The sequence below is a fragment of the Gymnogyps californianus genome, chromosome 1, assembly GCF_018139145.2.
Source record: "Gymnogyps californianus isolate 813 chromosome 1, ASM1813914v2, whole genome shotgun sequence".
NCBI lineage: Eukaryota > Metazoa > Chordata > Aves > Accipitriformes > Cathartidae > Gymnogyps > Gymnogyps californianus.
Genome location: NC_059471.1, coordinates 120438942 through 120581788, shown reverse-complemented (window position 1 = coordinate 120581788; position 142847 = coordinate 120438942). Strand labels below are relative to the sequence as shown.

The window sequence follows — 142847 nt, the reverse complement described above, 5'->3', positions numbered from 1 at the left end:
AAAAATTGTAAGCAGTCTCACCTTTCTTTTATGAAATATCCTTCTTTACTGACTATCAACCTGATTTTTCTCTCATTACTCATCCCTAGGAAACTAGGATTTGCACTGTCTGGGGTGCAAGTATATTTGTTAGTCTGTGTAATACGCAGCACGCTTCTGAGAGGGTCTGCACAACCAGTGATATCCACAGCCCCTGGCTGCCAGGATGTTCAGCCCTCATGCAGAGAAAAGGCGTATAAATGAAGATCAGTGAGAGAGACATGAACAGTCATCAAAAAGACCAATAGGTTCCACTGGGAAACGAGAGAAGGGAAGAGAATGTGAGCCTAAGCATGGATATCTTAGATGTACCAAAGATGCATGGTTGCGTGATGCCCGACAACCTCCACTCCTGTTAAGTCCATCTAATACCAAACCTCCTTTTACAGCAAAGTTTAAATTCAGGTGTCTTCCATTTTACACAGCTGTTCTAGAGGTGGAAAGCAAAGCAAAATGTAGAACGTATCCAGCCCTTTCTTGCCACATAAAGGGAGCCCAGAACTTTTCCGTGGTTTTATCCCCACCCACATGGTCAACTTTCTCTGCTGGGAAATGCAGTGCAGTTTGCGCTGGAGAAATTAGCAGGATCTCAAACTGTGAACCATTTAGCATTTGCTTGTTTTATAGAAGTAGTTTGAGAGAGAGTGGTTTGTCCATGGTCACTGATTGAATCACTAGCAATGACAGTGTGCAGATCCTCTGACAGCGACTCTAGTAACCTATTTGGCATTCATACTTGAGAAGCATTGCTTGAATATGATGATTAAGGGATATGCTACTTTATATAAGCAGAGCAGAAGGAGTTGATCAGCAGAGCTAACAGTCTGATGTCAGCTCCAGCACATGCTCTGTAAAACTTAGTGGTTTGGTTTTACTGATCTGGGTCATGACTCCAGTCATCCTCTAACACTTTTTTTCTTTCCCTGTTAAGTAATGGCAACTTGCATCAGCTGTATCATTCTTTTCCTTAAACCTGTACAAGTTTCACTGGTTACTGCTAAAATGGTTCTGCTTAAAAGAGGTCATTAGTCCAGAAATCAAGGGAAGAATGAAGAAATACATTAACAGCAGAGTGTGTCTACCCAGAAGGCAAGGAAAGAATAAAGAATAGACCTCATTCATGACAGAAGAAGTTTCCGATTGCCTCTTCCACCAGCACACAGGGTGTATTGCAGGTGAAGAAATAAAAGGAGAGGAACAAAGAACTCTCTGGATTTTAGGACAAGAGGTCTCTACTTACTCTCTTTCTCACTAACTTCAAAGGTTTTGTCACACCAGAGAGTCAGTGTCAGCTTGGCCACCACCAACTCCGGAGAATGTGACATACAAAGAACTTTACAAAACTGGGCAGAGATTGCAAAAGAAACGGTTGACATGAGAGCACAGAATAGGGCAGAAAGGGATTTTTGTGTCTTTTTCTTCTATGAATATGAAAAGATTGTGAATTTTCTGCCATTGCTGGTTTGCCTGGAGTACTTCCGTTTGCCTCTGTCTGCCCTGAGGTTACCTCTGGACTTCATCTACTACTTCAGAACTATCCTTTCCTTGCTCAGCTCTATTTTCCTCCCTCTCTTCCAAAGAAGAAACCCTCTTACTTTTCAGACCCTTTCATCATTTTCTTCTTTCCTCTCTAAGTTTCCCCAGCCCATTGAAGGAGCAATAAAATTTGGATAACTACAGAACTTTTCCACGAAAGTGGACGTGACTTACAGGGTGAGCTAATATAAAATATCGCTCAAGTCCCGCAAACGTCCCCTTTATTTTCATGAAATAAGGGCAGGAAGATGTCCCTGGGACTTCCCAGCTTTTGTCGCTTCGATGGCACAGGGCACTTCTGGATAAATTTATTTTAAGCTGTGTAGTCCATAGTTCTCTGGAGTTCCCTCTGAAATCCCCTCAACTACAGTGAAGGCAGGTGAGCACAGGAGACTTGCTAACGCATTTTTCTCATGAAAAGAAAAACATGTGTGAAGGGTGTAGGTATGTCAGCCTCAAACAACAAGTAGTAGGTTAGTTGCTGGAGATCTGACCTGCTTTAGAGGGAACCCATTCTCTACTCAGAACAAAAAGGGGAAGGCTGGTAGAGGGAAATTTAAGTCACTTGAGACCTACTCATCAGTCCTAGGAGATAAAAGAAAATGTTGAAAAAAGGTAGTGGCGGAGCTTGGGCTTTGGTTTGTTAGTTGGCAGAGGAAGGGCTCCACTAAATCGAGCATGGTGGTGGAGAAGATATCTCCAAGGACAGCTGTATCCAGCTGGAAGAGCCACTGCCCTGACCCCCAGCCTCCAGCAACAGGTTAGACCTGATCTGGTGGGGGCTTTCTTTTTTTGCAGGTCAAAAGGCACTGCTTTGTGCACTGAGGTACTGAGAGCAGTGGAACAGGCACAGTTAACACGTGGGTGAGCCTGGGATGACTCAGGGAAGGTGCAAACACCACCCTGTTCCTTAGGACAGTTTGATAGCAGTGCTTCAAATATTCCCATATATATGTGTCTTAAATAAGAAAGGGTTTCTGGTTTTATGTGGGCTCTTGACCACTATGTGGGCATCTTTGTCAATTAATTTTGGCAGGGGCTTGAAGTTGTGCCAAGTCTGATATTTTTCCCATGAGCAATGATGCTTTAAAACAGGACACCTAGGGCCTTGCAAGAGAAATATTACAATTGGTACGAATGACGTATGAACACGTGCATGTGTGTCTGTGAAAGTGTTGGAGATACGCGAGAAACAAAACAAAGGATGCTACTTAGTTAATGAGGCGCGACCTTGAGAATAGAAACAAGGTGCCACCATAAGTCAGCCGGGTAAAGAAATACCAAGATAAGCACAAGGGCAACCATAGAGCTACTTGAACTGTGAGTGAACTATCCTAATGAGCATAATAGAAAACCCGCCCTCGGGTAGGGAGAGCCCCCTACCAACAGAAACCCCTTCCTCACAGAACACGCGCAGGAAAAAAGGAGGACGCCACGACTTGAAGCGGAGATGAGGCTTGCGAGAACCAATAGGAACGAGGGTAACCAAGTGAAACTGTCAAAGTACTGATAACTGTTGCTCGAAATGTATAACATGTTTACCGTGCATTAACCGAGTGTGTTGTTACCTTTGTGGAACTACCACCTAGCACCCATCTCTATGCAGACATGAAACAAGTATCTTGCCTCCATGTGTTAATGGGCTTTTTTGCACACCGGGTGAAAGAACCTTCATTTTTGGGACAACAAAAGCAGCTGAAGAAGCAGCAAACAGCAGACACCGAATGTCCTGTATTGATTGCAAAGGATGCTGTTTCTAATCAGTCAAATTGAGAAACGGGTTGTTCCTGTCAAGCCTGGGACAAGCCTGATGATAAAACTACAACAGAGACAACTTGTCTGTGGAAGATCCTGTAGTCTAACAACAGGAAGATGGCAGCGAGATTGCCCTGTATCATTCGTGCCGTCCCTTTTCCTCTCAGCCCCACAGGAAGGTAGCAGCGAAAGCAAAAGACCACTCCCAATGATATAAGAGATATATCCCAGAATGAGTTTCTCATCACCAATGAAGAGGAATCCAGAAGATCCTGGCCAGACCGCTTGAATGCCTACAGCTTGTGAGTATGAAACTGGGCATTAAATCATCTTGCCTACAGCTTTTGTATAATAAAATGACCTTCCCTTTCCATAAGATCTTTCACTGAATTTTTTTATGCTAATTCCTTACAGCCTAACATCAGAAAAAAAGGTGTTGTTTGTTTATCTGGGCTGAGGATCCAGAAAAGAGGCAGAATCCTGGTCTAGTACTCAAAATTTTATTGCTGACTATTGCCAGGCTAGTGACCTGCAGTTAATTATTACAGTTTGTGGTAATTAAGAAAAAAAATATTGCCAGGTTTAGCAAAACCTTGGTACATTTGTTGTGCAACTTCCAGTGAAGCCTTACAATAAATAAGTTCAAGAAATTGATCTGGGCTGAAAAAAAACAAGTATTTTCTGGAACACTAAGTATTCACAGTCCAGTATCTGGACGGTGAATGTCACAGCTCTTCGCCATTATTATAAATTATTATTATCATTATTATTATATTATGTTCCTGCCGTTGGATTCTAGTTTTAGTGTTTTATGATAGCACAGAAGTCTTTAATAAAAATTCGTCATTGGTGTGACTGTCACTACTCCTGAACTGAAACCAGGGAAGATCATACTTTGAACATAAAAGCAATTTGCTCTGTTGCACGCTGGAATGCAACTCAAAATTTCGTAGAAGGAAGTGCGGGTTTATGCTGCTGCTCTTCAAAAGCAGCGCGATCATCCGTCCTGGAGAGCTGCTGGAACTAACTGTGCTGACAGCCTTGTGTTACTGAAACCTCGCCGCCGCGTTTCAGGGTTTACCGTGTTCTTGCTGTAAGCAAGTGGCGTTCGTTTTTTTTTTATTTGCTCTTCCAGATCAGTTTGTTAATTTGCTTGATATTAATAACCTTGAGGGAAGAGAAACGCCGGGGGGGGGGGGGGGGACGGGGGGGGGGGACGGGGACGGGACTCTTGCAGCCAATTCCAGGGGCAAGGGAGGGCTGGGAGATAATAAAACGCGTTCGCAGTGTTACTGCCGGGTGAGTAAGAAGGGCAAAGGGGAAGAGCTAATTGCAGGCGCCCGCTGCTTCCCCAGTACCAAACCCTGTGGCCGCCCCCCGCCGCGGCGCGTTCCTGCCGAGTGGGAGAGGAAATGGGTCGAGGGCCGCCGGCGCTGGGCAACGGGTCTCAGCCCGGGGACTCCCGCGGCGGGACGGGGCGGGGCGGGACGGGGCTCCCGGGAGGGGGGCGGTGGCGGCGAGGAGGACGAGGCCTGGGCGGTTCCGCCTATCGGAGGCCCTCGGGCACGTTTACTCCCTCCAGGTACTCGGCCGTGAGTAACCATCCCTCTCGCCGCCTTTCCCGCTTCTCCTGGGCGCATTAACAGGCTTGAGGTGGGTTTTGGGGGGGAGGGGGGGCGGTAAGCAGTGGGTGTCCGTGCCGGGTGGGCGTGGGGCAGCCTGCGATCGCCGCAGGGCGGTGGGGGGACCGGCGGCGCAGGAGCGGGACCCCGCCGGGAGGGCGGAAAGCCGGAGCAACCGCCCGAGGCGGGGCTGGGGCTGGGGGGGGTGAGGCCGGTGCCCCCCGCCGCTGAGCCCCTGCCCGTACCCGGAGGCTCATCCCCGGGGGAAGGTTTGGCCGGGAGGGCGGGTAGCGGCTCCGGGCGGCGGAGGCGGGTCGAGCGCCGAAGGAGCTCCCGGCTGTTCCCAGGTGTTGCAGCGGGTGCCCGAGGCTTCCCCCGCCTTTTCTAACCGGGAGGGTCCCCGAGGTGCCGGACTCACGCGGGAGTCACCTTCTGGAGCTTGTGTGAGGCCACAAGTCAGCCGGGGTGAGTAGCGCCGAGTTTTAGAAGCTGGAGAAGCTTCACAGAAGGTTGCGGAGGACTGGTGAACTAGCACAGGGATACAGTCAGTGGCTCAGAAGACCTCTGAGGTCCGGGTCGGGAAGGTATGGCCCGGGGAGGGATTTGCTCTTTACTTGCCCTAGTCTTACACGCTTTTTTTTTCTTTTCCTTCCCCCCATTCTTCTTTATTTTCCCTTGTAATATGCTAGATTGGGCTTGTGACCTAAAGGGACGGGGGTTTTTGTGACTGGTATAGCTACGCAATAGCCTGGCACCTCATCGTATGAAATCTTGTAGCTACCCTGCGCGTGAGCAATGGTGTGTTAAGGACTTTAACGGGTATTAAAGCAGTGAGATGGAAGGCTGCTATTGAAAACTGTTTTCCTGCAGGTGTGGCACATCTTTCACTGGTTTATAAACACTTCTATACTTCGAAATTTCTCTCTCGCTTGCTGTGCTGGCTCTTGCATGTTTTTGGGAACATCTATCTGAATTTCTTAGAGCCGTGCTTAGGCATCTGGCTACACTTTATTATCTGGCAAATTTGTTATTTGGGCTTGTTGCTGATGGATTCTTGTTTCCTGATACTACGCATAAGAATTTGGTCTGTATTCATGCTTGGTAATGGTGGAGCTGTATCAGGAGTTGTTTTAGCACAGTGTGTTTAAAATTTAAAGACAGGCTACTGGTGCTGTGCGTATGCATTGTGTGCAGAAGTTTGCTGGGAATTTGTTTCTTAAATAGATTTTTTTTTTTCCTCCCTCTAATTCATTTATTTATTCATCAGCCCTCCTTTTTTAAGCTGTATGATAACAGGAAAATGCTTTATAGTTGATTCTCTCTTCTACTTTTTGCATGTTGTGAAAATCTTTAAAAAGTTGGGCTTTGCTTACGTTCTTGACAGAAAACACTCCCAAGATGCATCGGCTAGTTTTGCAGACATTGGCAAAAAACCTCAGGTGTAGGTGGTGTGTGTTACAGAGGTATTTTATGTGAAATAATGTTTCCACTTAAATATGACACTGGCTTCAGTTCCAGGCAGGTCTACAGTGCAGTTGTATTGTGGCAATATTAACTGATTGAGGGAACAGAAAGCAGGTCAAAAGCTGTTCACTAGGGAAAGCAGCAACACAACTTTATTTTTACCCCCTTTCCCACCTTGGAAATATATTTGTATGTAGCAGGTGCAGTATGCCACAAAAGTTCCCTAATTCTTGCAATTTTGGACAGATGGAGAGTCCTGAAGTCCTCAGAGAAGTTGCTTTCGATTTACCCCTTGATCTCACAAGCTAACCCTACCTCTCTCCCAGCACCACAGCTAGTCCTGGACAACCAGTACGTCACACTTCTGGTGGATTAATGCCTTTTTAACTTCCATCATACAGGTTTTTTCCCACCTTGACTGGAGCACTTTCTATGGTGTGTAATGAGACCTGTCAAAATGCACTGTCTGCCCCCAGAACTATGTTTTTCTCACATGACAAAGCTACCGTTAACGTTTGCACCCTGAAGACGTGATATCACAGGAAGATGATCTGTCATTGAGTCACCCATCTCTCTTTATCTTTCTTCAGGTGAGGCAGATTTTCCCTTCCAAAATGACTTTCCGAGCTCTGGTTTTGTGTCTGGCTTGTGCTGGGCTTGGAAAGGCAAATGGTAAGTTGAATTTCCTGAAATCTTCCTGAAAATGGTTGGGGAACTGGTTTCTGATTCCTGAGGCTTCAACAGTCAGAGTAAGAGGCAAAAATAGGTGAAATACAGATTGCTGGTGCCATTTGACATACGTTAGATAGCTGGGGCGTAGACATGGAGCTGGCAGATGTGACACAAGACCTCCTGGAACAGCATTTGGAGATGGGAGGGACGTGCAGCATCCCATATCTACAATGACACTGGACACCGTTGTTCACCTGAGTTCACAACTTGCCATGGTGGATCCTCCCCTCGGGAACAAATCTCTCTTTTTCTTTCCCTCCCTCTCAAATGCACTGCAAACTCAGAAGCTATGTAGTCCAGAAATTCTCTTTAGCCCATTTTGCTGCTCAGTTCTCTGAGAACAGCCTGGTGTGCACTTCCCTTGTGCACTCAATCTTCCTCTAGCTTTTAGGAAACAAAAACTGAGTCTTTGCTGAGAATGGAAAGCCATATTGCTGATTTAATAAAACTGAAGTGGAAAGTCTGCAGGGATGGGTACAGAAATAGGGTATGTCTTTTTCTTTTAAACAGTTTAGAAGAAAGCCGGAGCGTCAGCCAATGTGTATCAACATAACTTCATTGATTTCTAGGAGGATGCAGGAAAAGGACTTTTTCATGGGGGAAAACCGTAGAAACAATATGTAATTGATGGAACTGTTGTGTCTGTGGGTAATCCAGGCCTTAGAATCAGCATTAGGCTTCTCAATATGTGTTATATCTGCCCATTTCACTAACTATTTCATGTCATTGCAGTGGTTCCTCAGGCTGAACACAGAAACGTGAAGGTGGGCGACAACGTGACTCTCAGCTGTGCCCTGACAGAACCCAAGGAGGTTCTGCAAGTGACGTGGCAAAAAGACTCCGAAAAATCACACAATAATATAGCTACGTACAGTACCGTAAAAGGATTAAAGATTCACGAGCCCTATCAAGACCGAATGAATTTCACGAGTCTGGTACTCAATGAGACAAGCATCACTTTTTGGGACACTAGAATGGATGATTCAGGGTGTTACACGTGTCTCTTCAACACTTTCCCTTTCGGCTCCTTCTCGGGACGTACCTGCCTGAGTGTCTTTGGTGAGGTTCTCTGCAGAGATATGTCTCTAGTGGAAAAAGAGGTGTTTTCTCACCCACAGCATTTTCTTGAGCGGACTCAGGAACTGCAGTGGTAGGAGCATCCCTTGGTGAAACATGGTATACAAACAGAGTGTTACTGCTGTGAGGAAGACTGTGGGGTCATATTCAAGCCTGTTGTGGTGGTTTTGGCTCTGGGCTCTCCTTGTTTGTTTTTCTGTGAGTAGCAGCTAAAAAGCAAGGAGTGGGATCTTTGTTTGTAAGCCCCAGAGCAGTCCCAGCTGGAACTTGGGCAAATCAACATTGCCTGTTGCAGTTTCCTCTTGGTGGAAACTGCAAAAGTACAACCCCGGTGCTGTGAGCTGCTGTGCCGAACCCTGTCATAGATAGGGAATTAGCAGATAGGAGAACAGCACGGACTAAGAAATGGTTTTACTTTAACAGATTATTTTAAAACTTGGGATTTCAGGTTGAGTGAAACCTTTGGGGTATATAACGCCAGTATAAGGGAAGGAGTATTGAATCGTGAGGGGGGACCTGACCCAATGAACTCCTCTTGCATTCCTGTGCTGTGGGGCTCAGTGTGAATCCAGTAAGCTTTGCCCTGATTGATAATGGTTAAACTGCTGTTATTGCTTATGACCAGGTGCTCATTGTAGTGATGGATTGTCTCATTTGTGTGTTGGAAGGTCTCAATGCATCTGTCCAGTACAACATTTCCGAAGGTCGCTTGATAGCCGTCTGTAATGCTGTTGGCCTCCCAGAGCCCACCGTCACCTGGAACAACTTGTTCAATTCTACTCCTACGCAGGACATGGTCAGGCACACCAATGGGATGGTGTCCATCACCAGTAAACTGGAGATCTACAACACTCAGAGTGTCGGTGCGCAGGACTTGACCTGCAGAGTAAGCAACACGAATGAAAAAATGGATTTGCCTGTGAAAATTAAAGGAGGTAGGTGAACGATACACACTACTTGGTAGAGTTCTCTTGGCCTCCGTGTTTTACAACAGCATGTTTGGATAGGAATCTGCTGGGAAGAGGAGGGAGTGAAATGCATATGTGCCAAGTAAGAAGAAAGGAAATCCTACTTTGCGTTCATTGCCGTCTTTGAGACGGTAACATATTGAGGTCCTCTCCAAGAGGGAAAAAAGCCAAGCTAGTCAGCTAGGGAGCTATGGGTTTTAGAGGCACCATGCATTTTGCAGCAAGTCGAACTTCAGTTTTCACGCAGGCCTTCATAGTTTCTTTGACAGTCCAAAGATAGGTATAAATATTTGTCACCTGATATCTATCTAGATGAAATAAAAACTCTGTGGGTCGCTTAATGAACACTGAAGTGGAAGTTTTGAAATTAATAACAAACTATCTCTGAACAACAATTAACCAAACTTTTTGGTTAAACTTACTACATGTTTTGGTACAGTTAACCTGTGTATTATGTTTTAGTTTCTCTGACATTTTTGCTAAGACACACGTGCATTGCAGTAATGGTGAGGGAGGAATAGTATTTTCAGGCAGACAGGAAGGTGATCAGTTGAAGGTGCTTACATTGGTTTTATTGGAAATCTTAAATACATCAATAATGTAACATCTGAATACCTTGTAGTGCTAATTTATTTCTTCTTCCAACATTCTGCTCTGCTGGAAAGACTTTCACCCCAGCTCTATAGATGAGAAATAGAAACATTAAAATCTGAAGTACCATTCTCAGTTCACACAGGAACATTGACTTGGGTGATTTAAAATTCACATCTCTAAATCCAGACCCTTAAAAGGAAGACCACTTGGAAATTAGGAAGACAGGAAAAGCAGCTTGGGATTGTGGGTTAGTTCCCAAATTACGTGCTCAAGAAGTGATTGTTACAGGAATAGTAGTAAAGAGTAAGATCTGACTTTTAATATCTTCTCTCTAAAAGTTCAAAAGCAAATTAGTTCTTAATTCTGAGTGACACTAGTTGAAAAAGCATAATAAAGCTTTTTGTCCTGTCTCAAATGCAATATTCTTTTGTTTTGGCCTTTTAAAAAGGAAATGTGTATCTCAAAAAGCAGGAAACTAAGACTGTTGTTATTTCTTGCCAGGAGAATGAAAAATTGGCTAATAGCTTGTTGTTTTAACAATCTTGTATTTTAGAGAAAGAGAAATTCAAACAAATAGTTCAACCTAGCTTTGTTAAAATACGTGACAGTTTTGGCTTGATTCAAATAAATTTTAATTCAGAAAGTCTTCCAGCTAACATCAGTGAGCATTGAAATGAGCCTTCTTATTATCATTTTGATTAATGGCAGTCAAATGAAGTGGCTGATGTCTGACCAGAGAGGGACGTTTACGCTCAGATGTTGGGTAGAGCTACTTGCAGGTATCAAAACATAGCCTGTCTTCTTTTCTGAAAGTTAATTTAGCCTTTGCGACAGTGGTAAGTGTTTAACAGTAAAAGGAATAACTTTTATTTTACGAACAAAAAACTCAAAATCTGGATGAACAAAAAAACTCTTCAGAAAGTGTCAAGACTTGTATAAAGTTCTGCTTATGTACGTATGCCAACTACCGTATCAGATGTGGGAATGACAGTTTTCTTTGCCATGGATAAACATGAGCACATCTTTTCTTCACAAAGCATTTTCTGTGGGCAAGTAGGTTTGTCTTTGAAGATACACACGTTCACTCTCTCTTTTGAGCAATTGCTGCTTTCATGTAGCTTAGCAATAACTTTCACAATCTCGATAAGGAACCATTGTCATTAATCAGACATCCTCTTGGCTCTTTGGTCTTTTTCCTATATAAACTAATTTAGTTTGGTGTATTTTTTGTTGTTTTGTTTTCACAGAAGAGGGATCCTCGTTGCTTTGGCTGACGATTACTGTGGGGATTTTAATTGTCATCATAGTTCTGATTCTGATCACGCTGTGCTGGAGGAAGAGGATATGCAGGAGGGGCTGAAGTGGTAAGTCACTGATGCATGGAAACCAATGGGTTTTGTAGAGCCCATAATAAGGTCTGGTCATCTGCAGAGACGAATGAGACTTTGTTGAGATACCATTAAGGGGTATAATGCTGTCATTGGACAAGTAAACTTTACAATAATGTGTTTACAGTTATTAGAGGTTGCCTCAGTTGCATGTAATTTTAAGAGCTGTTTTCCCACTGCTGCTGCCGAGGGACAATACAAGACTACAAATTGTGAGGGGAGGATCCAAGCAGACCAGGATATGCTGCTCGTGGTTTGCGTTCAGGCAGAAGTCTCAGCAGAAGTAATTCGCTGGTCTGCTGCATTTTCATGGAGGGCCACAAAAGCGTCGAGTGTAAGTATGCTCAGAGAACTTTTGGCAGAAAGGACACGCTGGAAAGAAACCCGCTCATGCACAGTGATGTGCCCTGAAGGGAAGGGCTTTCTTCTGGTCACAGCTCCCTCTTTGTATTTTTAAGACAAACAGTGTAATATGATGGAGAAGTGCGCTCAAACTTGGCATATGAGTCTGCTTCCTAATGATGAATTAAGGAGAAATTGCAGTCAGTGTAATGTCCTTGTATGTGTGATGACCTGATCATGGATTAACTCAACTTTCTAGTCTTAATTACTAATAACAGAGTGAAAGGAAAAAATTAGAGGAGGATGGAGGCCTTAGGCTTCAGAAATCATGGAAATTTGATGGTCATTGGTAGTTTCACTCTTGCTGAACTAGATCAAAATGCTGTGTCTGGCTTTAAATTCTACTAATATGTTTAGAAACGCCAGCACACATCAACTCAGTTCCTGAATATTTAGATACTTGCTTCATGATGATAATGTGATACAAGGTAAAGAAGTGTTTCCAGTAGACAGTACCTGTCTGTTGTGAACTTAGACCTACAGCATCTACTGTTAAGAAGGGTTGATCTAGTAAATCTGCTACTGCCAGAGACACAAAAAGAAGAAAGAGAAATGAACACTTCTTACACCCCAAATATAACTTCTTAATTGTAAAATGTATGTGAGCTTTCCATTGATCCTATAAAAAATACAGAAGAGAAAATTTCTGTTGAATTTTCAGACCAACCTGGAAGTTAAAGGGCAAGGAGTTGGTTCTTAATTGTTTGGGGTTTTTTTAAAAGATCAGAAGAAAAAGGTGAAATGCTCAAAAGAAAGATATATCTTTTTTTCTAGAACAGCCATTCCAAACACAAATGAGCTTGTACTAAGCAGACCTTGAAGGAGAGACCTTGAGGCAGAGGCGACCTGGCAGAGGTCTGGGATAACCTGCTAGAGCGGATCAGGGAGTGACCAGGCAAAGAGAGCGCTAAAAAGTGCAGGTGCTGCCTTGCAGAGTTTCGAAGCCCCTTCGTTGCATGCCAGGTGAGGAGAACCACACTGGCATGCTGTGATTGCACTGGTGCCTGAAGCAGGAGCAGGGTCAGTCAGTGAAACATTGCTTGACTAGACTAGGTTGTTCATGTTTAGACTAGGCTGAGGATGTTAACATACCTCCTGGCATGATTCTGTCCCTTGGATATTAGCGGTTCCCCAGGCAATGCCAGCATGTGGTTCCAGCGATAGCTTATAACAGGACCTTCCCCAGCAGGCAGAACAGTTAGCTTCACAGCAGGTTTCCTGTGGCCTACACCACCCGCTAGGTATCAGGCTTGGAACCCTCAAGCCATTTCACGCATCCTTGTGCCATGTCGTGGGTCACGCAAGACACGATTTCTTGCTGCAGAGACACCGCTGTGATGCACAACAACAGAGCCTACGCATTATTTTGGAAACTTCGAACAGAGCCCCCTTCCCCTGCCTTGTAAGGAAAGCATAAGACACAGAAAAGCATCATATGTTTAAACTGAAAGCACTGTGCCCCTTCTTCCTTAGCTAAAGGCTCAGAGCTTGAAGTCCCCCTGTGTCAGCAAGAGAAGTGGGGTCTCACACTGGAAGGATGTCTGGATTCCTGGTCCCTCATGTGTGCCAGCATGTCACAGGGTGGAGACTTCATGTGAATACCTGCTCACCAGGGCAGAGGGGGTAAATCAGATGAGCAGTGTTTAGCAGTGGGTGTAAGTTTGTTGTATTAGAGTTTATCAACAAAAGCAGGGTTTGAGGGACTTCAGTTGTTTGTGTTCCTTCCCATTTATTACGGGTTTTGATTAACTGTGATGCCAGGATGTGACTTCTGCAGTGGGCCTGTAAGTCGTTCAGTCTCTGTTCTTTTAATGTAGTCTAGTTTTTATCCATCTTATACTGTATCTTTTCAGTTGCTTTTTGGTCTCGAATTTTGAAAACGTAATGTGCTGACCTGGATCCTTTTTGCATAAAGGCAGCATTACTTTATCCGGAGTAATTTTGACCAGCTGATCGTATTCCTTCATACAGTGACCAGTTTAGGGAAATGTGTAGTCCATCTTCCTAATGTACATCTGTTTCCCTGAAGGCCTCATTAGTCTGTTGTAAAACTCCAATACTGATGCAGTTTGATCATTCTGTCACCATCTGATTTCCCCCCCCCCCCCCCCCAGATGCTCTTTTCTACCTGTTGCTAAAAGTTACTTACAATTTATTCTGTATATGACTGTCACTTTCCTGACCAAACCCTTAGAAAGCCAAGAATACTTGTGGAGCTACAGTAATTTTTAACACTGTTTAGAGTGCATTACCACTCCACAAATACCACATTGTAATGAGAAACCCCCTACACCTCCTTAGCTCCCATCTGAGCAGCACACTGTGAACCCTAGACTGTTTTTGCGGTGACCTGTTTTTTCCCCGATCATCTGTGAAATCTGTTTATGCTCTTCAAAGCATTGGTTGCAGTTGATTCACCCAAAAGAGAATAACATCTTGCAGAAAGCCCTTTTCTGGTTTTATCCTCTGTTATCCTCAGATTGTGTTGGAACGAGGAGCAGCACCTATGTACATATTTCTGGATGCGCTTTTTGTAACAGCACGATAGAGCTAGTAGCGCTGGCTGGAGGACACCAATGTCTGTCTACGGCCGTTACCCAGGGCTTCAATACTTCTTTTCATTCTGCACTAGATAACAAGCAAAGCCTTTCCAGTCTTGTCAAGATGCCTGGTTTTTAAAGTAAAAGAACAGCTTCTTATCTGGGTGGCTGGGGACCCTTCTCTGTCAAAGTTTCTTCTCTTCTGCTCCTGCTATTGAGAATATAGTTGGTTTTTGCTTTGCTTTTATTTTTGTTGTTTCCCTCCTCTCCATGGTAGACGCTTGGGAATCAGGTGAAGAGCTGGGGCTGAAAGTTGATGTCCCATCCCTCAGGCATTAGCCTTGTGTACCAGTTACAGAGCATACGTACATTTTGGTTCTCCCTGAAAACATCCCAAGTGAAGTGTCTTCACAACGTTTGGCAAAAGGTCACTTGTTTGGAAACAAACTGAGCGGCCTTTGTGGTGAGAGCTGATGCAGAAGCTTTGGAAAACTCACGTCTTCATCCTCTGCCAAGCAGAGAGGCAAACCTAGCCGTGCCTATCAGTTGATTTAAGTGCCATGAGCAGGCTGCAATGAATCACCAGACATAACTTCACCCATGCTGGAGGTTTCTCAGTGCTACTCTTCTGGTAAAAAGTTACACTGTTTCCTACCTGGCTCAATTAACAGAGCTTAACTGTAGACCACACCAATGTAAAGCAGTCCAGTTAACAAGCCAAGTGCCTGGATTGAAGCAAAATAAAGGCTATTAGCCTGAATAAATTCCTGTGACTTACCTATCGCATACATGTCTCAACCTGAATGCTTTCCACAGCATCATTCCAAGGCTTGCAGAATACTCATATTTCAGCCTGGCCAGTTAAAAAGCTTTATAGTCAGTTCTCAGGACCTAGCAGTCTTCAGGGGGATAAAATTCCACACAAACAGTTTTCTGGAGGCTTGTAGTTGTCTGTGAGGAAGGGCTATTTCACAAATGGATATAAAGGCCAGCATGATTTTTTTTTTTTTTTTTTTTTTTTTTTTTTTTAAGCATTGATATGTTGATCTCTCTTGGGTAGCCTATGCATGTTTTGCCATGTGGAAAGCTTTAGAAGTGGTCAAATAGTATATTTGTGTTTAAAAAGCTATAATGACAGGACAAAAAATTCTTGGAGCTTGTTATTGAATAGATTTGATGCAACCTAAGAAAGCTGAGCAGATTAGGTGAACCTGGAAGAAGAAAACTTGAAGAGTCAGAGAAGAAGAGACTAGGTCAGATCAAAAAATCAGTTCTGCAGAAAGTGCCAACATAGCAATGGGTTTTTCCTGTTGAAATTTTGAAACATTTGAAATTGAAACATTCAGGTTTTCCTTCAAGTGGAAATTCTGCAGAACTTCGATTAAGCAGCATTAAAGTCTTTGTTTCAAGATGTTTGTGTCTGAATACAGCCAAGTAACTGTATTTCAAAGAGATGCTGAACCTCAGTGTACCTCGAATGTTACACAAGTGCTATAAAACAGAAAATACCTCTTTGTTATCAGCTAGAGATCACTTAATACCCTGAATAGGAATTTAAGATGACCTGGTTACTATTTTTTGAAGTTTGGAAGTTGCTACAAATAACATAGATTCAGGTCTGTTAAACTGTGAATAGTAACTTGGCTGATCAGCTATAATACGTAGGTATCAGAAACCAAAATTTTGGTGGCCAAAGATGTCCTGAAAGGTTGGGAAATATGAGTGTCTTGTGCAGGAGGTTCCAGTTATTTGGGAAACTTTACAAGAACAAGTACTTGCATACACTTTCCATTGCTTTGTTTATAGGAAAGATAGGAATTATTTTTGGAAGAGCCATTATAGCAGTATCCTCTAGTGTTTATTCAGTTTGGGGAAGGCTGTGTTTCTAAGCTTTGGCTTAACAATCATGGCAATTCTTATCTCTGTGACTTGGCTTGTTTCTTCAGTGGATTTGCTTTGACATACAGCTGTTTTTCTTAATAGTGAGAGACTAGGTAGTTGAGAACAACATAGTAGCAGCTCGTTTTAGGAGACTTTTCAGACTAATTCTTCCTGAAGTGACAGCTAAATACCAGCCTTTCACGTGATAAACTCAGGACATAACTCCCTCTTTCATGAGGCAGATGGATGTAGTGTACCCTGCTCACAGAGGAATGAGTCTCTGGCTGTCATGTCCCAGCTGGGGAGGCTCATTTTAGAATTGCCTTGGTTTCCTCTCAAGTGTGGCTTTATCGTGAGTAGGAGATTATATTTGTCCTATTTTGAATTCCCCAAAATAGTAAAAATATGCAGTGGTATAACTGAAAGTTGTTTTGCTTACAACAGCCTCATTCCTTTACCCTTCTTAACACTACACCAAAAAAAAACCCCCAAAAACCACAGCGTAAAAATATTGTAGCCAAACAGACCTATACAGAGCTAATGAGGGGAGAAAGGAAAAAAAAAAACCCCAACAAAACCACAACAACAAAAAAAACAAAACCCCATACAAAAATGTCAGCGGAGGGGTAATTCTGCTGCCAGGCTGCCCATCAGGTTTCCCGCAGACATAAATATTTTGCAACCCAAGTGAAGATGTTTTCTGGGTTTAATCACACACTACTTCCAGACAACTCCTGTTCCCTAGTAAGTCACTTAATTTTCTGTTCACGGAAACATGCCTGGCAGTACCCTCCAGTCTGCATCATATATAGAGAGAGCATGGCCACTCTTTCCAAGCTTTCCACACTTTAGGGCTACCCATTTTCATTGAGAAGGACAGGGACGGCTGGTGCTTTGTTAATTTTCCCCCAGCATGTTTTCTCTGGGGTTTTTGTCTGGAAGGATGAAATAAATCCTGTTTGTTACTGACAGGATAAAGGTAGTGGCATAGGAAACATCTCAGAGCTTCGCCTGCCCGTCTAAAGGAGAGGTGTCGAAGTATAGGCTACTAAAAATGAAGCCATTTCTTTGCAAACAGGGAAGCCTTTACTATGTGTGATTAACACAATTTCTATCCTGTACATCATATCTGTGCTCTTATTTCAGTATGAAGTAATTTTCCAGTCCTTCATTCTCCTTTTCATTCTGACAATAGGGCTTTGTATATAACCAGAAAATAAAATGGCTGGCAGCTGAAAGGGAGAATAAATAGCAGTCCTGGGATGTGCGAATAGTTGCCTCACTGTTTGAATTTCTCGTTTACTTCATTGGTAAGAATTATTCGTGTGCTCAATTCTGAAATGTTTTTCCTTTGCAAAATACTTCGGCTGTATGCAGGGTTATTAGATAAGGAGATGGAAACCTTTTTCTTATTCTTCTACATGAAAAGTAAGGATGACTTTTTTTTTTTTTTTTTCCCCAAAGCCACATAAAGATAGTGTCATAACTTGGGTATCAAACATCAGAATGACATTCTGAAATATCAAGCTATTTATGTATTCAATAAATAACCTTATTTGTGTATTACCGACCAGGAAAGTTGGTTTGCTTTTCCCAGTTTATAAATCCATTTAGGGTTTTGTATATTCCTGTCCTGGTTTTGGCTGGGATAAAGTTAATTTTCTTCTTAGTAGCTGGTACAGTGCTGTGGTTTGGATTTAGTGTGAGAATGATGTTGATAACACTCTGAGGTTTCAGTTGTTGCTAAACAGTGCTTGTCCTAAGCCAAGGATTTTTCAGTTTCCCATGCTCTGCCAGCAAGCGTGCAAGAAGCTGGGAGGGAGCAGAGCCAGGACAGCTGACCCCAACTAGCCAAAGGGGTATTCCATACCATGGAACATCATGCCCAGTATATAAACAGGGGTTAATTGGCCGGGAGGTGCGGATCGCTGGTTGGGCATTAGTCAGCAGGTGGTGAGCAACTGCATTGTGCATCACTAGTTTTGGGATTTTTTTCTTTTTTTTTCTTTTTTTTTGGTTATATTTCTTCTTCTTGTTATTATATTTCATTGTTATTATTGTTAGTATTATATTTTACTTTAATTATTAAACTGTTCTTATCTCAACCCACAAGTTTTACTACTTTCTTCCCCGATCCTCCTTCCCATCCCAGTGGGAGCAGAAGGGAGTGAGGGAGTGGCTGTGTGGTGCTTAGTTGCTGGCTGGGGTTAAACCATGACAAGTCTTTATGTCACTGTTATATTCTGAATTCTGCAGTGTGTAGGGGTTCCAGAATATTAAAAAAATGTTTAGTAGTAGGTATGTAGTAAGTTTTTTTTTTTTAAATTCGCATAATCTTGTCTTTAGACCAATTTTTTTTTATATCTGAAATATTGTTTGAACAGGTGTTGATGGTCTTAGTTTCATGAAAACAAAAAACAGTGTAATAACTTTTCTGATTCATTTGTTATTGTACTAGTAGGAAATGGAAATGCCTATTTTCTTTTTTTGCCTTTTTTTTGCCATTCAAAAAGGGACATCACAATTGTCCGGTTACTTTCAAGGTACCTTATTAAATTTTCGGGAGGTGCAAGCAAGTGAATCTCAAGCCATGCTTACGTTGAGGCAGAGGGCGAGGTTATGGGGTGTGCTGTGTAGCAGTAGTTCAGAGGGCCACGGTCAGCTTAAGGGCTGGCTGACAGTGCTGTGCAGCATGAGCAGTGCCACGACATGCTTGCTGCTCCAGCGTTTACCTGAAGGCAGGAACAGCTTTTAAGCCAATCTTTCCGAATTTCCACCATCCGTGTTGTGGTAGGATGTGCAGACTTCATCCTGATGTGTGTGTAGATCTCCTCCAGGTTTCTGAGGAGGGCTGGCTGCTGTTTAAAGCGATAGGAAAGCGAAGGGCAGAATAACCAGCGAGCTGGCTGGAGGCATGCCACCGCGTGTCCCCAGGGAGCGCTCCAAATGCCAGTAGGGCAAAGGCTAAGAGTCTTTTTTTTTTTTAGCTGCATCTCTGCGACCCATTGTCTCTAGGCACTGTAATCAGAGCTGTAGAGTGATTTAGAATAATTTTAGGGTGGGAAGGCAATCTTTGGGGAGGAGGAGAAAAAAAAAATCTAGCAGTTGCCTTTTATAGAGTACTGTAAGCTGGACTGATTTTTAAATCTTGGTGATTGAAATCACCAGGCAAGAAGCTTTGATTTAAATCTTCCAATGTAATTCTGTTTTCTCCTTCTCTGTTTTCATTAGTTTGCTTAAAAATAAATGTTTGTTGTTGTGATTGTACTGTAATAACTGCAGGTTTTCCTTCAGTGATCATAAACCGAAAATCACATGTAAATTGGTATCTTGTGTAATATAAACTACCTGGGTTTTAAAACACCTTTTCCAATAGGGTACTTCCCTCTACACTGGTAATGTCTTTTGGCAGCTACTGCTGAGCAGGATCACTTGGCTTCCTCCCAAGGTGAAACAGTTTGTAAGCCAGCTCCTGCCCTTCTGCTGGTAGTAAATGGCTTTGAATGGGGTGTTGGTGGGCTGGGTAGTTTATCCCCACCCAAGGAGAAAATGCTGTTGCATAGTGTGTAGCATGACATTTTCATAACTGTTGTTTTCAGGCTTTCTCATAAATATGCTCTGCAAGGAATTTCTGTTGCTTAAGGAGAAAAGGGGAGGGGAAAAAAAAAAAAAAAAATTCCCACCAGTTTTAAGACTATTCCTCCTTGGAGCGTAACAAAATAATGAGGGGACTGAACATCCCTCAGAGTATCCCTTTTGAGAAGTCTGGGGGGAATGTTGTCAATGTGGGGCAAGCTGGATGGAGTGAGCACTGACCTCTGGGAGTGGTGCCGCCTGTGGCTCTGCAGGCATCTCCTGCGGCGCTTGGGGCAAGCGGTGCTGGGCTCAGGTGTTCTGGGTTTAGGCCCATATCCTTCTATGTAATGACACCTTGTGTGGCAGGCATGCGTCTGCTGTTAAAGGTAAGGTAGCTTCTTAAATTTAAGGTAAGGTATCATCTGTAGTGAACAAAGGATGCAAGGGGGAACACAGGCTGAAGCCTGTTTTCGTTGTGTTTTAGGAAGATGTGCTACTCGTACAGCAGGGGAAGGTCCTATGATTATTCACCAAAGGGCGGTTTTGTGACTGTTCCTCCCCACTTTCTCCACTGTGCATCTCTCCTCCCCCAACCCTAATGGCAACCACACTACTCAGCAAGACCTGAGACAGCAACACAATGGCCACGATTCATCCTTTTTCCTGTTTCTTCTTTGTTTTCTAGGATTCTAGAGGATTTCCATTCACCTACCAGATCATTACAGCCCAGCAGCCTGAAGTCAACATTACAAGCAGCGACTGGACTGGCTGGAAAGAAACAGCAATAAAAGGGAAATACATCACATACACTACCCTATCCAGACGTCGAGTTGATTGCTGAAAAGACTAGTGCAATGCTTGTTATCTGGTCTAGACGCTTAATCATAAAAAGTAGGACCAGAGGGACCACTTAGTCTGCTCCTCTGCTGCCAGGCAAAATCTACTTTGTTCGTACCACTCTTGGTACTGCTAGTGTGCAAAAGGTATTTGCCGCCTTCCAGTTGAGTTTTGAAAACGTCCATGGATGGAGGCTCTGCAAGCTCTCTGGGGATCCTCTTCCAGTGCCTAATTGCTCTCGCAGTAAAGAGGGGTTTAATTTTTACCAACATCTGTCTGCAATTTCACTTCCAGCAATTCTGTATACTTCGCCCTCTTCCTGTCATCTGGTTTTCCTTCTCTTACCCAGCTGATCCAACTCCTTTCCCTCAGTGAATTTGTGAGTGTGCCAACGACTGTGTTGCTTAACTCTCTCTGGAGAGACCTGCTGGACTCAAAAACACGGGACTCAAACCACACCAAATCTGCCAAAATTATTGGGAAAGAGCAATAGGGCTCCAAGCAGGTGACGGATTAGAGGCAGTAGCAGCCACAGTTGGGAAAGAAGAGTTATAAGTAATTTATTTTATTTGACTTTTCTTTCTAGTGTTGGGGTTTTTTTGATATGTAAGTGAGGTGGAGAAGGAAGCAAAGCCCAGTAGTGGAAGTATTGGCATCCCCACCTTTCCTTTTTCCTTTCCTTTTTCCTTTCCTTTTTCCTTTCCTTTTTCCTTTCCTTTTTTCCTTTCCTTTTTCCTTTCCTTTTTCCTTTCCTTTTTCCTTTCCTTTTTCCTTTCCTTTTTCCTTTCCTTTTTCCTTTCCTTTTTCCTTTCCTTTTTCCTTTCCTTTTTTCCTTTCCTTTTTCCTTTCCTTTTTCCTTTCCTTTTTCCTTTCCTTTTTCCTTTCCTTTTTCCTTTCCTTTTTCCTTTCCTTTTTCCTTTCCTTTTTCCTTTCCTTTTTTCCTTTCCTTTCCTTTTCCTTTCCTTTTCCCTTTCCTTTTCCCTTTCCTTTTCCCTTTCCTTTTCCCTTTCCTTTTCCCTTTCCTTTTTTTCCCTTTCCTTTTCCCTTTCCTTTTCCCTTTCCTTTTCCCTTTCCTTTTCCCTTTCCTTTTCCCTTTCCTTTTCCCTTTCCTTTTCCCTTTCCTTTTCCCTTTCCTTTTCCCTTTCCTTTTCCCTTTCCTTTTCCCTTTCCTTTTCCCTTTCCTTTTCCCTTTCCTTTTCCCTTTCCTTTTCCCTTTCCTTTTCCCTTTCCGCTGTCATTCTCTCTCTGTTTTTTCTGAAACAACTCTGTTAATACCCCAGCCTACTCCTTGCTTAGCTGTCAAAATGCATGAACTAGGTTTGTCAGTAGTTCTCATGGTCATCCTATGCACTATTCAGAATAGTCTCCCCTGTCTTCATCCTTTTTTGTTGTGTCTTTTTAAACGCGGACAAATCGCTGTGCCGGCCAAAAGCCATTATTCCATACTTGGACCTTGTTGTGTGGGATGTTACACCCCGAGCTAACCATTGTGTGTCACTACTGTGAATGTAATGGTATCAGTGGGGAGTCTTACAGAGGCTGAATTTACTGCTTTGCCATGGTTTTGGTAACAGATAAAGACACTGCACTACTCTTACGAGCTGGGACCAAACTCTGCTGCTGCCCCAGGTAGGATTGGAGCTGCTCTCCCCCCGCCACCCCCAGTTGCTCCTCGCTGCCTGCCCAAGCCTGCTGATCTGGCCATTTCCAGGCTTAATGCTCCAGTTGCCTGTCCTCCCTGCTTGCTGCGTGGCAGCAGGCTGCTTGTGAGAGCAGAGCATTCCCAGGCATCGCCCTGCAGCTTATCGTATTTGTGAGGGGTCAGAGCCTCGGCGTGCCCTCTGCCTCCTGGTGCCTTGACAGGGCTCTATGTCTGCTTCACGGGGTGAAGGTTGCTAAAAACAAGCCTACCTCTGGGCGTACCAGCTTTGTGGCCTGTTTTACTGACAGAATAGACAGACGGGAGGACTGCAGGTCCTCTGGTGACTTTTGTTCTGCTGATGAGTGTTAATGTTTAAGGAGTTTCTCAGTCTTCCTTCTGTCTGAATATTTGTCATCGTATTGGGATCACTACTAGTATCCTCTTGTCTTTTGGGTTCGATTAGCATTTGTCTGTGCATCTGAAATATTCTGTCTTACTAAATGTGTAGCATTTTGGATTGTTTCTTATGTCATATGTTTACCAGGAGTATGAACTGTCAATCTGAAAAATCAACAGAGAAGATTTAGCAGATGCAAGATTTATGACTAAGTGTTCAGAATCAATATTTTGTTGGTTCCAGAGCAGTGGCCTCTCTAGAGTCTGGCAAAAAGTTGTGTGTGTGTATATGTCTGTGTGTATTACTGAGGACATGAGGGGTGACGTTTGCTGTTACTATTGTAGGTGCAATATGAATTATTTATTTATATATTTCACTTTTTCTAATTTAAAAAAACCCAAAAAATCTGATCCAGCCAAAACATCAACTGGTCCATTTTTTTTTCTGCTTGTTTGGGATACCAGAAACACTTCATTGCAAGTTGGGCTTTTTTGTAGTTTAGATTTACACTTTGCTTCCTTTCTGTACATGAAGTGGGACTTCAGGGGGTTTTTAAGGCATTTTGGTTTGGGGGTGGGGTTTGTTTTTTTTTTCAAAAAAAATTTTGAGCAAAACAACTTTTGAGATAAGTTTACAGAAGTGTTTTTGACCACAGCAGCTGTGGTTTACTTCAGATCTGAAAATAACTTCAGTCAATCAAAAAATTGTATTTTATATTTTTGGACGTATTGTGTGTCATGGTCGTTGCTTAATTATTCTTTATCTGAAGTTACGTGCCTTACTGATGACTGACTGTCCTGTTTTCTCTATTTACCTTTGCTGAAAAGAAGCCAAATAAAGCAACTTTGAACATAAGGCTGCATGATTCCTTTCACTTGTAGCACACTGCTTATGAGCTTTTATAAATTGATGAGAGAAGCATCATGCATGAGCTCTAAGTGCATGAATAATTCCTTTGGGAAAGGCATTAGTGACCTGGTGTATTCTTTAAGACATATGACCTTTTGAGGTGAATTGTGAAACCACAATGATTTTTGTTTATCATGGCATCAGTTTGCACTTTTCTTCTTAAAAGATGTGATAGTGAGAAACTTGGATCTAGTTAAAAGGACATGGCAACGCTGCCATCTCCCTAAAGGAGCTGAGTGTTGTGGCATTATGTCCTAGGTCTTGCAATACCAGTGACAGGCAGCAGTTTATTGCTTGTCTGAGCTCTACCAGTTGGTAGAATAGAATAGGCAGTGATTCCCAGAGCTTTTGAGATTGCAACATAAACTCCCACTCTTAATTTTTCAGGGAAACAAATGGTTGCTACTGATGGTTTCTGAAGAACTCCGTACTAGATGCTGGCCAGAAGTGCAAGTCTCGTTGCTGACGTACCTCACCCTGAGTGATGGGAGTTAGTAGTTTCTCCTCCTGGGAATTTGGCACTCTGAGATCAGCCAGGTCACCTCTCTATGCACAAAGGGAAGGTAGTGCGCCAGCAGCACCGCTGCCCTGAGCACGGTGTGGGGCAAGCTGTGGTTTTCCCAGGCAGAAGAGCAATTTGTACCATGCAGAAGGGCTGCTTGCCATGGCCCAGGAGATCCTGGCAGAGCTGGGTCAAGTGTTGCTTGGCCCACCAGTCATGAGGTGAGTTGTGCTGGCAGAGCAGGGCAGGAACAAAACAGTGAGAGCTGGGGTGGTTCAGGCTGGGGCTGAGGTACAGTAGCAGGGTTGAATGACCTTAGAAAAAGTAGATTGGCCACCTTAACTTCACAAAAGGTAAACAAATGCACAATAGCAGGTTTCCTCATGGAAATCTCAAGGTTGCTATAAAACCTGTAAAAGGTTGCTTTTTTGGCTCACAGCCTGCTCCTCAGAACCTGTCAAGATGTGTGCTTTTGTTTTTGAGTCACAGTGAATTGTTTAGTTCCTACAGCTCTGTCCTCTCTTTGTGTGCTTTTGTACCTGGCATGCTCAAGGATGCCATTATTTTTAGTCTTGAATTGTGCTGACATACAGGGCAGGAAGGTGAAGTGTCTGCTAGAGATAATAACTCCCACGCGTGGCCATGGTGATGGAGAGAGAGGGTCTTCAAAACCCCAGCAGGCAGGGCTGGGTTTCTAGGAAAGAGGGAGTTTGCAAAAAAAATACCACTTCTGATGGCAGTATGAGGATGAGTTCCTTTTTGCCTCGGGTGTTTTCTCATTGCCTCGCCACACTGACCACCCAGCCCGAGGTCAGGGCAGCTGCTCCAGCTGCCTCTGAAAAAGTGGCGAATGCATGCTTGGGTTTTTTCCTGTATCCTTTCCTCATCCTTCACCGATCCATGAATTTTGCCTCTGTACAACACATTTCCAGTTTTCCAAGTCTGAGAAGTAGACTTTCTGGATGCTTCTGTGTGACTTTTTCCCTGTTGTGTCATCCCATGTGCCTGCCTGCTTCACTGCTGTGTTGCCCGGCTGCTGCCCTGCTAACTAAAATGCTGTTTGCTTTGAAAGCGTGGCAGCAGCTGTTCTCAAAGTCTGCTGCATAACAAGATGTCAAGGAAGGAAGTGCAGGATAATTTTAGAAGCTAAGAGGATGTATGAGGGGTTTTTGTCTGGATTTTTTTTTTTCCTTAAGATGGGCTCAAGTTAGTGGCAGAATCAGCCACTAACGGTTGATGACCCGTATTTATCACCTGGAAAGGCTTAAAAAGCTTTCCATTTAAAGTTGAAAGCACTGAAATGCGTTTTTCTGAGACCACGTGCAGTGAGCAACATTCACTTTCTATATATAGATATCACCTGCTGCCTCCTCTCCGGGACCTTGTGCCATTTTTCATTCTGAATAGGGTGTTGCTATTTCCATGGCCCTAATCTCATGACATCCAGCTGGAAACCTCCACAGACTTCTGCAGGTCTGTTTCTGTACAGTCAGCTGCCTAATGGTGTGCTGATCATTTTGTGTGCCATTAGAAACTTGCTTCACGGTGTTTCCAGCGCGTCCGAAAGCTCATCAGCGCTAGTGCTGGGGTGGTGAACATGCCTTCTGACGTTCAGCAGCTTTCATGTGTCATCTTCAAAAAATCTGCCTGAAGGGAGCCTGAGGCAGGCTCTCTGCCCTGCCTTAGTAGGAAAACGTGTGGGTAGCGAATTTCTTAGTCAGCCCCCCAAATGCTGAAGCCCTCGTGCTGAAGCAAGAGAGGCAATCTGCAGCTTCCACGTGCCAAAAGGATCGGTATCTCCCCCGGGGACCGAGGGTCCTTCTGCCGTGGGATACGTAGGGGTGGCTCGAAGGAGATGGGAATGACAGGAGCTTGGTGCTTTGAGTCACTCTGCCTGCGAGAGGGAAGTGTGGCTGTCTGGACAGACAGAACTGGGCAGTAAAGAATAGGATTGCAGCCCTGGCCTTGCTAATCTGGGTTTCCTTAACGAAATGGAGGAGACGGATTTCCTCACTAATTGCAGCCTAGTAAATCACTTGTGGAAAACAATGTAGCTGAGTGTAGTAGGCTGACAAAAAGCAGCAGGGTGTTTCCCACTACTTACTTGAAACAGGTCATTCCTTGGCAGATGAAGCATGTATCACACAGAGTGCCTGTTCTGGCAATGGTTAATAAACTATTAGTTAATATAGTTTAGTAAGGAAACATCGTGTGAGAGAATGACTGATTTATATTTGATTTTACCCACTCTTGAATTGTTTCTGATTTCAACTTCTTTCTTCCTGATTATGTCCTTTCCTGTTCAGGCTTCCCTGACCTCTTGTTCCTCTCAGTCGTGGACAAGTCCCTTCCTGGCCTCTCTTTTGTTCTTCATAAAGGCTTTTGCCTGACGATTGCTATTTTCTTGCTTATCTGGACACACTCTCCATCTGACTGTTCCCTTTCCCTCTCTGATACCTGAGAGTTCACAGCAGTTGCTCCATCATGTGAGGGTGTTATCATCTCCCTGGGTCACAGTAACCATACAGTGAATGTAGCTCCAGTGAAAGCTCGTCCTTGTTTCCAAACCAGAAGGCAGCCCCTCTAGGAAAGGCAAATAACCTGGACAACAGTAGACAGACCTGGAAAAAACAGAGGTGACTGTCTGTCTGCAGGAGCTCCACAGAGCCCAGATCCTGGGCATGCACTGCCTGGAGCTCTTGTGGAGTCCACTGACATTTCTTCTCCTCCCTTGCTGAGCTGCGTGATTGTCCCATCAAGATGCATGGAAAAAGAGAATGTGCAACTGTGGGCCCAACAGAGTAACGTGATCGGGGTTTCACTGTGGAGAAAAAGGGAAGCATGCTCTCACCACTGTTGCACTAGTGTTAAGTTTGATTTATATTAAGCAGCTGGGGATTTCAATTAACTGATCTTTACATAGGGGTGATAAATATTGGCATTGTTCTGCCTCCTTTATCACGGCACAATCTGGGATAAGAAATCAAAAGGTAACTATGAAATCCACTTGGTAAGGCTTGTTTTCTTGCTGGACCAACCAGCCTGGGAGTGAGCACTCTGTGGCGATGAGAGCAGCACTAGGAAACCACACAAGGCTTTGACGGAAACAATGGAGAATATTTTCTTGGACAGCACAGAAGGCATAGTGATGGGAATGAGAGATGGGAAGTCTCCGGGTGAGAAAAACCTGGCTTGGTTCCCTGCCAGCCCTGAGCATCCCAGCAGGAACCTGCATGAGGGTGGTTGCACTGGGAGAGATAAGAGAGAGCTGGTGTGTCCTGCTTTGCCTCCAAATCGTGTGCCTGGAGTCAAGTAGCTGCTTATGCATGCTCAGCTGTGCTTTCCTCTTGTCTTGACTGCCATGGGTGCAAAACTGCACATGTGTTGGGCAGCAGCCCAAAGGACTGCCTGGTGGCCACCATGCTGCTGCAGCAGGTGCTCTGCCCTTCGACCTCCAGGCAAGCCCAGTGCCCTCCCCTTGTGTTCCTAATTCTTCCTTAAACCACTATGTTTCTCTACAGACAGGGAGATGTGAGAAGAGATATATGAAACGTTTTACAGTCTATGTGGAAGAACGAGATTGGAATTCAGAGTTAGATGAAGGTAAATTCATCCTGCTTGATCTGGATTGATGGCAGAATCTCAGATGAACTCTTCAGGAATATTTTTGCACTGAGCTATGTAGTGTTTACTGGGATCTGAGATCGATATTTTAATTTTAGGATTTTTAGGGAGTTTGTTGCAATGTTATCAGTGATAGGGTAGGAGTGCTGTTGACCAGGTTTCTTCTGTAGTGAAGAGCTCCTCTCTCCTCCTGCCCCCATCACTCCCACCTTAGTGAAGCCCTTCCTAATTTGCAGCTGAGAATCCTACCTTCTAAACTGATTTGGGCACTGGAGGGGCTAAATCTTATTGCAACTTGCAGTAGTAACCATGAACTGAGATCCTTTTCCCATCTGCTGCACTGGAAAGAGAAATTGTTACTCTGCCCACATTGACCAGCTACGTTTTGGTTTGGCTGCCTGGCAGAAATGCAATGTTTGAGAAGGGGCAGACCGGCCACTTGAGAAACTGGAAAATTGGAATTGGAGAAATTGGGATTCTTGAGCAGGCTGGCCACCTCCTAAGCAAAAGTTGTGTTTTCACTGGAAGAGCAGAAATCCCAGTGTCAGGGAGGAGTAACAACACAAGTTCATGGGGTGCACGCAGGAGGTGGTTGGCGGTCTACCAGGAGTGAGAAATGCTCAGGGAGAGCCCCTCTGGTCTGGTCCTGTCCCCTCCGAATCAGTAAGGGAGCGGAGGTGGTTTGAAGCCCTGTGACTGACGTACAGCATCAGGCTGCAGGAGTTACTCAGCGTGGCCTTGTTTAACGCCCGAGGTTGAGGTTTTTGCCACGGTCTCCCAGCTGTGTTTCCTATGAAGTGCTTTTTGGGACTGTGAACACTTCATTTTTTGAGTGCTCCACTGGCTTTAGCTGTTCAGGCTCACTTGCGGTCTGGACTCAGAGTCTTCAGTCATTTCTGTTCGTGCTGTGCAGGCCAGGTTTAGGTAAGAAACTCTAATCTGATGTTGGATTTGGGAAAGATGAAACTCTCTGCTATGGGATAAATGTGATGCCTAACAGTTGATATAAAGAGCTCATTATGACTTTACTTTTTGGCATGTAAGCAGCCCTCCCATCTATGGAAAAATCTCTCCATTCCCACAGGAGTAGGAACTGTGTCTCTGCTAACCAGCCCAGATATTTTCCCTCTCCCTTCTGACACAGCTTTGCATGTTAATCTAGCCAATGTAAACAACCTAGGGATAAAATTAGCCCTAGAAAGTGGTGTGAACACCCCGGCATCCAGAAAAATTGTTACACTAAAAGCTGGCAAGACGGAGCCATTGTGCAAGATCAGACATGGAAACCTCAAATGGTGTAAGCAGCTAACTAGACCAACTACAACAGATTTTTGGTTTCCTGGAAGCACTCCTCAAGACATTTTCCCCTTGTGTTTAAAGTGAGGTTTCTGCTGCGAGGTCTTCCTTCCTCAAGCTTTTCTGTATTAGCTGAAAGGTTGGTATTTTAATGTAAGAGGGGAGATATTCCCAGAAACTGCACAATTGTTTATTCTGGTCTTTATGACCTTTTTATAAGTCTGAAAATTTGAGGGGATAAGTGGCAAACAATAGGCATGAACTCATTTTCTATCAGCCTGATTTGTATTCTGTAGATAATATGACAAATTATTCAATACGCTGTAAGTCCTCTGCTCAGTGGTTTTACACCACTCTTGGGATAGCACAAGCAGACTTAATTTAATATCCTTGCTTTGTTTGCTTGCACTGTGTACAGAATGGCTGTTTTGATGGTGTGTGTATAATCTGTTCCATTACAGAGTGGGTTTGGGCAGGTACAGCTTTCATATAGTTATGTGTTTCGTACATGTAGCTGATTGTATTGGTATGCATTTGTTAGCCTTTCCTGCTGAAATATTTGGGACAGAGTTTTGAGCTATGTTTAGAATTTACAGACATTTATATCCTTTTGAGAAAATAATTAGCTTGGGGCTGTTTCTCAAAGAGGAAATGCCCCTGAACGGGCATTTAGGAGAAGTGGGGCTGTTGATACAGCCCTGTCCCAAAACACTGTCTTAGTTTAGATATTGTATGATTCAGACATTTACAAATCATTCTTCTCTGCTGACATACACATATATGGTGTATTCTATTTTTGAAATAAAGAATTTTTATTCATCTTGTCACAGTGTGAAAAATGTTAAGTCAAAAAATAAAATATTACTTCACCGTCTTTACTGCCAGAAGTTTTGCTTCCAAAAATAGGGTAAATATAAACAATTGCTTTTTTTGCCTTTCCTACTGAAATGGTGGAAGGTACCTTCAGTGGAATAAATAAATATTTTGTGAGAGAAGTATTTCAAAGTTTAATAAGTTTTTAACTTAAAGTATTCCATAATGTTTTATTTTACCTTTATAAATTACTATGAAAATGTTTTCTGTTAAGGAACAGATAGCTTGTGAACAACACTAAATAATGTAAAATTCTACATCTTCTGACTCTAATTTGCTGCTCTGGTTGAAGATAAGAGACTAGAGTAGAGAGAAAAAAGAGAGCAGTGATTAGGATGTACAACAAACCAAATAAGCTGTGCTGAGGCTTTAGGTAAAGGTTGGATTTTTTTTGTGAATCTCCTTTCTCAGTGGCATTTCCAAACTAGTAACTACTTGGAAATGGAGTTGCCTCAGTTTCTCCTACCTTGTGTGAAGAGAAATTGTCGTAAAGGAAGAGCTGAGAACAACCTACACACTACTCTGCGTCCTTGCCTTCAGAGCGCTGAGAGACAGACGATGGTGGAGCCAATCCCCCCAGGCAGAGGAGAGATCCTGAGCCTGCCCTGAGTGATGTGGGGTGCCATCAACACTGGGCTATAGGGCAGAAGAGGAACTGTGGCAGGTAGCAGACACGATTACAGGAATTATGGAGGATTACAGGGGAGAGTTTAACTTTGTGAAGAGGAACCTAAGGAGGCCACTTCTCTGTGTGATGGAGAGGGTTTTGAGGGGAGTGCAAGTGAGAAGCCAGCTGCACTTCAACGTGCAGTAGGAGAGCCCCTCTCTCCAGAGAGCCTACACTTGCAGAAACCTGACGCAGGGCTTCTTCAGATTTTTGCTGCCTGTATGAACTCGCCTGTTTCCAGGAGAACTGCTAACACCTAATGCTGGTGGTTTTGCTGATTGGCTTCTGTGCTAAAAAAAAAAAAAAACCACACCCACAAGACTTCTCACATTTACAAAATGATTTCTATTGATATGACTTTAGTTCTAGATATGACTTTAGTTTTAGATAATAGGGTCAAATAGAAATATGTGGAAATACAGATGTTAGTTTTCATTCTTGCAGAAAACCTTAAAGATCACTCCAGGTTCCTTCTTGAGGCACATGTAGTCATATTTTATCCTGTTTTATGATGAACATACACATGTATGTACAACTAGTACTTAACTTTCTGTGCGATTTGCTGACTTCTGTGACATGATCCTGAGATGACTCCAGCTTTGAGGTTACTCTGAGTAGCCCTTTTCCCTAGACAAGATCTTCCACTGAAAAACAGAATGACTTCTAAATTCAAAAAGGTAGGTTTTGGTTAGTATCTAAACGAGGAGTCTTCACCTTCTAGAAAGAAAACAGAAGCGACAGACAGAAATAAAGGGCCTGTGTACATCTTGTTCCCACCTTGTGGTGTCCTTGTAGGCAGGTCCTTGCTTCCAGGTTTGATTTCAGACGTTCAGAGTTTGCATTGTACCATTTAGCAGCTCCTCGTCTGCTCTCAGCTCGTCATGGTGCTTTCTTTAGGGGATGCAGGTCCTGGGCTCTTCTCTGGGACTCTCCCTCTACATAACAACTTCCAGGCTGGAGCTTTCTTTTCTAGAACAAATGTAGTTACTTCCAAGAAAAAGAGGACTTCTCCCCAAGTGCTAACTTGAACCAATCACTCCGTTTCTAAAGGCACATGCTGCCCAAATTGAAAAAAAGGAAAGCCCAAACCCCCAAAAGGCACATCGGGAATTTCACTTCTCTAAGAAGCCAAGTATTTAGACCCAGTGGAAGACACATCTGCATGGCCTGGGACGATCTTAAAGGACCCCCCAATAAGCAGCTACTGGAGTACAACTACCCCTGTGCTGCAGAGCAGCTCTCTGTGTGTGCAGTGAGTCCAGGTTGTCCAGGTTATCTTGTCTTCCAGAAGGAAAATGTCTGATTTTGCTACTTATCAAAGATTTTAATCTTTCCTCACAGGCAGTAGGGAAATCTTCACTCCACTGATTTTTCTGGGAGGAAAAGATTTGAACGTAGAAGATACAATACCAAAAGTACTGTCAGTCTCCCTATAAAAGAAAGAGACATGACATAACCCAGGTGTGTAAACCCACTGAGTTTAAGCTGGAAAAAATCTTTGGGTATTAATGTGGAGATCTAGCTCTTCTTTCTCATCTTATTTGTGCTGTATATGATTGAAGCAGTGTAGTGCAGAAAAGTACTAAAAATGATGCTTCTCTGCCCTAACTTGGAAGAAGAATTGTTTTGTCCCATGGGCGTAGGAATTAAAATTTTTCACTGAATTCTAATTTTGAATCTATGTTTTCTTTCTGCTCTATAATCTCCAGAGAATGAGCCACCAGCAACCCCTTGGCTTTCCCACATCCTGAGAAAGTTCAGACTGCTTTCTTCACAGCATGTCTTTTTCCCTTCCCAAGCAGTTGCGCAGGAAGAGGTGAGACCCACCAGTTTGCCTTGCTGCCTGTAAGCAATGCTGTTGATATAATGACCCGGTCCAGAGGGGGAGGGCGAGGGCGGAACTCTTTTAGTCTTGTAGCAAAACTTTCTAAATGGTTAACTCCCATCCTTTGTTTTTTCTAAAGGTTTCTGGTGGCTACCACTAATTTCCTACAAGCAGAGCGCTGCGGAAGGGAGGACAAGAGATGTACTTGTGGGGGCGGGTTTGTTGCTGAGTTATTTTCTTATTTTGTAGCCTTCACCGCTCGAATCCAGGGAATATGTCTGAGAATCGCCAGGGAGGAACAGAATGTGCAGCTGTGAGTTTTAGCTCACAAGAAGTGATTAGGAGGGGAAGGGGAGTGAGAGCCACAGCAAGTTGTGGATGTAGGTAGGATAGGAACATGTACAGTGACCTTAATGGTGCAGGTTCACAGACAGGTTTTTTCTGTCTTCCCCATCTTGTATCTCCTCTGTTCTTGTGTCTCAACTTTTCTCAAGACCCACATGCTCTTTTGTTTTTTTTTCCCCCACCTCATATTTTGTTTGCCCTTTTGGGCTGTTCGCTTGCCATCGCCTTTGTAACCTGTCATGCCTAAAGGTTATACATAGTGCAGTGCAAACAACTGAACGATGCATATTTTGGCTCCCAGTTGATTGCACACGTTTTGGCAGTACTGCTGGGGTGCCCGTGGATCTTTATGGGCAGATTTCATGCTGGTGAAACATGGGAAGTTTTGCTTTGGGCTGAAGAAGGGTGTAGAGACACGGGTCAAAGGAAGGCCTCATGCCATTTATTTTCAGCCGTGGACAAACATGCTGTGAGGGTGTGGTTAGTCCAGTATGTGCCATTGATTTTGTTAAGTTATCGGCTCATCCTTTAGATGAAGATTTATTAAAAAAAAGTGGGTTGAAAAGTATTTTTATAATTAGAAGGCCCAAAAGTGTGAGAGTCCCATTTTTCCAGAACCTGTTACTGTAAACATGATGAAAAGATAATTATAAAGGAAACTAGTGCAGACTGTACATCCTGGTATTTCACAGGTGACTTATCTGAGTGACTCACTCCCCATCAGAGAAAAAAATATGGCACCACTTATTGTTTCCACTCTTAGTATCTTAAAGTATTCCACTTCCAGATCTGAGAAGCTCTGATTAAATGTCATAAACTTTCCTTGTTATTTTTTCCAGTGGTTTTTTTGTTATATGTATGTGTTTTGTCATTTTCTTTTTAACTGAGAACAATTGAAAAGCTGTGAAGATAAGAAGGAAACATTTTGTGCCAGTACTCATTGAGGTTCATTCTGGAAAATAATTAATTACAGAAAAACAATTAGTTTTCGGAAGGATAATGGAAATATTTTCAGAGATCTAGCATAGCATCACATTCTGCTTTTGCTTATGTAAATGCAGCTATGCCGAAGTCCTGGAGCAGCAGTGATGCAGTGAGTACTCTGTGACTTATTTTATGTACGTCCTGGTACGCCTCTGAAGAGTGACTGTATATTAGAAACCAACAGCAAACCCCTCTTTCCAGGGATTATGAATCTGATAAGCATTAGTCCCTTCCCTATCCTCATACGAAGCTCCTGCACAGAGGCAGGCTGAGGTATTCTTAGACTTTTGGAAAGTCTTTTGAAGGGTAAGTTTGACTGCACGTTGTTAGGGCCCACAAGGGAGGAAAAGATGCAAAAAGGGAGGGTTAGGTATATGGTGACTATGTGATGACAACCCTCAGTTGCCAGTCAAGGCTAAATCGTCATCCACCTCGGTCAGTGGTACTCTTCTGGCACGTTTTTGATGAGAGCTAGCACTGAACTAAGCACACTGCTCACCTTCGCTTGTCAGTATAAAATATGGGGTGTTTTATGCATTTATATGAAACATTATTATCATATTATTCGAGGTCACATTGTGAGGTTTGAATCCTGCCCTGCCAGCCTATAGGAAGTTCTTTTTTTACAGTAGTCGATTAAAACATCAGTCCTTAGGTTTTGTGCTCCTGTTCACCAAAACACTTATTTTATTCGTCTGAAATGCTTGTACACCAACATACACAGTATGAGAAAAAAACAGGAAGAACTGGAAGCACTGGTCTGTTCCTAGAGCTATGATGTCACCAGTATTAGTGAGACGTGGTGGGATGAGTCCCATGACTGGAGTACTGGGATGGAGGGTTACAGGCTGTTTAGGAGGGACAGGCAGGGCAGGTGAGGTGGAGGAGTTGCACTGTATGTAAGGGAGAGGTTTGACTGTACAGTCCTTACAGTTAGGGATTACATGGTTGAGAGCTTCTGGGTGAGGATTAGTGGGATGGAAAACAAAGAAGACGTTGTAGTGGGTGTCTACTATTGATAGCCCAGCCAGGATGATAGCACTGATGAGTTATTCTACAAGCAATCAGGAGAAATCTCTGGATCGGTAGCCCTTGTTCGTATGGGAGATTTCAACTTCCCAGACATCAACTGGGAATACCATACTGCTGTGACAAGCAAGTCTGGGAAATTCCAGTAGTTTGTTGAAGATAACTTCTTGTCACAAGTACTCAGTGAGCTGGCTAGGAAAGATGCCCTCCTACACTTGTTATTTGTGAGTAGAGAAGGACTCGTGGGAGATGTGATGGTAGGTGGCTGTCTTGGCCACAGTGATCACGAAATGGTTGCGTTTAAAATTGTCGGTATAATGAGAAAAAAGGACAGCAGAGTTGCTACCCTGGACTTCAGGAGAGCAAACTTTAAGCTATTCAGGGAGCTATTTAGCAGAGTATCCTGGGAATCTGCTTTCGAGGGCTTAGGGGTCCATGAGTGCTTGTCATTTTTTAAGAACCACCTTTTAGAAGCACAGGAGCAGGCAATTCCACTGTGTTGTAAGTCAAGCAAGCAGGGCAGGAGGCCAGCTTGGCTGAACAGGGAACTCCTCATGGAGCTCAAGAGGAAAAAGAAGTTGTACGATCTCTGGAGGCAAGGTCAGGCTTCGCAGGAAGATTACAGAGCTGTGGTTCGCATATGCAGAGAGAAGACATGTAAGACCAAAGCTAAACTAGAGTTGAAACTGGCCGGTGTTGTGTCAGACAACAAGAAAGGATTTTTTAAGTATGTTAATAGAAAGAGGAGGTCTAAGGAAAACATTTGACTGCTGCTTGTTGAAGGTGGTCACCTGACAAATAGGGATGAAGAAGCAGTGGAGGTATTCAATGCTTTTTTTTGCCTCAGTCTTTAACAATGCTGATAGACCTTGGGTTACCCAGTCCTCTGAGTCAGAGGACCATGATTGCAGGAACAGTCACTTTCCATTTGTGAACACTGAAATTGTAAGGGACCAGTTGCATCAGTTGAATGTTCATAAGTCCGTGGGGCCTGATGGGATTCATCCCAGACTACTGAAGGAGCTAGCAGATGTTACAGCAGGATCCCTCTCAATCATCTACCAAAGGTCTTGGGAGTCAGGGGAGGTCCCTGCTGACTGGAAGCTAGCCAGTGTTATTCCAATTTACAAGAAGGGTATGAGGGAAGACCCAGGAAACTACAGACCTGTTGGTCTAACCTCAGTACCTGGAAAAATTATGGAGAAGACCATACTGGGTACTATTGAAAGGCATTTAAAGAGCAATGCAATCATCAGGCGCAGTCAACATAGGTTCACAAAGGGCAAGTCCTGTTGAACTCATTTGATATCCTTCTATGATAAGGTCACCCACCTAGCTGGATGAAGGGAAGGCGGTGGATGTAGTTTTTCTAGATTTTAGTAAGGTTTTTGAGGCTGTCCCTCATAGCATCCTTCTGGACAAGCTGTCCAGATGTGAGATGAGCAGGTACATGGTGCGCTGGGAGAAGATCTGGCTGAACAGCAGGGCTCAAAGGGTTGTAATGAATGGGAATACATCTGCCTGGCGACTGGTCACCGGAAGTGTTCCTCAGGGCTCAATTGTAGGGCCAGTTCTGTTTAATATATTTATCAACAATCTAGATGCAGGAGTTGAATGCACCATTAGCAAGTTTGCTGATGATACCAAACTGGGAGGTGCTGTTGACTCTCTCAAGGGCCGAGAGGCCTTGCAGAGGGATTTAGATAAATTGGAGCATTGGGCAATGATTAATGGGATGAAATTTAACAAGTCCAAATGTCAGATTCTGCACCTGGGATGGAGTAACACCGGGCACAAGTATAAATCGGGAGAGGAGTGGCTGGAGAGCAGCCCTGCAGAAAGGGGTCTGGGGGTGCTGGTTGACAGCAGGCATGAGTCATGAGTCAGTACACATCACTCAACATGAGTCAGCACTGTGCCCTGGCAGCCAAGAGGGCAAACCACATCCTGGGGTGCATCAAACACAGTATAACCAACCAGTCAAAAGAGGTGATTATCCTGCTGTATTTAGCATTGGTGCAGCCTCATCTTGAATACTGTGTGCAGTTTTGAGCCCCACAATTTAAGAAGGATGTTCAGGTACTTGAATGCATCCAGAGGAGGGCAACAAAGCTGGTGAAAAGGCTGGAAGGCATGTCTTATGAGGAACAGCTAAGGACTTTGGGCTTGTCTAGTTTGGAGAAAAGGAGGCTGAGGGGCTACCTCATTGCTCTCTACAGCTTCCTGAGCAGGGGAAGTGGACAGGGAGGTGCTGATCTCTTCCTCCTGGTATCCAGTGATAGAACACGTGGGAATGGTTCAAAGCTGTGCCAGGGGAGGTTTAGACTGGACATTAGGAAGCATTTCTTTACCAGGAGGGTGGTCAAACACTGGAACAGGCTTCCTAGAGAGGTGGTTGATGCCCCAAGCCTGTAAGTGTTTAAGAGGCATTTGGACAATGCCCTTAATAGCATGCTTTAACTTTTGGTCAGCCCTGAAGTGGTCAGGCAGTTGGACTAGACGATCGTTGTAGGTCCCTCCTAACTGAACTGTTCTATTCTATTCTTTTCTGTCCAGGAAGTTATTCCACATCCATATCCCTAAAGGAAGTCAGCATTTAATTTGGGCAGTTGCATTCAATTCTCTTCCAGTAAAAAAGGCAGCCTCCATAAATGTGTGGTGGGTTGACCCTGGCTGGATGCCAGGTGCCCACCAAAGCTGCTCTGTCACTCCCCCTCCTCGACTGGACAGGGGAGAGAAAATAAAACGAAAGGCTCGTGGGTCGAGATAAGGACAGGGAGATCACTCAGCAATTACCGTCACGGGCAAAACAGACTTGACTTGGGGAAAAATTAGTTTAATTTATTACCAGTCAAATCAGAGCAGGATAATGAGAAATAAAACCAAATCTTAAAAACACCTTCCCCCCACCCCTCCCTTCTTCCCAGGCTTAACTTTACTCCCGATTTTTCTTCCTCCTCCCCGCCCCAAGCGGCGCAGGGGGATGGGGAATGGGGGTTTGGGTCAGTTCATCCCATGTTGTTTCTGCCACCCCTTCCTCCTCACAGGGAGGACTCCTCACACTCTTCCCCTGCTCCAGCGTGGGGTCCCTCCCACGGCAGACAGTCCTCCACAAACTTCTCCAATGTGAGTCCTTCCCACGGGCTACAGTTCTTCACTAACTGCTCCAGCGTGGGTCCCATCCACGGGGTGCAGTCCTTCAGGAACAGACTGCTCCAGTGTGGGTCCCCCACGGGGTCACAAGTCCTGCCAGCAAAGCTGCTCCAGTGTGAGCTCCTCTCTCCACGGGTCCGCAGGTCCTGCCAGGAGCCTGCTCCAGCGCGGGCTTCCCACAGGGCCACAGCCTCCTTTGGGCATCCACCTGCTCTGGTGTGGGGTCCTCCATGGGCTGCAGGTGGATATCTGCTCCACCATGGACCTCCATGGGCTGCAGGGGGACAGCCTGCCTCGCCATGGTCTTCACCAAGGGCTGCAGGGGAATCTCTGCTCCGGTGCCTGGAGCCCCTCCTCCCCCTCCTTCTTCACTGACCTTGGTGTCTGCGGAGTTGTTCCTCTCACATCTTCTCACTCCTCTCTCTGGCTGCAACTGCCACTCCCCTGTAACTTCTTTTGCTTTTCTTAAATATGTTATCCCAGAGGCGCTACCACTGTTGCTGATGGGCTCAGCCTTGGCCAGCGGCGGGTCCGTCTTGGAACTCGCTGGCATTAACTTTATCGGACACAGGGGAAGCTTCTAGCAGCTTCTCACAGAAGCCACCCCTGTAGCCCCCCTGCTACCAGAACCTTGCCACGCAAACCCAATACAGGCTGATATTATTAAACTGATATTCCAGGAAAGATTGTCAAATTGATGGATTACAGGAAACTCCAGAGAAAGTCTGCATTTAACTAGGTCCCAAGGAGGAGACAGATCCATGAATCCCAGTGTTTTTCCAAAGTTAGCTACAAGGCTGTTCCTGTCTCTAAAACTGATAACTTTTCCTGTTACTGTGCATTGTCGTAAAATATTTATATAGACAAAAAGTAAACTTATTTCTTTTTACATATCTGACAAACCAGCAGCCTTCAGTTTCCAGGAATAGTAATTAGTAAAAAGGGGGACTGGTCTATGTTTGGAGTACCTCATACCCTCTATAGGGTCTGCCTGAGAGCTAGTAAAGCACAATATTCGTTGGAGAGAGATCTGCCAGCAAGAATGTAAACCCCAGTATCTTTGGCTTGCAGCAGGCTAGCAAGAGAATGCCAGGGTGCCCAGACTGACTCCAGATGTGTTACCGTCTGTTCCTAATCAGCATAGAGAAAGAAGCAGAGGCTATTTCTTTGTTTGCTGAAAGATGTTATCTTACCCTGTGAGCCAACCTGCGGAGGCATCCGTAGCTCCTGTGGGAGTGGGAGCATATGCACTACACATATCACCAATTAATGTCTTAGCTCAAGGGATAAAGGCTTGCAGTCAGCATTCGTGCTTTAGCTTTCTTGATAGCCCATTTTGTGTAGAGCTTGTGGTTGCAGGGCATTAAACCACATTTTTTTGTTCAGTGAGATTTCTGGGGCTTTTGATGTGGAGTAAATTTTTCTACTATGAAGTAAACTCATTAATTACTGGCATGCGAAACAGCTGCATATATTCCATTTTGTGGTTTTACATTACCTGGATCTATTATTGTTCAGCTCATACAGAGATGAGTGGCAGGCACTGATTGATGTAATACTGTAGTATTGCTGAATAGATGTGCACTGTGATTTAGACCAGGCTTCAGAGGTACTAAGCTGATCCTACAGGACTGTATTCATGAATTTGCCCAAGATAAATAATTTTAGAAGACTTTCGCTGTTAGCTATAGTCTTGGAGGAATGCCTACTGGAGATTTACTCTCTCATAAGCAAATAAATAATACACAGCCTGGATCTGCTTGCAGCAAACATTGTAGTAGAAAGTCTTCCACCTAGAGGCTAAAGTTGAAACACACCATGAAGGTCAACCAGATTGAATGTCAATTCTTGATTCTGTCTTCTGTCCGTTTGTTACATGTGCAAAATTACTTGCATGGAGTTTTTTTGTATGGGGATGCGTACTTGGGCTGCCCCATGCGAAACCCACTACATTGACATGCTAAGAGGCCATCCAGTCCTATAGAGGTCACGTCCCTAGTGAAGATGACCAACAAAGTGTGTGAGAACTGAGCAGCAATGCCCTTCATCAAGATAGAAAAGCTTCCCTAAAACTAAATGAAACTTACATATCAACACTTCCTGAACCGTCCTGCAAGCCTTTATGTCCTTTTCTTTGATGAATTAGCAGAGTCCAGGATAAATTGTTCATTTCTATTTATTTTAACATATTTAGCAAAACCCCTCCTACTTCTCCCTAGCTCCTAGTTTGCCAGCTGATGTCATTTTAAGGCCAAAAATAATGCATTATATGGGCAGCACTTCCTGGCTAGCCTAATCTGAAGTTGAGTGAAATCAGCAAGGAGATCCCCTCTTCTATACCCTATTTAAAGCAGTGGGTGTTTTGAAGGCAAAAACCCCTTGTATTCTTAAAAGTGTGTAAGTAGTTAGATTACCTGGGAAGGGGGGACTTTCTGAAAGCTGTGCTCAAAATGTTCTAGCCCGGGTGCTAGGTAGCAAGTAACTGCGTTTACTTTTGGCTGTGACTGACTTAGTTTCCTGGACTTGCTTGGACCGGAATTTGTCTGGTGGTGCCACAAAATACTCAGTGAGGCCCAAAATATGTTTTTGGGAGCTGAAGGGGAAGCCCACTGCCCTCAGGGTACTGTCGGAAAGTAGTTCACAGAGGGCAACAGGAAAGACAGTGTTTGTCCTAAATGGATGAACCATGATTTCAGTTACCTTATTGGCAAGACTAACAGGAATGGCAACAAGGATCCCACCGATGAATGGGCAGTAAGTAATGCACAGGAAAAGGGTGTGTGAATTCCTCTTCTGCATTGACTGTTTGAAGCTAATTGCATGAAGAATGGAAGAGACCAAGGCATGGCCAGAGGCAGCATCATCTGTCCTTGAAATTAAAAAGTGGAAAGGAGATCCTAAAAGAAGTATCCTGCCCAGATAGCAGGATGAATAATAGGAAAAACAGTATTATACGCTTATGTAAATGGAAGTTACAAAATGATAGAATGAAAAGCTTATGTATGTAATCTTAATTTGGCCTCCTTGAGTGTGTGAATGAGCATAGTCTCAAACTACATTTTCCCCATAGGGCTCTCCCTCATTTGGTGGCTAGAACAGACAGTGCTCGTCTATATTGGTTGTTCAAGATGTGGTTTTCAGTGATTTTTTGCTGCTCTGAGCGCTCTGTGTCAGTGCTTCAGAGGCTCATAGCCTCCTGTCCCCTCCTCCTCCTCCCTCCTGAGGAAGAGGAGGGCATGGGTGTGCAGAGCCCTCAGGAGCTACAGGGGTGCCTGGGGGCGGTGGGTATTGTGCCTTGGCAGAGGGTTGGAGGCTCAGGAAATGAGTAACGTGCAATCAGGTTGAAAGGGCTTCCTACCGTTGTCTTCTCTTTCTTTAAGGAACTTGAGTCATCACAGAGTAAGACAGCTATTTTACCATGATGCAAACATAAAGATGGCAGAAGATTTATTTGCCTACCATAAAAGCCCTATTTGCCCTATCCTTTCAAGATCTCATTCACTTCTTAACCAAGGCAGCTACTTCTAAAATAGCAGCTGATAAGGTAACAGGCTAGCTGATTTCCAGTAGATATAAAAGAAAGCAGCACATGAGTTAAAACAGCATTTTCAAATGAAATAATAAAACACCTATTCAGATAGAGAGGAAATGAAATCTTACAGTCTTGCAGAAATGATTTTTTTATTCTTTGTTAAATCAGAACAGCCTATCTGAAAAAATGGTATTTTTCATCAGAAAATATTTTTTTCTGAACATTTCTGTCAACTTTTTAGGAGAACTTATGAGGAGACAAACTCTGTAAAGCTTTCCTGTGGAAAAAAGTCAAGGGATCATTTATGACAACTGCATTAAACATTACAGGTACGTATGACTGACCTGAGCAGCAGTGTAAACATCCCCCTCCTCTGGGGTATCCCAGAGGGCACGATTTTCTGGACAGAGCTGCCAAATACCTTTTGTGTTTCTTTAGAAAAAAATACTTTAGACAAAAATTCAGGTGTTTTCATACACCTGAAACTCCTGGAGATTTTTCAAACTTTTTTTTTTCCCCTCCCCAATGTGCTTTTCCCCTCACTCAATGGGGTGGCATGTGGCTGTGCCCTGGCTGTGCCCAGCTCGACCTCTGCCTGCCTTGCCAGAGCCAGTTGCCCTTCTGCACCCTCCTCCTCTTTCTGTGGCTGTTGACAGAGACTGAGCCTGTGGTTTAGACATAGTAAAGCAATTACGAGGTGACACAGACACGTAGGTGTCTGTGAAAATTATAGAGTATCGTTCTTTGTGCGCAACACCCTGAATACAGTCCTTCATCAGCTACACATATAACCTTCCTGCTGGGAACAAAATTACATTTGCAATAAATTCAGGGAAAACAAAGATGAGTTGGTAGGAGAAAATTTTTTTGGAAAGGAAGTATATTAAAACCTCTATTTGGCACCTGAAAAGCTGTGCTGTGCCTGCTCATTATGCCAAAAACCTTTGCAAGCTCTGGACTGTCTCAGAAGAAACTAATGATGTTTATTTCTCCTTATCATAGTCTTTCCGCTCTGGGGAGGGCCACAGTGCAGTCACCATTTGTAAGAGGAAAGCCAGAACTTCATCATTCAGATCTGTTTTCCTTGGAAGATCTTCCAGGGGCCCATTGCTCCCATCACCCACAGTCTGCTCTAACGTTACCCGCTGTGTATTGTCAATGTAGGCAGCTTCACTTGTTTCTGTGGGTTTCATGACCCCTGAGTGAGTTTGGAGGAAATCAAAACTTGCACCAGAGCTGTGTACCGGATCAGATAACCTAATGAGAGGTCGTGAGTCTTCCTGTGAACTTTAACTGTCGTTAGCCCCAGGGGCACTGCCTGAGGCAGCCACATAAAACACTACTGCTTTTGCTTTCTAACAGCCAGCAGGCCTCAGCGAGTGGAGCTGAAATCTTGCATGTGTGGAGCCCAGATCTTGCATGTGTGGATGGGGGACGAGTACTTTTAGCTTGGCTGATTGCAAAAGTCATCTCTAGGTGAATTTTTCTGACTGTCTGCCACCCTTTTTCTTCAGGAATGCGGACGTCTCAGTTGCCCTCACCAATGACTGAAGCTCTATAAGAAAGAAAAATACTCAAAGGTCACAGTATCCTCTCAGTGTATGCAATTTGCTCCATGCCATCAAATGGTTCCTATACTGGAAGTGTTGCTGTAGTAGTGGTGTTGAAGCGACAGTGAGAGTGCCGGTAGGAATTTATGTTCTGTGTACTTCGAAAGTAAAAGCTGTCTCAAAACACTGCCTGTGATAATAACACAATTTTTAAACCAAGTCTATCTGCGTTTAAGTAACAGACTGACCTACTAGAGAGTGTATCTAGCACTTCAGAATGTCAAAGCAAAGCAAGAACGATTAAAACTTAAAGATAATCTAATCCCATGCAACTAGTAATTAAAGGTACATGGGCTGGTAATATAGCCCGTATTCTGCAAAAACAGTAGCTAGCAAAAGGATATTTATTTATGGAAAAAGAACTGTGAGAATCCTAGGGAGATTAATTTTATACCTTTTGCTAAAATTTTTGAGACTGAATGAATAGTGTCCCTCCCCCATATTTGGGCAAATTACAGTTGTCTGGGACCCTGTAATAGGTTATATTTGTTTTCTATTCTTTGCGAGGTAAGTGATAGTTAAGTGCAACAACTGTATTTTCTGGCTATGGAAAGCTGTACTTTGTGTGCCTTGCTGGGACAGTCCTTTGGGTAAGGCATTGTACAAGGATCAGAATAGTAAATGCAGGGAGGAAACTTTCACACTGCAGTCCTCCTCAGCTCTGCTACTGATCCCAAGTGCACACTGTCAGCCACAGGCTTGGCTGCTCTTCCCGTGCTTGCGCTGATCTGCTGGGTGGACCTTGAGTAAATCCCCTTTCTTCCCCCCTCCCATTTTTGTAATTTATGAAAGAGGAGTTACGCTAAATGGCTGACCTGGTGTCCTCCTGACTTCATGAACGTCACTCTCTGATGGTTCTTCCAGGAGCCCTGTCTTTGGCTAAGGAAGAAGGGTAGAAGCAGTAGTTCAGGATTTAGTCTTTGGTTTTCCTTTATTCTCTACAGTGATGCTGGATAAGTGTTTCTAATGGTTATCTTTCAATGATTTTAACAGAGCTGCTCTAACAGTAAATCACACCAGGGAATTAACATCCCTGCCCCCACATATTGTAAAGGAGTTGTCCTCTTCCATGATGGAAAGAGGTTAACTGTAGCTGCAACAGCTTGCGTGGTATGTCTGCTCCCCTCAAATGCTCTCTGCTTAGATAAACTTGAAACTATAAAAATACTCTTTTATTGTTAATTTTCTTCCTTCTGGTTCATCTACCAAGAGCCCTCAGAAGATGTTTATCCCAGAATATGGCTGGGACAAACTGTAACCAAATTGTTTTTCTGTGCAGCAGAAGAGGAAACTGGGATTCAATCTCTCATCAGCCCTAAACTTTGTACTTGCTTTATCTGATATGAAAACTGTAACGTCAGACTCACCCTATTTTTCCTTGTTTGCCTAAAAATCTGTAATCTCTCTTCAGATGCTACAGGGATCAGAGGAAACCTGTGGGCTGGCCTGAAGTTTCTGACTCATACAAATCCTTGACTTCCCTTTGCTGCCATCTTCATGTTAGGGGGGAAGAAGGCAACTCTGTTCTTCTGCATTGCGGAGGGGTGCGCTCCAGCTCTCGCACTGGGACCTTCCTCGTGTTGTCCATCATGCTCGCTGCTTTGAGCTCCTGGGAACAACCCTGTGGCTTCAGTTGCTTCTACTCCTTTGTGCCCGAAAGGCTGAGACAGGTGCTTTCTGCCATGACTCGTGGTAGCTTTGCTTCCTGCTCAGTTTTTATCCATTGTTGTAGCAGGACGCCCACAAGTTAACATGAATTGAGGATCTTCAGTGCTGGATCTAGACCCAATGGATCAAACTCAGACCCAGCATACAGATCAGGTGAGCAGATCTCATTCTTAGAGCTGCCCTAATTGATCCAGGCAGATGTACTTTACTGCAGTTGGAAAGGAGGCTTGCAGATGATGGAAAATAAGTGTATGACAGCAGACCAAAGGAAGTTGTGTTCTCCTTGGTGAAGCTCATAGCGAAGTGACTGGGTCCCTGCTCTGCGGATGGGAAGGCTTTCTTCACAATCAAGGAGTGAATCAGCCTCTTTATGGTGATTCATCCAATGCCCACTTAACTATAATGTGCACAAATTGTGAGATATGATTCATTTTTCTCCCATGAGTCTTAAGGGAGCCTGGTGGTGGTTAGCTCAGATGATACAACATTCCACTGTAGCTGTCTGCAGTGGGTGGGACGAATCCCACACCAGAGTCAGGGTCCAGGGGGAAGATGACAAAGTCAGTTTTGGGGTGCTTGATTATGTCCCGTGTGGCAAATCAGGTTTTATTTTACTTTTGGATTAGTTACTTCCTGAAGGAGACAGAAACTCTGAGGAAAGATGAGCATGTTTTGCAATACTGTATCTGTGAGAGACAAAGCTGGATGTGAGTAGAAAATGCAGAGAAATTAAATTCAAAAGAAACATGTTATTTTAAGAAAATCAAAAGAAGTCAAGTATTTTAGCAGTTTGGGACAGCCAAGCAGAAGCAAGCCCTGCAGATGAGGCAGCCTGTTAGCAGGTTGGGGGTGGGGACTGGGACCTGTGGCAATCAGACAGTCATCAAAACAAAAGATGTTCAGCTCCCTGCCATGGCTTCACGTGGCCAGGCACAGCCGGGGCTCCAGGCAGAGATAGGACAGGGGGCAACTTTAACCCTGGTAGGGGATTCCTCTGGGTCAAGAAAGACAGGAGGCAGCAGAGATATTGTTAAGAAGAATCTTGCTCTGCTTCTGTTTGGAATATAACTTTTTGGATGATACGTTTTTTCACTGACACCAGAGTAATTAAAAAGCATAGACTTAGAGAAAAACCTTGAAACTGAATAAATATTGTAAAATGGGCTTGGTGTTCTTTGGTTAAGAAAATGAGAGTTGTCCTGTCCAAAAATGCAAATAAAAATGATACCCCAGCTGGTAGTGCTGAAAACTGCTCAGAGTAAACCTGTTTAGCCCTGAAATTTTAACAGTTTCGTGGGATTTTCTCTCTGGACACATAATACTTCAGGAGAAGGAGCAAAAGGGTGAGCAATTAAGGATATAATTTAAGGTATAAGGGTTTTATTTTGTTCTTAATCAATGAAAACCACTTTTGGCTGGTGGCATGTCATCTTGTCTTCCAAAGAACTGCAGAAAAGCACCCGCTCTTCCCTAAAACTAACAGTGTCTGTTCAGGCACCGCCACCATGCCGCAGTTCAGCGGCACCTCAAAAGAGGCACCATGTCTTCTTTCAGCACTGTAAGAAGACGAAGCAAAACCAAAGAACTCCCAAAATATCACCCCCAAAAAAGAAGGAAAAAAAAAAAAAAGAGGAAATTAATTTGAGGTTTGTTGGGTGTAGAGGGGTTGTGCCTGTGCTCTGATGCACTCACTGAACTTAGGAGGGCCGGTCTGCAGGCTTGACTCGCGGCTGGGGGCTGGCGGGGGAATAAGGGGTCCCGCTCGCAGGGGAGGCAGGCGCAGCTGGTGCTCAATCCCTGCCGCTTCCTGCCATCTAGTGGTCTACCAAAACAGTAGCCTTCTGCCCAACATTTTACGGCGTTAAAAACATGATCAGAAGAGAGGGAGGATGCTGTTTGCTCAGGGGAGAGAACAGTGAGAGGCGGTAAGCGTTCTGCCCCTGCACAGCCAAGCGACCGTAGCGCTCCTGCATCCTCCCATCCGCTCCCCTCTGCCCTTTCTTCTTTCTTCTCTTCAGAAGATGGCCAGGTGGCAGAGGTTTTGGTCACTCATTCTGACCTTGTCCAGGCTGGAAAGGGCGTCAAAGTTTTACCTTTGGTGGTTGCTGAATAACTAAGCCGGGTTTTTGCCAGCACTGAAGTGGAGGATGGTGGTATCACAGAACAGGTTTTTTGGTCCTTGGTGTTACTGGGCTGGGTGGAGTAGCATCCTCCAGGCTTGAACACCCTGATGTGGTCAGCCTGGACACGGATGTGCTCCCAGCATTGCTACCAGCCTTTCCCTCATAGCAACGGACAGGTAAAATACTGGCAAACACCAGGAAACAATTCCCTGGTGTAGGCAACCCCCCCTGTGGCCTTCCTTGATATTTGACATGTATCCCACCAGTAGCATCCACTCTTTTTGTGAGACTTTACCCTCACTTAACTATTTGGGAATAACTATTAGGTTAGGATGGTGAACTGAGATGTCGATGTCTATTATAAGAGGTAATGTGACTTGCAAATGCAGGTGAGTGTGTTGGTCTGACAGTTCGGTCACTCCTATTTATCCATTCGTGGGAACTATAAAAGTTGTTCTCTGTGTACACTTTTGGTATGTTGAATAGATTTCAGGTGTATTAGTTTTTCCCTGGAAGGACTTTGAGTTGCATTCAGCTTTTTACACAGGCAGTGGCCCTACACTTGTGACTCACTAAACACTTTATATACAGAAAGTAACCCTGACCAGATCTAACCCTCAGGGTACAGTTTTTGCAAGCAGGTTCAGATTATCATGGGTTTTAGTAAAAACAGTTCCCAGAGGAAGTAGGATGCTTTGACACATTCGTCCAAAATTTCCACGCATGTAGAAAATGAAAGACAATAGTGTGCTTTACAAGTCTGGTACTTTCCACCTTACCCTTCTCGGTAATGAGATAAAGTAAAAACAGGAGATTGCTTTGTCTTTTTTATTTTTATCCTTTCCCACCCCCCACCCCAGAGAAATCAGAGCGTATCGAACAGCAGTGGAGTGGGATGGCAGGTGATTTCCCTGCCTGTGTCAGGGTGCAGCAGGTCCATGGGCTCCCTGGAGCAGCAGGGCAGGATCTGGCAGCCAGGACCTGTCCCACTCCCCAGCCAGGAGCAGGGCAGCCAGGGGACACTGGGGGCAGCCCCAGCCCTGGGCATCAGGCAGCTCCCGGGCGACGGGGATAGAACATCAGCCCTCGAGTGTTCTCGCCCCCGCCAGCCCACCAGCTACCTAACTGTTCAAGCCACAGGTGATTGACACACCCTCCAGGACACAGAGAGGACGTGCATTATTGTGGCCAGAATGAGGGCTTCTTGGCTGCGGTCCCAGCAGCGGGTAGTCTTGATGGGTTAGATGCTATGCTCCTTACCCTTTTTTTGCAGAGAGGTGCTCTTTCTGCTGACAGTGGTCGGTCTGGACCAAGGGGACAAGAGCCATCTCCCTCTCGCCTACCAAGTGGCCATGGTGGCTGCGGCTGCTGCAGTATCCAGCCAGGCAGTGCAGCCTCCCCAGCATGCATGACTCTCTCCTAACTATGCTTCTGCAGTGAGGGGTTTCACCCTGTATATCTAGGAGCATGTTTGCCAGATAGCTTTTACAGATTTTTAGCTAAGTTTTCAAAAGTTCTAAGCTAACTTCTCTTTCTGGTCTGTCTTCAGGCCCCATCCCTTGTAAGTGAGATGTCAAAGCACGTGACTTGATCACCTTTGGTCGGGATGGGGTTTGCAAGGAATTCTTGTGGTCCGCAGCCACAGAGCAACAAGCTGAGCTATTTGCGTGCAAACTCACCACCGAAAGAGCTCGGTTATATATTTGGCCTAATCAGCATGCATTTCTCTGGTTTCTAAAGTAAAAGGATATTATGTCATCTCTGCAGGGGAAGGAAGGAATAAGTTATATGTTCCTAGCTCCTCTTTCCACAGTCTTTGCAGTAGGTGTTGGCAGGTATGTCCAGGCGCAGGATTGTCACAACTCCTGGCAAAATAAATGCATATAATTTGAAATTTCATTTTTAGCTGTATAAAGAGTTTTCACAATCCATGCTTCCCTTGACATTATGGCCTTAAGATTGTTTTTATAATATTAGGGTGAAAGCTTATTACGTAGTACCTGTCTGTTTTCTGGAACAAGAATGGTGTTTCCAGATCTATGAATTCTCACCGCTTGATTTTCTTCTCCCCTGTAAAGCAACTAAGGAATTATTTGAGAACTGTATTTGCTGATTCAGAAAAAGGATCTTAGAAGGCAGCAAGTCGAATTTCTTAGGCATTGTGCTCCAAGAAAGATGTCAACCAATTTGAGAGAGCAGAGAGAACAGCAGCAAGACTGCTAGTCTGAGGAAGGGCTGAAAGACTTGGGGACATTTAGTCTACTGTGAGATGTGATGTCTTCAAATACATAAATGCAAACCCGTAAAGAGAATAAGACTAAATGTTCTCTGTGTCTACTTCAAATAGAATAAGAAGTAATGGCTTTAAGTCTGTGAAAGGATTTTCAGGCTAAATGTTAGGAAAGGCATCTATTGGTAGTGATTATAAGATGCTGGAATAGATGGTCTTGAGTGACCAAGACCATGACCAAAGGTCCTTAGAAACAATTAGAGAAAGGCCTGTTTGGGATGGCTTCAGTATTGTGATCTTGTCCTGGATCATATTGTCCTTCCCAACCTTCTTTCTCTTGCCTTTTACTCTGCAATCGTAATGTCATTTCATTCATTGTACAGATAGGAAGGTGGAGTGTTGAAAAGCACCCAGCCCTGAGCAACCTAGTGTACCTTCGAAGCTGACCCTAGTTAAAGTGCAGGCTGGACAAAGCCGTGGCCAGAGTGCCCCATCCAAGTGAGATCTTCTGTGATCTTAAGCATAGCCCTAGGTGGTTTTACCAAGAGCAGATGCATCATATTTAGCCAAAAATGTGTGCACATGGCTTTCAGGAAGGCAGTTCCATTTCATTATTGAAACTGATAGCCAGAAATTGTCTTGATTTCCAAGCAGTTAGCACTCACATTTCCTAGAGGTGAAATGGGTGCATTTTTGCAAAACATGTTGAGAAATGTGTTACAAAGGCTACTTCAGGGATGACTTACATTTCTTCTCTTTTTTACTAGGGAAAAAAGTTCCCAGGGCCTTCTGTGCTGGTGACAGATGCTGCAGTGCTAATTCTGATACCAGATATCCTCTTGCCAACAGGCAGGTGCTGCAAACTTTCAGAAGATGAGAAAATGAAGCCTTGCACATCCACCTGATCTAGTTAAAATCTCTCTCTGAGCATTTGTCAGCTTGCACATCTCAGTGGAAATCTGCACTTCAGCAAGGGCTACACCCCTGGAGGACTGTTGCAAAGAAACGTGAGGTTCTTCAGGATTCTGGGCAGAGTTTTTGCTCTTGTTTTGTTCACTTACACTCTGAGCTTGCTTGCTGGCATCCACTCCTGTAATTTGAGGTCAGCCAGAGTACTTTAACACTTCTGGTTTGTCTCTGGTTTGTCTTTCATTTCTCTTTTGTAAGCTTAGAGCTCTGAAGCCCCTCTAAGCAAGAAAAGAAACCACACTGGAAGATGAGAGCCTTGTACGGGTGTTGAAAGCTGTTTCCACTCAACCTTTGTTTCATCATGAGAAGTCAGTGTCCAAAATCAAAGTACGCTTATTACTTCCCATCACTTGCTTATAATGAGAGACCACTCTTTTAGTAAAGTCTGTTCCCAGACTGCAAAGAAGAGGAAGCTGGTAGATCACAGGGATTTTCAGCCTCTGAGCGAGGTAGTCAACCATCACGTGCATCTGTGAGGTTCCCAGCTGGGGAGCTGGTAGCGATACTATAACCACAAATTATGTAAGTGTCCTGGTTTCGGCTGGGATAGAGTTAATTTTCTTCTTAGTAGCTGGTACAGTGCTGGGTTTTGGATTTAGTGTGAGAATGATGTTGATAACACGCTGAGGTTTCAGTTGTTGCTAAGTAGCGCTTATCTTAAGCTAAGGATTTTTCAGTTTGCCATGCTCTGCCAGCAAGCAGGTGTGCAAGAAGCTGGGAGGGAGCAGAGCCGGGGCAGCTGACCCCAACTAGCCAAAGGGGTATTCCATACCATAGAACGTCATGCCCAGTATATAAACAGGGGAGAGTTGGCCGGGAGGGGTGGATCGCTGCTGGGGCATTGGTCAGCAGGTGGTGAGCAATTGCGTTGTGCATCACTGGGGTTTTCTTGGGTTTTATTTATTTTTTTTTATATATTCCTTTTCAATACTATTATTATTATTATTATTATTATTATTATTCCCTAGAAAGGGAAGAAGTGTCTTGCTTTCCTACCATGACAAAGGTTGCCACTGTAGTTAACCTTTTAAATATGACTTTCTTGAGAAAATGGAGGGTCTACTGAACTACCACTTCTTCCAGAAAACCACGACTGTCAATGAATAAGGCATGGACAAAGGGAACTGAAAGTTATTTAATTCATTTTTTTATTAAATGCAATTGAAATGGCATTTCCCACAGGTTCTAGGCCTCTGCAGAATTTGTGAAAATGCAGCAAAATGAGGCTAAATCCCTGATATAAAGTTTAGGTAGTAGACTTCTAGGTATTAACAATTTTAAGAAGGAAGAAAGAAATTTAGCAGAAGCCACCCCTGCTTCACCATCTTTCCCATAATCCAGAAGCGCTAGAAAGTAGGCAAGTTTCTTAGTCCACACTGGAAGTCAACAATCTGATCTCTTTTACTGAGGCAAGCATTGTTTTAGAACAGGTTACAAGAGAGAAAATAAATGTAGCCTCTAAGACTGCAGCCAGAAGTCTGTGAATAGTGACTTTGTGGATTACCTTGAGCTCTGTTTGAAGAACTGTTGTCCTAAACACCTACACACCAGCTGGCGTGAGGTGAAGTAGCTCCATAGATTTTGATGAGGCTGAATCCCTTCGTGTTAGGTGAAAAGCTGGCTCTTTGTGACCACAAAGCCAACAGTGCTGAGACCTGGAGAGATGTGGTCTCAGTTGCAGGTCTCAGTCAACAGACACGTGTCAGTGCATCTGGCTACGTGCAGAAATGCTGCGTATGCAGTAGGTGTGCCTTTTTCTAGATACTACCCCAACTGAGGGGCAAGTTGTCCACAGAAAATATTATTAGCCACAATTTCAGATGGAAAGACATAGATAGATGATTATTAATTAGTTTAAGAGATCCTTATTAGCCAAGGCAGCTTGATTTCAGGAAGTGTTGAGTCCCAGTGCACATGTCTTGCTGGGATGGACTGGTGAGATTGCCTGTTAGTTACTGTTGGTTTCTAACTGCAGTATCATAAAGTTCCCTTTCGTACACTGGTAGTGTGTTTGTCGAATATGCCTGCCTCTGAATGCCTTTCCCCTTTCCGAAGCTGCAGCGTGAAGACTGGGTGTGTGTGATTCACGGCCAGATGACAGGTCTGCGTCTCAGCAGCAGAGGTGGCTGAGCTGCAGCAAACACCACTGCTGTTGAGTGGAGTCTCAGTAATGCCACGTGCAGACATGTGATAACTAGAAAGTAATGCATATGCACTAGCTCATTTAGAAAATCTCATCTGAAAAGAGAATTTGAGTTGGTTTACCTGAGAATAAAGGCCACTTGGATGAAAACTCAGCTGCCCTATCACAAGCTTAAAGCCAGCAAAGTTTTACCCTTCAATCATGCAAAATGATCACTCCCATGTCCTCAGTTAAGTCTGGTTATATCTCATGCCAAGCATATTCTTTACTCCAAACTTCAGTTCATCGAGCGTGTCTCCTGACTAAAATCAATTATACAAGACACATAATTAATTATACAAGTCCATTATAACATGAACTCCTCTGTCTCACAGGCCAAGATTCGTAATAGTTAGAAGCTCAGCCTCTTAGTGTTTCTAATACTGATTATCCCCTGTTGATTTAGTTGTATTACAGTAACTATGGCAGTAGCATTCCATCCATGGGTCCCCAGAGGTGAGTACGTACGTATGAGGAGGCAGAAAGGTGAGCAGGAGTTTGAAATTTGAGTTCAGACTAGATATGTAATTGCAGTGGTTAGGAATGTAAAGGGCATGGTCAGACCACCTGTGTGAAACTGAGAGTGTATGAGTGCAGTTGATTCATGTGCTGATATATGCACTGACCTGTGTGGATGGAAATGTGGGCTTACGTGGTTCTTAGGTATTTTCCTTTTCATTAGGTGAGTCAGAATTGTGCATGAGCAGGCCTGGCCCAGTGTAGGCTTTTTTAATGGAAAACAGTGGTTGCCACTTAAAACTCACAGAAAAATTAGATTTCTTCACTTTGTCTGTAGTGAGGGACATGGGGTTGATTTCATTTCAAGCTTCATAGCTAACTCTGCTGTCCTCTAGGCTCTGGTGGTCTTCCTTGGGGATCCTGTTCTGGACACCCATTCAGGTCTCCCTCTCCTGCTCTCTGTCTGCCCCTGAAATCTGCTCCTCTCTTTTCCCTGGCCACCATCCATGTGTCTGTTCCTGTCTCTGGTTCCCATTTTCCTGGGCTGACGTTTGTTGATACGAAACAGGGGAGGGAAGCAGAGCCGTGGAGACCGCAGAATGAGGAACCCTGTGCAAGGAGCAGGATGGGGAACAGCCCAGTCAGGGAAATGGGTGTTTGCCTCTTCCTTCAACCTGCCTGTGCACCCAGGCTGGTGCTGTGATCTGGTCCCAGGGCTCAGCTCCAGGCTTGCGTCCTCTGTCTCCCGGTGAGGACATGGGATGTAGGGAGACCCAGGGAATGTTAGCACTTGCCTGGAGGTTGGAAAGATCCAAGCTGGCAGCACGGGGAATGGCTGGGGTGCAGGGAGCAAGGCTTTGGTGTGGAGCTTGGCTGCTGAGTCCCGAACCATTCTATGTTTCCATCTGTCTGTGCTGCCTCTTTTTCTTCCTGAGTCCACTCCCTTAACGGTGCAGCTAATGCAGGTACAGCAGGACCTAGGTGGAGCAGCTCAGGCAAACTGATGAACAAATATTGTCTGTACACTCTATTTCTTTGTTTTTGGGAGCATTCCTACAATTTACACCCCGGCCACTCTCTTAGGGGGAAAGCAGCAGGAAACTTAGCAATATGTAAGACGATGCCTTTTTCTTGGAGGTGCAAGCTCCACTTCTCACATACTTTTAGCTGTAGCACTCCCTTCTGTGCTCTCCTCACTGCCTGTGAGCCTTATGAGCTAAACTGGGGCTTAGGCTATTGTGGGGATGTGGTGGAAAGTATTACAAAACAGGTAGGTGGAGAAGCAAGGCCCGGCAAGCTGTTGCTTGATCTAGCAATATGAGAAAGTTTGTGCTTTGCCAGAAGCAGTCCCCTGTCTGATAGACATTTGGGGCCCAAGAGTCGGCAAATGGATAAACCTCAAGCTATTCTAATTTTTTTATGTCTTTATAAGGAAGCACAGTTTGGGGGGGCAGTAACTGGATAAAGTGAAACTAGGATGGTTGATATGTTTTACTGTCTAAGAGCCCACTCGTCCTATCTAATCTTGTAAGAGGCTTGCATGCTGTGCGGGTTGCTCAGGAGGGACTAACCAGTTACATGTCCCTCCCTTACAAGAAGAGTTTGCAGTGAAGAGCAATAACATGCTTTGCTGGCATTAACAGACCTTCAGCTCCACAGACTTCACTATTTTCCTTCCATGTGGGTTTGTGGGTGTAACTGAGAGCTGTACAGCTTTGTTTCTGTTCTTTGGGCTTCCTGTATGACTATACCTGTACAGCATATTCGGTGCAAAACAGCAAAGGAAAGACAAGAAGTAGAAAATTATGTAATATAAATTGGAGGCCCTCGGATCGTGTGTTAGGGAGGCTGCACACGTGCTGTACATCTCCCACAGAACGGGTCCCAAGCCTATTTGTTTCCTCTAGGGCACTGTCATGATTGTGTTGTTTCACTGCATGGTTTAACCCAGTACTGGCTCCTTTCAGTCACGCGCTGAGCGCACAGGGTGAACCACGAGACTGCTCTGCTCCCACCAGCGTCCTGCCCCTCCAGTAGAATGCTGCTCTGCAAAAGCTGGAGGCCATCCACCGAGCCTTAACACAACCGTCTTCGGGTGTGATGTCTCAAATGTGACAGTATGTTATTGAGAGATGCACTAGATGACTGAGATGAATATGTAGCACCTTAAGTGACATAGGACCCTCCTTCTGTTCACCGGCCAGTTTTACAGCTAGTGGACAGTGGAAATAACAACTTTTTTATTTTCTTTCAAAAGGCTGTGAAGATTGAGCGATGCTGTACTTTTTATCTGAATGGATTATCTGCACCTTAAGAGGCAGATGGTTTCAATCAGCGCCTTTTGTTTCCCGCTTCAAAAGGCACAGTCTTTCAATTTGTTCACTTAAAAAGATGAACCTACTGCGGGCTCCTGTGCTTCACTTTTCTACACTAGCATGTTTGATGGTAAGGTGGTGAGGTAATTCCTGTTTATCTACAAAAATCTCATCTTCCAAATCAAACTTGGCTCTCTGCGGACCTCATTAAGCCAAGGTTCAGCCTTACCGTATGGGTGAAACAGATCACGTTAAGGTTTCACCACCCTTTGCATCTCCTGATGGTGCAATACTTCTTCCATGTGTGGAACTTCTCATTATAGGTCCCAGTTGCCAGTCGTCATTCTGGGGCTGCTCTGAACAGACCTGCTGGTGCTTTCAGCTCGCTGGGGTCACAGAGGTAAAGCTGTATGTGCCCAGATGAATGCACTGTGGAGCTGGTTGGAAACTCAAACAGGTAACCTGCCTGTCCCCAGCACCTCTCCTCGCCTTCCTGAGGGTCTTCGGACTCTTCTCTATATGTACTATGGTATGGACAGAGTATTGCACAGCATCTTTGAGAAACATATTGTTTCACATGTACTTATTCTCTGGAAGGATGGCCTTATTACTCTTTCCCTTCTGCCTGCAAGGCCTGTATCCAGGTCATGGAAAGCAATTAGAGAGGTTTCATGCCTTTTGTTCAAATCCATTTAGGCTCTCCATTGAATGGCTGTCCTTGTTTTTCAGTTTAAGAACACTGAGGTAGAAACTACTTCAGAGAAACATTTTTTTCTTATTCTGAAAGCTACTTGTAGTCTATGAAAATACTTGTGCCTTTATCAGCTGAGAAATAAATGCAATTAAAGGTCTATTTCTGGGCCTATTCATACCTAACTTGCTCCAGGTTTCCCAGTTCTTCACCTAAAATAATTAGTTTCTAGCCATACAAGGGTTGGCCGACTAAAACAAAAAGAGCAAATTGAATTTTTCCAGAAGACAGTTTTCTACTACTTTTTTTAATGAGGATTATCAATTATTTACTGGATTGATAATTTATATATTTAAAAAACCCCTGAAAATATCAACATATCTAATGGCCTGAACTAACAACTTAGTGCAGAAACTTAGTGCAGAAACAATTACCATGGATTTTTATCCACACAGATACTGTGACTGAGTTCAAAGGTGGAGGGGAGGTGGAGCACAAGTGTACCGTAAGCATAATAAACCATCTAGCTTACCAAAATAGCAGGGTGAATGCATATGTGCTTAACAGCTTTGGTGTTAGCTGGAATGATACCAAGATGAAATATGAAGATAGAAGAGCCTTACTTCTTTCCACTAACTTGAGTGCAAATCATCCGGTGTGTTACGTGCAGCCTGAGACCTAGTACATCCTTCCTTTCAACTGTGGTGCAAATATTTAACCAAGTTAAAGACTCTCTGCTTGCTGCTGTAAACCTCTGGTGCAAATATCGCCAAGATTAATTTTTAAGAGCATTATTTTGCAAGAGCAGATGCATGGTATCCAAGCGAGAGCTGAATAAGTGGTGCAGAAGAAGGGCGTGAGCGTTCTTTTCAAACTTCAAATGGCACCTTGGTCTTTACCTCCTTTTTATTTTCTTTCCCGCAAACCTGAGCATGAAGCATATCACTTTTTTGTGCCAGTGTTGGGAGGAAAACTTAGCATGACACAGTTATACACAGTTATTTGTGAACAAAAATTTTTGATTTTGACTGGGGTCAGTCACTGCCGATCATTTGTTATTTCCATTGATTCATCATGGACAAAAGCAATGTGCAATAACTTAGCTAACCAGTCATCCCACCAAGAGAAAAACAGCCTGCTATATTTCAATATTTTCTCACACATTATTTGTGAGAATTCTTTGTAAAAGGAAAACAACTCTCTCCGCCTTCCCTGTCTTCCACAAAAAACAAACTCACACACACACAAGTATTCACTTGATTTTCATTAATAATAGCTTTAGACATTCACAGTGCTCAAAGAACTTTGCAAGGAGATAGAGTAAACTGGAATGAAAAACTGAATCCTTGGAAGGATGTTCTTAGAAACTCAGAGGAAAATTCTCCCACAAACATTCTTAGCTTTTACTTGGGAGAAATCAACCAAATTCAGTATCATCTTCCTCACAGATTCATTTTACGTTTCTGTCCTAGGAAAACCCTCCCCTTCTCCGCTTTGCCTATATTCAAACGGTAACCAAATCAAAGTCAGACTAGAAGCAGAATCCTGAAAAAAGGAAAATAAGAAAGCTGGCTGTCTGTTTTTATTCCCCCATTTAAGAGACAAACACATGGTGCAAATACCCACCCATTGACACGGGCTGTGTTTTGAATTCTGGGGTTACAAGGGAGCATCCACAGGTTCTTCTTAACAAAAAAGGGAAGTTTTCCCGAAAGAAAAGGAACAGCATCCTGGAGGGAAGCTAGAACTGGGACTGCATGCAAAATGGTTGTCTGGAGAAGTCCTTGCCACATTTATTTATTTACATTAATGGAGGCATATTCTGTAAATTCATTTTCTACAGTTGGTTCCCTTCTCTGGCATCTTTCTGCAGAAGCAGAATGATTTAGTGCAGCGTACGTGAGGACATCTGGGCTTTCAAGTAAAACTGGGATGGAAGGAATAACAGGATCACTGCGAGGTGCATAAGGTGCTGTCCTCTGAGTGTTCCAGGCAGGGACATCATTGTCATAAATTGCGTTGCCATGCAAGGCCTGCAGTGGGCTAGCCATGGAGCAATAGTAAAGTGAGGAGGTTTCTTCTGAAGCTTGAGTTGTCCCAGCAGCATGGGATGGAGCAGCTGCTGGACTTCTGACCTGCAGAAAATAGAACGGGGTACAGCTCTGTGCATATCTGGTTGTTGCCTGTGCTCCTGCTAAATAAGAGGCATGTAAGATTTTGTTCAAGTAGCTTTATCCCCTTAAAACTGCTTTTGAGCACAGGTGAATTGGATTCACCTGGTCACTGGATTTTATATTGATCTTTGAAATAAAGTTAGAAATCGTTCTTGTATCTCCTTTCTCCATTTCCCTTCCCAAACTCTCATGTCTTTTCTTGCAAGATGCCAACTTAAGGCAAAACTGATTTATCATTTTGAGAGCTCTTCTATGCCACTCATTCAAGGCTTTCCCATCTCAGTTTACAAAATCTTTCTTATTTTCACCTCCAAACGCCAGACTACCTTTTCCTCATTGCCCTCGTTCTTCCATTTCCTGATCTCTTGCTTCTTATCCTCTTTATTATTTCCAAATAAATCTTTCTCCTTCTCCAAAATCTGCAAATTCCCCTACAAATTCATCTCTCTCTAATGAAGTCCTTTTTTGACATCCATTTTTCTAGCCACTTAGAATATACTGCTTTTAATTTTCTTTCCTCCAACTTGCCCTTTGGGAGCTCTGCAACCTGTTTGGTGCCCTTTGATCCCTGCCAATACTACCTCCACGACTGATAGCTGTCAGCTCCAGTCTCATCTTTTGTGTTCTGTCTTCTGCCCACCTAATTTCTCTGGAACTGATTGCAAGACCTGCGTGAATTCATGTCAGCCACATATGAAAGTCTTTCTTTTCAATCATTTTCCTCGCTCTGTGGGTCCTTTTTTGTCTTATGCACACTCTGAACCAGACCAACAGAGGTGCTTTAGTCGCCTAAACTCTTACTGGAACGGTACTTACAAATTAATACATTTTAACAGGAATTTAGATGCCTAAAGCACCTTTGTGGCTAAGACCCTTACTTCCTTCCCTCAGCTCAGCCATGGTGATATCTCACACCAGGCAAGCCATGCTGTCCAGGCACCAAGAGGGTCACTAAATCTGTCTCTGATCCTATGCCACGTTTTGTACTACACAAAGATTTGTTCTCGGTACGTGGTTATGCAGGATGTGGTCAGGTTTTGATGATGGAAAAATTTAAACATACCAGGCTCTTTTGTCTCTGCTGGGTTAATGGAGTACTCTTTTGCTTTGCTGGGAAAAATAAAAAAAAAAGACGTTTCAATAAATCAGCATTGAGAAGGTGCCTTTCTGCTTGTGGAGGGAGTATTAATTACTATAGGAGTCCTTGCCTTGTTGAGTGGACCTCAAAGAATAAAAATCTATTTCCAAACCGGATTTGGGAATAGCTATTCTGACAAAAGCTAACCAACACAGAATGATATATTTATAGAATGAGTTTCTGTGTTCCACAGAGCTCCTCTGAATAGCAGCTTAAAAATTCCTACTGTACTTGTGGCCAGTTTTCTCTGTGTTCAGTGAAGTGAGCAGGGAGAAAAAGGTACGGAAAATCCTAAAGCCATCCTATGAGCAAACATGTTAAATTTTATTGGAAGATGAAATAATTTCATTTTCCTAAAATAAAAAAAAAAATCCATGGTATTATAAGAGGCAAATACGAGATCACTTAAATTAAGATATGAGGGACTCCAAGTTCCATTCTTGATTTAGGACATGGCAGCTGTGTAAGAGTTCCTGTAAAGCAGGAGAGATTATACTGTATTTGATAATTTAGAGGGAAAACTAGGAATATAAAACGTAACTGGATAGAGCTTGATGGCATTTGCATGGCTAAAACTCCTATTTATTTCTAACTTGATTATTTGCAAAGCAGGAGAAAAATTTCCAACTATTATAAAGTCTGAGATTTTTATTTGTTCTTACTTTACTTCCATCCCTCTGTCTCTGGGAGGGAACAATACACGGGGCAAATTAAATTATTGAAGATTCAGTATCCTAACTGGTGCACTCGACAAGGACATCTCAGCAATCAATTGGGGTAATTATTAGAGGATTTTCATACAGCTTTGAATGCAACTTCTGTGAAGGTGTGAAAAGGAGTGGAATCAAATGCATACTAGGCAAAGGTTAGATGGTAAAACTACTTACCATGGTACTTCCTTAGACACCAAAACATGCAAACGATGATGAATGGACAACATAGACCCATGGATGCTGAAGCATAAATAATGTGCAATATCTTGTAGTTTCCAGATTCTTGGGACTCTTCTGAGATGCTAGTGGTATCTAAAATGTGTTAGCATGTATTAGCGTAGAGAAATATTTGACTGGCTTTTTTTTTTAGTATTAGGTCTTTCTGATGCAACTGGCTTCTTAATGTACTTAAACATTCTGTAACTTGGTACAGCATGTCATGAGATAACCTTATCTCCATGGGCATTCTACAAAGTACGAAGATACTGGAAGGAAAAGTGCATGGGAAAGTGCAATTGATGAATGATGCATAGCAGAAGGCTGGCAGAAGCAAAGAAAGGGTCAGAATTAGAGCACTGCTCTGAACTTCCATATATTTTTGCAATTATAATTGTGAACAATAACCAACTATGACTAAAAACCATACTTCAGGCTATGTTAAAGTGATGGTATAGCATGATTCCTAACACTTTGTAAGTATAAGCCATATATCACTGGGATATTAAAGAGCATGTCAGAAGTGTAGAGTATACCACGAGGAGGTAATTTGATTGGTCTTGTCCCTTTTATGCTGAATGCTGGACAGTCCTAGCCGTGAAAATGGTGACCCTTGAGAGACTGTATTTTGTTCAAGTGGGAAGAAAGCCATTGTAGTTTAGCAATGAGTTTAAATTTGTCTTGACTGCCCAAAACACTCTAACCAGAAATTCATGGCAATACAGATCAGTTCCTTTCTCTTAAAGAGGAAATAAGAATCAGAACTTACTTCCTGGTGAAATCGTGATAATGTTTGCAGACTTTTCTGAAAGAGAAAAGCAAGACATGGAAATGAAACAGCAACCTGACATTTTGCACTGTAGTTGTGTTCTCTGCACCGCATACTGAAGTCTTCACAAGGTTCCCCTTCAATCTGCTGATGGAAGAGGGAACAAAATGCAACAAGCAAAGGGTAGGACATTTTGCAGGGAGGGGGAATGACGTGTTGGTCTCCCACTGCCAACAGAGTAATTCTATCTTTCAGACCTCTTTGACATTCAAATAACTAGATCAGCAGAACATATTTCAAAGGAAACTTGCATCATGAGCTGGGCATATACTGTGTCTGCTAGCACATTACAGCCATAAATTTTGACGTTACTCCCTCTGTTGCAGCATTTCGTGTGGCAATAAACAAGGTTTTAAAGTTAATTAACTTACCAGGAGAGGAACTGGCAACAGAACAACCTTGCAACTCAGCTGCCTGGGGTCAGTACGACACTACGGCCACACAGATCACTTTCTAGCTGCAGAGCAACATTGAGGAGGGCAGACGTGGCTCGTCGTAATCTAGACTTGGCATCCCAACTGCCTAAGTTAATATGAAGGCCTCACTTGCCCTTAAGATCATTTAAAGGTATTGTAATCTTTCCTGCTCTTTAACTTCTTGGGGTACAAAATTATACTTTCTCTCTGTTTGTTGCAAGAGAGATCATTCTCAACAAGACGCTTGAATTGCTTTGTCCTCTTTACCGTTGTGTGGCCTCATCAACTGCTACTACATGACCATTTGCATCCTGTCTAGTCCATGTGATGTATAACCACGCTGTCCTCCCACAATCTTTCTTTGTTCCAAATGATTTTTTTTTCTTATCAAATAGTCCACTAGTGGCTGTTTGGTGTTGGCAGCTTTGCTTTTCTCTTCCAGATCCTCCTATTATTTCTTTATTTTGTTCTTTCATTTGTTTCTATCCTAGCAAGAGGCAGGATAGAAGCATGAAGAAGGTGGTAAGTACCAGCACAACTGTGCTACCAGTCAAACATGTTGGGAGAAGCCATCGTCCAGCATGCATGAGCTTTTCTGTACATGGCATCCTTTTGTTTAAAAGGGCTCTTTCGTAATATAGGGGCCTCACCTTCAACAATAACTTTTATTCCATGGCTCTCACTGGAAAAGTTGTCCGCTATTGCTCGACAATGATAAAGTCCACTATCATTCTGATGAACAAAGAAAACCTCCAGAGTAAACACGTTGGACTTCCATTCTGCTTTGCCCTCCTTCAGCTGCACACATGTAGCCACCTCTATCTTGCACCACTGCATGACTGGCTTTTTCTTGCAGTAATGAACTGGACAGTCTATAATCAAAGAGTTCCCAACATTAATTTTGTACTGGGAGTGTCTTTTAACTTGAATTTCAATTGGACAATCAGTGGCATCAAATCCTGGAAGAGAAGAAAAACATAACAAAAATCATGGTGGTGGGGGTCTGCTATATACTCCTCATAACACTAATCACAGTTTCTTTTCTCTCTCATTACTCAAGACTTCCCTTATCTACTTGCAGCAGGTCTGACCTCTATATGGGAGACTGATAGCAGATAACATCAAGACTATTGGTCCTTTCATTTTTAGGATTGTTAAAATGCACTTTCTCCCTCTGATATGAATTTTTCCCTTTTTTCTATATCTCAGTCAAGTTAGAAATGTAATAGTTTAGAAAGAAAATACGTAAAATATACATAGCAAGTTTTCCTGTCATCCTTCTCACAGACCTTTCCTGTTACTTTTAGATTTACTTCAGATTATTGTTTACTTCACAATTCTTCTTAACTTGCAGAAGTAAAGGCTTTTCTTTGGTAGAGGTTTTTATAATTGTAATATTGAAAAGAAATATATTTAATGCAAATATACCTTATCTCAATTTTTAAATTTTTGTTATGTTTTGTTAAACTCAGTGCTCAAGCTATGGTATATCACCTTAACTCTGGGTCTTGGTATTGAATGTCCTGACCTTTTATTAAAGATTCATGTTTCTTGTGGTGCTTTATTTCTCTGGCTAAGTCAAAGTAACAAAAACCATGTGATACCCATGTGCTCCCTACTTCCCTACCCTGTCTTACATTACAGTGCTTGTGCCCTGAAGAGAGTGATTGCTCACAGGTCCAGAGAAATAAATCTTAAATATATCTGTATCTTCTGGTTGATAGAGGGAGTAAAAAAAATGGTAAAGTATGTTGAAGGCAAGTTTTGTAGGGAGGAGAAATGTGTAGGGGAGGAAAGAGCAGTGTGGTGAGCAGAGGGGTCAGTCGGTTAGCAGCCAGTGCTGTTTCAAGGGGCGAAGCCTCTGGGACCCCGGGCAGCCAGTGCACATAACTGTGACACCGAACGCCTCACCTCCACCTGTCAGCCAGGATTTCTTATGCACATGATCAAGCAATCCTTGTGAATACCTGAATAGTATATTCAAGAGCTTGGGATAGCCAGATTAACAGTTTTCATTTATGACCTCTAGTTTGCAAGCCTTTTCTCTACAAATCCCAGGCTAGTCCACACCATAAATAAATGGTAGGCCACTCAGTAATACTGAGTTTTGAGCATAAGTGTGTTCATAGCCTTCATTATAGCAGAGCTAACACTTTGCTGCTGTAGATTTTTCAGTTTACTCTCTTCAAGGTGACTTTGGGAATGGGCGTCTAAAAATTAGGTGGCACTCATCTGCCTCTAAACCTAAGTCTTTAATATTGTTCTCATTTTGCCCTAACAAATGTGCCTGATCTTGCTTGATAATGAGGAAGAGGCTATTCACTGTAAGGCTGTTATTTGCAGCCACTGCAAGAAACTGTGGTCTCTGATATATCTCTGCCATGTGCAATAGAGAAACTCATCTGCTCGCGGGACTTGGCATCCTCAGAGGTTTCTGCTTTGAGGGGTCCAAATCTGAAATCATCCTTGTATACCAACTTGCCATTAGTCAGGATGGCTTTAAATGAGGACTGAAGTGGGGTGAGTACAGTGGCAAAAGCACACAGGTAAGCAACTTGGACAAGGACTTTAAAATTGGTCCTTATGGAAGGGGCAAGTGGAGGAAATTCAGATAATTTGGATGGAGATGAGAAAATGAACAAGGAGGACAATAGCTCTGGGTACAAACAAAGTTTTTTTACTAATGAAAAAAGTCTGGATAAAAAACAAAGGGAACTCGAGGCCTTAATTCATTCAATATCCCTAAGAAGAGAAGGAAGGAGAGAAGCAGAATAAAAATAGTTGGGTTTGGCAAAGAAAGCTTTAGTAAGTTTGGAGACCTGGGAGACAAGAACTCATCAGATGATACAAATACAAAGGAAAAGGACATAAACAGAGCTGGTGGTCCATCCAATAAATGATGAGAGTACAAGCACTAAGCATCTACACTACAGCTGTGCAGTAAAAGACTATCTTGGCTAAATCACGAACGAGCTTTTCACTGAGACAAGAAGGAAGCCTCCAAAAGCATCAAGAAGGTCAGGTTGCTAAGGAGGGACATAAAAGAACTGAGCAATATTGGAAAAGTCATGGCAGAGAATGAGATGCACTTAGGAAGACACATCAAGAGTAAGTATATTGATTGTAAAACTAAGAAAACATTAGTTCACTAGTTAGTGGAGAGAGAAAGCTATCAATAGATTACCAGCAGTAAATTAGATTTACCAGATAAATTAGAGAAAGTATTTGTAAAAAGGTGGGCTCAGTTCAAGAAGATATAGAGGGGACGTGATAACTTTTGTTCTGCTAAGGACTGGTAAGCGTACCTAGGTCTTGTCCAGTCTTTTGCACTACTCTTCAAGAAAGAAGGGGGGCAATGCTTGGAGTCTCTCCAAGTTGGAAAGAAGCCAGCAAATACCATGAACATGATAAGAAGACCATAAAGGAAAGCTTGAAATTTCTGGGGTTGTTTCACTTAAAGAGAAGCAACGAGAGGAAAGGACATAATAAAATCATGTAAAGACTTAAAAGAAGAATGAAATAATCTGGTTTTTCATGTTTCTGTTAGGTATGGGGAGAAATGATGGGCTAAAAGTGAAGTAAGGAAGGTTGATTACATAGTTTGAAAAACTTCCTAACTGTGAAAACAGTAATACTGTAACTGGGTTCTGTGGAAGCTTGTAGAGTTTGAATCCCTGAGGCCCTGAGGACTAGCCTACACTGACATCTGTCAGGATAATACAGCTGAATTTACCTTCTAACCTGTCAGTGTATGTAGTCATGTAGACAAGTTCACAGTCATCAGGTCCATAAACGGATACTGAAAGGACGTGGGAAAGATGTACATGCTGATGTCCCCAATGCAACTGTTCCATTGCTGGGGGGACAGGAGGGGAATGGACCACAGAAAGTGGCCATGCTCATGTGCTCTCCCTGAACAGCCTTTCTTCTTGCTGCTGCCAGAGACAGAGCACTGGTCTTAGGCAGTATGGCATTTCTTATGTGGTCTCCACTGATACACAAGATACCCTCGTGATCCGCTTTCTGCCACAACATTGCCTCAATAGTAGCTCCTGCTTATAAATAAATACGTGGTGTACAGGAAGAGATACTCTCCCAGGGACCATCCCAGGGATGCGGTAGCAATAGCAATATATTTGATGTATTTAATATAACATTTAACATATTGTATTATATTTAATGTGAATAAAATAATTAAATTTAGTATTTAATATATTAAATATACATAACATATATTTTGTTATTGCAATGTGTATGATGTGGCAAATATATTGCAACAGCAACAGCTCTAACATGTAGAGCTTGGCCCATGTTCACAAGGTAGCATTTAGGTGTCAGGTCAGCATGCCCTGCCCAGTCATCTAGTACCTTTTCTGCTCCCCTGAATAGGATCATTCTGAAAGACATATTTTTGTTATGAAGCAGGATCACTTATCTTTCACTTAGACTCTTCCATCTTCGATTAAAAGAAAGCATGATTTGGTTTCAGGCAAGTAGGTCATATCTACTTTGGTCATACTGCAGTAGCAGCATATGGTTATCAATAGTCTGAAAATGGAAACTAAAAGCTCAAATTAGAAAGTAGAGGTTTCAATTATTTCAGCAATGATTGCCATGGAAGATAACACTTCAGGAAGTATCTATAAAGTTCAGATTGTGCCCTGATAGCAGCCTTCTTTCTGATATAGTCCTATGTAACAGGTATTTCCAGAAGGATGTGCAGGTCTCTGCAGAACAGATATTTTCTGATGTCCTTCATCTAATTATTTTATCATATAGTTTTATCTTTTTCAAAATTCTCTTTTGGAAAAAAACAAAAAACCAAACAAATAAAACACCCCAAAACAAAACCCAAAACTTTTCTAGAAGGTCAAAAAGTCCAATTTCTCTCAAAGTTTTAAAACAGATTTCAGTGACGCTCTCTCATTCAGTATCATTATTAACCAGGGAGAGGGGCAGGAATTGTTGTACCTCTTTCATTTTTATCTTTTTCCAGTGCAGGGATGTCATGTTTTCCTTGATTTTGAATCATCTGGTGCTTTTACAACAAAGTATACATCACTGCCCACTGTTACTTTTGGAAGAATCACCTGATCAGCATTGAGCAAATTTTGTACATCCAACAGCATTCGCTTGGGGCAGGGTTACTAATCCTCATGAATTCAGATGAATATCAGTTGTGTAGGTAGTTGGCAAGGAAAATGTCTCATCAATGTTAAACATTGCTCTAAAGAAATGATTGTCTTACACTGGTCAGTGTAACCTAGAATAACACTCAGTGGCAGAAGCTCCCAGAGAGAGGGAACAGGGGTGATACTGGGTGCACAGAAAGTTTTGCATTACCCTCCAGCCACATCCTGAGTGGGAATATAGAAATTTCCTGAGCAGAAGCCTTACTGAGGTCTGGATATACTTCTAGAGTAGTTTTTGTGCAGCCCTTGCTCTGTAGGTGAAAGGTATAAACAGTTCAAGTGTTACATGCTTGCACTGATATCACAAGGAGAAACTTCCCTCCAGACAACTTCCTGCACTACTACCAATTAAGTCATAAGGAGCTATTCCACTGCTAACAAAGAATTTACTTGGTTACAATTTGCTTTTTAAAAAAAAGTTCCACTGGCATTGATATGACTTGTATTACTTTTGCTCATAGAGTATGTTTTTAAGAGAGTTCAAATAAAATGTGCTAGTACATCTCTTAGTCAGGTGAGCTTGAATAGTGCCTATGCCCATGTGTGCCACAGTTTTGCTTCTTCATCTTCTGGTGGTGATCATTCACTTACTAATATAATTCCAATATAATCAGGTCTGGTTAAATTTTGTTTCCAGAGCAAAATTCCCTGCCATCGAGTGGGCCTGACTCCAACACCCGTGCTTTCTCTAAAAGGTTACCTATGGAATATGCCACTCAGCCTTGGGAACTGCACTGCACTTGCTACCCAGCCCAACAGTGTCACTGCCTGCCCACGATTTCTGAGCAGGAGAGCCCTCCTGTCCCACTGACCCTCAGAGGCACTTTCAGATACAAGTTTGCGTGACACCGGTCGACACATGCCTGTTGGCTCTTAGCCTTCGTTTCTGGCTGCTGATGCAGGTGAAAGTGTTTGGCAGCCTGCTGTCAATTAACCCGAGTGTACAAATCCTCTTCTTCTTTTCCTTTAAAATAGGTGGGGGTTGAGGCTACTGGGTTTCACTTGGTCTTCCATTTCCTCTAGTTTATAGTGCCTTTTTTTTTTCTCTTTCTTCCAGTGTACCTATAGACTTAGTAGGAGAAATTTAGCTTACTGGATATTGATTTAACTTTCATAGTTATCGTTTGTGGATCCCTTGGAAGGAGCCTGTGGGCACTAGGTAAACATCACTATTTTATTCAGTGGCTTATTCTTTTTTTTTCCATCAGTCAAATAGAGCAATCTTTTGAACTTCCTAACCAGGAGCTATACAAGCTACTGCTTGCCTTTCAGTGTGTATGAGAGTTTGTAGACCGTCCTCAGAGCCTGCAAAAGGGCCTTCCTTTCAGAGGCTTAAAGCAATTGGACTTTAGGCTGCCTTTAGTTATTTAATTTTTTTAATTGTTACAAGACAATGCTTGGAGCATGAAAAATAATCACAATTGCTTTCGTATGTTTCCGTGACTTGTTAATGACTGATGGCTGAATGACTTGGGCTTTAGGTTTCCAACTTTTTGCTAGGAAGAAACCTAGTCCTTGGTAAATGTTATTAGTCATCAATTTAGGGACCTTCTAGAACAATATAATCAAAGAGGTGTGTGAATAAGAGTTAAATATTTTTCTCAGGCTTTGGGAAGTTCTTAGTTTGAATTATTTTGAACTTCAATAACTAAAACTCTGGCTAGAGAAAGCCTTTTCCTATAATCTAGCCTTTTTTTCTCTAGTAATTAAGTGTGCGAATTCATAATGAACATGCCTGAAATCTATAATTAACCTTTCCTCTCTCCCAAGTCACACTTCACTTGGCAAGAAACTTTAAGTGGATAAAAAGCAGTGGAGAAAATCCTTTTAAAGACAAAAAGCTTTGGGACATTTTTTTATATAGAATAAAATATTTAAGGCAAAATTTAAAATATCTTTCACAGATTTCCTGTAAAGGCCATTTAGCAGGAATAGGTGTCAGTGAAGATTTGGGATTAAACAACAATATAAACCATAATATCCTAGAGAATGAAGGATATCTTTTTTTTTTAACAGGGAAAAAAAAAAAATCAACACACCTGATAATGAGTGAGAACCTTTTCTGTTCATCGGTTGTCATTAGAAAGACAAACACAAATAAACTTCAATTAATGAATGAGCACAAACAAGGGTTGGCATACTTTTCCTGTGACTGTATCTTAACTTTTTTCTATCTGCTGCCTCCTGTGGTTTATGAGAAGTCAATGGTAGAGACACTGTTTGCCAATTATATTCTATATGTGCAAGTGCTTCCTGAGATAAACTTAACTACCCTTTCTTTAACCCTGTTATGAGCTGAGACCTGAAACCAGTTACAAGGTCTTATACTGAGTGTTAAGTTTTCAATGATGTCACATATATGGGTGGTCATGATGAATATCTGAATGTGCAGTTTTCAAGAGGGTGAAAGAATCTGTGACATCCAGATGCTTTATATATCAGCTTCAAACTTACACTCCTCAGTAAGATTCAGACTGACTAAAAGTGCGTTTTCTTTTAGATCACTTGAGTGTGTTCCTGAACAGGCTGTGATGAGCCAGGCTCTATTGCACCTAGAGTTAATTTGCACAGGTAAGGAAAATCTTCTGTACAGTGTACTGCCAGGATAAGGATTTAAAATGAAAGCATGTATTCCATAACTTGTACAATAGCGAAATACCCATGACAATACTTTCTTTTATGAAAAACAATTTTAATTTTTTTTCCTCATTCATATGTTCTAGAAAACATAGTCATGACATGACTCATTAAGCAAACAAAAGAGGTTTAATGGAGATAGCTTTCCATTTACCTAACTCAACCCATTAGTAGAAAAATAATAGCTAAAAATTGAGCCTTCTAACCTTTGAATTATAAATGGTGTCATTCATACCTGGTCATCAAAGAATTCAGAACGGTAACAGTAATCTAACAACTCCAGTGAACTAGGACTTATTAATTGAAATTTGAGGCATTTATTTTCAAAAGCATTTATCTTTACTTTGTTTTTCCCTCTCTCCTCCCTTTAAAAAAAAAAAAAAGGAACAAGGGATGGGATAGAATACAAGTCATACGTATCACTCCCTGAGGCAGATAATGGCTGAGGTATAAAATGTCAATTATTCATGAAAAAAAAAATGTCTGCAGTTAGTTTTGAATCCTACGTTTGGGTCTGTCTGTGAACACAGCGAAGCACTAGTAATGGTTTTAACTCGGGTCCAATGTTCTGGGAAGCTTCTGATTAGGACCACAGCACAAAAACTACACCACAAGTTGCCTTGATTTGTTGGGACATTTAACACTGAGATCTTCATGACTTTGTTAATTTTAACAACAAAAAAGGAAACGGGCTGTGAGGAGAACTCATGGAAAAATATGCTCCCTTCCTGAATTTAGGTAAGGTGTATTCAGAAAGAGAAGCACTTCAGAAGACATATTAAGTGGTACCTGGATAGGCCTTTTTCAGACTTCTCCCAGCTTCAGAGAAGGCTTTTCAAGGAATGATGTAAAATTTTATTTTAGTCACTTTACATATTTATATCACAATTTGGATTCTTCAAAGATGTCATTTTGTTAATAGAATTTTAATTTTAGTCTTTTTCACATAATGTTTCCCATGTCATCTTAAAGATACAGTAATGTACTTTTTCTATTTACTTAGTGTACAATGAAGCATTTTCTGAGTTTCTTGTTGTTTTTCTGTTTGTTTTTTTTTTTTTTCTGGCAATGGTAGTATTTGTGAAGCTAACTGGCTTGCTGAGGTAGCTGACAGAGAGTTGCATCATTTTTTAACTGTTCTTTGACGAAAGCTGTGTAAGTGCAGAAAATATGCCTTTATATTTTGATGACTGAAACTTGAAGATGGAACATTTCTGTTTAGCTGAATGTTAGCATGTGCAGGCTATCCCACAAGAAGGTCTAACAGCAAGGTGATATTTGAGCAGAGAACCATGCCCACCATTAGTGGCCATGTCTGCATGTACTTCGTTACTGGCTGGGGCTTCTTGGAGCAAGGGGAGGCTTGCTGGGTTTTATTTTCATTGGGATGAAACACTTTGTTTACTTTGTGTATGCTGTCCAGACAGCAACAACCACTCTTTGTGAGACTGGATGGGAACAACCTGTTCTTTGGTGTTACAAAGGAGACAGGGTCTAACTGGACTAAAATTACTGGGGTGAGGGGGGAGAAGGTCCTTCTGCTTGTGACTTATCAGAAACAAGCTTACTTCTCCTTCCCTAAGTCAGAAAAGATTTGCTGGTTATTGACTTTGTATATGAAATCTGAGTGGTCAGCTTTGTTTCTGTTAGGAGTAAGGGAAACTTTGGATATATTTGCAACATACAAAGCTTAAATAAGTTGGCTTCAATTTTCAGCTTACTTCAAACCAAAATAAAAACCAAACAAGCCTGGAAAACTTATGGCTAAAATGTAAACACATTAAAAAAACATTTACATCATGGTTCTGTAGAGACTGACTAGCAAAACTTTCCTCTCTGTAATGCTCCTATAAACATGATTCTGATATTTGTAGCAATATAGCTGTATAGAATGAAATAGTATTGTTCTCAGAGGACTCCAAGTAGTTCTGATGTAGATCAAAAAATAAAACGTAGTAAAATAAATTCTGTTGTCATGGTTTAACCCCAGCCAGCAACTAAGCAACACCCAGCTGCTTCCCCCTCCCCCAGTGGGGTGGGGAGGAGGAAAGGAAAAAAAGTAAAACTCATGGGCTGAGATAAGAACAGTTTAATAACTAAAGTAAAAATAAAAATACACTACTAACTAAGAATAATAATTGTAATGAAAAAGAATTAAAAAAAAAAAAGAAATAAGAAAAGACAAATTATGCACAATGCAATTGCTCACCACCTGCTGACTGATGCCCCAGCAGCGATCAGCTCCCCCCCCCGGCCAGCTCCCCCCTGTTTATATACTGGGCATGACATTCCATGGTATGGAACATCCCTTTGGCTAGTTCAGGTCAGCTGCCCCGGCTCTGCTCCCTCCCAGCTCCTTGCACACCTGCTTGCTGGCAGAGCATGGGAAACTGAAAAGTCCTTGGCTTAAGATAAGCGCTACTTAGCAACAACTGAAACCTCAGCGTGTTATCAACATTATTCTCCCACTAAATCTAAAACCCAGCACTGTACCAGCTACTAAGAAGAGAGTTAACTCTGTCCCAGCCAAAACCAGGACATCTGTGTAAAAAAGATACATGCTATAAGCACCATAGCAGAAATTACATTCTGTTTTAAAAACAGTATCTGGGAACCTGGCAGATGAGTATGGAGGGTTCATCTGTGTATTAATGAACTAGACAGGACGATGCAGAGAGGTGATTGTGTGAGGGACTAATAACACAGGCAGACTTTATGAAGCGAATAGAAACAGTAGTTAACTCTTACAAGAAAAGAAGATACTTCCGTTTAGGGTACGAAGGAGGTTATCAGCTCTAGATACACCCCCTTCAGAAGCATGTTAGTTTATTCATTTGAAAATCAAATGTAAAGCAGTTCAGTAACCTCCCCAAGCTCAGATCACACCCTGATTAAGAAAGAGCTGCATCTAACTGGCCTGGTAATTCATGTCTTTTAACCTAAATGTTTGGGTTTCCCTTCCCAGGCAGATGCTCTGAATGCTTGTTTAACCTTTCCTGTTAGTATTAATAACGTGTTTTATTCATAAAAACAAGGAGTGTTGAAAGATGCTACAGATTTGCAGAGTTAGTCATGCATGTCAACTAAGCTTCACATGGCCAATTCAATTTGTTTGTGTAACTTTAGCAGTGCCTTATAACAAATGTTATTTTGATCAATTTATCAGTTGATATATCTGAAATGTATCAACAGCAGCTGAGCACATCCATTACAGTAGCTATTATCCTTTCTGTATGACTGTCTTCCTTTCAATACCAAAATTTATGTCTCCTATATGATATTAGCAGGGAAGAACTTGAAACAAAATAATCTCTAGTAAAAATACTAAGAGTATACTGGGCACAGTGTAGGTCTTACATCGGTCCAAATTAGGGGAACCCCTTTAGTTAAAAACTGTGGAGGTTCAAAGTTGAAAGTGGGATGAAAATTAGATGGAGTTAAGATAAATAATTGAAGGTACACTTATCTGGCAAGGACAATTTGCTGGATCCAGTTCAGAGCTAGTAGGATTCCTGGATTTCAAGCAGAGGCTTGAATGCTGCCAAACCCCTTGAAGGCAGAGCCTTTGGCCACAAAACAGGATGTATTTGGTCCCCAAGTGCTAGAGTTCTGGTCTAGACTGGTACCTAATATTTCTCAATTATTGTCATCATCATCGTCTTTAATCGAATTAAAAGTCTCTGATATGGCAATAAAATAAGACACAGATTATATCCAATGTACACTAAGAACTGCTTTGGTTTCTGTTCTCCCCCCACAATGTTTAATAACTACAGACAGATTAAATTTTAAGACAACATCTTACCATAACCTTGATAGTTGCTCTGAGCCAGCATTACTAGAAGGATGTACAGTAAGATCCTTTTTATCAACATGACTGGAGGAGCCTTCATTCTCTGGGCATGGTAGAAACAAGAGGTTCCTGCAGGTTTCAAAAGTGCAGTTCAGATGGCCTCTTGCATCCTGTTAGGTTTACCCAGGGTGTATGTCTGAGCTGATCCCCTTTTCTAGTTCTTCTGCTAAGACAGTGCAGAAAGGGGTGGGGAAGCAATATCTCTGCAAAAATCTACAGGTTACACAGTTGACTTTTTTTTTGTGTGGTTGAAATGTGAACTGCTTGATCATTTCACATCATCTCAGAACTGCTCTGCGATTCAGGGCAAAACATCTTTCACCCTTCTGTGGCTCCCCTTACAGTGTAAGAAACATAGCTGCAGATTTTTTTTTTTAAAAAGATGCTCTTGCAATTGAGGTTTTGATTTTAGAAGCAGCAATATAGCAGAGAGAAGGGATGCACAACAGTATTTTAAACTTGTTCAGTCCTTGTGCCTCACTCTAATTCAACATTAAAAAAATTAAGAAGCTGAGCAAATTCACTATTCACAAGCTGGTAGATGTCAGAAACTCCTGTCTGAATAGTCTTAATTTGCATTAGATTAATTTATAATAACCTGCCCTATAAGAAATGATTGCTTCTACTATTTAATCTTAGTATCCTCATAACATAAGGCCAAGTAACTTGGGTTGGGATTTTGTGGGTTCTTTTTCAGCATGTCCTCAACACCTTTTTCCCCTAAATATTTCTAAAACACTGAATCATTTACCTGAATCTTCCCAAAAAATTCTGTCAATGCAGAGTTTCTTCATAAAGTTAGAACCAAACTAAAGTTGAACAGGAACTTTGTATATAGCAATTATCACTTCTGCTTATAATGCAAATACAGCTACTACAAATAGAAACCAGGGAAGAAATTAATGCAGTTATGAAATCCTATGTTAAAATGGGGAGGTTTAGACTTGACATTAGGAAACATTTCTTTACCAAGAGGGTAGTCAAACATTGGTACAGGCTTCCTAGAGAAGTGGTCGGTGCCCCAAGCCTGTCAGTGTTTAAGAGGCATTTGGACAATGCCCTTAACATGCTCTAGCTTGTGGTCAGGCAGTTGGACTAGATGATCGTTGTAGGTGCCTTCCAACTGAACTATTCTATTCTAAATATTTCAAGCTTTCTAGACAAAATATATGCATATTATGCTCTAACAAAAATCTAAATTATCAGGATTTTTTCAAATATCTTGGGGAAAATAATTGAACAGCTTCCCAAAATTTCTTGGTTGGAAGTGTCTGGCTAAGTACGTGACGATCAGGAGAATCACACTGATGTTTGTGAGAAACTGAAATAGCCTTACAAAACATACAATCCAGCCAAATGGAAAATATTTATGAAAGAAAACTCCTTGAGTATAACTGCACACACAGGATGCTTCCACTTGAGACAAAATACTAGTACTGCAGGTTGCATTTCTGTATAGTGAAGACATCTAGTGGCCGAATCCATAGCTAGCTTAGATAGTAAAATTGGTCGTTAAGGGATGTGTTTCCTGGCAGTGTAATTTCTGCTTGTGTTGATGTTGAGTTATCCAAAGTTTATGCTAGGAATGTAATATTAGTAGTTGGTACGTAATCTCTGTATTCTTATTAGAACTGTTTTGGGCTGAGTCCTTGCTACTGACTGAAACTTTTTAATAAGACAAGGTTTTGTCTGTTTTGAGATTGGCTTCCTAGGTGGATAATTCCTTCTTGCTAACTTTGTGGAAGTATTCTGAACTGTAAGACAGTTACTGTCATACATTAGCCTTTCAGGAGAGGTGAGGTTGGTCAGAGTGGCAGGAAGGAGCACGTATTCCCTGTACCGCATACAGTATGTGGCTTGTGAGGATTCTTTACTTTGTATTTTTAATAGTAAATATCTTGGACACTCATCTATGTTTTGGAGCCTCTTTCTTAAGAAGGCTTTGGCAAATGTGACTTCTACTATCACTGGTGACACTTCATTACTTCCCTTATCTCCTTTCTGCTCAGGAGTGGGGTTGTTGTGGGGGTTTTTTTGGTGGGGTTTTTTTTTTTTGAGAATCTGCCTGAAGGTGGCAAAGAATCTGGATTTTTTCATGTTTTCTTGTTAAGACCTTATTACCTCCTGGGAGCTTTTTTATTTTTGTGATATTATTAAGTTATAAATGAGATGTTTTAGCTCTCCAAATGGTAACTTATATTCTAATTTTTTGAGAAAATCAGTCCTTGAATTTGAGACACTAAAATATTCTAGCTTTCCTTTTAAAGCATGTTTCAAAGGATAGTAAATACTAGGTAAATATAAAATAGCTATTTACCAAAGGAAGGAAGGAGAGTCCTAATCTAAAACTGTATAACTAGGAGAGGGAGGAGCATATGCATTTAATTCAAGATGAGATATCATTTGAAGATGGCAGAAAAAGATGTCACTAGATGGCACTGATTTCCACTATCTGCAGTAACTCAGTAACTTGTTTGCTATATGCAAATCAGACCTCAGCTGAATCCTAACAGACACCAAGTATTTAAAGAACTAAGAGAATTCAATGCAATCCAAATGCAACCATTAGCACAGTTCTCTGTGTGTTGGATACTATTTTCAGGAAGAGGCTCCAAAAATATGGAGTGAAATTTGGACCTGAAGATTGCTATTAATAGAAACTTTCTTCACCTGATTCAGTCCACTTTGTCATGTCTGCTGCTTCTTTACTGAAGGCAAGCGGAAAAAAAAAAAAATCTATGCAATGTTCCTTCTGTTCCACCTCAGTTTTTCTTCTGACAAGACCAAGGTTGTGTTTTGGGGTTGCATTTTCCCTGTTTGCAGGTGGTTAGGCATTGGCCTTTAACCACATAGAGAGACATGGCGTTTAGATAGTGGGCGCCAGTAAGTCTGCTGAAAATTACCTTCATAACACTACATGAAGGAGCTTTAGTATCTTAAAGGAACAATAATTTAGTCTCCCATTCAGCTCCTTGCCTGTCACTCGTGATCACGTAGCTTGCAGTAGTATGTGCTGCCACATGAGCTATGGGTGGCCCCTGCAGCCTGTTCTCATGCCTTACCACTGTAACTCCCTGTTAAAGGAGAGATCAGCTACTTCATTTCTATGCAAGTCCTTTCCTTTTTCACAATATGAGATGCTCTGCATCTTCCTGCTTTTTCCTGAGCAGTTTCCGTTTAATGAGATGAGCTAAGCTTTGTTAAGTCAAAGAACACATCTTGAACCAGGTTCTAAAGTGCAGACTGAGCATGGGCCTGGATGCTCGCGCAAGGGGTGTCAGTTCATTCAATACAGAGTTGGTTAAGAACCTATTCAGGGTTTTGCTGTATATAAAACACTTTGCTAAGTGTAAGCATGGGTATTTTAGTTATTGGATTCATCTTACGGTAATGACAGGCTTCAGAAATAAGGGGAGGGAGGAAGCAATTTAAAGATAATTAGAAAAGATTTAAGGTATGGAGGTCTCATTTACTGCAGTGAAATGTAATACAGAATTTGGGAGCTATTCTGTACACTGAAGGACAGATTAAAAAAATACTGGATGCAAACCAGTATACAAAACCCCCCTAAGAACCTCTAAAGCTCCTAATTATTTTTCTTCCAGCTTTGAACCGAACTGCTGAATGATACCCTCTCTCCACTGCATTGCTGTAAGCCACTCTACCGGTTAGGAGAAAATGCAAGATTTCCTTATTTTCCTCAGGGACACAGTAGTTCTCACTGAACAGAAGGATCAGATAGGAGGAAAAAGTAGAAGTATCCACTGAAAGACAGTAGAAACTTCCTAATGAATGTGTACTCTTATTTTAGTGTGCTCATGGAGCACATATCATATGAGAGTACTGGTCATTTCGCTGCACTTAAGGAACCCTCTGCTTTTACTTCCCCTTCCTGTGCACTACTAGACAGGAGAAGACACATAAAGAGAGCTGAGTACTTAGATACATCTAAAACATGAATAAATTTAAACTGCTTGTGGTTGGTTGGCTCAGCTGAACACGGGCTTTGCGTACCAACTGAAACCAGTAATCTTCCTCGTGTCCTCCTCCAGGTCTAGCAGAAAACTTCTAGCAAAATAGATGTTCTTTTACAAGACTAAATCTTCAAACGTTTCTGGCTTCTGAAACCTAAAGCAAGCATGGAGTTGGGACACTCAAAAGCTAAACTTGGACTGAAATAGCTATTCAGCCATTGTTTATCATTTCTATTTTATACTTAATTTTCTATTTTATATACTAGAACTGAATTAAGTATACCTAATACATAACATTTAGCTTCAGGGGCAACACCAGTCTTGAGGCTGCCCCCTGTCAAGCCTGAGTGACAGTTGCAGTAGCTCTCTGTATCCTGTCTCAGAGCCTGCACCTTGTGCTTTTACTGGTGAGGTGTGCTATCTGCTTTTGAATATGAAAGAGATGGCCTCTACCACCAGAAGACCCACAAATTCCAAACCGCTTGTAGAAAGAGAAAAGTGGTGGGATGGGCAAAAAAAAAAAAAAATCCTTACCTGATTTAAGCAGAACTGCCACAGATTGTCTATCCTCCAGTCTCTGCTGTTCAGCCTATGTAAATGACAAATGTCAAACCTAATTATCAGTATAAATGTGGCCTAAAAGCAGTTATGTATACTTCATCCTACTGCATCTTGGATATGGGTTAAACCGCATGATTCAGTTAGGAAAGTAAAATGTCATCATAAGAATTTATCATGGCCTAATTACTAAACTTTAAATATATACTTCACCCCATTCTGCATCAGCTTCCACACAAATCCTTGCTGATACATTGATTTTGCAAGTATACATATGCTGTTTCAAAGAGGAATTGTCCACATAACCAAACTTTACAAAAGGGTATGTTTGTTTCTATTCTGCTTTTCCATTTGATGTAAGAGCAACAAAAAACAATTTGATCTTAATGTGCTGTGACCTGAAAATGACTGAAAATGAGAAAGTAATGATTAATAAATTCATGAGTCAAGAGGTTGTACGAGTTTATCACTGATCCATCATGTCACTGATCCATCATGAGATGTCAAGCCAGATAAGAATTCAGGAAAAGGAACGTTGTAAACAATCAAACCTAGACTTGATAATTTTGATGGGCTGATGTTATTTACACAATTTTCATGAAGTCCCTAAGGGAGACAGAGATCAAACCGTGATCTTTTTGCAGATTGTTTGGAAAGACCTGATTCTTCCACATTGCAGAAGCCATTCCTGAAAAGACCTGAAGTATTAGGCAGCTGCAAAATCCTATACCTACAAATCATTTACTGCAATGTCAAAATGCGTAACAATTATTTCACTTGGTGTTCACTTGCAACAGAAGGCATAATTCAGGAATTTCTGTCACAATGAAGAAAGTCACATACTTGAAAGGAAACAGGGGTTCTGTATAACCAGTCCTTAAACAGACTTCAGTGTGATTGTACAGATACAACAAACTGCTTCACCATATAGTTTGGTATTACCTTAAGCGACAACAACAGGATGTAGATTCTTTAATTTTTCCTGTCACCATACATTTCTACTATCTTACATTACCATTATATGTGAACTACCACATGTTCTTTATCCACTTGCTTGGCAAAATAAGAGATCATGCATAAATTCTATGAAAAAGGAATTCCTTTATTTTTTTAAAAAAGGACCATTTTTCCATTACCAAGTGAAAACTTTACAAAGTAAAGTATTTCTCTTCCAATAATATTTTAATATAAAAACTTAAATCACTTACTCTGGTCTTACTGTTCTAACATGCAGTCTTGTGGCACTGCAGGACCCAGGTATTTTCAGCCTCACTCTAGTGTCTAATCATAAGTTCATCACTTGTTTAAATAAAACCATTTCTGTGGCCACTTACCATCAGCAAAACGTCCCTACCACCAAACCAAAAATAAAGCACTTTAGCCCAAAAGAGATTAAACTCTAATAGCATTATTACAGTGAGAAGCTTTGTTAAAAAAAAATTTATTTTGAAAGTTAGACACAACCTTAAAATTGTACAAAGACAACAAGCACTCAAATTACACAAAGAGTTAGCAGTGAGTACAATGTGAACACAACAACAGTGAGTCTTGCCTCTCCTTATATGTAAATATAGAGATTATCCTTGCCAAACTTCCTCCTCTTTTTTTTTTTTTTCTCTCCCCCACCCCCCTCCCCACCCCCCCGAAAACCAGCTCATTATGCTGCAAAACCTAGCAGGGAGCATTTCACTGTTCAGTTCAACAGAATTGCTAACAGGGGCTCTGGCTAAAAATAGTCCTTCTATCATGAGAATATCCCATACTTTGCAGAACCAAGTTTCTCTCTCAATTGAAAAACAGCTTTCCCTTTCATTATGTCGAATGTTTCACCTCCTCTAGGGACCTGCCAAATGACAGGCTTCAAAATGCTTAAAAATATTAGAACTTGCTCACGTTTTTTCAAGAACATGCAAGCTGAAACTAACATGGTGCATACATGTAAATAGTCACAAAATAAAGAATGTTCTTGTTTGTATTTTACTCTTTGAAAGTGTTCAAAGAAAAGCACTTCGGAGTAATTTTAGCTGTGAGTTGGCTAAACTAACATAAGTACATGGTCAGAGAAGAAAATACTCTTTTTTTTTTTGTTGGTTTTTTTTTAATATTAGAGCTTCAAATATATTAATAAAACCACCTGGCAAAAAGTATCCCATATAGCTTGTCCCTACATATGTATGTAAAATGAAAAGCAGATGTTGCTACCACCCTCCCTTTACTTCTGAGAGTACTCTTTACAGGAAATACATGGAAAAATAATGCAGTGTTCTTGCAGAAAAAAAAGAAAACCCCATGGAGACTGTTAAACAACTTAATCACAGCCTCTGTTCTAGGAATTAGTTATTACTTAGGTTTAGATATACCAGAAATCTGCTGTAAATCTTCCCTAAGATCAATAGCAATTAAACCAAGGTTATGTTTTATCCAACTATTGCCACACTGGCAAAATTATGCTCTGAACTTGAGTGTTTGCAGGACTCTGTTCCAAGACTGACTGGAACCATTTTTACTTTTAAAGAAAATAAATGTAACTAACTGTCTTGTTGATGATCTGGGTTATGTCCACGAATATAAACTTACTTATTCATTATTCTTTCTAGATTACCTGGAAGTGCTTTATTTTTCATTGTTTTATTCCATTATGAATGTTTGTTGCAATGGATCAGTATCTTGATTTTCATAAAGCTTGAAAAATGTTGTTGGGTTTTTTTTTTTAACAAAAATATCCTATTATTAAGACACCAGTGTCCTACAAACTGCTGTGCATTGGAATTAAGTCAGTTCCATTCAAAATCCTGATAACCAATTTTTGCTTCCAAATTGTTATGAGTTGGTAGCCTATGGCTACACTGATAAGGTTCCTCACCAGGCTTGTACCCTCTGCAGTAATTCTGCATAAAAAAAAAATTGGTACTAGAAAAATTACTGAAAATACTTACAGAACTGTATTAATTCTGTAAATTGAGGCTCTGTACACAGACTGCTTTATAAGCAGAGTAAGCTTTTGAGAAACTAAGTGTTCTAATATTGCTTTGCCTTATTGAAAATGACTGGTTTTCTTTTTTTAACAAAAGCTGTTGATGTTGCTAACTTTTATGTAAAACCGTATAAGTGAAAGTAACTTGATTTTTTTTCAGCTGTGCAAGAGCCTATTTAATGTTACCATTAAGCTTTTCAAAATGTCTGTCAGTTTGCCAGTCAAGGGAAAAATATACAGCATTGAATCCTATATAAAATGGTTACGGGGTGCAGCCTGCAAAATCCTATGTTAGCAAGAACTGAGCTAACTAGCCCAAATTCATACCTTTTAATCATACCATCTTCTCTAGATGCTTTTGTTTAATGGAAGCCTGTTTTCCCAATACTCCGTTGTTTTCTATTTGCTTTAATTCTAAGATAGCAGTCATGAGGTTAAAAAAATTAAAAAATTAAAGCAAGGATGTTGTTTCCCTGTAATGGAACAGCAGCTGTAAAAGAACGCTTTCAATTATTCTCAGGACAGAAAAGGCTATTGGCAGTGTACCTTCCACTTGGCTTAAGAAGATTTATAAAACAGTTCTAGCCCAAGGCAGTTCATGATCTTAAGTTAAACCCAAGCTTGTGCAATAGCAAACGATATTTTGGAAGGCATATTTTGATATCTAGGATTAGAGAAAAAAAAATTACTACTGTTATTTCTGTCTGAAGTTCTAAACCAGCAACCAATATCGTTGACAGGATTGCTATGACTGCATGGAGTCCCACTAGCTTCAAGAGGGACCAAAGGTGCAGCAGTGTACTGAGTACCCGTGTACTGGTACACGTGGATAGGCAGCCTTCTGCTTTTCAGTTTTGTCCGTTATTCAAACAGGCTTCATAGCAGAAGGCTACAAGACATGGTTATAATGTAACACAAGTGCATTTCAGTAGAAGCTAATTGCACAAAAACCAGTTGTTACTAAGTAGGTAAGTCTCTCTCAATCCAGCAAAAGAGACTGCTCTAGAAATAGCTAGGGAAATAGCTACAGAAACAAAATAAACAGGTTATTTTGTCTCTTTTTAGCTAGCAATTACTTAGTATTGCTGTAAATATCTGGAATAAAAGAAATACTGAGAAACAGATACTGTGAAACTCTACTGGTGAAAGGAAGCTGAACAGAACAACTGGCTCCACCTGAGGGAGTTAAAGCATGCTTACACCATTGCATCCACTGAGTGGAGGATTTCTGTGCTACTAGAAGATGCCTGGCACCTCCCTGAACCCAGAGCATCTCAAGGAAATCTAGAGCAGGCAGGAGCTGGTCGTATTCCAACACTTTGCACAATGCTCCCTCATTCCATTCAAAAACTTTATAGAGCACTTATATCAAGTGGACGATTTGGCATAATAATTTGGAATAGCTCAGTAACAGTTTACTAGATTTGGGAGAGCGTAACATTATTGAAATTCTTTAATTTCCCATTTTACTTTTTGTCAGTCCAATAGATGTGGCCTTGGCACAGAGTAAGAAATACAGCCCAGGTCTGTAATTCCAGTATAGCTTCAAAGTATACATGCTTTCCTGTTTGCGCTTACAGGTATTGAATATCCTTTGCAGTAACTATTTTGAAAACTATTTTAATCACTTTACCTCCTTTGACTAAAAGGCTGAGGACAAGGCCAGAGATGTAGAGGACCTTCAGGGAAAGACGGAGGAGCCTCTTCTCCTGTGCAATGTAAAAAAAGCTTTCTCAACTCCACAATTTAGGGCCTCCCCCACCCCCAATTTAGATTTAGAATCCTTTGTCCTGCTAGTAAGAAAAAGGCATTAATCTCCTCTACTAAGATCTTGGTCCAGTATAAGTTTCACTTGCCAGCAGCTGCACTGCAAACCACACTCAGTTACTGGTTTGTCTACTCAACTTGCAAAGATTGGCACAGAAACTGAAGGGGACATGTTAAACCGAGACAATGAAACAGTGATTTCAAAAAAGCGGGCATGGTAAACCTGCAGAACTCCTAGCTTTACGAGAATAGTGGAGTTCACAGGTCAATACAAGAGACAGGCTATTTAAGCTAGATAATGAATACATCCACAGTTGCACCAAATAGGGTAAGAGAGTATTCTAGAAGAAAAATGTTTCCCGTTTTAGAACGTAAACTGAACTTGAATAGGAATTTGCAATAATCCTTCCCCAACAGAGCAGTTATATTTTAACTAACCATTCTACAGCTTCTTGCATTTCAAACGTGTAGCACTTCTTCTTGGTCACTTGTGGACAGGATACTGGACAAAGCAATCCACTGACATGATTAACAATCCCTATCGCATCATCTTCCTTGTGTATTTAGATGCACAGTTTAGGTAAGTGAGGTCCTCCATCCAAGTGCCTTTTTCTTAGCATCAGTTACAGCTGGACATAGATAAAGTGTATGCCAGGTATGTTCCCTACGTTCATCGTGAGTTCTACATCAATCAATGTAGCTCTGAAGTCTACAGCAGGGTTAGCAACAGTCTGTGGCATACCACTAAGTTCACAAATAGATTGTCATTTCTACAATAATACAAAATAGCTTGTAAAACCAATATGTAACACTGTATATATGCATGAATATAAAAATAAACCACACCATCAATATGTAAAACTTCACAACGATGATGAAAACAGTTTTCTTCTCAACGGTCTTCAGTATTGATGAGTTGGTTCTCATTGTCATACCCATCAGGCAGGTATGCTTTCCTTAGCTGGTCTGACTTAGGTATCGAACTGCCATTCTTGACGTAGCGGGACAGGAAGGCTCGCACAGATGGATGATCAGCCTTCTCAAGTGGAATATTAGCTTCCAGGCACATTTTCACAAAGTCCTGGATGACGCTGGTTTTCTCTGTCTGGGCAGTACTGTTGCACTGAAGGGAGGCAGTCAGAGTCCTTTGCTTCTTCCTGACGTTTTGTTCTTCAAACTCTGCCTTTCGCTTTGTGTGTGTTTTAGACTTGAGGTGGTCATTGATCGCAGACTTGCGAACGTGATTCAGAACCACGTTGCAGGAAGTACAGAAGAGTTTTCCTCCGTCTTCGTGCAGCTCACTGCCAAACTCAGTTACACGATCCTGAGGAGTTACATACAAAGCAGTCTTCGAGCGGTTACGTGATGGAGCGGACTTCACTCCAAATCGTTCCATCGTTGCCTTCAATAAACTTTACCTGAAAGCTGGGGGAAAAAAAAAAAAAATCCTGTTAAAGTGTGCTAATGATTTCAACCAAACAGTTCTGGATGCACTCTATTCAATATCCAATATAGCGCTTACTGACATCTAAAAGATAATTAGATGTACGATACATGCACAAAACTATTATTGAAAGGTCCTTCATCTTGAAGTCCAAAGAACTTAGGAGATGGAAGTTCCTCATGGGTCAGAGTAAAATACTTTTTACTTTCTACAACTACAAAGCTCAACAGAACCCTCAAAACTCAATCTGTTCATCACTGGAAGTCAAATACAAAGGCTTTTTGCTTTTTCTTGAAGACAGTTTTTATCCTTTACTGTTTAGGGTAAAGGGTGCTTTCTTCTTAGTATTTTCAACATATTTGACAGTTTCTTAGTTATGTTGAGTCAGCATTTTTCTGTTTATGTCCTGAAAATGTGTATTAATTCTGTTAGCAAAAGCTTAGTTGTCCAAATATCAGGCAAGAAGGCCATTACTGTCATTTACAAAAACGAGTAAAAAAAAAAAACCACCAAAAACCCCTGAGCTTTGTCAGCACTCATTTGGGAACACTCCTCACTTTTGCCCGAGCTCAAAACCACAACTATTAGATTGAACCTTAACTCAGAATCAAACGTGAACCGTTTTGTCATTGCAACTAGAGACTGCTGAAACAGCCTAATGTGAACAGAAAATTGCATCATTTCAATGCAAAATAAGAACCTGTATTTTTAAAGATGACAACTTCTCTGAGGAAGGTAACTGATAACTAAGAGAGCTGGACACTTTTTAACATCACTCTAAATTACACTATGTTACCAAAGCAGGCAACAACCTAGTCAAGTGTACTAAAATCAAACAGGACCTGTGTCTTTTTTTCTTCTTGAGAAATGACATAGCTGGTGTAAATCTCAGCCAAGGTAACTTAAGTTCTTTTCAAAGTCAAGTTGAAGTCAAGAAACAGCTCTGTTCAGGTTTGAGGTTTTCTGAGCAAAATGAATAGTCATTACATTAACTACCCACTTCCTTAACAAAAAAAAGGGCAACAGGTGTTTCTTAAAAAATATATTTTGGCAAATATTTTGAGGAAATGTAATAGGTTGCCTGGGCATTTACTTATGGGTATGAACGACTTTGAAGAATTTTGTACTGCCTGTGCTTATAAGGCAGACTGAGAGACTGGAATACCTCTAGATGTATTATTCTCTGTACTTATTCTGTTACACACAGAGAGTTTGCTGTCGCAACATTTTAAAAGATCTGCCTTTAAAAGACCAGAACTTCCAAACTAACTACAAGTTGAGCTTGTCCAGCTCTAAGGACTGAATGGAGTTTTTGCTGTCCGGAATGCCTTTCGCTTGCTCTGGAAATAAAGGAACAGAGAATTCAGTCTTCATAATTGTCTTTTTTCTTAAACCATTGCTACACTAAGAGATGACAACCTTTTGAAAAAAGAGGAGACAAAAATCTTGCTATTAGCTACTTTCCTAGTTAATTTTTTGCACTATCTGCGACTTTCCAGAACTATAAGTCTTGACTGATACTGCACAACGCTACAGATTAAGATAAACCATCTTTTTTCAGCATGGATGGAACTTTCTTCATTCTTTTTGTTGCTCTATGCAATTTATCCCCATGAGTATCCTAAGTAACTGTTTCCTGAAATCAAGTGGAAAACAAGTCTTAACCTAACTTAACTTAAACTTGTTGCTTAGGCTTCTGAAACGTCAAAACAAATCCCCCACCAAACTAGGTGTTTGCACTTATGCTGTATCAAATTCCGTAGAAATTCTGTGAACAGTACGACTACTGAAACACAGGATTTTTGGTGGTTTTTTTTTGTCTCAAGTTTTGACATGGATTCGTTGATGCCCACTAATGCCTGAACTACTTCTGGGTTCCCCAGTGCAGGGGAAGGTGTGCGTGCAGGCAAGGCATCCAGGACAGACACCCCATTTACCCTCTGTTACACTTTCAAACGAGGCAAGTTATTCGGAGGCGGCGGGAGCCCTGGGAAGGCGGATGAGCACGCTTTGGCTAAAAAGTGCCGCCGGAGACAGAACCACTCCGTGTGCACGGGACCTCTTGGCGAGCCCGAGGAGTATTTCAGGTGAGGAGGAAAACAAGCCGGGATTTCCAACCGCCACACAGGTTTCGCTCTTCCCCTCGCCGGGACCGGGAGCCCGAACTCGGCGCATTTATTCCCTGGGGTTTGGTCACCGGATTGACGGCGCCATTTAACCCGTGAGGGCCTCTGAGGAGCGGCGGGGTCCGCGCTCCGCTGGCCGCCTCTCTCCCTCCCCCGCCCCGGGGGGGCTGAGGGCCCGGCCCGGCCCCGGGCGGCGGCGCACGCATCCCAGGCCTGCCTCCCTTCCCCCCCCGCCCGCGGCGGCGGCGGGCGGCAGACAGGTGCGGCCCCTCCCGCCCCGGCCCCTCCCCGCTCCTTCCCCCGCCCGGCACGGCGGGTGTTTCCATGGCAGAGCCGGGAGCCGCCGCCACCGCCTCCGCAGGCGCCGGCGGCCCCGCAGCCCCCTCCCCTCGCCGACCGGCCCCGGGACCCCGCAGGCGGCGGAGAGCGGCCCCGGGCGGGCCCCGCCGAGGCAGCGCCGCCCGTCGCGCCGCGCCGCGCCCCGCTGGCCCCCGCCCGCCCCCTGCCGGGCGCCGTTACCCGCTCCGGCCGCGCGGCCTCCCCACGCCCCGCCGGCGGGCGCCGCGCCGCCGCGGGGCTGCCGCCGCTCCTCCGCGCCGCCGCTGGGCCTCGCGCCGCGGGCCGGACGCCCCCCTCCGCCGACGGCCGCCGCGCAGCCAGCGCCGCGCCGCAGCCAGACAGACCTACCCACCCTGGCGGCCGCGGTAGGCGGGACCTAGCAACCCGCCTAGCAACCGCCGCGCCCGCCCGCCGCCCGCCTCTTGCCCGCCGCCACAGAGCGGCCGAGCGGGAGAAACCCCTCAGTGATTGGTTCCCCCGGGCGCGGGCGCGCGGAGATGGACGGCACTTTTGCCCAATTAGGTGTGGGGGGCGGGCGTAAGCGCCGTGATGGAGGCGTGCTCAGGCCAGTCAGAGTGCGCGAGGGTGACGGTGGCGTCTAGCAGACGGGGGCTTTGGCCAGTCGTCGGCAGGGGGCTGCGGAAGGAGATGTAACAGACGGGGCGAGCAGCCAATGGCACGGGGGGGACAAAGTAACGACGAGACTTTTGCTCCAATCGAAGAACGCTTCGGCGGGGCCGGGTGGAAGGGAGGAGCCAGAGGTCAGAGGTCATCAGCGAGTTCTCTCGTCGTTGGCCGTTGATCGGCACGGCGGCTGGCCCAATAGGAGCGCGGCGGGTGGGCGTGGCCGGACGTGAGGCGTCGGGGAGGGGGGCGCCCCTTCCGGCGTGGCGGGGCGGGGGCAGGGGGGTGCTCGGTACGCGCAGGGCGGCCGGAGCAGCATGGCGGAAGACGAGAGCGATCAGGAGTCGGAGCGGCTCAGTGAGGAGCTGGAGGCGCTGGTGACGCCGGGCCTCCCCGCCGGCCTGCCGGCCCTCCTCAACAGCCAGTATTACTGCCGCCGCTTCTGCCAGGTGAGTGCCGGCCCGCCCCCCCGGCCCGCTCCTCGCCCCTCCCCCCCGCGGGCGGGGGTGGGGCGCGGCGGGGCTCGGGCCCCCCTGTCCCCTCGGGGTGGCGGGGGAGGGCGACGCCGCGGTGCCGAGGCCGCTGCCCTTCAGCCCTCCGCAGGGCGGGGGTCGGGCCGCTCGCTGGCGGCCTGGGGTCAGTGCCGGGGCAGGGCTGGGGGGGTTAGCGGGGGAGGGGGCCCCGGCCCGCTCCCGGGTCTGGAGGCGGAGGAGGGGAACGGAGGCGATGCCTGCCCGTCCGCGGGCGGCGGCTGGGGTGCTGGCGCTGAGTGCGCCCGGCCCGACCCGAGGGGAGGGTGGAGGCCGGGGCGGGCGCGGGGCCGGGCTGGGGCTGGGGCTGGCAGGGAGGCTTGCGTGGGGGAGGGGAGGGAAGGCGCCTCCCGGCGGGGGGCGGGAGCAGGCGAGGAAGAGCCGGGGGCGTCTGAGGGTGGCGCGGCCCCGCCGCTGCTGGGAGTCTTTGCCGCTTCTGGCCCCGGCGAACTGGGACACGTGCGGTCGTGGTGGTGCTGGTGGTGGTGCTGCGGGCAAAACAATTCCGGGTGGCTTTGCCTGGGTTGGGGAGTTGGGCGGGTGGCGGAGGGAGGGAGGGAAGAAGGGCCTCGGAAACAGTTCCCATAACGGTGGCTGAATTAGACCAGGGTGTGTGTATATATATTTTTTTTTTTTTTCCCTTTGGAAAGCAGCGTTTCTTCATGCGGGCCCGGAATTCTTGTGCTCTTTGCAATCTCTTTATGTATGCCTTGCAAAGTAACAAGTAACAAGCAACAACAGGTTGCTTTTCCTAGTTGCTTTCATCAGCAGGTGTTGATGAAACATTAGTTATACTGGGTATATTTCAGTCATGCTACTTGCTGTTTTCCAAAACACAGTCTAGAGGGTTTTTGTATGGAATTACTTCATTTCATCAACTTCTTGGCTGCTTCCCTCACTGCTACGATTGTTTTCTTCCATTTAAATACATGTGTTTCTATGTTCTGATTTTTTTTTCCCCCCTGTTTTAACATTCAATGAAACACGTGTTTGAAATATTATTTACTGTAATATATGTTTAAAATCGTCTTGGGTAGCATACTGCTCAATAAGTCCACAGATTGCTTTTTGGGTTTATCGATCTTTTTATATTTTCTTCTGTTTAGTAATTTCTCTAAACTTAGTATGTGTGAAAAAAATTGTGAAGCCAGTAAAAGAAGTGAATGTTTTTGGATGTATAGCGTAAACTACAATTGTAAGAAATCACAACCATATTTGATTAAGTTGGCAAGTTGGAAAGACATTTGCTTCTGCTGAACACTGAGAGTTTTATCTTAAAGTTTTCTAGCTACACTTACTGTGTGTTGAATTCATTGTGTTAAGGAGGAAGTGCGGGCAGCGTGATAACTTCATATACTAATACCAATCCCATTTCCCAGACAAAGCTAGGAATTAGTAGAGAACAGAAGAGGACAAGACCAGGGAAGGAATTTTCCTATAAAATAGTTGTATTACAGTTTTTACTGGTAGAGTATCTAAATCATTTGACCTTGGCTTCTCCTGCAGTTTCTTTTGTGTAGAAAGGTTGCCAAGCCCTCTCCCCTACTTTGTTTTGCTTCGAGTTTATGAACTCTCCACATGGGCAGCCAATGTTCTGAGTATATAAAGGGCTCTGTTTCTTTTCTCTTAAACTTTCTTTTTAACAATGCATAGTTTAAGTAATCCTGATGAAAGTGAGTTAATATATTAACACTTTGTCTCCAGGGTTGGTTTTTTTTTGTTTAAATTTGGCCTGGTGTGATCGGCAGTCACGTGCTCATTCCAGATATAATCTTCTGTGTTTCATTTAAGCATATTTTTTAGTAATGGATTCTTCTACTGATTTAACTATATAAATATAAGATGTTAGCTGGTGTAGTGTACTGGTATGAAAAGCTAGTAGCTGTGTGACACTTGTGGTTTGACAACAAATGAAGTTGTTCATGTAACATGAGCTCATTTACCCTCATGAGATTGACAGTGGTGTAATTATACTGGTCTATATATACCTGTACATACAGAGGGCTGATAGGCCCTCAGCCTATTTAATAAGTGATGAAGCATGTTTATATTTCTTCTTCAGAAAGTATCATGAAGTTTAGGTCACCTCTTTCTCATAACATTTGTTGTAAAACTAAACTTCTTACTTAAATACTGTGTCACTTTATTAGATTCAGCTTCTTTTTTTTTTTTTCCCCCCAGATATGTCTTTTTTAGTGCAATTTTTCCCTTTTGCTCTAATTTTTGTCAGAGCCTGTTGCTTTGGACTTTTCTATCCAGATCTTCTGAAGGTCATATTTGGCTGTTGTGCAGATCAAGCGTCTCCATCTCATTCCACTCCGCACTGATAACACAAGTTTGCTTGTCTCAATGGTTATTTGGCAGTTCTAAATGTCACGGTTTGCCTCCTATGTTCCTGTGTTTGTGTCGAAAGTTGAACAGCAGTTGTAGAAGTAGTTGCTTAGCAGTAATACCATGAGTTTGAACTACCCGAAAGAAACATTTTTATTTTCAGAATAACAACCTGTTACAATACTTGGCTGTGCTTCAGTCGTAGTGATGAAGCTTGGTGTCAGCTGAACAGAATATTGTTTAGATTGCTTATAGTTATGCTACTGTGTGAAGTACGTGCACATCCACATCTCTCAGTAAGAGCTACAGGAAAAATGAAGCAAGGTGTAAAGCCTTTTCGGTCTGTAGAGCCATTTTCTGTAGATAGAAGCAAAGACCTCTTCACTGATCTTAAAGAGTATGAGTGTGGCTTAGACCTTGAAAAGCATTGGTGTGCGCATGTCTTTCATCCTTGAAATATGTTAGAAAGTTAAAATGTTGCTGCAAACAGCCAGATTCAGTACTCTTGGGCCTGGAGTATTGCAGCTGAACTTCACTTTCAGATAGTAGATTAAGTAACAGTTACAAAAGATGACTGGATTATCAGAGCATTTTCCTTAAATATATGTGTAATCACAATTTAATGATGCAAGACAGAATATGGAGTCTCTAAACCCATGTGTTGTTTCTGGGATCTGTTTTTGTGTTGTAGGTGTGCATGGTCACACAGAGTCATTGCAGCCTGAATCTTCCAAGGATAAGTGGAATACAATGTTTTCTTAGATTGTTATTTGAGATTGATGACATGGGGAAAACAAAAATCAAGATTTCTGTGGTTGGGAATGAAAAGAGACAGTTAGAAGATGAGATAAGTGCCTAGCTTATGCACCTCACCAGCTCTTTCTATGTTACTTTCTAAAAATTGGTGATTTGGCATTTCTTCTTATTTGTGAAGTTTGCTGTGTATTGAAACCACTTAGACGCTGGGAAAAGCAAGTCTACTGTTCCCAACTTTGGCAAGCAAAAGAACAAGGTGTCTGCAACTACTTTGTAGGTTTAAAGAAATTTGAAAGGTGGTACCTAGCAGAAACCCCTTCAGTCTAAACATTTGGAGGATCTTCATGAGTTTCAACTTACGTTATATGCAGAATTTGAAATTCTTTCATACGATTTCTCAGGGACCAGAGCCATTGAGAGGTTCCTGTGTGAGTGAAATACAAATGAAGAAGGGCAGAGAAAATAGTGTAGATGGTTACTTTTTGGTATGAGGGTGGAGGGAGTACTTTTATAATTAGAAGGTTGAATTTCCAAATTTACTTGATTTGAAAACAGACCTTAACAGCGAGCTGGCAAATGGATGTAGCTTACTTCGGTGCACTTGAAGTGGGTATAGTTTTATCAGCTAGCTTGAAATTGCATTTTCTCTTCAGAATCTTTTCTCATAACATTAAGTACTATCAAAATATTACAAGTTACTCCCAGCATTTCTGTAGTTGTCCACATGGCTGCATAACTGTACTAGATGTTATTTTATGTTGTTTGGTACTGACTGAAATAAACACAAGGTGAGTCTGATCTAAAGTAACAAGGTAATACTGTGAGAGGTAAACACTACTCAATCTGCTCCTCCTGTGGCTTACGGCCTTCCAGTATGATCTGACTTCCTGAAATAAAGATTACCTAGTTTGCTTACATTAATTGATGGTATCTTGAGTCACTGCTGGAAAAATAATTCTTGGGTTTATAAACTGGAAAGCTAAGATGTAAAATTTAGTAACGCACTAGAGAAGATAGTGTTTCCTGGATTTATTTCAGTAGACAGAAAGATACAGGGGTGTATGACTCAACTGTTGTCTGTCTTGCTTTGTGGGGATGAAGGCAGAAAAATATACATCTCTGAATATTTGTTCTTCTGATTTTGGGATTAATACATTTTCACACTTTTTGTGATATGCTTAAATTTGAAAGTACTTGCTTTTGACTCTTACTTTGAATTTCAAGTCAATATTTGTTAAGCTGCTTTTATAGTTTATTAAAAAAACCAAACCACAAAACCAAACCTTTAGGTGATGCCAGACTTTTATTACGTTTTGGACCTTTGGGATACATATTTGATCTCCATATGCTATTTTAAAGTTTAGCTACAGAAATCTTGCTCACATGAGTACTAGTAGTGGAAAGTGATCTCTTCAATTTCTGTGAAGTTTATTTCTCTGAGAAAGTAGAATCTGTAATTTTTAACCACCTATATTCTCTTGTAATGATTTGTGGTGTTCTAGGAGTTTTTTGTATCTTCCTGAATAAATATGCTTTATACTTGTTAATGGCTCAAATTTTGAGAGCACCGTTGAAAATCCCATTTGACTTACTTGACTGACATTTTTTTGGGTTGTTTTTAAATGTGTGACATTGCTAGTTACGTGAAAGCTTGTAAAGGGCAAACCATACAATGCAGTAACTAAATTTATCTGTGTATCAAAGAATACCATAACTACTTGAAATGGTTTAAATTTCAAAATTAACCTGTCATTGTGTTCTCTGTTTACTGGGTCTTTTTTCCATGCTTGGCTGGTGAAAACAAGCATATTCAATTTGCTAGTTAGTAGTTTAGTATTGTGCTGCTTGAGATTCAAGTGAAGTTCAGGTTTAAAAGGAAATCCTTACAAAATAGCTGTGGCAAGCACCAGGTCGTGTTTACTCCCAAGCTGAATGCCAAGTGTGAGCGTTCAATTCTGTTGAGGATTAGCTGTCTGCAAAGAAGGGTGTCCTGGGTTAGGTGGTGGCACTCTTTCCTTTGACACTTGATGGGAAACCTGATAAGCCACTGTCATGCAAGACTAGGTTGTGGTATATGTAGCGCACTTGGCTGTTTTCGGTCAGTTTCTTGGGAGAATTCACAGTAGTAGTTGATTTGCAACCTCTTTATTTGCAGATAGGTAGGCTGAAGGAGTCAGTCTTCAGTGCTCTTGTCTTGTCATTAACGTTATAAAGTCTTCTCTTATTCACATACTTCTCTGTTTGTACTGGCTTCTCCTCAGCTTTTGTGCCTGCTGTCCTTTTAGCTTTACCCTGAGAAATTATCTACCTGTTTTAAAAGTGGGATTAAGGAGTTAGTGTTTTAAAACAGGAAACATTGCACAGATGTACAAATATGTTGTATACTTTCCTTGATCTTTGTAACGTTTTTCTCCTTCCACTTCTTTGGAACTTTTCTGTTTCACACTCTCAAACTTCTTGGTATTGCTGCTTCTCCAGTTTTTAATGCCTTGACTCAAAGTTTAGCTTTTGTATGAAAATAAGCTTTTGAGTTTTGCTTGGAAAAATATATCAAGATTGTAACTTATAAAGGAGTTGCAGGTTTTTATACCTAAAAAGAAGGATCTTCATTGGATGATGCTTCTGTAGCATAGTCTGTCCGATAGCCTTCATATGCAGGCTTTTTCAAGCTAGAAAAGGGACTCTTATTGCAGTAGGTAATGCAAAAATCAAAAAGTTAAGTCCTTTTGGGTAGCAGTTGTTCAGATGAGGGAAAGAAGTAATTGTACTTTTTACTTGAAATACGTCTTAAGTTGTCTTTTACTAATATCACTGGTGATCTGGACATATGCATTCGTGTGTGTTCACACGATTGTCAGTTCTCTCCTCCATATATAATCAAAACAGTTCTTTAAATTAGTTGACTTTCACTGGGGAGGGCTAATCAAAAGGTGATGAGGAATATTACTTCTTTTCAATATAAATATTTTCAGTCATAAAATCTTACACAGGCACATTTACTACAGTGCTACAAGTAGCCAAAACTGCTTTTCTAGGATTAATATATAGTTTTCATTGTTGTGCAAGTGACAGCCTGTAAATATGTATGGAAACTGGCTCTGTGGCTAGCTAAATGTAATGGGTATATGGAACCCAGTCTTAGGTATTGTTCTTGCCTCAAGCAGGCTGAGGAAATGGATGAGATTTCGGTGATTAAGGGTGAGGGGAAGCATTTAGCTTTAAGGGTAGAGCTTTGGCAGAAACTTGTCTCATAGGATGTGTCATGCTGTTGCTGGGTGATGTTTTTTCTTTTGCCAGAAGTGTGATTGTGGTTGGTTACTCCTTATGTAATATTCACATGTGAATTGCAGTAAAGCCATTGCTTACATACTTTTTGTTACACCATATAAAATCATTTTAAACATGTATCTGTTAAGTAATGTTTTATGTTATCTTAAAATCTTAAGGCCTTTTCTACTGTCTGTTTGGATAATGGAATCCTTTTTTGTAAGGACACAGCTTGCTTGTATGGAGAAACGGAATACAATGCTCATCATCCACTACATAGGTTAAAAAGACAGTAAAAAAGGTGTGATTATTTCTTCTGATGTTTCCAGGTAGAGTAAATTTAGTGTTACTCAAGTTCTCTTCTAGAACTGGACTTTGGTATCCAAGCTGCTCTGGTACTTCTGCTGAACAGGCAACCACAGTAGGTGTTGCTTTTAATTATGGTTTTTTGTTTTCAGGAAACTCATTTTTTTTAAACATGCCCCTTTTTTCCTTGGCATTTTAAATCCTTTTTGGTTTGTTCTATTCTGTGGCAACTACTATATTTGCTTATTATAACAAATGACAACCACTATATTTGCCAACTAGCTTTCTTTTTCTGAAAACTATAAACAGAAGTACTGACAGAACTGTTGTGGTTTTAATCCTGTGGTGACTTCCTTTACTGTTAAATCTCACAAAAAGTTACAGGAGCAACTCCATTTAAAGTCCTAGTTATGACAAAACTTTAAAATTGGTGGGTTTTGCTTCTTTTTAGTTTCTTTTTTTGTTGTGGGGAGGGACAGGAAAAGCTGTAGCAACTTCAGGCCTAGCACTGCATAAAACATTTTTCTTGTGTCCTACGTATTTGCAAATCTAGTTATTTGCAATGTTATTTCTCTTAAGTGTTTGGAATATAGTCAAATCACTTTACATATATATGTACATTTAATCACTTAAAATATATGTGTATATTTAATCAGTTAAAACATAATATTCCAGGAAAAAGTATTTTTTATGTTAGTTCATGTCTTTAATTACTACCTTGTTATTTTGGGGGTTAGCTGCTTTAGCTGTGTGCTTAGAAACTTCTTATAGGAGACTGATAAGTCTGGTCTTGATTTTGCACTTAATAGGACACATCTGAATCATGGATTTTCCTCTAAGTTACTCAAACATATTAAAGAAGGGGAAGTAGTGTATTGGGTGGGAGAACAGTGGAGTTGAATGGGGGGGGGGGTCATGCTTCAGCCTCCCTTTCAGTAGCTGTATCTGCACTGAATGAGAAAGGGAAGACAAAAGGCCTCACAATCTCTTCATGGATGGTAGTAATTTAAAAGGTAAAGACGGACTGGGGACTGATGCATGGAGAGTCTTTAAGTATATAAAAATTGCACCTTAACAGAATTCTTGAAGGGAATTGTTGCACAAAGTCACATTAAAATGTCACCTCCCTTCTGGTTTTCTGCACTGTGTATTGGACAAGGAACAGGCCACTTTGCTTTGACACTGTTATGTGCTTCTTGTTTGGCTGACTTCATTATACTGAAATTAGTGTGCTTGTTAAAAATGTGCTGATAAACATAAACTTTAAATAAAGCATTTAGGACCCAAGCAGCATAATCTGTCTGATTTTCTGAAGTGCTCTGATGACACAATTTCACAACATGAGGGTGAACGTATGCATGTCCCTTTGAGTTTTGTTTTCCTTGAAAAATGTCAGAAGTGGTAAAGTTTTGGGTTTTTTTTTTTTGTTTTGAGGGTTCTTTTTGGTATAAACCTTTACCTGTGTTCTGGTTTACAGTTCTGTTTCAAAGCATGGCATGTTGAGTATTTTGAACAAAAAAAGGTGTTAGTTTCTATTATAGAAAAAGCTATTCCCTGAGGTCACTTAAAAACAGACATTGAAATATACATAGAATTGTAAAACAAACTTACATTATCCACCCCACCCCCGAATGTGTGTGGAGTGTGGTTTGGAATTTATTTCGTACTTAGTTTAGCTTCCCCCCCCCATCTTTTCCTGGCGATTGTTGCAAGTCTGCTGAGAATTGACCAATTTTAGACTTCCCCCCCCCCCCCCCCCGCCCCCCAACTGACAAATGTATGGTTTCAGGTATCCATACTCAGGAAAAAAGTATGCTATTCATGTTCTTCCTGACCAGTTTGCGGGGGGCGGGGGGGGCTGTTGCTGTGAATCTTTTGTGGATATATTTGAGTTGCAGACCAACTGCCTAACTAAGGCAATGTTGCTGTTGTGGTGTCTTCCTTTCTGTGCTGCCTCTGGTGGTTCTGTGGCATGGTGGCAGGCCAATTCAGAGAGCTGATGCAGACAGTGACTCTGGCTTTTTTGGGGGGAGGAGGCTGTTCTCTGCCAGTTAGTTCCTGAACTAGCTTGCTTTGGGTTCAGATGAGCGCTGTAGGTGCAGCAAGGGCAACTAGTAGGACTGTATAGGTCTTTATAAAGCGTGGGCAGTAGGACTGCACCTTTCAGAGACTACACTGTCTAACTATTATCATCAGCATGAGCCTTTGTTGTATTGCTTTGGAATGCTGATTATTTGCAGAAGCAATACACTGACGTTGGGACCAGAATCTTATCAAAAGTTCATATATGCCTAACCAAAGAGTGAGAAGAGCAAATACAGTAACTTTCCCCTCTCTAACTATTTTCAGTTCAGCTAATTTACTGTAGTTAGTAACTTTTGGTGGATATCTTTTTCAGCTCATGCAGCCTCTTTCAACTCATGTAGCCATTCAGCATCCACAGCATCCGTTTAGTAAGGAGCTCCACAGCTTAATTGCACACTGTGTGAAGAACTACCTCCTGTAATTTTTTGATCCTGCTTGCCAACCTTGTTTGGTGTCCCCTCCTGCACTTGTCATTCCTTTACAACCTAAAGCGTCCTAGTTAGCTGCATTTATCCTTATGTGAAATTTATTTTGCTACTTAGCATTTCTTGCCTTCCTTCGAAGCTTTTTTTAGGCCTTCTGTGTTCTCTTTTGAGATAGGAATGGGTACGTAGCAAACCAGCATGCAATTTTATAGATGTAGGGATGTGCTATGGTTTTCAGCAGTTAACACTCTGCTTTGTTTTATCTTATTACTCACCTGATATTTAATTTGCTTTCTTGGCCATTGTGATGAGTATTGAGGTGATTTTTCATTAAAACATCTAGCATAATAACACAGTCTTGCTCTTGGGTGATAATTGTCAGTTCGAAGGCCATCATATTACATGTTTGGATTGTTTTGTTCCCAAAGTAGTGCTGCACTCTTGTCTATGCTGAATTTCATCACTCACTGTCATAAATCCCTTCTACAGTTCTTTACAGTTAGCACTTTATGCTACCAAGAAAAAAAACCGGTATCATCACAAAATGTTGTCTCATTGCTTGAAATCATTTATGAACATATCTATGTGCCTCTCAGGTCAAAGTGTTGTGAAACACCATGGTGGGGAACTGATGTTTTATTTCTGCCTTTGACCGTTTGGAGGCTAAAACTGCTAAAGGATGTTCGTTCTCTCTGTCTACTTTGTTTATCCTAAGGCTTTTGTGTTTTCCTATGCAAGGGACCTTGTTAAAAGTATTTCAGAGAACTCACAATAGATGTGTGAGGCAGTACTATTTTATAGACTGTTTATTCTTCCTTGTAAGAGGAAGAGTATTTATCTACAAGTCTGCTAATTCTCTTCCAGTTGACGTAGATATTTGCTGCATTAAGCTAACAGATTTTCAAACAGGAATTATTAAAATAAATTTGGTGGAAAGTCAAAATCTACTTACAAAATATAAATCAGTCTCAGCTGTTGTTGGTGAGGAGAAAAAGTTACTGGTCCCATTACCAGTAACTGCTTTGCTTTGGAGCAGCTATAACCAAACTGTCAGAAATGGGACACTGGCCTGCTCATGTTGCAGTGCCTTAAACAAAGTTAGGCACACAGCTTTGGAACTACAAATGTAGGCAACTTATAAGCCCTTTAGTTAGTTCATGGGGAATTAGACAAATCTACGTGGGATTCACAGACTTTTAAGTCAAAAAGAAGTCCTGAAGAGGGTATATCTGATTTTTGGTTTAGTCTATGCTTTGTTGGCCAGCCTGGCTCTTGCGATAGGTGGCGAGGTGTAACTAGGATTGGCACTTCATAGCTTTCTTGAAGCCAGTTACTTGTCTCTTCCGTATGCTGTGGAGTGCTTTAGCTTTCTCTTTACAACATGGCTGATGGCATTATGTTTCCCCACCTGCTTCTCACTTTCTCAGGATGTAGGAGATGTCAATTAGGTTTCCTCAGCTGGAGAAGAGTGCTGTAGTCCCTGAAGTGCAGCTAGTCCACTCTTCTGCTTATATTGAAACTGTGCTGTTATGACGAAAAAAATAAGGCAAGAGTAAGTGAGCAAAGGGCATCTGACTGTAGTACAATGAGATAAGCTATGTGCCAGAGTGTGGAAGAAATATGGTTTTCAGTCTCTGCTTAGTGTACTGCATATGAGTCATGTCTTAGCTGTTGATTAAAGGAGGAGAGACAACCCAAAGCCCTTGGCCTTCTACTTGCTGGGGGACTGCAGCATAATGACTACTCTGTCACAGAATTGGTGGGTGCCTTTACAGACATCTGTTTTATTGCTGTGCTTCATGCTGAACTCGGTGCTGTGTGCTTTATACATGGAGTGCTCTAACTGGACTGGGCCTTTCAGAGGACTTCAGTGTAGGGATACCCATGTAGAAATATCAGATGGTGCTGGGTTATTGAGCCTCCCAATGTGGGCATAGGCAGTGCCAGAAATTTGCATTTATTAATACAAACAAGATTGATTAGATGACCAGGCAAGGATTTTTCTCCATTTTCTCCATTAAAACACCTATTTTTCACCTTCATGTTTCTCTATAAATAGTGATGCAGTTCTACAACTGTAGATCAGGGCATGACTAGCCTTAGTTCCATCATATGGATAAAAAAGGCCAAATTTACTTATTTGATCAGATAAGAAAGGGTGACTGGTATGTTTGTGCCTTTCTCTGCTGACATAAAGGCTAGAAGAGCGCAGGCTAGTTGTTCTCCTCTTTGAAATTTTTAGAATGGAATGTCTGGATATTGTTATAGACTCTTTAACTTGTATCCTCTTGCAAAATAAAAACTTGTGTTTAAATGCAGAGTGTAATATCTACTGTGATACTATGTAAGAAGAAAGTATTTCTTGCCTTACCCTCTGAAAAGAATAGTTGAAAGTCCTTTGTGGTATATCTTTTATAATGTAGGTCATAAAGTTTCTATTTATTTTTTCAGTTTGATAACACAAAATGGTCAGGTTTTTTGCTTACAAACCCCACTTCTGAGGGAGAAGGAGGGCAGATAAAGCAGGCACAGTATTAACTACTGCTAATTTCTGATTAAAGAGAATGTTTTCCATTGTAATATATATTTCTATGTTTTTGTCGTTAGGTTGTTGAAGACTATGCTGGAAGATGGCAGGTTCCTTTGCCTCAGCTTCAGGTGCTTCAGACGGCGCTCTGTTGTTTCACGTCTGCCTGTGTGTCATTCCCAGCTGAATGTGAGCATGTACAATACGTATTGAGTAGCCTAGCTTTGTAAGTACATCTTTTTTTTTTTTCTTTTATTATTACTTCCGTTACAATATAGACTGTGTTACTTTGTAATAGCAATAGGGTCTCAGAGATCCTCAGAGCTTTTAAGAGTGGTTTTACCAGGTGACGTAGCTATGTGGAACCAAGAATTGCTAACTGAGGATACAAAACCTAGAATTTAGTTCAGTCTTTTTATGTCCTTGTTAAATATTCAGGTCGGGTATTACAATGTTGTGTCATAAGGGTTTCTGGCAAAATGAATAATCTAAAGAAATAAGTGATCACTGTACAGACTTCTTGTGGAAAATCTTATTTTGGAGTATTTGAAGACCAACGTTTGACAGTACGTAATTGTAAATAATTTGTCTAAAGTTTTTACTGTTCTACCTCTAGTGATGTAATAAGCTAAGTATTTGTTAAGATAAGTTTCTTGTAGTGTTTAAGAAATGAGTCAATTTTAAAATGGATTTTTATGTTTGAGTCATCAAAATGCTTATGGGAATGACTTGTTATACAGTTAACTGACCAAAAGTCATATTCAGCTTAAAGAACTGCAGAATGTTAGGTCATAAATCTTGCTATAATCTCGATTTTTCTTGATGCATTGGTGGTTTTCCCACATGAAGGCTGAAAGTGTCAGGGTAATGATCAGTAGATAAGTAAAAGTCCCAGTTTTTTCTTGTTGTAAAAACCTACTCTTCAGGTTTCAAAACCTCAACGTTGAATAGAAGCGGAAAAAAAAAAATCTTTAAGTGAGTTAGATGTACTTAGCCGAGATGCAATGTACTTCATCTTCTCTCAGCAGATGGGGACAAAAACCTAAAAGCTAGCTGTATTGCAAGTTTGGTTTGAGTAAATCAGATTTACTTGTGCAGCTGGTTAAACTGCTTTCTTGTTGAGCAGTGCTTTCAAATACAGCTCAGTATCTCAGTTCAGAATTTTGCGTGTAATGTCTCGCTCCCGCCTCATCTACTCATTAGAAGTGAATGCTCTCCTAGTCTTCCTCTCTTAGTTTACTTGGACAGGAGGACTGGGTTGATTATCCTTTCCACTGTTCTTGAGCTATTAAGACTAATACATAGGAGTCAAGGCTTTTCTGTACAGTTACAGAGTTTGTGCTATGTAAAGTATTGGTGAAACTTCACCAGAGAGATTTACTGTTTTGTGTCTTGTGTGTGAAACTATTTGACATGGGACTATTTATGGAATCATAAGACCACAATTTTTAAAACTAGAATGCTCAGGTATTGGAGAATGACTAGCAGTTCCATCAAAACATGGTGACCTCTGTGTTTTTTCACTAATTTTTAGGGAAAAAACCTCATAAAGTTCAAAACACACTTTTATATACTTTTAAATATCAAAGCTTGGGAGGAAAAAAGGTAGAAATTCAGGTATTTGTTGTATGTAAGATGCTCACTTCCTGATAATCTAGATGTGAATTGGTCGCGAGTTCCTGTCACCCTTGTCTGTCTTGGTTTTTGGAGCTGGGTTTACTCACTGAGATTTTCTTCCATTCTAGAATGCCAGCTTATTTTTTCTTCCGACTCTGCTTGACTGGTGTAGTTTTGCATGTGATATCATAAAGTGATCCTGGGGCTTAGTAGTTGCGGTTACCTGGGAAACCTTGCTGGAATCTCTTTTGAAAATTTGGTGTGTATTAAGTCTTAGTTCTTGGAGAACAAAAATCTGCCTGACTGTATTGTCATATTCGAGTAAGATTTCCTTGGTAACCACACAATAAACTATTAACAGTAATGACTGTTGCATTTCCTATACTTACTAGCCTTGCTATTCATCACAGATGAAGCAGCATCTGTATTGCCATTAATATCAGGGGGTTTTAGTAATGGTGCCAGCATACTAGTGTTCTTAGGCAATCTTCTGATGCCAGTAATATCAAAGTAGTGATGTGATAAATCTAGAAGCACCTTTATTATAAACGGAAGGATGTAAACGTGGATGTGCAATGCTGCAGACTGGTTTAAGATAACAGGGCCAAGCTGGAATTGACTATAGTAATTTTAACTGAATGGAGACTGGTGATGAGGAAATATAAATATTTTGATAACTTCCTTTATTAGTCTGATAAGAGTGTGGAGCAGGTGCATTGATAGGGAAGAAAACTGTAGTTTACACTTGTTCACTATTAATTTCCAGATTATTTTTTTTCCAAGATCCTATTCTCTTTAAATCAGTCAAAGCAAATAAAAATGGATGCATGCATCATTTGCTGTAACTAGTTTTGTCTTATTATTTAAGTTCCAGTTTGGCTGCTTTCCAGATCATGGCATGACTCATGCCTGACCTTTCCTGAGAGTCAAGTATGCTGCAAAATTTTGTTTATCAACATGAAATGAGATAATATTTTTCAGAACAAAGTACTTATTTGGATACTGGTTGTTTCATTCCATATTTGAGTTGAGATTCAAGGACCTAATCTGGAGAAAAATTCTGTCATTGAACATAATGAATGTGTATCTTAAATTTTCTAGGTCTCTTTTTGGCATAGCTTATCACTGGTTAGGAAAAACATTACTGCAGCATAATCTAAAGGAAACCTAATTTTTGATACTTTTGCATTATTCCCATACAAAACTTAATACTCACATAAACAAAATGAAGATCTTTTAATGCACAGTATTTCTGAAAATGTTATTGAGAGGAAAAATTGCCGTAAGTCTGCTCTTTAACTTCTTTTGAATTAGCTTTATTAAAAAGGAAATGTTTTGTAGGAATACTTTGGGTGTTAACTTCAAATATGTTGAAGTTTGACTTTAAATTTGGGGATAACTGCAGTGAATTTAATTGTTCTGCAAAAGAGTTCCCTGTCCAGCTGTTCATGAAAACCTGCCTTTTGTTTTAAGAACTGTTGCAACAAAAGACTAAATGCTGTAGTGGGGAAACAAATTGCCATCAGCAAAATGAGCAACCTACTCAAAAACCTGTAGGTTGGAAGAGTGCTGGAACCTCTTTCAGGAGTCATCTTCCACCTTCTCCCTCTCTTCCTCCTTACTCTCCCTGTTCATTTGGAAAAAAATTTCTAGAATAATCTTATTCATATTTTCTTCTGTTATGAGACCAAAGCCTTTGCTGTTCAGTCCTGTTTCTAAAACGCCCTAGATGCACAGTTTTTCTTTCAGTACTCTTTCAGTACTCTCTTTCCCTCTGAGTGTCGCTCAGTTATTACCTGCTACTCATGACTTTCTCAACCCGCAATTGCAGATTACGTTAGTGCAGTACTTGATAGTTACCTTTTCCAAATAGAAATTAAATTTCTCAGAATCTTAAGGCAGAGCAATAGCAGGTGCACTGGAGCTGTCTGCAGATCAATGAGATCCAACTACCTAATTTTTGATTGAATTGACTGAGTTGCAAGTATTATCTGGAAGTTTGCTTCTGTAAGTGAAGACCTAAATTGACCTGAGCTCTGGAAAGCTACTTTTTACCAACCTCTCTGCTTCTCCTATCAGGATTGTTTGTCTCAGTTGCTGTATTAAAAATAAATAAAATGCTAGACAAGTATTTTAAGATGATGGAAAACATGGAGGCCACAGGTCAGTGAAATCTAGGCTGCTGTTGAAAGGATCAGTCCTGCCTTCTCCCTTATCTGCCACCTCTTTTGAGGTAACACTTGTGGATTCATGTTGCTGCACATAGACTTGATTTGTTTAAACTTTTTGGTGGTAGAATTGAAGTTTCATCAATTTCTTCGAATGCCACACAGAAGATGAATGTATTTCCATTTGCATATTTGCACAAAAGCTCTCCATTTGAAAATAATCTTCAAAGGCTTTTATTTGGAAGTACGAAATTAATAGCAAAAGGCTTTTATTTGGAAATATGAAATTAATAGCAGCTTTAAACCTGCATCTTCATAGAGAGACTTCAGTGGGTGTTTCGTCAAGACAGGCTGAAATGGAATAAAATGTGTTAGTAGAAAGTGCTTATCATACTTGAAAATATGAATTGTTGGGAATCTGCATTCGTGTGAAGTTACTATTCCTTGAACGTAACTCCTTATACACTGCATACTGTAGTAATTTTACAGTTGTCCTCTTTCTTCCTCAAAATTGCTGCATATCTGACAAATGCTTTGGCTTTTGAGGAAGGTTCACTTTTGTAATGGTGAATGGGGAGCCACAGTGTGGAGGACATAAGAGCTCTTGAGGAAGAAGATCAGGCAGGTACTGTGAGTCTAAATGTCCTAAACTTATGAAAAAGGTGCGGCAGAAAGGATTTTAAGTTGTGGTTAAGTATAATCTGTTTTATTACTGATTTGGTCTTGTTAGCTTATCTATAGCTGTATTGTATTTGCAACTTGATACCTGCTGAAAAATGTGTTTGGGGAGGGTGTGTGGAAGTCTAACTGCCAAAATCCAGCACAAAATATCAGACCAACATACAATTTTTGAAATATGAGTTGCGTTCAGAGAGTGTGGGCGTTAGCCAAACTTTTTAGAGTGACTCTGGCATGGGCATGGGTCTAGAACTTATGAAAGTCCTAATTTTGTTTTTAGTGCTGTGAAAACTAATAGACTTGCAGTAGTTTCATTTTTTGCATTAACATTTTTAGTTTGGTTGACTTGTCACTACTTCTGTTTTTCAGGAGTTTTTTTGAATTGCTGCTGTTCTTTGGAAAGGATGAGTTCTATGAAGATCCTTTGAAAGATATTTTAGGTTCAATCCAGGTAGTGTTGCCTACTGTTGTATAAACCTTTAGTATTATTTCAGTACACGTAGAGACAGTTTTTGTGGATATATAACCTGGAGGAAACATGCCATTATAGTGAAAGAATGTAGCTCCTTTACTTATATTTATTCCCAAAGGGGAAAAAAAAAGGGGGGGAGGTATTTGAAGGGGAAGCCATTTATTCTTACATTTATCATCAGTATTGCTATTTGAACCTACTTGGACTAAGTAAAACGTACTTCTCTCTGTTTGTAATACCAGTCTTGTTAAAGACATATTTTGTGCATTTCCCATATAGAAGAGGGAAGCTTTGCTTGTTTATATCTAATTAGAACTTAATGTCGTCCAATGTTGCATACCAGTTCATGACATGAAACCTCAAGTTTCCCTCTGTGGTTTTAGACAGTAAATTTGAAATTGAAGCTCTATCTTAATGAACTCTTCAGGTCAGTGTAAACTCTCATTGTTTAAAACTGTTGTACCCTTGGCTAGACTGGGACAAGGTTTTGTATGGCTCTATACAGCTGCATAAGATAAATGATCCTGGATTTAAAAACTTACCTTTTTTTTGTCAGATAAGTCTTTTTGACCTGAACTGGTTTTGAGAGTTGAGTTCACTGCATGGGAACACAAGCACTTGTGCCACCATGAGGGGAAACTTTGTTGCAGGGAAAGAAAGGATGAAAAACAGGGTTGTTCCTTCTGTTAGTACTCATCATGGAACTGCGGTTTGAAAAATAGCTATTGCTTTGTTATTTCTCTGTTGATACCTGTTTGTTACTGCTGCTACAAATTAATGTGTCAGCACTACTTAATTATCAAACCAGCAGCAATTACATGCTTGATTCGAATTGGTGGAAGAATGGGGTCAAGGAGTGGCTTAGCAGCCTCAGGAATGGGTAGAGTCTCTTGCATAAGAGTAATGGGACATTTTGGCAGTCCTGCAATATGTGCTTTTCCAAAGCCGTCTATGAACAAGAAAGAATTTAGGAAAAAGTGTGATGTGTAATACTTTCTTCTCCGTGCTTTTGTATTACAATTCTTGATTGCCTTGACTTTTAAACAATGAACGTATTAAAATATATCTTTACATAATTTTCTAGATAAAGAATTTCTGAATCAGTTGTGTAATCAAACTGGTAGTGAAAACCATTGTTTCAGTTACTTAACCATTTTTTGCCATCAAACTTATTCATCTGAATATAAAAGAAAAAAATTGAGTTGAAACTAAAAGAATTTACAGCAAAAAAGCATATGTGAAGAAGTTAATTGTATGTGCATAGATGCCTTTCTTCAGCTACATCTTTTTGTTTCAAAATTAGATACCTTTTTCTTGTGATTAAAATTCTACTGTTGATTAACATTAATGTTGACACTCTTACCAGCAAATAACAAGGAGGGGGTGGAACTTGGCATATGTGAAAATCATGGATGGCTAAAACATTCCAGATTATTTTAGGCAAGCATAATTTCTGTTATGTAGAGATTTGGAGAAAAATGGTTGCTTGAGGGCTGGTGACTCACATGGCTCAATTCAGTTTTTCCCTCATAGAATTCAGACACCATCACTGGATCACAAATCCAGCGTCAACATGTCTAAATCTGTGCAGACTAGCATGAGGTGAAGACTTCTCCCACAGCGTATGCCAGTAATATATCTAATTTAAAAAAAAAACCAAACAAACATTTTTGCATTGTTATGCAAATGACAGGCTCTTGCTGTGTGCTTATAGAAGACATGAGCATTCTGGCTTTCACAGTTCTGTATTACTGTTTTTAGAGAATAAAAGTTGTTGCTTTAAGGCTTTGTGTAGGCATGGTCAATAAAAGACTTTGTAGCTTGAATTGTTGACTGAGGAAATACTTAAACATGCGTGGGTTTTCTTGTTTCTTATCTTTTGGATGGCCTAACTTTATTTTTAGACAACATTTTTTTTTCTTCTTTCTAATTGTTTTTCTTTTTACGTATAGGAATGTCAGAACCTTCTAAATAGATATAGAAATATGAACCTGGAACTAGTGACTCGCATCATCCGAGATGGTGGACCATGGGAGGATCCAGTATTACAAGCAATTCTTAAAGCAAAGCCTGTATCACAGGAATTAGGTATTTCATTTACCACGTTAATTTTTTAGAGTACTGAAAAATGTGTTAAATTATGCTTTTTTGATATTAGGGTCAGGTGTTGTCAGCTTGCGTTGCACACAATTTAACTATTTTTCTGTAGTAAAATGTACCGGTCCCTTTTTTTATTTGAAAGAAAACTAAATTTCTTTGCTGGTAGTTTAAGTCTACTTTTATAGTGTAGAGATTAGATTATTCAGATACAAGAGGCTACTGAGCAGTTACTTATAAAAGGAATTTACCAAATCCAGGCGTTCAACCCCTGAAAGAGCATGGAGAGTGACCTGACTTCAGTTAGGCTACTGAAGTAACGTGATCAGGGGAGGACCTGATGTATATTTCTGTCTCATGGTACTCTGACTCATTTAATTTTTCTTCTAAATTGTAAATACTCGGGCTTGTGGCTTTTCTTGGTTCTATTTAGAATGAGGCATGTGACTACACCTGATAGCTGCTTTCTGTTTATGTATATGGAATTCCTAGAGTTGGGAGTAGGAGGAAGATTTCTGTTCAGGCTGCAAAGTAAACCAGCATTTTTAACAGTGCGTGGAAACAAACATTACCAGAATGTTAATGAAAGTTCATAAGGGGAAAATATCCAATCTACAGTAGAGTCCTTACTAACATCTTATGCAACATATTTGCTAGCGGTGTTCACAGAGGACCTCTTAAAAGTTGTTTCTATTTGATAGTGATAGAAAATACTATTCTTCTCTAGTTACTATGGTGTAATGCATGATTCAAATTCATTACTGTGTTTATGACAATGTGCTCATTTTGTAGAGAGTGGAAGAGGACTATAAAGTCAGAACAGCTCAGTGAGCTGCCTCCTTAACCAGAGAAAGTATTTTGATAGCAAATTAACGTGATGAAGTGGGTAGTCTCTGTTTTGTCTCTCTTGTGAAGCAAGCGTTTGAGCAACATAGTTTACCCATGATTTTTATTATATTCCTGATAAACTTCTAGTCAAATACCTACAGGAACAAAATGAAAACAAAGATTGTCCTTGTTTTGTTCTGCATCGCATGATGAACTCTAGAAGTTTTGGTGGTTATGATCTGAAGTTAGGTCTCAATCTCCATCTTTCCAGCAAAGAATTAGTTTAGTCCTTTGCCTTAATGATTCCCTTGATCATCATGAAGCCTCTATATGATGGGTAACAGTTTGAGGATTTTTACTTAGTTTTAACCTGGCAGAGTAGGAATGAGACTGCCTGTTGTCACTAGATGATCATTTTGTTTCCTTTTGTTGCAGGCCACGTCTCCTTCCCCTCTGCTGAGGTATTCTTCCTCCTTTTATCTTCTGATATTCCCCACACACCCCCTTGACATATCTCATCTGTGATGACAAACATTTCATTTTAGATAATATCTTTTGGAAGCTTTTTCTTTCTTGTCTCACTTCCTCTAAAATCTGATTCTTGTGAAGTCTTACACAAAGCAAACCTCCTGTGCTGCTTTATAGGCTGGTAGTGTTTGGTGTATGTTTTGAAACTTGGCCATATAGTTCCCTCAGAGATCACTATTTTAAATGAGGAAAACTGCCTATTATTGCTGAATCACCAACCATTACTTGCAAAAGTCAGTTTGATAAATATGTACTGTGTGAACTATATAATCCTGTCTTGGATTCATTAATTACATGGAGAAGCTTAGGCCAATACAAACCTCACTGTGTCTGTCTTTACATGAATTGTAGTATACTTTGAGACGTTGCAGTCTATTTTGAGATGGCTAGAAAGGAAGGCAGTCTTTGAGTTTAAAGAAAAATAGCAGGGTTGACACATAGGAGCAATAAACTTCTAGTAGATTAGGGAGGATAAGGCAGCCTACTCTGAACATCCAGGAGAGTATTGTAGACAGAGGTACACTCAGATGTAAGCAGTTAATTAGTTTCTAAGCTGATGGTTGGCATCTGTTGCTCTAAAGCACATGCTGCCTGGACAAGAATAGATGTTGTTTTCCCCAAGCCGTTTTTAATGTATCACAGACTTGGCTAAATGCTACTATAGTTAGCAGTTGTCTTTTGCTTGGGGGGGTTAGAAGAGCTGTAAATGCTGCCTTGGGAAAAGAGGGCATTCCACTACAGGGAGGGAGCATGGTTCTGCCAGCGGTGTAGCTGGAACTCGCAGTCTGTTTAAAAACAGCGTTGGAGGGTGTAGGAGACCCCTGTCCCTGGGAGCTTGTGCTGTCAGTGTTGGAGGGTGCAGGAGATGCCCTTCCCTGGGAGCTCATGCTGTCAGAAGTGGGATTCTCATTTATGGAGCAGAGGGGCATACTGGCCTAAGAGTTCCCCACAGAGAAAGTGGAAATGATATAACAAGTTAACCTGTATTGTGGACTGCAGTCTTCCCTTGTTTGAGGGAAAGGGATGTTAGAGCCAGTTGTTATACATGCAGCATTTTCTTAACATTAGCACATAACAAAAGCTAAGTATTTCTGTCCTAATTATTCAATGTGAATATTCAGTAATCTGTTGGGTAATGTTTGCATATGAAACTGATTATTTGGTTTATTATTGTAAGTATGTTAATTCAAAAAAGGAGAGGCCTTTACTTGGCTTTAAGGATTGTTCTGTATGGTCACTTTTTCTTGCAATTAATGACCACTGTTAGACACTGGCTTTTCTTTCAGTCGTCTTCGTTACTAAGTTTGTACTCAGAAGTGCTAATGGATAGTGGGAATGAGATCGTCTCTTATGGTGGACTTTATGGTATATCTATTAACAAATCTCATCTAAAACCTTATATCATCTTGAATAATATTCCTTAAATGTTCATTAGCATACAATACCATTAGCTTGCGTAAAAATAAAGGTGCTAGAGAAATCCAGTTTCTGAGCATAAGGAATGTCTTTCAAACCAGGCGTCCTCTTAAAAAAAAAAAAAGTTTAAGTGAAAGCTTGTTATACAAGTAATATTTTTATTTTGGGAAAAAATTTTCTCTTAGCTGTTCAGATTGTGGTTTTCAGTAACCACTTCTATTTTTTTAATCATTTTAAGTGTCACTTTAAGTTGCTTGTAACTTCCTTACTACAGGTTCCTTCTAAGGTATAAACTTCCCATGCTCACTTCTAACCTTCATTGACTTTAAATTGACAATCTGTTTTCTTTTTTCTTTTTTTAAAATGTGAAACACTGTACAGTACTACAGGATATGCACTAAAATTGTGGGGTTTTAACTCTTTCTCTTAAGGTAGCTGTTGAGAATATAAGAGGAAGATCAAGCTATATTGTCCAATACATTACATAAATGTTAACACACTATTAACACCTCAGAGTGTGCATTTACTTGACAAGATGCAAACAGTTCTGAAAATAAAAGCAGCATTATTGCATTTTGTACCCTGGAGTGATATTTTAAGTTTTAATCCTAAGAGACACTAGAATCTGTGTGATCTTTTATTGTAGAGATCTAAAGCGTGTCTTCTATGTTATTCCATAATTTCCCAATTACTTAAATGTTAAGTATTATGAGTATCTCAGTTGAAACAATTTTATTCAAGTGTTAGCTTTAAGATTAGCTTTTAGATCTGAAAAACAGATTTCCAGAAATCAGGGCCTAGAATTAAAGATATTTAGGGATTTAGAATAGTGCCCAGTAGCACTTTTAGAGGAAGAAAAAGTATATTTTCCACTTCTCCAACCAAAATTAAGGTGTTCAGAGCTACTTAAAGCAACAGAGTGTGAATTGTAGTTAACTTTTTCACCACTCCGAGCTCTTCCATTTTAATGGGTAATGAGTATCCTGAGTTGTTTTAAATATTTAGAATTATAGCATTGGAAGTGATGTCAATCCTATACTTCTGACAATAAGCGAGATTCCAGTGCTGAGAAAGAAGGGAATTTTCTTTCTCAAAAATGTTTGTATCTGCTTCTATGTAGTGTATATTTTACTTTGCAGCACCTTGTGTTGATATGTTGGAAACAAAATACTGAATTAGATTACTGGTATAAGAAAAATAACAATTTCTGTTTCCAAGCAGAAGGACAGATTCTTGATGGTATTTAATTTAATATATGATAGCTTCTTTAGCAGAGCCTTTTTTATATTATTTGTTGACATTGCACTATTAAAAACAACATTACATTTAAATATATTTGTTGTTTGGACTTCATATTCTAATTGCCTTTAAATCTTTCTTTTCTGTACAGTTAACAAATACTTAAGCTCTGAAAATCCACTGTTCTTTGAACTACGTGCCAGATACCTTATTGCCTGTGAACGCATCCCTGAGGCAATGGCTCTTATCAAATCTTGCATAAATCATCCAGATATCAGTAAAGATCTGTATTTCCATCAAGCTCTTTTCACCTGTCTTTATATGTCACCATTAGAAGATCAGCTATTCCAGGAGGTATTGTTTGTTAGTATACATTTTTTTAATGAAGTGGTACATTATACTTACTGTATGCAAGTTGTCAAGAGGAGCATATGGAACTCTGTTTTTGTAGAACCAAATGTCATAAAATCAGGCAACTACACCGGTGTTGCTTAACTTGCTTAAGCTTTGAAAAGTTAAATGTTAAGCACCTACAAATCTTGTTGACCTAAATGCAATTTTTTGGTCAAGTTTACTTGTAGATATACTCCCTAAATAACTTAAGTCATTAATATTTTGTAACTTCAGTGTATTGACTATTATTTTAGCAAAAGCACTTGAGCCTAATTGATGTCAGTCCAGTGTTTTGTACGTTATATAGTTTTGTTAGCCTTAAAGTTTTTTAATGGTGCCCCAGTATGTAAAATGACACTCTAGCTGAATGTGGCCCTACTTTTACAACTGATAGCACTTAGTAGATAACAATGCTTTTCTTAACCTTGTTTTAAGAACAAGCTACTATCATGCAAAAAAGTGCTTTTGTGTAGTTTTTCAGTTTCTCAGACAATTACTCTGATTGTCATTACTCTAAGAAATATGAAGGAGCTCTAAATATCTCCAAAATCTCTATTTACAGACCTATGCAAAAGCTGTTCCAAAGAAATCCTATGTTAATAGCAATTCCTGAAGTTTTCAGTAGCTTCTTTAACATAGCAAGGTCTGATAGGTTTTTATTTCATGTTAGCAAATTTATCTAAATTGATTTTATTTTAATTGTATAGCACTTGTTGAGGACTGATTGCAAGAGTGGAATTGAGATCATCTGCAACACTGAAAAAGAAGGGAAGACTACCTTAGCCTTACAGCTATGTGAATCGTTCCTAGTCCCACAGCTTCAAAATGGGGACATGTATTGTATATGGTAAATACTTTATTTCTGGTGAAGCAGCTTAGCAGATAATAAATGCTTATTGCCAAAATGAAACTCATCTAACTTTCAGATGTAGCTCAAGTTTAAAATACAAGATTAAAAATCATGTTAGAATGTTTTTAACATTCCTAGTACATGTTATGCCTGTTGCCTTTTTACACAGTCATGTACAGTGGTAGCCTATATAGTACATAACACTTATTAACTGTTTCAAAGTAACAGAAGGGTGAGCCTTTACATACTTTAGGCTGTAAATACTTATAAATATGGCATTTATTATTAGCAATGTGTAACAATATGCAGTCTGTAGACTCTCTGGCAATGCAGATATTTTGCTGTTCTGCTAGTTAAGTGACACTGCTTATAATAACCAAACTGTAGTATGTCACCAATGTGTCTAAAAAGAGAATATATGGTTCTCAAAATGTGCTACGAGTTATGCAAACTTTTACTTCATAAACAGAGCCATAACATAAATGATGGTCCTCTAGAAAACATTTAAGTAAGAATGTCTTCGTATACACTGAATCAACTTGATAGTTGGACATTTTTATGCCTAAGAAGCATTTTCTAAAGAGTTGTCAAAACAAATTTCATCATTCTGAGGACTGAAAGATGGCTAAGGAAGATAATCCTTCTATTTAGCCTGTATAATTTCTGTACCTAAAGTAACATCTGCATTCCTTGATAAACTATGCTTAATTTGTGTGTTTATGTAGTTGAAGCAAAAAGGCTTAGTCGGCAAGGATTTGATTTTTTTTTCAGTCAATAGAGATTGAATTGTTAATCTGCATAACTAACTTTAATATGGAGTTTAGAATCTGTATAAGATTTCCCTGTTCCCAGATTTCAGGGAATTGAAAAGTAAGATGTGTCTCCTTTTTTTTCTTGAGGAAGTAATGAAGGTCAGACATGATAATGCTTGGTTTGTTAATAAAATTTTTCCTTAACTATTGGATGAGTAATTGATTGCATTGAATAAAAACTTTTTAAATTATGATTATGACATACATTTATAATACAATGTATTGGCAATACCAAGTGGCATTTTTCATTCAGTCTGTCCAGAAAAAGGTGGGCGTGACTGTCCCCATAGCACAGGTGAAGAAGTTCAACCAAAAAGGTACATAGTTTGTGTGAGCCCAGTGACCAGCTTTGGAATGGAATCCAACTTTGCTGATTCCTGTCCAAATGCTGCATCTCCTGACTTCTTACTTATCAGGAAATTTGGAGATGTAACCTACATGTATTAGTTACATGGTTAGTGCTTTTTGTTTTGAGGATTCAGTCTTTTAAGAAACGCGTTTTAAATATTGGAATTAAACCTACTTTTTATACCTTTTGCTGTAGTCACATGTTAACCTTGCTCTTACCTAGTTGATTAAGCCTTGCATCATCCATTTTGAAAATTGCTATTCAAAACAAGATGTCTGTCCTTATGTTCTGGCAAAGTGGATGTCAAAAATGAAATTCCAGAAGATACTAAAGTACTGTTTGATATCTGTTTATCAAGGAAACCATTTTGGCATCTTAGTATTTTAATCTTCTGTTCAGAATATAGAACTTGAGGATCTTTGAAAGAGTTCAGAGCAGCTACATCTGTGCAGCTAGAATAGCTGTTTCATACTTTACAGATGCTGAGCCTTAACAATTGCGTACACAACAACAGAAATCTGCATAATGCTTAATAGATAATGTAAACTGGAACAAAGCTTGTGAAGGCATGCCTATACTGAAATTCAAATTTTTTAAGAAGTAGGAGCCAGGTTCAATTAACCCACATCGTGTATTTTTCCCTAGAGAAGATTTTAATGTCTTCAGCACAGTATAAATCATCTTGCCTTGTCTGGAGTTGAGGACCTTGCAGATCTAGCAGGGATCTAGCAGCAAACACTGCTGGCAAAGAGAAGATATCAAAATAGATTAGAAAGCTGTAAATAGCAGATATTTGCTGTCGCTTCATGTGAAGCAGCTTATATGAAATCTTCATGCTGAAACCATTAGCTTTCATATTACCTCAGAGGAAAATGCACTTTAAGCAGCTCTGTCACAAAACTCTTACTGTTTTCATTGACATGAAGAATAAATTCTAGATTCAGATGATCTGAATTATTTTTCTGAAGTGAAAGCCTACTTACAATTTAATCACAAAGCAAGCTGTACTTGGTCTTACTAGAAATATTTCTGTATAAGGTATTGGTAAGAGATCAGTCCATAATGATGTGATTAATGACCTTCTAGTATCAAAAAGTGATGTCTCTTCAGGAAGACAGCTGAAATTTTGATGGAACAGGCGTAGCAGAATGGCTTGCCTTCTCTGCCAGGCAATTTTTAAATGCTGTTTTGGCTGTTTTCAGGTGGTTCCTATGCAGTAAATTCAGTAAGTCAAGGAATTTTTCCCACACGTTCAATCAGTCGTTGGCCTTTAGGTAATTTTTGTGAATTGGATAACATTTTGGTAAAGTGTGCTATCTATACCCAAAGGAAGATAGACTTTCTACTTATCAACAATAGCAAAGGTTTTAGATCTAGCTAAGGTAGGGCAGGCTTAACCATCCTCTTATGTTGCTGATGGAGGCACGCAATGGTTTTGGTATTTTGCGGGGGGTTAACAGGTTGGAATACCTGGTTGCCTCTGGTAAAGAGGTACCGAGTTCTGTGATCTCACAGTAACAATAAAAATTGCCCCAACATATGTCCCTAATATTTTAAGCACAGGCCTCAGTGTGAAGTTCTACTATCCAAGAAGTAAATGTCATTAAGTACTATACTCCTATGCCATAGTAATAGAGCAAATAGAAAACTACTCTTGTCTACGTTATCTCAAGTTTATCATCTGTGTTCTGGTCAGTGACACAGAAATATCTCAAGTGCTGCTGATTTCAGCATTAAAGTTGGTATCCAAAGCATTTAAGTGGTTGAAATAGAGTCGAATCAGCTCTTCAAGAATGCTTTAATCCTTAATGATTACCAAAGTCAGAAATGTGCTTGAGAAGGAGAAGCCTCCATGTCTACATGGAGGAATAAGACTAACATATTATTTCACATCAGGGTCTAGTCAAGTGGTGGTTAAATTGATGTAACAGCTTGCTCTTCACCAATAGAGCTGCTCTTTCTACTTTCAGTTTTCTCCATTCCTTTTTCAACTCTTTCCTTGTGCAAGCCATCACACTTGTCTGAACACATGGCAAGCCACCTTAACCATTAATCTCTCAGAAGAATACTTTGGGTTTTCTCAAATTCTCTGGGATTAGTGTTGAAATGGCTTGCTCTGAAATGGTGTGAGACAAAGCAGAGAATAAGTTGTATTATTTAATGGCTGTAACGTTTAACAGCAAAAATGTTCAGTTCTTTCTTTTGTACTTCAGGCTGACACTCTTACTGAATTTTTATGAATGGTTTGATGCATGAAGACACTAGTTAGTTTCAAACTTGTACATGAAGTTTGCAAAGACTTTCAAGAATTTAGATTTCCAGCCTGGTAAAGGCAGAGCTGAACAGCTTGTATCTTTAGAAAACCTCTAAGACTAATTTTTTGTGGGTAGAGCTGCTTGTAGAACTCCTTTTTCACAGTTTCCCCTATATAAGTTTGATCTTTCTTTCAACTTCAGTTTTCTTGGGTTCTGAATGAAAGAAAACAATCAAGCTCTCTTGTCTAGCTCTTAAAATGTCAAGCAGAATTGTAGAGCTGTCCTAAATTTAAAAGTGAAGTTGGTGTTTTGTCATAGGCAGTTCTGTCACTTCCCTTCATGCAGGCAGTGACCTCACTAGACAAGCTTAATCTCAAAAGGTTTGTCTGATTTGTATCTGGCACAGACTAGAGACTCTAGAAGATCAGCCAAATATTTTGTCAGTAACTGGGTTTGTGTTTTCTGAGGGAGGAGGCTGGTGGAATAAAAAAGTGTCTTCCTTCAGAAAATGAAAGTCGATTGGTCCCCTGTTTTCATTGTAATGTTATAGTGGGACTTCTGCCTAGTCCTAACTATACCTACTCCTGTGTAAAATCTTTGTCCTGGCAAATTTTCTTATAACTAAAAGTTAAGTCTAATTGCCTTTCCGAGTCTCTGAATTAAACTGCATAGAACTTACAGGCTGTACATTTCAATTAGCTATATTTTGTAGACTATACACATTACCTGTGTAGGAGCTCTGCTGTAGAGTCTAGCAATCTATTCTTATGTTTCCTTGTATCAGTCAGAAATGTTATTTGACTGAAGATCATAGAGATGTATGAATAGCTGTAGAGCCTGATATTTTAATGTAACTGCTTTTGGCTAGAAAGACCAGTGATGACAGCAGTAAAAAAAGAAAATTGTGTTGTAATATGCATAACTGGAGAACATCAATATTTCCTGTCAATGGACCATATCAGAAACTAGCTTTCTACAACGCTCCCATTTTCCACATTCAGACACTTCTTTTCCTGAAGGACTCCTCATCTTTGCACTGAAAGTAACTTAATCCCAAGAGCACACAGAGCTTGCTGTTCAGCCTGATGTTTATTGCCTGTGGTGTTAAGGGCTAGATGCTGTAGCATCTCATTTTATTATGCAGTTCTCTGATACTAAGCTGAATTTTGTTCATTAATATTTTGTTGAATATTTAATTGGCTCAGTGATAGGAGATACCCTGAATGCTTTAACAAAGTAATTAAGTTGTATTTTCCATTGCGCACATTGTGTACAGTTGTGGAGTTAATTAGATTGGTATTACGCCCTCAAATATGATTTTAGTTACAGAATATGGAAATAGTTGTTCTTAGTAATGCATCATGCTTAGTGATAGAGTTCTAAAACTCAATCTAATCAAAATATTTCGTTCTGTACTTATAGGGACCTGATCTTCATTTGGAGTAAACTGCAGCTTAAATCTAACCCATCAAAACAAGTATTTGTCGACCAGTGCTACCAGCTTTTAAGAATTGCTACAAATGTCAGAGTAATTTTCCCTTTCATGAAGGTCATTAAGGATGAAGTAAGTTTTGTTTGTTTGTTTTACCCCACCCCCCATTCTTTTTGTGACTAGTTAGAGAGAAGTGATGTTTATATTGTGTAATGGCCACTTTTTGTAGAAAGTTAAGAGGGAGTAGGGAACGACACAATATTAACTTAAAAATTTTGTCACATTCCAGAATGCGCTTCAATATTATGATTGTCCTTGGTCTGTTGTGCGTTTTTAAGGGTTTTTTATTGACTGAATTCTGAGTTTTTCTTTCTCTCTGCAGTAAGTTTGAGGAATGTCATCCTCTATAAATAAATGGGGAAATTAATAATAAATACATGGAGTAAATGTGAAAGATGCATTGGTTGGTGGTGGTTTGTTTTTTTTTTCGCCTGGCTCCTTAAGGAAATAGGACTTGTGTAATGTCATTGTATCTGCCTTTCATCCTTGTTAAGTTCTGAATCCTTTCACCAGTTCTAATCAAATCTGAAGAAGTGCTTAATGTAACATAAAGGAAAAGCTAGACTAAGATAGGAGAAGACATGAAACAGTGCACTTTTCTGAAAAAAAATTATGCTTCAGATGTTAGTCTTATACTGTCCCATACAAACATCTGCAAAAGATGTAATGTGCAACGCTTTGCACACAGGAGTGCAAGTTGTTTCCAAACAAATGTTGGTTTTTATCGTTAACATGACTGAACAGAGCTCCTTCATATTCTGTGCCCTAAGTGAATTATAAGTTATTTTGTCACGGGTGCTGCTGTACAGTTCTAAATGCAATGATTTGCTGCTGTTCAAGATTTTAATCTCGGTATGTATTCTAAAATACTTGTGGTGACATTAATAACTTTTATTTGTATTTGCATCTGAACTATCATATTTTTTTAATAACCCACTACATATGGAGCACTGTATGTATTTGTTAACACACATTTAAATATAGGTAGGTATTAATTATTTCTAAACTTCCTGAAACTCTTTTTACTTTAATCTGCTACCTGTTGGGCAGCATGTTTCTGATCATCCCTCTGAATTACATGTTCAGGGTAGGGCCTCCAGCATAAAGTGTGGAATAGGAATTGTGCTCATTGGAAGGACAGTTTGTCAATTCTGAAAAGTCAAGCCTTTTAGAATGCTTGGTCATGGGTTATTATGGTTTCCCTGGTGGTCATTGTTCAAAATTGAGAGCAATATTTTATAGCTTGTATTTTTATGCAAGTTAAATGAGTTAGAACAGGGACAAAATATAGAGTAACTGTCCAATTATAGTGTGGAACAGCCTAGGTAATAAAGATGCAGACAGAAGAAACTGCTAGATCAGATATGATTTGCTGCAATCTTGTTTTATATCCCCAAATAATTAATTGTCTTTAACTATAGAACTGCATGAGCTTTGTTGACAGTAGCTGTATAGCTTTCAGTGCAAACCAGATGTTATTTTTGAGCATTTTTGTATCTGTATTTTATAGGCTTGTTTGAGCATTATATTAAAATGTACATAGCTTTAAGTGAAGTTTACTAGCAGGACGCTTTCTGAACTCCTAACTATTTTGAAAGTAGATGAATATAAATACATAGGATGTTGATGTTTGGGCGTTGTTTATACTAGTGTTTTTGTTTTCCTGTGGGTCTGATTTTTTTATTTTACTTCCAAGCTGTAGACTTCTGTAAGCCCGTAAGGAAAATACCATTATTCATACTCTATAATTATGTACACTAACTTCCTTTCTGCAGGTTGGTGAAGATGGTCTTCAGATATGTGTCGAGATATGTGGATGTGCCCTACAGTTGGACCTCCGTGAAGATCCCACCATGAAAAGTCTTATTTATAAAGCAATTGCTCATTTTCTGCCAAATGACTTAGAGATCCTCAGAATTTGTGCTCTCTCAATCTTCTTTCTTGAGCGCACCTTGGAATCTTACTACACTGTTGAACATTTATATAAATGTGCAGATGAAGAATACAATGAATGCACTAGTTCAGTTCAAAACCGTGTACGATTTGAATTGCTTCCAATTTTGAAAAAAGGTTTGTTTTTTGATCCTGAGTTTTGGAATTTCTTGATGATCAAGCAGAATTGTTTAGCATTATTGGGGGATAAAGCCTTCGTTGGCTTAAGTGAAAGTACACTGGAAAACTCTACTGCAAACACAGAGAAGATAACAGAGTATAGGGCTCTGAGTGAGGAACGTGTCTGTTTAACAGATGTAAGCAATGGGGAGCTTGACACTGAAGACCTCTCTGAAGCCCAGTCCAAAGGTAATGCCAAAAAGAACCATGAAGCTCTTGAGGCATCTAAAGTGTTAGATCAAACTGTACCAAGGCACCGCTGTGTGATATGCAACAAGGAATTTCTTGGTGGTCACATTGTGAAACATGCACAAGCTCACCAAAAAAAGGGCAGTTTTTCCTGTGTACTTTGCACCAGAAAGTTCAGGCAAAGAGGACTTATGCTGAAGCACTTAAAGAATCATGTCAGGAAGATAGAAAGGCAACATCTTGCTGCAGTTCTTGAGGCTGGTCAGCAGGCTCCTGCTGTTAATGAACTAGAATGTTCTGATGTTTCTCTGTCTCTTGAAAATGGGAATTCTGATGGTTCCAAAGATAATGAACCAGAGACTGCAACAGCTCCAAGTGCTGACCAAGTGGTCCAAGTGGAGGAGGAGAATGCAGAACAGGTATTTGATGTGGTGGAAAACCATCTAAGTGACCAAGATGATGCTACTGAAAATAGTAGCGACAGCTGTTTTAATAATGTTCCTGATGCTTTAAGTACAGAAAGTTTGCCTGAAGATGATGAGAGCTCCAGTAAAGAGTCGCCTATTCTGCACAAAGTGAATGGAGCTTTTTGCCCTCAAAAAGACATTGATGCTATGGATGAGGAAGGAAGCTTTAAGTGCCCTGCTAATGGTTGTGCTAGAGTGTTTAAAAAGATAAGATTCCTCAATAAACACGCCAGAAAAGCTCATCCAACTGATTTGAAGGTGCAGCAGCATATAATGAAATGGAATAAAGGAAAATGCCGGTTCTGCCAGAGAAAATTTGCTGATTCCCAACATTTTATAGACCACCTGAAGAGACATGTGTATCCAAATGTTTACTTTTGTTTACACTTTAATTGTAATCAGAGATTTAAGCTGTCAACTGAGCTTGCAGAACATACAAAAAGTCATAGTGTTTTTAAAGCTCAATGCAATTTTGCAGAGTGCTGTGAACTATTTGAGGAGCTCCCTTTGCTGTATGAACATGAGGCTCAGCATTATTTAAATAAAACACCAGAATGTTCAGAAGATGCGAGTGAAAAAGATTCTTCAGATGATCCTTCAGAACTTTGTGGTTACCAAGATGATGATGAATCTATTAATGAAAAAGAAACTGTAGATTTACCAATTCCAACTTGGAAGTCAAGGAGGGATTCTACAGAACCAAAGACATATATTCAAAGTGTTGAGAAGAAAGCAAATAATGTAATTCACAATGGAAATGAAAGTTCATCTGAGGGTAGCGCTACAGGTTTAAGTTTGATAGACCAAAAGACACCTGTGTTACAGCCAAATTCTGAAAACTGTAATGTTGTTAGCGACCAACTAGTCAATGGGCACAGTGACCTAGATCAGACATCATCAAAGTCATCAGAAATACCTTTGGACAGAGTGGCAGATGAAACAAGGACAGAAAATGGGTCAGTGTTACCAGTTTTACAGAATTGTCATGACATACCACAAAATAATGCTGCTGCCTCGCAATTACCTTCTAAACCAAATCAGACAACAGAGAATACTTCATATGGTGTCATCTTAACAAAACCGTATTTTAGACCATTGCCTCCAAGTTATCTTGATGAACGATACATTAGCATGCCAAAACGTAGAAAAATTTTGACTGATGAAGTAGATGCTCATTCTGAACAAGATACATTTTGTAGCAAATCAACAGAAAGATTTAGATGTGGCAACTGCTTGACCATCTACTGTAATTCAGAAGCACTTGAGGCTCACCTTGCACAAAAGAAGTGTCAGACGCTCTTTGGATTCGATTCAGATGATGAAAGTAAGTCTTACAGTCCTTCTGGGTTGGTTTGTTTGGAGGTAGATACCAACCAGAAAATGGTCTTTGAAAACAGGCAACCTGATGGAATAGATAAGACAGACACGACCTCTAAGCAATTGTAGTACATTAGAACTTAGACAATTAGACAATTAAATCACAATACTGTGCTAAATTGGAAGTTCAAATTGGACATACTGTTTAGAATAAGAAAGAGGTAGTGAGAATTGGTAGGCAGCTCTAATGGAAAAGACTTCTCATAAAACAGAAAGGGGTAATTCAGTCTGTGTTTCCTTGCATGTTTGAAACTAAACATGTTGAAAAACATAAGCAGTGTTCTAGATTAGAGAATGATTTACATTGGTTAGTCTTCATTTTGATCCCAGTGCATTCTCTTTTACAGGTGCCTGATTCAATGTTGTGGGAAAATGTATCAAATGAGGAGTGGTGTAAGAAAACACTACATGAAGAAGCATCAGTTCGTTTCCCAGTTGGCCTTAATCATAAAGCAGTCTCAAATTACTAAAGAAGAACATGACCTTGATAAAGACAAAGCACATTTTCTAGACAAAACTCACAGAGGAATAATAGGAGCTCTGCAGGTCTTGAGTCCAGAAAGGTTGCTACAAAATCCCCAAAGTACCAGTTATCCGAAAAAGCCACATTCATTCCAAATTGTGTGATTGAAGCTTAGCGGCACAGTCTTTGTAGCCTGAAGGTTTAAGGAAAATAAGGCATACAGTTGAGCAAGCAGAGAAAGCAGAGGTGTTAATTGGCTTATGGAAATAAAACCAGCCAATTCTGAAAGCTGCTTTAGTTGGAAAAATGTGTGGTTAAAGGATATCCATCCACACAGCTGGGAAGGAATCATTCAAGAAGGTATTACATTATTATAATATGGATAAGAAATGCATAGAGGAACCATGCATTCTTTTTTCAAAGTTTGAGTATGTGATTCCATTATCTGCTAAAAAGCATGGAGCTCATTTCATAAACTTATACTCAGAATCCAAAAAGAGGAACGTAGAAAGAAATCTAAGATGGATGGAATGCTCGAATAGCCAAAAACTTGAAGTACAGAGGATGCAAGGAAAAGTGAGTTGATGTGATTTTAAGTGTGAAAGTTACGCACAGTGGAAATCAGATGCATGCAAGAGAAGCCCTTTTCAAGGCTATGGTAAACGTGTATGTTAAGAGTGTCCTGTAAAACATCTGTTGTAGGAGCAGGAAGACTAATACAAGCAGTACATGCACAGATTGTGTGGCTATTAACAGAAGCAGACTGAAACAAATACAGAATGTGAAGGGGGTTAAGCTTGCATTACAGGGCAGAGTTAAACTAATTTTATGCAAATACAGAGGTCCTTCAGCTGTTGGTATGACTGAAAAGAACTTGAGATGGCTTCCTGGCTAAAAAAAAGTTAAAAAAGCAGGCAAAAGCAGAGCACATGTCAAGTTGGAAAAAAAAAAATCAGGAAGAGCCTGTTTCATGTATGTGATATTGCTTAATGGTGGTAGGTCACAACTCAGTACATTAACTATTTATTTACCGTCTAGAGGAAGGGAGAAAATATGTATCGACTCAACCTTAAGACACATTACAACCCTATCTAGTAGCATCTCCTGAAAAGATAGCCTTTCCCAGAAGTTAGTGAAGGAGTTAGACTTAAATCTTAAGCACTTTATCCAAAATTCACTGTTCATAAAAACAATCAGAATGTGAAGACAGGAAATTTGAGTCATTCAGCTCTATATGTAACATAGAAATACTGGACATTCGAAAACCAAAAAGATGCTGTTGTAGTTTTTGGTCTTCCCACCCCAAACAGAGGTGTCGCAAACATGCAGGTTGACTAATTACTGTGCTAAATTATTGTCTAATTTATCTTATACTGTCTTGCCACCTAAAAATGCTTCATTTGGAATCCTGTTGTATGCAGGTAGCTGAAAATCTTAATGTGATTGTAGGCACAGAAGGTGTAGTGTTGAAAACTGGTGTGTACAGATGAAGTCATCACAGAAATATAGGACAGCAAAGACCAACTGTTCCTGCTCAGCTAGTTTGCTTACTGAATAGTTCATCACAATGCGTGTATGGCATAATAAGATGATCAACTTGCTTAAATCAACAGATATGTAAAAACTAATGAGTAAAAAATCAAGAGGTACACAAAAGATCTGTTTATTGTAGCAATGGCTCACACTTGCAAACCTAAGAGTTTCATTGTAAAATAGGCTGTTAAGTAGTTCTGGAACTTAGTTCAGTAATGCCTCTGCTAATAATCCTCTGTGAAATTAAACAGATATTTGCATTAATTCTGCTTCCTTTTCCCCTCCTGGGAGGTAAAAAGAATACAAAATCAAAATCATACTCTTTTTGAATTCTAGAGATTTTTTGCCTTAACTTTGAGTTGGATTAACATAAAAGGTTATAAAATTATGATCACAGGTATGTGTGGATTACATTAATACCGATGACTGGCCCACTTTCAGAGATTTGTATGACATTTGAGGCACCAAAGAATTTTTTTGCAGTTCCAAAAAAACTGATTCAAATGCATCATTCATTATATATACATATATACACACACTATATATATTTACATATATAAATGCATTAAAAGTTTTTAAACCTAAAATTAACGGGGACCTTATCAGCCAAATGCACTTTCACATTTTTTACTTTCAAGTTACCAACTAATTTTTAAGGACCCAGTTATCTTGAATGTTCCCAGGCTCCCCTTTCTTTGCTTAACATTGTTAATCTAGTTAAATTTGCTTAAATATATTTGGGGGAAAAAAGGTTAATTTTTAAGTACTACAGTTTTAAAAATCTGAAAACTCAGTCAATAGATATGACAAAAATGTTTGTGTAAAGTCTTTTAAATGTACCTTTAATCTTTGGTGCTGTTTTGCATTTTCCTGGAGCTCCATGTGTTTGAAGATGCTTTAAAAACATGATTGAGATTTGTATTTTCTTTGGTTTAAAGTGTGTAGATAAATGCATCTATGTACATGCATAAACTGTGACCATAATTTTTTGTACCTGCATTAAACTAATTTTTGTTCAAAGATGCTTTTCTTGGACACCACCATTTGTTTATACCATGTGTTCAGTGTATACACTTTGGAGAACTGGAAAACTGAATTCTTACGTAGGTGAACATTAGCATCACCTAACATCTATCAGAAATATGCTAAATTGACTTAAAGTAGCAAGTGGGTGGTAACATTTTTAAGTAATGATTTTTACTTCAAAAGACATTGCATTTTCTTTAAACTACTCTCTGATACCTGTTGGTATTCTCAGATAGTTGCAGTATTAAGCAACTTTACTTAGGAGCAAAAAGACACTTGTAACATGTGGGGGATAATTCTACATGCTTTTTAGGGATTCTTTAGTATGTTGAGTATTACCCTGTTCTAAGCCTGCAACTTCTAGGGCTGAAAAAGGTTCCAAATATAGAATTGAAAGTGGTTTTTTCCCCAGCCATTAAGCATTGTATGATATAATTGGAAATACTTCTTCAAGATGTATCACTTTGATTCAATAAATACTAAAGTACATGTGTAATGTAAGCATGCAAATATCTTAAAGCTGCCTGAAGTTATACATGAGCTTAGGAGCTTTGTTGGATCAAAGTTTGTGCATTTCATTGCTGATAATCGTATTATAATAACATTCCTCCAGGTGGCTATAACTTGGATTTAGACTTCCCTTTTAAGACTATCTATTCTAACCCAATCACAGTTCACTGTAAAGGTCGTGTAAGTTCTAATTTTCAAAGAGTTGCCGCTTGGTAGGCACATTTCACAAAAAAAAAGAAATACTGAAAGTAGGTTGAAAGTGGTCATATCTGTGGGGAAAGGTCACTGGTACTTTGGTTATTTAGCCATATTCATTAAAACTATATAAATTGTATAGTTTCGATAATTTATAACATTAAACTTTGTGATTTTAATATCACATTGAAGGTTCAGCTGTACTCATTTCTTTTATTGTTTAACACCAGTGCTATGGACAAAAGACTCAAAGGGGGTGGTAGTGTTACTATTTTCTTAATTTATTTGGTACTGTATAACACCTTTCTGATTAAATGCAGTGTATGCATTTTGGGACTCTTAATTTGTAAAAGCTGTTACAGGTTCAGCAAGAAAGGAAATTTGTGCTTCCTTGTTGAATGTTAAATTATTTTCCTTTGCATTTTATATAAGAGTACAAATTAAAACTGAGCCATCAAACTGCAATAAATCAACAGTAGTGTTTCATTTTAAAAACTTTTTTGTACTGTACATAGATTTGTTCAATAAAACATTGTCTTTGTTGTTGATAGAAATTGATTTTGTCTTTTGGGGAATCACTCTGAAAATACTGCTGCAATGTTTATAGTTACTGTGTTATGTTTGGTATATGATTTTTGCACAGCACCTGTGTAAAGCTGCCAGGTCTTGATGTTCCAGGTGTGTGGATATTTGGATTTGAATAGACTAAATCTATTGAAGTATATCCAAGAATACCCAGGATTACCAAGGAAATTGAAACAGAACTTCTGTCTCTCTCTGCCCCCCCCCTTTTTGTTCCTTCTAGCTAATTAACTACCTGTAAATTTGGGACCTCTTAAATAAGTCTTCAAGAAGTCACAGGTTTATTACAGATTCTTTACAAATAGAGAACTGCTGAAGAGAGAAGCATGTCTGTGTGTGAGGGAGAGGAATAGCTTTTTTTGGTCATGAGTCTGAGATGCATGAAGAACAGACCTGCTGCAGAAAAAGCTTCCATCAGCATTTGAACCTTAGACAGCAGGCAATCGACTCCTCAAGTTTGACTGGCTCTAACCATCTTCAAAACACTGACAACTTTAAGAACATTGATTTAAATAGTCAGCCATGTGCACTGGGAACGAGACTTCATAATTAATGCATATACCTAAGTAATTTACAAGCATTGTGTATTGTTCAGATGATACGCTTCCCGATAAAGGGAATCAGAATGCAAGGGGAAGCGGGAATCTGCTCAGTGATCACCCAGGATCTCTGGACAGGACAGGCTTGTGAAGATTCTGACCTGGTGAGAAAGGGCTCCTGTAGTGGTTTTTGACATGCGTACGGAGAATAGCATAAGGCTGGCAGAGCAGAGATGGAGGCAGTAGGGGTTGGGAGGAATAAAGCTTGCAAGGAAAAGTTTCGTGTGGTGGTTAAAGAAATCAGCAGACCCATGTTCGTTTTAATGGCTTGTATGGCGTTTACCACTGGGGGGCAATGGCTTCAAAATGTGGGGGAGGTTAACCACTGTGAAGCTATGGTGTAGGGCTTGAAAGCCAAACTTGGGGCCACAAACAAGTCTGGATGCAGCAGTTTTAAGATACCCTTGCTTCTAGTTGTTTGTCTTCCTCCATCATAAAATTGCTGAAGTTCTTCAGTGGCTCTGCATTACAAGTACCAAATGCTGGCCTAAACATCTTAGGAAGACTGGTTGGCACTAATACATAGAGCTGAGCCTCAGCTGTTGCACTTCATGAGCTTATGTTTGTTTCTGATAATGCTGCTAACAGAGATAGTAACCTCTAGAGTGATACACTTGTTTTCCGTTGCATTGTTTAGTCCCCTTGATTGAATGCTGTAGTCCAGAGATAAAGACAGTGTAATTGCTTTTTTCTTTTGCTTCAAAAAGTTCAATACTGTCATCTGAAAATGCTGAATTATTTAGATTTATTATTCACAGTCCTTTCAATTCTTAATGTTCTTTGATTGCAGATTTTGACTGTCTCCTGCAAAATTTTGAGTGGTCATTTTTTTTGTGTAACTTCAAACTTACCTTTATTTTCTACTTCGTATAATTTTGACAAGGTCCTTGCCTAAGAAAGTTACTAAGTTTGGGCATAAGGGTAGGGGTTCTCAAATCTCTGGTACTATGGCGTATGCATGTTGCAGGCAAAATATTTACCAAAATGGCAACGTGTACATAAGCCATTTGATAAATTCATTGCAAAATATATTAACATACCAAATGTAAACTTTTATGCCCTGGATATGGTTTTAATTCCTTTGACATGCTAACATTTCGGGCAGAAGTAACAATTTCTCAGTGGAACTGTACCCTAAGTTTGTAGCCCAGTGCCGCCCATGTTGTAAGTTTTCTCATCGGTGGCCCACTTCACAACAGATTAGTGTGGCTGGTAAACAGGGCAGGAAAAGTTTGGTGTCCAGTGTTAAACAGCTGAATTGTGAAGACTAAATATTGAGCTTTGAGCCCAAGGGGATGTTGAGGTGCCTGGATGAGTGAAGCACCTAACAATTAGAAGTGGCTCGATAAACCAAAGAGGTGCTCAAGGGTGCTTGAAATAGTCTACATAAGTTTAAGACAAATGCCAAATTTGAGGTTGTTGAGTATACAGATAACTTTGTATGTACTTGAATTTTGTATGTTGCAAGTTGAAAAGATCATATTGGGAACTATTTTTTTCTGATTTTTAGAATTAGGTAAGAAAAAAATTAACAATATCAGTGATGGCAGGTAGGAGGTATAAAATCAAGGTCATGAAATGTAATTGAACTGTGTAATGAGGTACAGTTAAACTGAATATGCTTCCTACGGTAACTAGCTATTGTTGTCCATTTTTATAATATATTCATTCAGGCCATACATGTCATCTTCATCAGCATAATCAACATTATTATAAGCTAACTTGTTGGAAAATTTAGTGTAGGATGGCAGTGGTCAAATGAGTTAATGCAATGGCCAGTGTCATTTAAGTATATATGTAAATATCCTTAAGTTGTTATAGTTTACGACTGTGCCCACCTATAAAACAGCTACTTCTACAGATTACACTAAAACTTATATCTGTTTGCCAGTAATTTCTCATTTATTTTGCTTAGCTTTCAAAGGAGGGGGGGGGGGGGGGGGGAAGCCTGTAACTGGTGTTTCAGTTAAGTTCAGTTCCTGCCAATCCAAATAGCCTCGGATGTATCTGTGCTGTCTTGTTGGTGTCGGAGCAGTGCCTTGGAGCAGTATCTAGCACTGCCTGATGCCAGATTCCTATGTATCCATATCATTAAATCCAGTACTTTCTGTCTCAGTGCATGACTTCTGCACTGTGCTCATAGAAATAAGAGGACAGTTGACATTTTAGGGATATAATTTGCAGTAAATAAAATTCTGAACAAGGAGGGGGGGAGGGAGAGGATCACTTGTAGTGACTCCTTGAATTACGACAGCAGTTTAAGGTTACAAGAGTTCTATTCACCTTTTGTTTATATAGGCTAATAATTTTCCTGTTTCTTCCCGTTTAGGAATGCCAGTTTACATTCCTGGTCAATGATCAAAGTCAATTGAAAGTTTGAATAAAAACTCTCTAGGGAATTCTGAGTTATGGGAAAGACAAAAAAATAAAACCTACTTCTGAGATTTTCCCCTTTCCCTCCACCTCCAAAGGGGAAGCACTTAAAATGTATGGGTATAATCCTACTAAAAGGGCTGGCCTTGGTTTAAAATAAGAAAGGCGGGGGGGAAGACGTCAGTTCTGAATGTTACAGTCTTTCCAGTCTCCATGATGACAATGCATTTTTCTTCTCAGGATTAATGGGAATGTGACCATTCTAAGGCAGCCTGCCTCCACCCCCCAAAAAAATTAATTGAAAACACAGCCAACGTCTCAAAATAATCTAATATTAAAAATGGCGTCTTGATTTTTTTCTCCTGAATTCTAGAATATTCAGTTAGGTATTATTCCCCTGAAGGCTGTAAATCTAAATAGGTTTATTGAACCATAAGCAAAATGAAAGAAGGGTCATTTATATCTCAGATGCATTTTCTAACTTTAAGCTTGCAGGATTAAGAAATTCAAAATTTCAGCAGCCAAATTAACTTGGTGGCATGTACGTAGTCCAATTTTTGATGAACCAATTTTGCTTTGTAAACTCTAATATGGATATGCAGAATGCTGCACTACATAGTGTGGTGCGACGTCTTCCTTTTACGTGAAGAACGTGCAAGTAACTGGTCTTACAGAATGTGTAATAGCTCTATGGTAAGGCCACGCATATTATACATGAGGCTGATCTTGTCCATAGAAGCTGTTACATGTTGCTCTAACTGCATAAACAATATTAAATCGATGTACACATGAGGGGAAATTTGGCACAGCAGACAGTATGCATTATTGTGTTGAATCTTTCCAGATGCTTTAGGACTGAATTTTTATCTGAAAGTTGGGCTTAAAATTCATGGGCAAAATTAGTTCAGCTGTTTCTGGTTTATTTGAATTCATTGCTATAGCTCAAGAGAATAGCTATTACTCTAGCTGAATGTGTGTTGGTTTTCCTTCTGACAAACCTGGGACATCTGCATGGACAGTTTTTTAGATCTCAAAGAGGAAACAATCATCTAAAACGTATGCATAGTATGTGGGGTAGAAGTGTGTTCTCTGGTCACGTAGATGTTCTGTCTTAGGTTTACAAGATCATGAGGGCAGGCATTCGTTACTACAGATCTGAACAGAGCCTACCATAAGTGTTCAGTTGTTTGTGCAAAAGCATCATCAGTAATTTTAACTCCTGTCTTCAAGTGACAGTCTGCGTGTTCTTACAGAATCTAGGTCTTCCTGTTTTTGAAACCACAGGCAGCTTTTGCACCAAAAGGTGGCCTCCTTATGCTACCCATATTAAGGCATAGGTTTGATGAGCGTGCCTGCTTTTTTGCCACAGTGAGGTCAAGCACTCGTTGCACCTGTATTTTTCTCAGCACCAGCCCTCGCATAGCTTGTGGTCCTTGGCTCAACTGAAGCTTCTGCTATCTTCTTTTTCCTTTTTTGTTCATCTTTCCTCCTTTTTCTTTTCTCTCCCTGACCCATAAAGTGACCATCAGTGGTTATTCTGCCCCTGACAGAGAAAATACTGCCGAGGGGAGGAGCAGCACAAGGTTCAACCTTGCATGTAGCAGAAAAGCAGCTTTGGCTTATAGAACTTCATTTCCTGGGGCAGGTGCCGTGCTGTCAGATTTCCCACTCTTGCGGACATGTGTTACTTGCTTGGCATTAGTTCCCAAGGTGTCCCACAGCTCCCTCAGTCACAAGTAGAAGACGTACTCAATGCCACAGGAGCTGCATCTCAGATATCCAAAGATCGGTCAGTCCAGCTGAAGTGACCACCGTAGACGTTACCACAGCTTGAGGCCTATCAGTAGGCTTCCACAGGCTGTTTCCACCGAGAGCATCTGCCTGGACCTCAGCAGCAGCACCGAGGCATTCCCGAGGATCCGATGGTGGCCGCTGCGCACAGCTGGATCCTGCCGGGAGCCTTGTTTGTACAAGGCCTCCATCTCCGGGCAGGCTGTGACAAGACTGGATGTGTGGGCTCTGTATCAATGATGGAGAACCGTCATTACAGTAAACAGTTGTGGGAGGTTCACTTTCTGTTCTCCTTTCCATCCTCTGCTGGGCTCGCAAGTGACAAGGAGGGTAAGCCACCGCATGCCCGGGGGCCAGCGCCCTAGGGCAGACAGGGTCGGAGCACTTCCTGGCAATACTCCACTGGCTTAAGGGGTGGGGGGGGTAAAAATAGCTTAACTTCACAATCTGATGGAAGGGAAAGGTGATACTTAATTATAAACTCTTCATATATACCTAAAATATAATATATACATTTAAGTTTACTTTCTTGCGGCTTTCCTCTACCTGTGGGTTGGGCTGCAGCTGTCGGGTCCTCCCCTTCCTGGCCCTTGCTCTCCACGGACAGCTGCGGGCTGCCCTCTGCCGTCCGTCCCGGGCCGGGGCACGCAATCCGGGGGAGGTTTCTCTCGCAGCCGGGAGGAGGCCGGCGGCCCGGCCTCGCCGCTCTCCCCGCCGGCGGCGCCGGCTCCCGGGTGGAACCTCAGTGCCAGCCGCTATTTCCACCCGGCGCCTATGGACCGCGGCGCGGTAGCACTGGGGGCTGCCTAGAGCGCTGTACAGGAAGCTGCTGTTGCTAGGGCTTCAGGTGGGGAAGCGGCGTGCGCCTCCGGTTCCGCCGGGCCGGGCCCGGTGATGGCGTCGCTGGGGCTGAGCGAGCGGGAGCAAGCCGGGTGCCGCCAGCTCCTGGAGTACCTCGAGACCGAGGAGCTGATCGCGCTGACGGACACCGTCACCAACCGCCTGGTGCACCCGGAGAGCCGCCAAGGTGCGCGGAGCCCGGGACGGGAACGCTGACTCCTGCGGCGGTCTTCCTGGCCCGACCGCCTCCCGGCCCCACGGCGGGGATGCTGGAACTGTGTGCCCGCGGCGGGCGCGGCGGCGGCTCTGAGCTCCCCTTCCCCGGCCGGCCGCGGGCCTGGCGGCAGCGCAGACGCAGCCGAGTCGGACGTGGAGGCGGGGCCGGGGGCTGCGGCCGCGTCCCTGCTCCGCTGGCGCCGGGCCGGGCCGGGCCGGGCCGGTCCGGTCCACAGCGGCGGGCTGGGGGGGAGGCGAGCTAGGTGGGTGTGCTGGAGCTGCCCAGGGGGTGTCTCGGCGCCCCGGAGAGCTGGCAGCGCCCTGCCCCGGTGCAGGGCTGTGGGGAAATGTGCAGCTGCGTTTTGTTCGGTTGTAGCTGTTGGGAGCCTTTCTCTCTAGTGGGCCTTCGTACATCGGAACAGCGCCGGGATTTGGCTGCTGAGAGTTTGGGGTTTTGGCCAAGGAACTTGCCGCTGGTAGTGGCTTTTAGCAGATTTTCGGATCTCAAGCACTTCTTTTTCTCTGTTAGACCACCCGCCCCCTCGGTGAGCATCGTGCATTGGTATGCCTCTGCTATGCCCTGTTAGTGTTTAAAAACGTATTTAAAAGTCAAGTGTCTCTTGCTGTTTGCGTTAATGACATTTGTTTTCAGGTTCTGAAAGGGTAAAACGCAAATCAAGTATTGAACTTACTTCTTTGTACAACAGAGCACTTTCAGGTGTGACCATTCCCCATCAGTTTGTAGATGTTGAGATTTGTTTCGTAAAACTTAATTTTGTATGTGAGTTACCTGAGGCCACTCAGCATATTGCCCTGAAATATACTCATCCAAAAACCTTGAGTATGTTTCACGTGATATAACTCAGGCCTGTATGATTTGCCAAACACATTTCTTCAAAAGTTCTTAGGCCTGTAGTTTTTCCTCTTGTCTTTTTATCTACTTTTTGCAGTGGTTGTAGGTTAAATTAAAAGATGTTAATTTTTTTTTTACTTCAGCTATTAGTCTCTTCTTGTTTAAACTTAGTTTTTATAGGTAACATGTTAAGTACCCAGCCTCAGTTCAGGTGAGAACTGGCTACCACAACTACTTTAAAAGTGAATGTCAGTTTGTCGTGTTTCCTAATTTTGCCACAGAGCCTTGTAGCTGAATTTTTTTGAATGTTACCTTTCAATGTGCTGTCATTGTGCTATGGTGCATGGTGTTTTCTTATAAACCTGGGAGTAGTAATTTTATTAATGTGGAAATAAAACAGATTTAATTCCATTTCCATCAGTCTTCAGGAACCTAGATGGAACCTCACTTTCACAAACTACTGTGTTGTCTGAAAAACCGCAAACTTCTGGTACTAGAAATCTTGTTTAGCATATGAGGAATCAGAGGTTACCTTAGTTATCTCTCTGTCTGCATTTCTGTCAATTTTCTGTTCACAGGAAACATTTGAAAACTTGCATATTCTTCAAAATAACAATGTGTTCTCTGACCAAATAATGTGAATTACCCATTTGTTGCAGAAATTAAGATTCACATTCCATATTCAGAAGAACCATAAAAGATTTGTCTGGTTCTTCTTTCTCTGTGTAATCTTGCTTCCAAGAAGACAGGTGGATGGCTTACTTTGAAATATCCCAGAGCTTTTCAAATGGAGAAAGAAACCAAGCTCAGCTTTTGCTAGGTGAAGGTGCTGTATGGTGACAAGAAGCAGGAAGCCCTAAATGATTTCATGTTAAATGAACTTATTTTGAAGTTAAGGCTAGCTGCATCTCAGGAAGTATAGGTGAAATGCATTGTGTGCAAGAATCTTCATACTTTTTGAAGCACTTGGAGTTTCTAAACATCTTGAAAGTACTTGAAGAATATTAGTAACTTCATTTGGAAGAAAAAGCTGCATCCTTTTCATCAAGCTCAAATACTATATAATAAGTTCCAAACAGTCATTGATACTGGAAGTAGGGATTACAAGGTGTCCTGGTTTTGGCTGGGATAGAGTTAACTTTCTTCCTAGTAGCTGGTATAGTGTTATGTTTTGGACTTAGTATGAGAATAATGTTGATAACACACTGATGTTTGTAGTTGTTGCTAAGCAGTGTTTATACTAAGTCAAGGTTTTTTCAGCTTCTCATGCCCAGCCAGCAAGAAGGCTGGAGGGGCACAAGAAGCTGGGAGGGGACACAGCCAGGACAGCTGACCCAAACTGGCCAAAGAGCTATTCCATACCATATGACATCATGCCCAGTATATAAACTGGGGCGAGTTGGCTGGGAGGGGTGGATTGCTGCTCGGGAACTAACTGGGCATTGGTCAGCAAGTGGTGAGCAATTGCATTGTGCATCGCTTGTTTCGTATATTCTAATTCTTTTAGTATTATTATTGTCTTTTTTTTTAAATTATTATCATCTTCCTTTCTGTCCTATTAAACTGTCTTTATCTCAGCCCACGAGGTGGGTGGTTTTTTGGTTGTTTTTTTTTTTTTTTCCAATTCTCTCCACCATCCCACTGGGGGATGAGCAAGCGGCTGCCTGGTGCTTAGTTGCTGGCGGGGGTTAAACCACGACACAAAGTAGCAAGGTCTTCAGTAAAAACAGCACCATTTTTTAAACATGTTCCAAAGTCTTTGAGTATCTTCTGTGTCTAATATGATTAGGTCAGATTTCAGTTTGCAAACAAACTTTTAAGTCTTTGTGTTTCATTTAGGCTTGTCTTGTACTGTGTTTGGAGGTGCTGGTCAGGAGTTTAAGAAATGGCATAGATTTGGGTTTTAATTGTGAGAGAAGCAACTGCTAACTTAAATTTCTTTACTTGCAGAAGCCATTCATGCCATCTTGGTTTACAGCCAAAATGTAGAAGAACTTTTGAAACGCAGAAAAGTCTATCGAGAAATAATATTTAAGTATTTGGCAGCACAAGGGATTCCAGTGCCCCCTTCCTCTGAGAAACATCTACTCATTGATCGTGTAAAGCAGTACTGGAGTGGGCAGCTCACAACATGTGCCTCAGAGTCAGGGGAGAGAAAACCACACGTGGAGGTGAGTGCTGCTTTCTGAAAGACCTGAGAATGCTTAGCATTGCTTTTGCAGGATAACCAGTGTAAGTGTTCTAATCTACATCCAAAATGTGGCTCTTCACCTGTATTTAGGAAGGTACTGAACCTCTTTAACTTTTGGTTTGTTTGGTTTTGGTGTTGTGTTTTGTTTTTTTTTTTTTTTTAATTACATCATTTAAAGGTGTCTGTGCCAACGTATCACTTGCAGAGCACAGTCTTCTGCTCTGTCTTGCAAAGTATAGTAGTGCATTTAAACTCTAATGTGTGGGGTCTTCTCCATGCTTTTAATTTTTAAGTTGTTCTGTAAGCTAAAATAGAGGGTATTCACAAATAATTATGTGGATTCAAGGACAACTGAAAACAGTGTTAACGGTACAGCAACCCTGCATAGCCCACTTTTTAACGTGGTGGATCTTCTTAAACTTTTGGTATAGATCCGGGATTTCTAGTCATCCTCCAGCCACACCAGGCACTAGTGATACCATTGGTAGGGCACATTCCAGAGCAGAGCAAAGAGATGCTGTCAATAGTAGATCATAGGGCAAAAACATCTGTTGGACTGTGGTCTAAAATGTTGTGGGGGAGGGAGGGAATGGAGAGAGAACTACCTTTTTGTGAGTGACCTTGATCTACTTCTAGAGACAGTGCAGTCAAAGTAGCACTGTCTGTAAGCTGTTTTCCTTTTTACCTCTTGCAGTTAGAATGCAGAATGGATTTTAGCAGATTTTTAGATCATTGAAATGTAAAGTTGATAGCAGTGCCAGGTCTGTGTCATTTTTTCCCCTTGATATTAGTAACACTTAATACAGTGTAACTAAATGTGTTTTGGCAATTACAGGTTATTCTGAAGTTCAAAATTTTGACATTTAGCAAACCCTCGTGGTGTAATGAACTTTCAGTTTTTTATTTGTCTTGGATCTTTACCATGTAGTTCTAAATAGCCACCTTGCTCTTTCAAGTGTTGTACTTCAGAGACCTAATGGGCAACAGCCCCACCAGCTGGACTGTTAGAGCTCTGTAGCTGTTGATAACCAATTGCATTGAGCTTTCTGTCAGGGATCAACTGATGAGAATTATGATTTAGCTGAGAATTGTTTTCAAAACAATTTTTTGTGTGCATACTTTGGGGGGAAAAAAAAATGTTGCTCTTGCAAGAACACTTCCCAATTATTACCTCATAGCGAAGTTTTATGATTGAAGGTAAGTAAATTAAATTCTCCAAAGTACTTAAAACACATTAACAAAGAATGAGAAATTAAACTGATTTATTTATCACATACATCTTTCTTTGCCTTTGTTTTCTCTTAATTCTTGTGGCCCTTACCATTTTGAAGAAATGGGTAACATGAACCTGCGTAACAGAATTAGAAATTAATTACAGTTTATTGTGAAACAAATACAGCATTTCTATGTAGAAGTCTCCAAACTTTTCATACTTAATTATTTAATACTTACTTAAAACATACTTAATATTTACTAGACTTCAATGTTAGCAAACTTGACATTTGATTTACTTCTAAAAGTCTTGCTGTCAATTTGCAAATAGTGAGAAGCCCTACAAAGTAACTGTACATTTAATTCTTGTTCAAAAAACACACCACCTTATGGTTGGAGGTCATGTATCTTTATGTTAGAAAGTTTGGATGATTTTTCTTAAGTAAAAAATCTTACCTATTGTAAGAGAAAGCAGAGGGTAAACAAACTACGTATGTACAAATTAAATAGGCTCACAGGAGTGTTACTTGAGCATCTGATTGTTGCCTTGTACAGTGATGCTTCCTCTAGAAAGAAGTGCCCTCCAAACCAAATGTGTTTTTATAATCAACTTAAAAACCTGTCTTAAATCTAATTGCTAAGCACCTTGTTTCCTAAATATTTGGGCTTAAATTTTGCTATTCTTCTACACATAGTTGTAGACATACCAAGAATTCAACTGCAAGGAATAGATTTTTTTTTCTTAGTTTGACCCATAATAGTGTCTAAAAAACTCTTACTGCTTACTTTGTTGCAGTACATATTTAGTGATACAACACTTGGAGTGGTTTATCACCCTTCTCTGGTATAGTTTTAATAACATGACCATTGGTTCCTCACTGATACTTGCTTTTGCTACTTACTGTGAATTTGGCTTCAAAACTTTATACCCACCACTCTGTCAGTCTCAGCAACCCATCATTAAACTTAAATATTATTTTGAAGTATTTCTTATCCCCCCATATCTTAGATGTATTTTAGGAGTGTGTGTGTGTCATTTTTCTCTAAAATGATGAAGAAAAGGGCACAAGTGGCTTGTCCATAACCTATGGGGAACTAGTAGAAGATGTATTTTGAATAGTTTCATGCTTTCTTTCACTGGCCCATTCTTCTCTAAGGCTTCTAGACAAGACAAGAATCTTTGACTGAGCCTTTTCAAATTATTCTTTGAAGGTTTGGCTGTCTGCTAGCAATGTTCACTTTGTCTCACTACTTTCTCAGCAGATTCAGTGCTGAACGAAGGATTTTAGGACAGTCTGAAGGAAGGATTTTATGACAGGCTGAATGGAGTTGTCTTTATTCCCAGAGTAAGCCTATGCTGCTATGTGAAAATCCCTGCAGCTCTCCTATCCCAATGTCATACTGTCTGTCCTGGTTTCGTCTGGGATAGAGTTAGTTTTCTTCTTAGTAGCTGGTACAGTGCTGGGTTTCGGATTTAGTGTGAGAATAATGTTGATAACACGCTGATGTTTTAGTTGTTGCTAAGTAGTGCTTATCCTAAGTTAAGGACTTTTCAGTTTCCCATGCTCTGCCAGCAAGCAGGTGTGCAAGGAGCTGGGAGGGAGCAGAGCCGGGGCAGCTGACCTGAACTAGCCAAAGGGGTATTCCATACCATGGAATGTCATGCCCAGTATATAAACAGGGGGGAGTTGGCCGGGAGGGGTGGATCGCTGCTCGGGCATTGGTCAGCAGGTGGTGAGCAATTGCATTGTGCATCACTTGTCTTTTCTTGGGTTTTATTTCTCTTTTTTTTTTTTTTGTTAAATTCCTTTTCATTACAATTACTGTTGTTGTTATTATTAGTTAGTAGTATATTTTATTTTACTTTAGTTAGTAAACTGTTCTTATCTCAACCCACGAGTTTTACCTTTTTTTTCCCTCCTCCCCATCCCACTGGGAGGCGGGTGGGGGAAGCAGCTGGGTGTTGCTTAGTTGCTGGCTGGGGTTAAACCATGACACTGTCTCAGTCTGTTTTAAGTGATCAGTTGTACAATTAGAAAAGTAACTGAGAATCCTCAAGACTTTTGTCTACTTTGGAGGACCAAGGGTAACATAAGTTATGGTTTTCTTTGATGTGGACTCTTTCCCTAGTAGAAATATGGTGAAGACTGCAAACATCGCGTGAAAGTGCCAAGCATCTTTTGGTTGATTTTTGGCAGTCTTACTGCTAAACAGGGCTAAATTCAGGCACGTGATCTGGTGGAGAAGTAGTTCTGGAACACATTAATTCTTTGAGTTTGAGTTCTTCCTGTTGTGCGTTTTGTTAGTGTATTCCGCTGACATAAGTAAAATAGCCCCGTAAATCGGAAGTATTCTGTCAGCTTCAGGTATTAGGTTGTGCATATTCAAAAGGTGACTTCCTGATAAGTACTATTTATTCTGATCAGCTATATGCAGATGCAGAAACGAACACAATTCACCAGATTAAAAGGTACCAAAAAGAAGAGACTGAAGGCAATGTGAAATAGGAAAAACATGTCAACATAATTGCTTATTTGTAAGCACTTTTTAGTAAATTGATATGCCTTAATATGAGATTAGCTTTTCACGTCGGGTCTGTATCCTTCTTATTTTTCTGTAGCCTTCTTTTGGAAATGTAAAGGCCGGTGAACAGTTACTAACTCAGGCACTTCTTACTCAGCAGTAGTTTTGTCTCTCAGTGTGAGAATCCTGGTCTCATGGAAGTTGTTCAAAAATCCTTCCCCTGCCCTTTTTCAGTAGAACCAGGATTTTTCTCTTTGTTTATAAATTGTAGACCAAGACAAAACAGAAGGACTATTCTAACTGCAATTCAAAGAACCTATCCTGATTCTCTAGATAAGATAATCACGATCTTAAAAATAAAGGAGATTTTACTTTGTTGTTTTTTTTCAGGCACTCTGTCTCAGAACACTTGCAGAAGACTTGGAATGTTTAAAATAAGTATTTACGTGATTTTATGTTGTTCTAAGTGGTAATCTTGCATGTTAAGGCCAAATAGTTCTAAGAAAAAAATGTGCTTGATTGCAGAGTCACAGAGACAGACGAAAGTCACAACATGATGTTCATGATCTAGGAGAAGAATTCTGTCAATGGTTCTTTGAACTCCTGAATTCTCAACATCCCTTGGGAGTAAAATCTGAAGAAAGATGGGGACCACAGCATTTTTGGGAGGATGCCAAAATGAAGTTCTGTTACAACACATTAGAAAAAAACATGGAAGAATATGTTGGTGCAGAAATGGTGAGCCTTCGTCTGCTCTCGTTGGTTAAAGAAGAATATCTTCTATTCAACCCTAATTTGCATGCCAATGGACTGAAATGTGCCATGTCTCCACATGGGTTAGTACTGATAGCAGTGGCTGGCACGGTACATAGAGACAACACTTGCTTGGGCGTCTTTGAACAAATTTTTGGACTCATTAGCTGTCCCGTTAGGGAGAATACTTGGAAAATAAAAGTTATGAATCTTAAAATAGTTGGACAGAATGCTCTGGAGCCTGGGATGCAAACTGAGAAACCCTCCATAAAATATGAGTCAAACCAACTGCAAGAGATGTATGATGGAAAAGAACTGACTGTGTTTGAACCTCAGAAATTCTGAGCAATTTTTTCGCAACTGAGTAACTGGGTGAGCGGGGGAACATACAGCACTTGTAGTACATAGCTGAATATTGAAATGGTTGCAGCCATCTGATGATGTGTCTTTTTTGAGTCAGATTTACAGGATGACAAACTGAGATACAGAGTCTAAAGTATTAATACAGGTGATGATTTTGGGCACCTTTCCAAGAGCTAACAAATATTTCAGAGTATTACTTTAGATTTTGTACTGTAGTTAGGAATGGAGTTAGTTTGGTTATTCTTGGTTACAAAGCATGGTTACATTTAAATATGGGTTGGCAGCAGTACGTAATGAACTAGATGACTTGGGGTTCACAAACTGCAGGTTGTTTCTCTTCAGGTCACCAGTTTAAACTCTTATCAGAGTTGTAACAGGAAGACATTGCATCTGGCTTTTTGAAGTTGGGATTGGTGATTGTCTAAATGGACATCTAAGTCCCAGGAAAACCATCTGCCACTTCAGGAGTTTTTGGAGAGAACAGACAAAATAATGTGAATGGAGACTGCTGCCATTTATGTTCTAAATGTGGTTCTGTCACTGAACAATACAAGTAGTTTAATGGGACAATGCAGGGAACTTAACATCATTGAAATCTTTTTTAATTTGGGTTAATAGCTTCCTTTCCTTTTACCTTATGGTTCCAATTTTGTAATGAATACAGACAAACTCTCTGTTGCTCTATCTGTGTCCCCAAGCAGACAAATTTGAGATGGTTGCCCAGGCATCCATTTCTAGCACTGACTCTCTTGGATCAAGTAGTTGATTTCATGACTTACAGCAGCACTGTATGAACCAAATGCTTTGATAATTATTTTGTATATACTTACAACAGAGGTTTTAATATAATAGTTGTGATTTTTCTATGTTTTCTCAAAATAAGAATTTCATCTACTCTGAGCTGCTTTATTACATTGACTAGAAGTCAACTTGTTAACATTGGGCAGTTACAACAACAGGTGATATTAAATAATCCAATTACTACTTAATAACTGAAATTATTGCCATTGTAGAACTTGATTTTTTTTTTTTTTAATTTTAAGGGATTAGAGGTGAAATGAGATGAAAACTTCTTTTTCCGCAGCTTGCTTGGATTGTTTGTGAATTTTGTTTTGATTTTATAGCTTCACCAATACAAGTTGTGAAAATGGAAACATTCCCCGTAATATGGGAACAGTTCTTTTGGTTTTGATATGTTTGTCAAAGACGACAAATGGTAAAATTACGGGTGGGTGAAGGGAAACAAGAAGATTCAGGTATGCACAGAACTGATTTTTATGAACAGTCTGAATCTTGAGTTCTCTTTAAAAATTTCTAAAATAATTTCTTTCCTAAGCAAAACCTCAAATACTGTGTTGGAATGTTCTTTCCCAATCAACAGTTGAGTTGTGGCTTTTTCAGCTACTGATGTATAACAAATAAAAACCCGAATTTAAAATTCGGAAGAAGCAGTTTCCTCGTATGTGTTGAGAATTGCATTCCTCTTCAGGTGACGACAAAAGCCTCCCTAAAGGCCTAAATGGGCACCTTTTCAACATTCAGTATGACAGTCTGTAATTCAACTAAATATTTTGTCGTTTGCAGAACTGTACTTTGTAACTGGCAGCGTAGCTATTACTTTAGTCACTGTGTTAAATACGAACATGACCAAGGGTGTAGTTTTCATTACTGCTTTAAGCTGATCTGGTGCGAGCGGTCCCCTTCCTCCAACTCAAGTATGTGTCCTTGCTTCCTTCTTGTATTGGCATTAATGCTTGTGCTAACTCTGAACAAGAGGGAGTGGGGACTGATCCCAATGAAAACTAACTCATTGTCAGAAACCCTTCAGGCTGATCAGCTCTGTAAGAAGGCTGGCCACGCAAGTACTAGTGTCAGCTTGAGGAACAGAGATGAGAATTTGCTTTTTTTGGTGACAACCTGAATTCCTGTGGGATTAAGCAAGTGATCAAATAGCAGTCTTTGTTAATTCTTACATTCCAAATGTTTATGCTTGATAACTTCAGAATACTGAATACAAGGAGCGTTGCGGCAAATCAGCTTTTTACTAAGGCTGGTACCTAATGAACTTGTCCTTACTCCTTCAGTTCCTTTACACGAAGTATGCAAAAAAATGTTAAATTGTCACAGCCTTGTGACCTCTGTGTAAATCCCTATTCTGTTGCAGAGTGGAGTAGGTGCTGTATGATTTACTGATGACCTGTTGGTGCAGTTGCTGCTCTTGCATTGTTGATCAGGCTGTTAAGAATCTGCATACATTAGTCCGTGCTCATTAGCTGCTGAATGATAACTGATTTTTGCAGCAGCTAGTTTTGATGTGTGCTTATGTGTTACTTGAAATTGTAGTTACCAAGGAGCAGCTGGTATCAGCAGTTGATGAGCAGCTGATGGCTGCTGATGAGCAGCAGTTATCCCAGGCTGCTGCTGCAAAATGCAGGAAACAGTACAGTATCTGCTCTTTACAATCTCACCACCTGAATATTTGGTAGGCACTGACAGTCAGCTGATGCTGAGTAACTGTAGTTTTGCAGTTATTAACTGGTATGATGTCTTATCCTGTGATACAGCTTCCTCTTTTTCTTCCAGGCCTGCATTCCCTCTTTCAAAAGCATACTCATCCCTTCTAAATGCATTTTATTTCCACTTGGAAAAAAGGATTCCAGTTTTATAATGGTTCTTCAGGCTCTCCATCTTGCAAGGAGGCAGAACTGGATTTTGAAAGTTGCTGCCTGACCAGTCAGCGCCAGCTGACCTGTTTGCAGTCAGGTTGTAGGGGAGGCAGAGAGGTGGTGGTGCCTCTGCTCTTTGGCATTTTGTGTATGTTGAAGCCTGTTCATTTTGTGCCATGTGAGGGTTGTGAGGTCGTAGCTGCAGTACTGCACCATAGAATATTACAGATATTTTTCTGGTGTTCTGATTATTGTTTATAATAAGTATCCTTACTGGGAGTTCAGAATTCAGTTTTCAAATAATTGTCACATTCAGAAATTTTTTTTGAGAGTACAAAAACACTGACTGCAGGGTAAATTTGAGAAGGTACTTTTAGCTTAACCTTGACATTAAGGAAAAGGTTAGGACTTGTTTAAATGGAGTACAGCCAAAGAACTTGAAATATTTATGGAATTGATTTCATCACTCCCTCTAGATGCTGCTGTTCAGAGCTGAAGTAACTTCTGGTTGGTTTACCTTTGGAATTAATGGCCATTTTAGTTGCATTTAGGAGATTCAAAAAAATTAAAACTTCTTTAAAACTTTTTTCATCAATTTTCCTCTGTATCACTATTTAGTCAAGGCTCAAGACATATTTTCAGTAACAATTTCTTATGTCTATCACTACTACTTAAGCTGAAATGCTAAATTTATATTTTCTAGATCTATCTCTGGAGAATAGTTTGATAGTAAGCAAAATACTGACTTGCAACAAAGCAGGCAGAACTTTCTGAATTGTATAAATGTTAAACAGTGGAAATTGTGACCCTCTGTTCTAACCAGACATTTAATTTTTTTGTCTCTGAAGTAGGAAGCTTGAATGTCTTAAAGCAATATATGAGCAGAACCTCTGTGATCACGCAGGCCAGCTACCTTACTGCAGGTTATGCTGTATTGCTTTGGCTATGCTTACTCTCCTTACGCAGAAGAAACGTAATCACAAGGAGATCTTACACAGAGCATTAAATGAGTTCTGACTTGTGTCTGTGGTCTAAATATCCAGCAGTGCTCAACTGCATGTTATTTTATCAAACTTGTAATAGTAATGAAAGAAATGTGTTTTCTTTGGATGCTCATTTCCTCCATGAAATTGAATTTTTAAGTGTATTTAGGAATTTGTAAAAGGTGTCTAATATTCTTCATCTATGTCCTGCTTGCTTAGTAATCTGAGGAGGAAATCTTAAGGTTGATGACTAGTCTTCATCAAAATGCTTGCTAGGTTGTATTTTTTTCACCTCATAAATTGCAAAGGTAGATGAACATTGCCTTTGCAGACTTCACTGTCTGTTTTTCTTAATGTTTCATAATGTACCATTAAGCGAGCTGTCAGTTTGACTGTTTCCTACATCCAGTTCCCTGAACTTAAAAATCCTTAAAAAAGCTTATTTTGGGTACTATTTCAAAAGGTGTGGATTCTTCATTGCTGCTGGAAAGACTATTTCACATCTCAGATTAGCTTTAGTTTATTAGTTCACAAGTTTATTCTAACAGACTCTACTGGTGGCTGCAGAAGCAGCTCAGTTGTTAAACCATTACCACTAATTAGTAGTTGTTATTTTGAAATGGGAAGCTAACAGTACACTGAATGCTGCTAAGGACATTTCTTCCAGCTAAGGGTCATACTGGCTTTGCGGCTCAGAAGTAAAGCCTGCTGTAGGAGATGGGGGCAGGCAGATGTCTGTAGGAGAATCAGCTGTGCTAACCCATCATCTGCTCTGTTGTTTGAACAGATGCTTGTGCCGTGTTTTTTCAGAAGAGGCTGTAGGAAACTGTCTTAAGGCAATACACCTTGTAGGCATGGATTTTATGCTTTTCAAGTAGTATGAATTTGACTTTGTAAAATCTTTACTAACTTTTTTGGCAGTTGAAATAATTTGCGTAAGTCAAATGCTTTTTGTGGTCTGTAGCTGAAAACTGATTTAGAATGAATTATATAATTGTTTAAAGAGAGCAACACATCTAAAGATGGTGATGGAATGTGTAGATTAAGTTCATCCTACAGAGTGATGCCAGGCAGTAACTGGTGGCAGAAGAAATCCTAGTGTTAGAAAATGTGAAAGGTGATTGCAGCAGCAAGACTGTTTTGTTGCAGAGTACTTATCTTTATCGTCTCTGTATATTTTATTAAATGTGAAGATCTAA

The 142847-nt window shown here is 41.0% G+C and overlaps 5 protein-coding genes across 6 annotated transcripts; 3 read left to right on the top strand and 2 right to left on the bottom strand.

Annotated features, from left to right (window-relative positions):
• Positions 1-5317: 5317 nt before the first annotated feature.
• Positions 5318-21126, top strand: CD200 (CD200 molecule). Of its 2 annotated transcripts, none has more exons than XM_050908171.1 (6): positions 5318-5417; positions 7007-7088; positions 7881-8207; positions 8894-9160; positions 11035-11151; positions 20260-21126. In XM_050908171.1, exons 2-5 carry the CDS (start codon positions 7031-7033, stop codon positions 11145-11147), a joined length of 765 nt encoding a protein of 254 aa, XP_050764128.1. In that variant the 5' UTR covers positions 5318-5417; positions 7007-7030; the 3' UTR covers positions 11148-11151; positions 20260-21126. The 2 variants fall into 2 exon arrangements, with proteins under 2 accessions (XP_050764128.1, XP_050764138.1); XM_050908181.1 differs by lacking the exon at positions 20260-21126 and adding an exon at positions 11366-11631.
• A 36059-nt stretch (positions 21127-57185) lies between these two features.
• BTLA (B and T lymphocyte associated) lies at positions 57186-72644 on the bottom strand. Its single transcript, XM_050909343.1, has 6 exons — positions 72557-72644; positions 61573-61881; positions 60447-60482; positions 59636-59773; positions 58674-58720; positions 57186-57571 (listed from the first exon to the last, which is right to left on the bottom strand). The coding sequence occupies exons 1-6, from the start codon at positions 72642-72644 to the stop codon at positions 57230-57232; spliced, it is 960 nt and encodes a 319-aa protein (XP_050765300.1). The 3' UTR covers positions 57186-57229.
• Positions 72645-78790: 6146 nt separating this feature from the next.
• On the bottom strand, positions 78791-86018 carry CGGBP1 (CGG triplet repeat binding protein 1). Its single transcript, XM_050909357.1, has 2 exons — positions 85967-86018; positions 78791-83302 (listed from the first exon to the last, which is right to left on the bottom strand). The coding sequence occupies exon 2, from the start codon at positions 83271-83273 to the stop codon at positions 82770-82772; it is 504 nt and encodes a 167-aa protein (XP_050765314.1). The 5' UTR covers positions 83274-83302; positions 85967-86018; the 3' UTR covers positions 78791-82769.
• A 709-nt stretch (positions 86019-86727) lies between these two features.
• ZNF654 (zinc finger protein 654) lies at positions 86728-124248 on the top strand. Its single transcript, XM_050898369.1, has 9 exons — positions 86728-86859; positions 98718-98863; positions 103470-103551; positions 105525-105660; positions 109832-110034; positions 110781-110920; positions 115762-115903; positions 117607-119923; positions 120324-124248. The coding sequence occupies exons 1-9, from the start codon at positions 86728-86730 to the stop codon at positions 120329-120331; spliced, it is 3306 nt and encodes a 1101-aa protein (XP_050754326.1). The 3' UTR covers positions 120332-124248.
• Positions 124249-129834: 5586 nt separating this feature from the next.
• C1H3orf38 (chromosome 1 C3orf38 homolog) lies at positions 129835-139482 on the top strand. Its single transcript, XM_050904182.1, has 3 exons — positions 129835-130075; positions 132908-133128; positions 137409-139482. The coding sequence occupies exons 1-3, from the start codon at positions 129943-129945 to the stop codon at positions 137979-137981; spliced, it is 927 nt and encodes a 308-aa protein (XP_050760139.1). The 5' UTR covers positions 129835-129942; the 3' UTR covers positions 137982-139482.
• The last annotated feature ends 3365 nt before the right edge of the window (positions 139483-142847 follow it).

What these genes read in the sequence shown, in the direction of transcription:
- CD200 (XM_050908171.1), top strand. Translation starts at nt 7,031, where the DNA reads ATGACTTTCCGAGCTCTGGTTTTGTGTCTGGCTTGTGCTGGGCTTGGA. An exon ending in TACCTGCCTGAGTGTCTTTG is followed by an intron (nt 8,208 to 8,893) that starts GTGAGGTTCTCT and finishes GTGTGTTGGAAG; the next exon opens with GTCTCAATGCATCTGTCCAG. An exon ending in GCCTGTGAAAATTAAAGGAG is followed by an intron (nt 9,161 to 11,034) that starts GTAGGTGAACGA and finishes TTGTTTTCACAG; the next exon opens with AAGAGGGATCCTCGTTGCTT.
- BTLA (XM_050909343.1), bottom strand. Translation starts at nt 72,644, where the DNA reads ATGAAGGCTCCTCCAGTCATGTTGATAAAAAGGATCTTACTGTACATC. An exon ending in TATCACGATTTCACCAGGAA is followed by an intron (nt 59,774 to 60,446) that starts GTAAGTTCTGAT and finishes AACACATTTTAG; the next exon opens with ATACCACTAGCATCTCAGAA. An exon ending in AGCAGAGACAAAAGAGCCTG is followed by an intron (nt 57,572 to 58,673) that starts GTATGTTTAAAT and finishes TATTTTCTGCAG; the next exon opens with GTCAGAAGTCCAGCAGCTGC.
- CGGBP1 (XM_050909357.1), bottom strand. Translation starts at nt 83,273, where the DNA reads ATGGAACGATTTGGAGTGAAGTCCGCTCCATCACGTAACCGCTCGAAG.
- ZNF654 (XM_050898369.1), top strand. Translation starts at nt 86,728, where the DNA reads ATGGCGGAAGACGAGAGCGATCAGGAGTCGGAGCGGCTCAGTGAGGAG. An exon ending in ATATTTTAGGTTCAATCCAG is followed by an intron (nt 103,552 to 105,524) that starts GTAGTGTTGCCT and finishes TTTTACGTATAG; the next exon opens with GAATGTCAGAACCTTCTAAA. An exon ending in TGAAGGTCATTAAGGATGAA is followed by an intron (nt 115,904 to 117,606) that starts GTAAGTTTTGTT and finishes TCCTTTCTGCAG; the next exon opens with GTTGGTGAAGATGGTCTTCA.
- C1H3orf38 (XM_050904182.1), top strand. Translation starts at nt 129,943, where the DNA reads ATGGCGTCGCTGGGGCTGAGCGAGCGGGAGCAAGCCGGGTGCCGCCAG. An exon ending in GCACCCGGAGAGCCGCCAAG is followed by an intron (nt 130,076 to 132,907) that starts GTGCGCGGAGCC and finishes CTTTACTTGCAG; the next exon opens with AAGCCATTCATGCCATCTTG. An exon ending in AGAGAAAACCACACGTGGAG is followed by an intron (nt 133,129 to 137,408) that starts GTGAGTGCTGCT and finishes GCTTGATTGCAG; the next exon opens with AGTCACAGAGACAGACGAAA.